Consider the following 116,648-nt stretch of genomic DNA (forward strand, 5'->3'; position numbering starts at 1 on the left):
AGCAATATTGCAGAAATGATGGAACTTTTTTTCATAAGTATTCTTTATCAGAAGAGAACGTTTTCTTCTATTCCTAGTATGCTGAGAAATTTTATCCTGAATGGGTACTGAATTTTGTCAAATGGTTTTATGCATTTGACACCTATTGAGATGATTATATAGCTTTCCTTTTTTAGTTGACTAATATGATAAATGATTGATTTTTGAGTGTTAAGCCAATTTCACATCCTTCCTGGGTTATATCCCATTTGATCATGATGTATTTTACTTTTGATATATTGTTGGATTTGATTTGCTAATATTTTGTTAAGGATTCTTACATCTGTGTTCATGAGGGATTTCAGTCTGCAGTTTTCTTTTGTTACATCTTTGTCTAGTTTTGGAACAAGCAGCCCCAGGTTGGCAAAGCAATTCTCCAAGGAGGGGGAGCACCATGAGGGGCTCAGAGAACAATGGCAAAGAGACCAGGAATCAGAGAGGCTCTCTTGAGAGCCACATTACCTGGAGTTATACCTCTGTTTACGATGGGCAGCCTTGGGCAGGTCATTTCTGCTCTGGACTGGGAGTCTTTGTCTGAGAAGTGGATGGCCAGAGGGAATAGTTCCTGTGGCTCCTCTAGATCAATGCCCCATGGTTGGCATGAGTGTTGCTGCTAACTTGCTCCTGGAGGTCCCCCTCCACTCTTGCACCTGTCACCGTGTGCCTCCAATCTGAGTCCTGACCTCCCTCAGTCTCTACCAAGGGCTTCTAGAACAGCCAAGGTCTTAGGCTTCCAGAGGGGGGCTTTGCTTGACTTGCCTACATGGAGGAAGTAAACTTATGGCTCATCCAAGAGGCAGTGAGGCACAGTGGTTCAGGCTGTGGCCTTGGAGCCAGGCCATTGGGCTTTAAACCAGGTCCCATTACTTATTAACTGAATATCTTTAGGCAGGTTATTGAACCTCACTGTGTCTCAGTTTCTTGTCCCTGGATAGGGAACCCTAAATTTCTATCAAGTGAATAGACAGATGAAGGACCTAAGAATGAGTTTCTTTTGAGGTAAAATGAGTCTCTGGCAAATATTTTATTGTAGGAATGAATGCCCAGCTGATTGATTCCTCCTCGGCCTCCTCCTCCCTCCCTTGCCCTCTTGTATTCCCAAGTGGCTCCTCTGAAGCAAACCCTCATCTTCCTCTTACCTCTCACCCCCACCTCCAGGCCAATGTCCAGGGTTGATGCTGCCCTCCATCACCCCTGGCCCAATATCTACTGTACATGTTCCTGTGTGGCCTCTGGGTCATTATCCATGTGCCTGGAGGTGGGGACTTGTCCCCCATCAGACTATAAGGACCTGGGAGAAACGACAGCTTCTTGTTCCCCCTCCTCAAGGTCACTTACCTAGATGGGAGGGGTGCTCATGGAAGCGGAAGAATCATCTCCATTATTTTCCAGCTCACCACTCCATTCCCTGTTCTGGGCTTCTATGCGCTGGTCTTCCCTGGGGTTGTGGAGTGTGTGTGAGTGAGAGAGTGGGGCAGAGGGGGGACAGAGGGAGAGAGAGCTTTTATGGCATTCTGACCCGGGCAGAGTAGGAGGGGAGGAAAGGGGAGAGAGTGAGACAGTAGGAACATGTAGAAACACTCAAAACTGAAGCAAGTTATCAAGAGGGCTCAGCCTTCAAAATGTCACTGTGTCACTACAGGTAACAGAGGACCCACTGAGCTCCAGGCACCCCTGCTCTCTCTGGGCATGGTGGCAGCCAGCTCTGGGCTCAGAGGAGGGCACTGGAAGCATGCAAACTCTCAAGCTAATGAGAAGCCCCCACATTGGTCTCTCTGCTCCCCACTGACAGGGACTCACTAATGCAGGATGGGGACCAGAGGTAGGCGTGGGGTGGGAGGCTAGGTTTGATCTCCATTGGTGACATTTACCAAGAATTGAACTTAATGAACATTGTACTTTGCTGATTAAAAAATTAATCCTTGTCTTAAGGTCAGAAAACCTCAGAGAATGTCAAACACTGGATGCAGAGAAGTTGACAGAAATTGCGGGGTGGGGGCTGGGGGTGGGTGGACAAGCCAGCTGCTTTAGTTGAGGAGGAAGGTCGGTCAGGCTGCTGGGTATGGAGGCTGCAAAGGGTTGGGGGGAAGTGGGCGGGATGCCCTGTCTGGAGATGGGGTTGGGACACATACCCTCCTGAGGCAGTTGGGTGGGAGTGGACCCTCCCAGTCTGTTCCCAGGTGTGGGGAGCTAGAAAGACCTTGGACTTCAGAGTGAGGCTCACCCGGGCTGGCTAACCTCTGGTGGTGTGACCTCGGTGACAGGGTACCTGCCTACTACCGAATGATTACAGCACAGCTAACCGTTCTTTCAACCAAAGTGCAGGGCTGGAATGGAACTTTCTAGAAGCCTGAACAAAAGAAAAGAAAAAGAAGGAGAGTAAGAAAAAGGAATCTCCGTGCCTCCCCTTTCTTTCCCCTTCTTTCACCAGCTTCTCTTTTCCCTTTCCATCCGCATCTCCCAGGCTTGACTCCTATTTCAGAAAGAGCAGAAGGAAAGTCACCGTGGAGGGGCAGAACACTGGGGCAGAGAGCAAAAGAGGAAGGATACATTTGGCAGATGGGATGGAAGTGAGAAGGTTGGTGAGCACTATGGCCACAGTCACCTCTCTCCTGTGTCTAATTGCCATCCCTCCCAGTGGATCCCTTGGCTCTCAGAGACAAACAGCGGTACCTGCCATGGCCTGTCTGGGACAATAGAATCAACCAAATATTCATACTGGCAGCAGAGTGACTCCTCAGGCGCTGCCCTAAGCACCCACTCACTATTTTACCTGCACCAGCGCCCTTACCCTGAGAGGTATGCCTGCTACCCCCTTGCCCAGGAGAAGGCACTGTGGCACAGGGAGGTTTGGGGACTTGCCAAAAGACACAGGATGGGAAGCAGAGATTTGGGACCAGGCTGACTCCACTGCTTGTTAAAGCAGCCCTCAAAACACAGAGGAGAGTTGACCTTCAGTTGCCTTGGGTGGCACAGGTCATGATCTAGGGTGCTGGGATTGGGCCCAGCTTCCAGCCCCCTGCGTAGCAGGGAGCCTGCTTCTCCCTCTTGCCCTGCTCCAGCTCTCTCTCTCTCAAATAAACAAATAAAGTCTTTTTTTTTAAGGGTACCCTTATGTAAAAGAAACATAAACTTCTAGGAGAGAAGGCCATGGTTTGATGGGGAAGGGATGAGAGGGGGGAAGGTTCATGTGGAGAGGATGCTGGGAGATGGCCTCACTGGACAGCTGGATCTTCTGGCCAGAAGTAGCAGGGAAGGAAAAGGGAATTAGCCGATCCTTGATGTCTGAGGGTCTATTCCCTCCTGGGTCCACGGGTGTGTGCGAGCGTGGGTGGGAGAGGGCGCCTGCGGGAGGGTGACTTGCAGGTGTCAGGGGAGCCCTGGGCGTCCCCGTGGCCCGCCTCTCTGTAGCTGTAGAGGGCTGCAGGCCAGGTGGGGGGAACCTGCCAGGGGCTTCTCCAGGGGGTGCTGGGGACAGCAGGGTGCAAGCGCCTCTCTCCTAGCAGAAGAAAGTTCTATCTCCGTGCCCTGGGCATCACTTCCATGTCTTCATCAGTCCTGGGTGTCTTGTTAAGAGGCTACGGAGGAGAAACCCCACACCAGAAACCTCACCTGCCATTCACATTTTTTAACATTGAAGATACAACCGTAAAGAACACGTCTGTGAAAGTTAATTGGCCTCGAGAAAGAGAGAGAAGAGAGACAGATGGACACGGAGCTGTGGAAGGCCAGAAAAAGTGCTTCAGGGACAGCAAGGGGAAGGGAGTTACTCCTTAGTTCTGGAAAAGAATCGGGAGACACCGGCTTGCGAAGATCAGACTCAGTATTGACAACAAAAGGCTCTGCCCCAAGGAGGAGTGGCTGCGAAGGGAGTTCCCTTCCCTTCTGGGGGGGCCACGCTGCCCTCTGCACGTGCAGGGCAGGGACCACCCAGCAGGGGGTCCAGTAGGATCTGGGAGTGTGGGTTTGAGCCGAGGGTGGCTCTCCAGACTCACGCCCCCAGTCTTATCTCCTTGTGCCCACGAGCCCCCAGCCACTTGCTCTGAATTCTAACTTTAATAAGAAGCACCAAAAAACCCCAACAAAAAACCTATTTAGCACCAGGTACATTTGTAAACATGATCTTATTTAATTCTAACAATATTCACATGAAGCAGATACTTAGGAAACACGATCTCCACTTGGTAGTTAAGGAAACTGAACGTAAGGTTGCTCCTGGCTCTGTCTCTTGACAGTCGGTCTCGCTGCTTTTATCCTTGAATTTGTTGCTATCAAATGATTTTGGTCTTCATTCCCAAAGACCATTCCCTCCTCCCATTACTGCAGAAATGCCTGCTGACTAAAAGGCATTTTAAAAAATCCTAAAAGTTGGGGCACCTGCGTGGCTCAGTGGGTTAAGCCTCCCACTCTTGCTTTCAGCTCAGGTCACAATCTCAGGGTCATGGGACCGAGTGCTCCACACTCAGCACAGAGTCTGCTAGAGATCCTCTCCCTCTTCCTCTCCCTGTACCCCTCACCCTACTTGTGCTCTCTCTTTCTCAAATAAATAAATAAAATCTTTTTAAAAATAAAGTAAAAGTACTCGAAATTACAAAGAATATGTAGTTTGTAGTGACCTCATTATCCTTATGGCTTTGATAATTATTGTAGCTAGTGAGATGCTCTATTAGGAATGTTTTCAAGTGTAAGAAACAGACAACTTGACCACCAAAGATAAGACAAGTTTAAAAAATAAAGATTAATTTTTGTTGTATATCAGGAAGACTGGAGGTAGGCAGTTGCCACTGTTGATCTACTGGTTTGGCAATGCATCAACATCCTCAAAATGCTCCTAGCCTTTGCCTCATGGTTATAAAAGGGCTGCTGTGGCTCCAAAACTCACAGCCAGGTTCAAGGCAGTAAGAAGAGAAGGGAAGGGACTAGCGTCAGCTTTAGTTAACAGCCTGTGGGCCAGGCTTGGTTCACATGCCCGTTTCTGGAGCTGTGACAGTCTGTGCTTTCCCACAATCACATGAACTGAAACGGATGGAAAAGAAGTGGGTAGGGAGGCAAGAATGAGACACGCCCATTACATTTTGTATCTGTTAACATTTCCTATATAATGAATCACACCCAAACTTAGTGGCTGAAAACAAGCATCTGTGATTCCTCACAGTTCTGTGGGTCAGCTCAGCAGTGTGTTCTGACCTCTCAGGTCCCTTTCAACTCTCAAAAGTGAAATAATCATACTTCTGTTGACCATGTACCTACTATTTCTTAGTGACGGTAGTCTGCCTGATATGCTTCCTCACACTTTCCTTCTTCCCCTGGTGTTTGTTAGCAGACTTTGAAGGATCTGGAGCCAATTGAGGTAGATTCTATTCAGAGATAAGTAATAATTTTGAGATTCAGCCTTTCCTGGGTTTGTACAGTCCTGACCATAACCCTGGAAGGTGTCCATTGTATCCATTTACAGGTACGGAAACTGAGGCTCTAAGAAGTCAACTGACTTGCTCAAGGTCTCTCAGCTACTAATTCTGAACTTAGGGACTCCTTGTTCTGTATATAGTGCTCTTTGAGTCACACCTCTGTCTACTGATTCCTCAGAACAGACTGTGTCCAGCCCCATGAAGTCCGGTCCCCACAGAAGTTACTGGAAAATGTCCTTTCCTCCCTGGAGGAGTAAATGAAGTGCCAGCTACTTTTGGACAAAGAGCCCCCGAGTCCTATCAAGGAACAACCCTCTGTGTCATTTGTGGTTATTCAGGAAGCCTTGCATGGTTCTGGAACTTGTTTGTTTGTTTGTTTGTTTGTTTGTTTGTTTGTTTAGCTGGAGTCTCTACCAGACCTTAACCAACCCAATTCTCTGAAGTAAACAAGTGTATCAGGAAGCAGGGACACAGGCTGGCCAGGTTTTTGACAACCCTTGGGGCAGCGGTGCCCCCTTAGCTGGGCACAATGCAGGAGTCTCTGATCTGGGTGGGTTCCCTGGACCCCCGCCATCCAGGGCATGGCAACTGAGCCACTAGGAAGGGATACAAAGACCCACAGCGGTCAGAGGGCTCCTGCCTGGTCAGTGAGCAGTTCCAGGACCGCCCAGTGGGCAGAGGTATAACTGCCCCCATCTTCCTTCCAGTGCTTGAGTTAGGGATGTCTAGAGATGGCAGCAAGGGACATTTTCCCAATTCTCTCCTTTGGCAGAAAGATCTCTGAATAAAGCTTTTCTTGCCATGGCTGTGCAAGTTGAATTAGAACTTCTAAGTATGATTGACTAGGAAGCTTAAAACAAAACAAAACAAAACAAAACAAAACAAAAAAACAATCTAGGGACGCCTGGGTGGCTCAGTGGCTGAGCATCTAGATGCCTTTGGCTCAGGTCGTGATCCCGAGGTCCTGGGATCGAGTCCCACATCGGGCTCCCTGCATGGAGCCTGCTTCTCCCTCTACGTGTGTCTCTGCCTCTCTCTCTCTGTGTCTCTCCTGAATAAATAAGTTAAATTAAAAAAAAAAAAGTTGACAAATAAACAAGATACATGAGGTTGCAACCATCATCCAAATCTCAATTTCAAATTTTTCTGTTCATCAAAGCAGCCTCTTAGTTATTATAGCATTGCCTTTAATAAGTTAGTATTACAAATCTTAACTTAAATACTACAATTCTTCATATAAAATGCCTTTTTGGGGCACCTGGCTGGCTCCGTGAGAAGAGCATGCAACTCTTGATCTTGAGGTGGTGAGTCTGAGCCCTGTGTGGGGTGTAGAGATTACTTAAGTAAATAAAAACTAAGAAAAATAATAAATCATTATAAAATGCCATTTAATCTGTTTTGTGTATTGGGGCTCTGCAGGAAATTGAGCTTTGGAGAGAGTTCCTCTGCTCTTCCGTTATCTTGCTTGATCTCACAACGGTGGGTAGTTGAGGTTTTATTATTATTCCCACCTTACAAATCAGGAAGTGGAGGCTTGGAGAGGTTAACTGACTTTCCCAAGGGAAATAAATCAACAAACAAATGGACAAATAAGCAAGGCGGAGGCGGAGCTGGGACTTGAAACCAGTTCCCGAAGCTGCAAATGCAAATTTTTTCCCATCATACCCCCACTGTACCACACTGCCCTCTCCACTCCTCCCAAGCTGCTGGGAATGCGTCTATCCAGGCTAGTGCTCGCCAGAGGGCACTCAAGTCCAGGACAGACTGAAGATGATCAGTTTGGGTGAAGGGTAGGAAGAAGCAACACCCCGGATTTCTCCCCAAGGGCCCAGCAGGCTGTTTGGGGAGTGATAGCAAGTTCCTCCCCACCCCCACCCCCAGCCCCCAAACCTAGCAAACCCCATGCCCTCTCCAGGAGTCAAAGGAGTGACGGCATAGGGACTTCCACCTGCTTGGAGCTCAGAGGGAAGTAGAGGAGCCCAGTCACTCGAGCCATTCTGCAGACGCTGCTGGTCTTCACTCTGGCTAAGCAGAGAAGTCGGTACTTAGGCTGCTGGAGAGGAAAGGGAACATAAGCCTCTTTTCCAGACTGGGCCCTTAAAGTTTCCTTTGGTTTCAGAGGCTTGAATTATGGAAGGAAAATTGACTTCTGGCCCTATCGGCTCTTTGAAATGTGCATAGCCCTCCATCTTCCATAATGAAAGGGTCATTAGAAGAAGCATGATGAGCCCCCCTCCTTCACGCTGTCAAGGTCAGGGTCTCCTTGATGGTTACACACTACACCTGATGCTTCCTGTTCCAGACCCAGAGGTGCCCTGTGGCAGTTGGAGTGAAAGAAGGTCAGCGACTGCTCCCTCACTAGTCACTCTGGTGTTGTGCCGGGGACACTGGGAGACCCGGGGCTTCATCTCATCCTGCTCCTGTACTGCGTTCCGGTGAGTCTGATGTGGTCTGGGTGTGAAATGCACCTGGGAAGTCACACCTGCCCTCCCAATGTTTTGTCTGCGCAGCACTGTACTGTCTGTCCTTCTCCTGGGATTCCCATGGCTTGAACACTGCTTCCCCTGGGCTCCCCAGCCGCGTGCCTCTGGGGACAGCTGCCGTGTGCTCACCCAAACGCACCCCCAGGTAGACCTGACTGTGCAGAGGCTGGCATTCCCTGCACAGCATGCATGGATCCTCACTCTCAGGGGTGTAATAATAGCTAACAAGCACTGGTATTAACTCACTTCATCTTTACCTTGATCGTATGAATTAGGCACTGTAAGTAGCCTGGTTTGCAGATGAAGAAACAGGTAGAATGTAAGCAACTTGCTCAAGTTAAATCAGCTAGGATTCAAACGCAGGTAGTCTGGCATCCTCTCCTCCCATCACCCCTTCTCCCCCTCTCTTTCCCATTCTCCTCTCTTATCAGGTTTGAAACAGGCAAAAGAGGACCCTGGGTGACTCAGCGTTTGAGCGTCTGCCTTCAGCTCAGGGCGTGATCCCAGGGTCTTGGGATTGAGTGCCCCATAGGGCTCACTGCATGGAGCCTGCTTCTGCCTCTGCCTGTGTCTCTGCCTCTCTTTCTCTCTGTCTCTCATGAAGAAATAAATAAATAAAATATTTTTTAAAAAAGAAAGAAAGAAAGAAAGAAAGAAAGAAAAAAAAAGAAACAGGCAGAAAAGTAGGCACGATAGTATAATGAATTCCCAGACACCCATCCCCTGGATTTAACAGCCGTTAACATTTTGCCACATTTCTTTGTCTATTTTTTTTTTAAGAATCTCTGATAAGGACCTAAAAAAATAACATTGCCACAATACCATAATGACACTCAACTAAAAAAACAGTAATTTCTTCATATTCTCTAATACTCAGTCCATGTTCAGTTTTTTTCTGATGATATCAAAAGTGTCTTTTTATGGTTCTTCTATGTAAATAAGAATCCAAATTTACACATTGCATTTGGTTGATACATCATCCAAGTCTCTATTACTCACCCTCCCTTTTTAAAAAAAGATTTATTTATTTATTTTGAGAGAGAAAGAGTATGAGCAGGAGGGGCAGAGAGGGAGAGCGAATCTCAAGCAGAGCGCTACGCAGGGCTCTGTCTCATGACCCTGAGATCATAAGCTGAACCAAAACCAAGAGTCAGAAACTCAGCTGACTGTGCCACCCAGGTGCCCCCGACCCCCACCCCTTTTATTCTAAAACCATTAATTTGTGAAAGAAATACGGGTCATTTCTCATGTAGTATGTTTCACATTCTGGATTTGGCTGATTATGTTTTCTGGGTACTGTTTTGCATGTTGCTCTATCTACTGTAAACTAGAAGTTAGATCGACAGTATTGATCATTCTAGCAAATACTATTAATGCCTCCCCATTCCCCTGAGCACTCATTTCTCTATGCCAAAGGTTGTCATCTCACTGCCTGAGGATTTTTTGCCTCACTGTGAAGCACACTCACCTACACTCTGGGCAAGTGGGGGGCTGCAGAAGAATCAAACTTCGTAGGAGCAAACCTCAACCATAGGGCCGAGAGTTCATCCCACAGTTGCATGACCCTGAAATTTGTTCTTCACTGTCGGAGTTCTGCAAGGAGGTTGAGTCGTGGTCATTCACAATACCTTTGTCACTTTCCCATTTCCCTACTGGGGTTTTCTGGGGTCGCCTCCCAAATAAACTACTTAAAGTGAATCCTAGTTTCGGGGTCTGCTTTTAGGGGCACACAGAGCAAGCTAATCAGAGTCTGGTTCTTCTTTTTGGAGTGCATGTGTCTATAGCTGTGTTGTGCCCTTCCTATTGTATCACATCAGAGGAAACATGGTGTTTGGTTGTCCCACTTTTATGGCAGTGAAGATTGATCAGTGGGTTCAAGAAACATCAGCCTGAACCATTTATTACAAATTTCCCAAGAAGCTTAATGGTTGCCTAGAATCATTATTTTATCATGAATTACAATGACAGTGGCTTTCTATTTCACTCATTCCTCCTGACATTTTTTGCTGTGATTCTTCTATTAAAAATAATGTCAGGGCAGCCCCGGTGGCACAGCGGTTTAGTGCCGCCCGCAGCCTAGGGTGTGATCCTGGAGACCCTTGATCGAGTCCCACGTCGGGCTCTCTGCATGGTGCCTGCTTCTCCCTTTGCCTGTGTCTCTGCCTCTCTCTCTCTCTCTCTCTTTGTGTCTCTATGAATAAATAAATAAATAATCTTAAAAAAAAAGATTTTATAAAAAAAAATAATGTTAACTGCTTAGTTAGCCTGAATACAGTTTTTTTTTGTTTCGTTTTGTTTTGTTTTGCTTTTTTACAAGAAAGTCAGGATAAATGCTTCATTGATCTTTTTTCTTTTTTTTTAAATCAATTTTCAGAAAAAATGAGTTCGTGTCCCAGAAACCTCTAAAGGTGACGGACAATGAGTTTTTATTTTAAAGTATAATTATAAACTCTTAGATGTTATATTTTTGACATGTCATAATCCTTTGCAGTCATTATTTTTCTTGATGCTCACATTTTCCCAATTTGAGTTAGCAGGAACTCACATAAGCTGAGTGCAGCATCCTGTGACATAACCCCAGAAGTCTTCCAGAGCGTCACTGATTTCAGGCAAGGCAGGAAGACTCAGGCTTATTTTGTACATTTCCAGCTCCCACTGGAACCAGCCATTTCTCCAGATAGCCCTGGTTCTTTCTAGTGGGAAACGATATTTGGGAACACAACATGAAAAGTAGCATTGCCCATTGCCGACAACTGGTCACTGTTTTTAGGTCTTTCTGGTGAACAGAGCTAAGAAATAGATGTTTCTTAGGTAAGGAAAAATATAATTTTCCTTAAAAATTAAATTTAAAAATATTTAAATACATTTTTCTTCTTATTATAAAGAATCACAAGTTCATACTGTTATTTCCAACTCAAAATATATATGACAGAATTTACGCTTGGCTTCTTAGTTTTTTGTTTTTACATCTCATTTGATTTGTATCTCTTGTCTTTTATTCTGAAAATTACTTATCTTAAAAACACAAGTATAACGCTCATTTGCTTTATCCCGCTGTGTGCCCAGGCACAATACGTTTGGTAGATTGACTGCATTAATGGCTCAGATCTCCACTCTGTGTGGATCCACAAACATATCTTTTGCCATGTGTCTTTTTCGTGTCTCTCTAAAAAAGAGAAGTCTGTTTGCTCCCTCGCACCCTTGAATCTTTGTGCTTCTCTTTGTCCAACAGAATGAAGCAGAAGTGATGGTGCACCAGTTCCAAGGCCCGGCACTACGCCTCCTTGGCTGTTGTGCTCACTCACTGCACCTTACAAAGGCCCAAGAACAGGCCCAGACAAGCCTGCTAGCAGCCTGTGCTATGAGGTTCCCCGTACCCTAGTCACTTCAGGCAGGCCAACCTGGAGCAGCCAACAGCTAGTCGATCCTTCATTATTTAGTTTTGAAAACACAAGCAATTACATAAATATATGCACATTCACATTCCCCTCTGTATGATTTTCCTAGGATTGCTGTAACAAGTTGTACCACAAACTGGTGGCTTGAAACAACAGAAATTCATCCTTTCACAATTCTGGAGACTAGAAATCTGAAATCTAGAGACACACACCCTCCAACTGCCTTAGGGAAGAAACCTTCCTCAATTCTTTTCACGTCTGGTGTTGCCAGCAATCCTGGCATTCCTTGGCTTGCCGCTGGATCACTCCAATCTCTGCCTCTGTCATCATGTGGCCGCCTTCTGAGTCTCTATGCCTCAGCCGCCTCTTATCGGGACAGCGGTCATTGGATGAGGGCCCACCCTTATCCAGTTATTTTAAGTTGATTAGATCTGCAAAGACTTGTTTTCAAATGAGGTCATATTCACAGGTGCCAGGGGTCAGGACTTGATCATATCTTTTGCGGGGACACGATTCAACCCGAAATACACCCTCCCGCTGTTTTAACACAATCATAGTTACACTATTCACATTCTTTAGTGCCTTGCAAAGCCACATGAATCTGGCCTGACTTACTTCTTGCTTCGGAGGATCACCTGGGTGGCAGTTGAGGTGGGTTGAGGTGAGGCCCTCAAGGAGGTCCACTAGGAGTAAATTGCACGGTGTCTGGGCAAGATGCGGGCTGCCTGACTTAAGAGAGTCCAACATTTACGTACACAACTTCTCCAACACTTTAAAGCCTCAGTCCTCCTCAGCTACTCACTCAGTCCTGTGGCCGTTCCCGGGGCTCTCATCCCAGTGAATACTACTCCTCTGTTTGAGACAGAGCTTGCAGCCTCCCCCCTCAGATGGGCCCTATTCCTGTCACATCCTCTACCTTGGTAAACGGCACCAGCATCCATCAGCAGCCAGGGTGGAAGGCTAATATCACCTTCAATGTTCACACGTGCAGCAACTGTTGCAGATGTGAATGTCACTAATGTTAGAAACCCTCTCCTCCTTCTTTGCCTCACAAACCTTACTCATCTATCAAGACTCATAGCCCACTGCAAAGTCTTCATAGACATCCCTAAGGAGAATTGGCCATGGCCTCTGTGTGTCCCCAACTGTGCAGAGATTTACAACATCCTATTGACTTGTTAGTTAACCTGTCTCCCCTCCAAAACTGTGAGTCCCTTGATTACAAAGGCTGTGTCTCGTGGACCTTATTTCCTAGCACTGAGAACAGTGTCTGGTTCCTGGTCAGTGCTCAGTAGATATCTGGCCAGTGGATGAATGAACAAACAGGCTATTGAGCTTCTCTAACCATGGACTTCAGCTGTCTGGGCAGAGGGTACCCAAAGTCCCTCTCCTGACCCTGGCCTGGGGTCTTCCCACTGCACTTGGGAACTTGTGGCTCTCATTTCTGGAAGGGAGGTTGCTAATTTCCTGTCACGACTGCTCACCTGCCCACCCTCCTCCACCGCCCTAGCAAGTGGCTCTGCCAGATGAAACATGGATTATCAATGACTCCCATTCAGCATGTTCAACTTAAAGCCACCTCCCATAGCTGTAGTATTTTATCAGAGGCATTTGCAACCATTCTTAATGGCCCCCAGAGCCATATTTGGAGGGGAGATTTCAGATCAGCAGCAACCTATCTGCAGGCTTGTTTTTATCCCCTTTCATCACCTTATTTCCCCATGAAGGAAGCAGATGGGAGCCATGGAAGGAGCTGGGATGACAAAGGGAATCCAAGGATGCATTTCTTCTCAGAACAGATTCATTCATGTGTGAGGATGCATGAGTCAAGCTTTATGGAAGGGGTTGCTGGAAGTGGAAGGGATTTAATGTGAAAAATGAAGTCCCTCCTGGACTTAGGACCAGAGACTTCCAAGTTCAGTTGTCTATTCTCACCACCTCTGCTGCTTGGGGGTCACTGTAGGGACCCTTCTCTCATGCACCTCATGCCTTCTGAGATCTAGTGGGTCTCCTGTATTTCTTGACTCTTGTCAACTCAGGGATTGGCATAACGTTTGTCTGTGGAAACATGCTGACTTGGAGTTGAGGTGGGACCTCCTTAAGACTGCTGGCACCATCATGATCTGGTTGTGACTTTGAGCAGCACATCGCTCACTTCTGGGCCTGTTTCCTGAATTAGAATCTCAGGGAAGCAGAATCTCAGCTGTTGTGAGGGTGACGTGTGTTTGTGGAAATTGCCCCTCCTACTCTGGCTCCACGGAGTGAAGTATGTCTCTCCTGTTCATTGTGTTCCCAGCACCTGGAAGGGTCCCTAGACTAGGAGCTCAATAAGAAAAATGCAGAATATATCATTGTAAAAGTGTCTGCTCAGCTGTCAAATGCCATTCTGCAGGATAATGCTTACTGCAGCTCGGTCTGAGTTCTGGCCCCTCCAACCACACTGGCTAATTTAGACAAGAGAGGGAAAAGGGAAATATGACCCCGTGCATCCCATCTCCGACCACCATCTTCTTTCCCAGCAGAAGAGGTGGAGTAAGTGCCGCCAGGTCACTGTTCAATCTTTCATATTTCTAAAACACTTTAGACTTGCACATTCACTATTGTATTTGATCTTACACCAAGTATTGAAGAAAGCAGGTCAAGTGGGCAAGCCAAGGCCCAATGTGCTGAAGTGACCTGTTCAGGAATGTACCATGTAGGGGATCCCTGGGTGGCTCAGCGGTTGAGCATCTACCATTGGCCCAGGGCGTGATCCTGGAGTCCCGGGATCGAGTCCCACGTCGAGCTCCCAGCATGGAGCCTGCTTCTCCCTCTGCCTGTGTCTCTGCCTCTCTCTCTCTCTCTCTCTCTCTCTTTCTGTCTATCATGAATAAATAAATAAAATCTTAAAAAAAAAAAAAAAAGGAATGTACCATGTAGAGTCAGCTTCGGGTCCCCTGTCTCCTCCTGGCTTCTCTGCATTCCATATCTGTCATGTACTGTTCCCCCCGCTATGGATGCTGTTCCCCTTACTAACTGCTCAGGGGGCAGCTCCTCCAGGGACCCCTGCCTGGCTTTCTAAGCCTGGGTGAGAAGCCTTTCCATGCACTCCTTTTCATACATCTTGAGTTTACTCCTCTCAGAGCACAGATCCAGTGAGGGTCTGTCCCTGTAGGTTGGGAGCCCCAGAGGGCAGCTCCCTCTCTGCATCTGTGCACTCAGCACTGTTCCTGGCACAGAGCTTTAGAAGTATCTGATGAATGAATGGATGGATGAGCAGTGCACAGAGTGTTTAGGTGGTTTGCCTGACACCACCTAGCTAGGATTATAAACTGAAAATGCAAATACTTAAAAAAAAGTTGAGTGCATGCACAATGAGCTCAGGTTTCTGCTGAGTATGTTCCAGCATCTCATGCCAAGTGCTCCTGACTTCCAGTGACATGCTCTCCCCTTTACCTTCTCACAAGTGCCCATCGCCCATCTCATGCCATCTGGTAGTGGGATTTGCACCTCCTGGTGAGAGCAGCAGGTCATTCTCCCTGGAACCACCTTGCAGACCCCAGCTGTGCTCCACTGGGGCTCCAGAGAAGCCCAGCAACTATTGCTGTTACAGCTGCTACTGCAGGGCCAGAAGTTAGGGCACCATACATTGAAGTGACTTGTCTTGCTTTGGGTTCTCTCGAAGCAAGACCCAGAGACATGGATGTGAGCACAAAAAAATTATTTTAGGAGATGATCCCAGGAAATGCCCCTAGGGGTGGGACAGGAAGGATGCTAAGAAAGGGATGTTATCTAGCCAGTTACCACTGTGGGCAGCTGGAGCCCCATCCTGCTGGGTGGACTTAGGGGTGGCATGGGATATGCTGTGGTGCCATCTCAACCAAGCGCGAGGAAGCTAGGTGCCTATGCCCTACCTTGTTGTCGTTTGCTGAGGGCTGTTCCTGGAGCCTCCAACCGTCTGGTAGTTCTGGTTTGCCAGGCACACAGAAGTTCTAGATGGTGACCTTGGACGGGCGCAGGTGAATGCCAAGGGCATGTGGGTGGGGTGGGCAGAGTGCACCATGGTCTCTTCAGGATAGGGTTGCAGCCTGGCTCAGCACTGTTTGAGCCTCAGACTCATCTCCTATGACGGAGAGGTAATGGGGTGCTGGGGGGCTCAGCTGGTTAAGCATCTGCCTTCAGCTCGGGTCAGGATCTCAGGGCTCTGGGATCCTCAAGCTGTCTGTTCAGCAGGGACTCTGCTTCTCCCTCTCCCTCTTCCCCTCCCCTCTACTCGTGCATGCTCTCTCTATCAAATAAATAAATACAATCTTAAAAAAAAAAAGAAACAGAAGAAGAAAGAAAGAAAAAGAAAGAAAGAAAGAAACAAAGAAACAAAGAAAAAAAGAAGAAAGAAGAAAGAAAGAAAGAAAGAAAGAAAGAAAGAAAGAAAGAAAGAAAGAAAGGTAACAACCCACATGGGCAGCTGGGCTGTGGTGAGGTTAGAGGAGATGAAATTAGGGGACCCCACTTGATAAGCGGGAGGAGTGGTGACCAACAGTTATGACTAATGACAAGTTCCACTGTCCTGGCACATTGAAGAGAGATTTAGACCTGGAGTGCCAAGGAGAGAGCTGGGACCACCCCCACCCCAGTGCGGGAATGGCTTTAGCTTTAGATCTTGATTACATTTCTGAGTTGTGCAATAATGGAGCAGGACCTCCGCAGGCTACACCTAATTCTTGGTCCACTCAGCCCCAGCCCCAGCCCAGACCTCTGGGACAAAAATCGCTTTCATCTCAGCTCCAATCTTTGGTTTAGTTATTACTCCCCAGCAGGCAGGAGCTGCCAGAGAGGAGAGACAAGGCTGCAGGGACAAGGAAGGGCTGTTTACCCTCTGGCAGGAGGGAAGGACAGGGCGGGATGTGGTCAGGAACAGATGCAATTCTGCCTCAATGGATGCAAGTCATTGAAGAAACAGCATGTGTGATTTACAAGCTCTCACCCTTAAAGATCTAGAAATTTCAGAGATGAAGTGAGGCAAGAATGTAGGAACAGACTGGGAAAGGGACAGAGGTCTCTGTTTTTTCTGCTCTTTCCCTGGCACTGGCCAACGCTGGTGGCAGTAAAGTCAGCAAATTTATTTGATGCTAATCTTGTTGAAGGAATTTACTGTAATTTGGTTCACTGGGGGGATAATCAGATTTGTGAAAACTTTCACAAGAGTCTACAAAGGCTTCATATGTCTTGATAGATATGGTCTGTAAAATGCCTATGCTCTGCTCTTGGGGGAGGAGAGGCAAGACTGTGGGCTAATGGAGACTGTGGTTCCAGGGCCCCCCGAAGTGTGCACACATGCTTTCCTGCCTGGACCTCACTCACAAGGCTTCCCTCCGCCTGCTCCCCATGGTGGGGCTCTGATGTGGATGGGGCCCGGCAGATGGATGGCACTGATAGCTGCCTGGGTCGGGAGGCTGGGATACCTTAAGGATGACAGGGTAGTTACACCCCACTTCCCAAATCTAATTGTCCAATAATTCCTGGCCCAACCAGCCAAAGGTATTGCCCTTGAAAATCTTCATTTTGCAGTCCCAGTAGTAGCAAATTTCTTACCAGTATTTTTCATAACTTTCCATCACCAACAGGATTATTTCTGTTTGTAGTTTAAAGCCATGGAAACACTTGTCCTATGCAATTTGTTATGCCTGGAAATTTTGTTGCACCATGAATTGCAACTCTAATGAGTATAATAAGCCTAATAAACCATATGCTAGCCTTCTCAGAAACAGTAGGTGATTTGTTTGTTTGTTTGTTTATAACAGCGGAGCCAGGTTCTTGGAGCAAATGGTGGGAGACTGGCAACTACCATCTGGGAGCAGCCTGTGCTCCTTGTCACATGAGAAGTTCTGGAGGGCGTAAATTCATACCGATATTTGACAATGTGAAAGTACCAACCTCCTTTCCTCAACAAAACACAGATCCAACTCCACTCTAACCAAAACGTAAACAAACCTATTATTTTATCATAAGATGCAGTTCTGTGTGGCCCCTCATCAGGCTCTATGACTTCGGGAATGTGTGAGGCTAAGGCTGTGAGGAGCCAAGGGGAGACGTGTCCTCAGGGGTGTGCGCTGAGATTGGAAACTGTATTAGTCATCAGCCCAGGTGAGGAGGGCCAAGGCCAGAGTGGTCTCAGGGAGGTGGGAAGGTGGGCATCTAAGAACCGCTTCAAAGAGGAAAGTGGTCAAACTCGGTATCAGATTAGATAAGGTGCCGCAGCAGATGGGCAGGATGGGGTGGGGTGTCTGGGAACCATATGTACGACAGGCCTAGAGGAGTGTGAATTTGGGGGCTGCAGGTGGTGGTATTGGAGTACAAATGGAACCACTGGGAAGGGGGGCTATTCAAATGGAGGAATGTTGAGCAGAAGTGGCCTTGGGATGACTAACTTAAATGTCTTGCGTCAACGCTGAGAGGCTGAGGAATGAGCAGTTAAGGTGGAAGATAGACACTCGAGAATTATTCACACAAGAAGTATTTATTGAGCCCATGCTAAATGCCAGGAATTCAGGCAAGTGCCAAGTGTAGAGGCGCCAGGGAGCAGAGTCAGAAGTGCTGGGACCTCAGATCACGCAGACCTGTGTTCCAATTCCCACTCCGCCGCTCACGAGCTGTGTGATGTTGGGCAAGTCATTTAATGTCTTTAAACCACAATTTTCCCATCTAAAGAAAGGGAGTAAGAGTGTGTTTGGCACACAATTATCAAGCACCATGGCAATCGTTGCGAGAACTAACCAAACCAATGCATACAAAGTGCAGAGCATTATGTCCGGCGTACAGCAAGTGCTAAAAAAGTTGCCTCTTATTATCAAGAAAGACTCCTTTTGGGGCACCTGGGTGGCTCAGTCAGTTAAGCGTCTGCCTCCTGCTTAGGTCATGATCCCTGGGTCCTGGGGTCCCCCTGCATCCGGGCTCCCTGCTCGGCAGGGAGTCTGCACCCCCTTATTCCTCTGCCCCTCCCCCTACTTGTGCACACTCTCTCTCTTTCTCTCTCTCAAATAAAATCTCAAACAAAAAAAGGGGAAGAGTCTTTGGACCTTAAGGACGTCCTAGTCTGATAAATATGACAATAGCAACAGAAGGTGTTAGGAGTTCAGCTGAGCTGTCAGATGTTGCGTAGCTATTAAAAGCCACCAGTCATAAATGACTTAAGCCTTTAACGCCTTCCTGCAAAGGTAGAAGCCAGAAGCTCAAACCGAGAAAATACCCTCTCTCTCTGTTCCTTATTCCCCACCAGTTGAGGATCAAGTGGTTCAACCCAGACGTGAGGTTATACCATTTATTTATTTATTTATTTATTTATTTATTTATTTATTTATTTAGATTTTATTTATTCATTCATGAGAGACACAGAGAGAGGCGCAGGAACACAGGCAGAGGGAGAAGCAGGCTCCACGCGGGGAGCCCGACGCGGGGCTTCACTCTGTTTCGTGTGGGGAGCAGAAGACAAGCCTGGGGAAGGTCAGGGGTTTCTCTGCTTCAGAAGACAGTTGGCAAATGAGTTTTCAGGTAGTTCTCGCCTCTTTGCCCTTTAATCCCAGGACATTAAGGAGGTGCCTACTGCCAGTCCTTGTAATTTGCATTTGAAAGTAATGTACACAAAAATAATACATTTCAGCACACGTTTCATTAGCCAACAAAATGGCTTTGGGTCTTTGCCATATATATCTTTCTTTTTCTTTTTTCCTTTTCTTTCTCTCTTATCATTTATTTTGAATTAGTTTTGATTCCTTGAGTGAGAACTCAAGCTCTGTGATCTGACCTGAGAGACACTGGCCAAGCTTCACCAGGCTCTTTCTCTTTCTGACTCTGATGGATGCCCCTAATGCATTTAGGGAGAAAGGAAGAGGAGCACCTAGGAGGGAGGTGGGGAAGGAGCAGGGACCTTTTGGAGACAGGTGTGATTTTGTGTGTGTGTTTGTGCATGCGCCGCTCATGCTCCTGTGGTGGAAGGGGGGAAGGCAAGTGTTGAGTACTGAAGGATTCACATGGTGGGGCGGCAGGGGGTGGGGGGTAGAAGTAAAACTGCCCCTGTGAATAGAAGTTGGGTGGATGTCTAAACTTGTCACCAGCTGGACTCCACGACCTGACCTTTCCTGCCCACCTGCTTGTACCTACCAACCTTTGTCTCACATCTTCCCTTATTTTTTTTCTTTTTTAAGATTTTTATTTATTTATCCATGAGAGACCCAGAGAGAGAGACAGACACAGGCAGAGGGAGAAGCAGGCTTCATGCAAGGAGCCTGATGTGGGACTTGATCCCCGATCCCCAGGATCATGCCCTGAGCCAAAGGCAGCCGCTCAATTGCTGAGCCCCCCAGGCATCCCCCACATTTTCCCTTAAGCTTCTCTTTCCAGTTTATTTCCTAACTCAGGAAAAAGAACTGAGGTGCTAGCATCCCATAATAGAAACCAAAACTGCCCCTCAAGCATTAACGACTGCCTGGAAGGGTGGCCCAGACCACCCTGACCAGTTTCAACTTAACCCCCAACTTACCCATGGAGTGCCTGACGGGGACTTTACCTCGTTGTAATACCGAAGTCCCACCCAAGGAGGAGCACAAGCCCCATTTCGCAGAACGTGCAGCGTGGTCTATGCATTTTTCTTACGCTGTCCTCTACATACAATGACAAGCCTCCCTTTCTAAATATTCATCCTAATCCTAAACAAAAAGAACCCATTCACCCTTACTTGGAGAGTCATGGCTTTGGAACTGTGGTTTCTTTATTTGCTGCAAATAAAGCTTCCTTTGTGGGACAACTCACCTAGTATAGGTTGTGTGACTCACCAGGGAGCACACTTGGGTTAGTTCCCTCCAGGCCCATCCAATGATCCCTGGGATGACTGTTTTTCTCCTTCGCCTCTCCCTGCCACAAGGGAGGAGGCAAAAAGGAGAGCTAGAGGAGGGAGCACCTGAGTCTCACAGCGGGTGATGTGGGCCACCCACAGACAGCTGCAGGTGTTTGGGGCCAGGTCCCCAGCAGCTTACTCATCTCTGTGTGCCGATACTCACATCTGTGGGACCCAGAGACTCCAGAGTGACACAATGCTGTGAGATGAATTTGGGGAGACATGCCTTCTTCTAGGAAAACGACCGACAGAGACCACCTTTCTACTCCCACCCCCACCCCCATGCTCTATCACCTTCACCCAAATATCCTGCGGCCTCTGTCCCTGGTTTTGTTGGGATGATGTAGTTGTGTCTGGGGGAGTCTGAAAGGGCAGAGAAACAGCAGGTCAGGGAAGCTCCCTGTGTCAAAACACCGTCTTCACAAAGTGAAAACATGACTCTCATGGCAGAGTATCGTGAGCACCTCTTCAACTCATCAGTGAGGGAATGAGCCGAATGATGAAGTCATTTCAAGGAACACCAGAGGTGGGGGAGTAGTAGCCAGGGACAGAGAGACGGCTAACTACAAAACTTGCTGGATATCCCATAGGGCCGCACACCTAAGGGCTGCACACCTAACTTTTCTACTGGACAGAAATATTTGCACCTTGACTGGACAAAAAAAAAATCATTTGCAATTGACGGATTCTAAAAGTTAATGTGGGTAAATAACAAAACTTTTCAGGATGTAATTGGCTTTGGAGGGGGGTGCCTGGGTGGCTCAGTTAGTTGAGCAAAGGACTCTTGGTTGCTTGGGTCAGGATCTCAGAGTTGTGGGCCTTATGCTCCGCCCTCAGTGGGGAGCCTGGTTGGGATTCTGTCTCTCTCTGCTTCTGTCCTGCAGACATAGGCACGCACACTCACAAGAGCTCTCTCTCGCTCTCAAATAAATAAATAAATAAATCTTAAAAAAAAAGACGATGTAATTGGCTTTATTAATCATTGCATAAGCCCAGCAGCACCCCAATTAACAAGCAGAGGGGAGCTCCGAAAGGCTACAGGAAGGGAGAGGCTTTTACAGCCTGGATGAGGGAGTCACAAACAGAAAAAAAAAGATTATTTCTGGGGACGTCTCACCTCCCTTTGAAGACAAAAGGGTCTTCTTAGGTGGCTCAGCTCATCTTTGGGGGTTAGAAGGAACCCATGTGCAGATCACCTCATGGGGCCACGGAGAAAACACCTGACTGAGCGGTTAGGACTGCACTGGAGAAGGTTGAACCTGCACTTGGGTGAGGTATTCAGTCCCTGTTTGGTGACATGGTCTAGCATAAGTGATTCATTTTGGGGCTTGTGGTGGTTTGTTTTGTTCTGTTTTCCAACAGCATCTGACTTTATAGACTGTGGGTCTCAAAAGAGAAGCTCATTGGAAATGCTCTAGTAGAAAATGTGAAAGCTAATACTGGAACATTGTTGCCCCATTTACAAGTTATGCTTTTTTTAATTTTTTTAAGATTTTATTTATTTATTCATGAGAGACACACAGAGAGAGGCAGAGACACAGGCAGAAGGAGAAGCAGGCTCCCTGTGGGGAGCCTGATGTGGGACTCATCCCAGAACCCCGGGGATCACGCCCTGAGCCGGAGGCAGATGCTCAACTGCTGAGCCACCCAGGTATCCCAGGAACTGCCTTTAAAAAAAAAAAAAAAAAGATGTATTTATTTATTTTTGAGAGTGGGAGTAGTGGAGGAAGGGGCAGAGGGAGACTTCCCTCAAGTTCGGAGCCTGACAGGGGGGCTTGATCCCATGAGCAATGAGAGTTAGACCTGATCTGAAACCAAGAGTTGGATGCTTAAGCGATCAAACCACCCAGGCGCCCTGTTCCCTAGTTTTTGAACAAAGGGTGTACAAGCTAGGCCTGATAGAGATGCTGAGTGCTGGGGAGGGAAGCCCAGGGCGGCACCAGAGCGACCTGCGGGAACAGGCAGGATGCAACGTACCAGTGACACTCTCCTGTGAGTAAAAAAGCCCAAAAACTGTTCCTAGGAAACAATTTTTCTAATTGACCCCTCACCCTGCTTGAGAGCAAAATATTATGACCCAAAAAAAAAAAGTTTTTAAATACGTCCAAAATGTTTTATATTGCTTTAGTATATAACTATATTTTATTTATAGTTTCTTTTTTTAAAGATTTTATTTATTTATTTGAGAGAGAGAGAGAGAGTGAGTGAGCATGAGGGGGAGAGGCAGAGGGAGAGGGAGAAGCAGACTCCCAGATGAGCAAGGAGTCTGACACAGGGCTCCATCCCAGGACCCTGAGATCATGACCTGAGCCGAAGGCAGATCCTTAACTGACTGAGCCACCCAGGCACCCCTTCTTTATAGTTTCTTAATTTAAACTAAGTGAAATCTAAAAGTAAATTCAAATTAATTTAAATTAAATGAAATTTACAAGTAAATTAACATCAGCTTGACCAAAAAATAAGGAAAAGATAGAGGTAGACTGATTATTCTGCTGGGTCAACTGAAGTTCCATGACTTACCCCTGGAGGCTCAGGGCTCAGCCTAGAGCCCACCTCTCCAACTCTGCACAATTTTATAAGCACCTAATTCTTTATTACATTTTTTTGTGTGTGCTAAAAAGAACTAGAATGGGGGCACCTGGGTGGCTGAGCTGGCTAAGTATCTGCTTTTGGCTCAGGTCATGATCCCAGGGTTCGAATCCCACATCGGGCTCCCTGCTCAGTCGGGAGCCTGCCTCTCCTCCATCTGCCTGCCGTTCCCCCTGCTTGTGCTCTCTCTCTGCCTCTCTCTTTCTCTGTGTCAAAAAAATAAATAAAATCTTTAAGGAAAAAAAAAAAAAGCTAGAATGGTTTGCGTCTTGAGCAGACCCTGACCGATGAATGAGCTTGAGAGCACAGGCCAAGGGTGGCAGCGTCGGAGACGTCGGAGAGGCACCACGACGGGAACAGCAGCCCAGCACGAGGAAATAGAGCTGCTCTTTGCTGTGAGTTTCTCTCTCATACCAACGCAATCCCTCTCTAATCAATTAAGCCCATTTACTTCTTTATTATCCTCTGTAGAAAACCAGAAGAGCTGGACACGGGGCTCCACTTCAGACATTGGGGTGTTAATATCTGTTGGAGGAAGGTGTGGCTCAGGATAGGATGGCAAGACTCTTACTCACATGGTGGTTTAAAGGCTCTTCTGATGAGCCTTCCAGAAGATTTGTCAGAAGTCAGAGTGAGGTTGGAAAATGCAGCTAGGCCACACCTTCTCTCCATGCAAGATTTATCTCCTTAGGCAAAAAGTACCTAGGAACCCAAAAGCCTCCTACCTTGTTCCTTAAAGTGGATTTCCCTTTGGCTGACTCTCGGAAGCAAAATGTATTCCTACCCATGGTGGGAGATCAGCATTCAGTAACTAATGCCAGTCCTCCTAATGCACCTGGCATGAAATATTCAGAACTATTAATGCGTTTCCGTTTAAAAAGTCACCGAGGCTTCCATCCAAATTGGTGGTGAGGTTAGGTTCTAACGTCTTTGTTTTTACACAGATCACATGTAGAATGAAGGCTGAGAGTTCCAAGAAAGGCACTGAGTGGCAGGCCCTGTGCAGAAGTTGGGGAGCTATGTGGTACGAGATGTGCTGGCACAGTGGCCAGGTCCTTGGGGGCCAGGACTCCGGTCCTTAGCCTGGGACTGACTTGTGCAGTCATGGGAAGCCAGATGGGAGCATGTTAGGAGGTCTTCCCCCAGCCTTGACTGTACATATTTAAAATGTCTTCACTCTTGGGGCACCCAGCTGGCTCAGTAGGTGGAGCACATGACTTTTGATCTCTGGGTCCTGAGTTCAAGCCCTGTATTAGGTGTAGAGTTACTAAAGGTCAAATTAAATTTTAAAAAATGCCTTCAGTCTCTTGAGGCCATAAAAGGAACATGGGAGACTGAGGGGAAGCTACATGACCATAGGGATTGGGTGTGGGATTCAAATCCCACACTTTCCCAGGAAACCCTGGGGTGCCAGAAATTGGAGAAGGCTAAGCTCAGAGAGCCCATCCTTATAGAGAAGGCGGAGAGGTTTTTAATCCCAGGAGCCATGATCCTAACTGGCCTATGGCGAGCACAGGAAGCATCTGAAGGGGTTGCTGACAGAAGTGAGTCTGTCTGGACCTCATGGGGCAGCAGTACTTCCTACCTTTTTTGTTAGTTTTTAGGAGATTAAATTACATTAAACAATTGTTGGCGGGGCCCCTGGGTGGCTCAGCGATTGAGCACCTTCCTTTGGCCCAGGGTGTGATCTCAGGGTCCTGGGATCAAGTCCCACAACTGGCTCCTTGCAGGGAGCCTGCTTCTCCCTCTGCCAGTGTCTCTGCCTCTCTCTGTGTGTCTCTCATGAATGAATAAATAAAATCTTTTAAAAAAAGACAAGAATTGTTGGCATGGGGGAAGTCCTCCAGACAGACACTTGAATTGCCTGGGCTCTCTCTGTCCCCCAGGGTCCCCACCCCTTCACAGATCTCAGAAGTCTCCCCACCCTGCTCCGTCCCAGCTGAAGTCCGCCAAGAGCCTAATCCAAAGAGATTTGAAAGGAAAGACTAAGTCTTCTGTGACCTTCTCTGCCTTGACCAGAGATGCATGTGGGGGAAGAGGCTTCAGAGATGGAATTAGCTCTCTGAGCTTTACTGTCTGAATCGAAGCTGAAAGCCCAAATGTTTCCTCATCCTATTCCCAGGGAAGGCTGCCCTCCCTTCCTCTTGCCTCTCCCCGCATCCTCCTGTCAGTGCTTTCTCTGTGGTTTCTTGCGCTGCAGCTCCTTGCTGCTCTGTTCCGATCTCAGTGCTCATGGATGATCTACTTCCCCCCATATGGCAGCTCTCAGCTGATGGCTTGCTCCCCTAATCTTTGCTCTACTCCACTACCTCCTAGCTCTCAGGGGCCTGGAGGAAGTCAGGGTGAAAGCCCCGTCCAGACTGGCCTGAGGTGGAATGTGTGTGCCCATCATTTAGCTCTCATCTCTCAGCCCCAAACCTATCCTTCTATCTATCCTCTGCTTCGTGACGCTAGGGCTAGAGCTTTGAAAATCCACATTCTGACCGACTATTTAGCACCCTGTTCTCTCCTGTGAACAGAGATCGCTAGGAGTGAACCAGAAGCTGAAGGAGGAAGAAGGGACACCCTTGTCCCTTGGCCTCTGCTCCTATCAGCATCGTCTACTGCTGCTTCACATGGGCCGGGGCAGCAGTTGCAATGTGCACCTGCTCCTCTTCTGCTCAGCCTCCCAACCTTGGGTGCCCTGGGCTCTGGGGTCAGTCCTGCACGCCCATTATTTCTCACGTTCACCCTAAGTGAGTTCAGCCATTTTATGGATTTATGTACATTTGGTGCCTCTCAAATCCCTATCTCTGGTGCTGACCCTTCCCTAGGTCCCACATTGAAGATGTCTGTAATGGGGATCTTCCATTTAACATGGCCTAACACCATTTTTTTTTTTTTTTTTTTTTAGTTCCCATCTTGCAAACAAGCTTCTCCTCGGATCTTCTTCATCTCGGGAAGTGCCACCACCAGCCAGCCAGCTGCTCAGGCCAGACACTCCCCATCACCTGAGATTCTTGTCTCCCCTACACTTCCCTCTACCCTCCATCAGCAAACCTGACCTGACCAGTTTCTGCCACCTTTGTGGCTTTGCCTTCTGCTCAATAACCACCAGCCCAGAAGGAGCTGGGGGAATTAGGAAAGCTCATTAGGTAAGGCTTTAGGGGTACTGGGTTATAGAATCTCAGAGCATGGTGACTTTTCTCCCTGAACAAGAGGAAACTCGGAATAACAAGTCTATTGAGGGTGAAACGAGAACTACAAAATGAAGGAACAGGGTGGAGACACTTGTAAGAAGGGGGATAGAAGGGAACTAACTAAATATGGAAGGTTACCCTTTTGCTGACCTCACGGGGGACACAGGCTCCCCACCATTACCTGTACACAAGTGGGACTGTGCGCTATGTGAGGCCACAGCCCATAATTACCCATAATGGCTTCATGGGTCTCAGCCCAGGTAGGAGCCCAGACATATCAAGATAATGGCTTTTCTTCCCTTTTTATTCTGAGTGTGTTAGCTCCCTGCGTGAACTGAAAGGCTCTTATTATTAACACAAGTGCCTTTGATAATAACTGGGTCGATCCTGGCTTCATTAAGCACTGATAAGCTTCCTGTTTCTGGGTCCAGACAAGAAAGTGAGCCAAAAACTGGATTCTCCCTTAAATGAGTCTCTAGGATGCAGACAGGGTAGGGGGTGCTATCCTCTAGTACTCCCAGGTTGAGCTATGGGAGGAGGAAGGCGGGAGGTGGGTTCCTGTGAGGCGACAGAAAGAGAGGCTTTTCTCCCAACTGTGCTACCCACAAACCAAGCCTCAATTTTCTTATCTGTTACATGGGGCTTGGGACAGAGAATGTCAGAGCTAGAAGTGATCTTGGGTACATCAGTGCTGATACCTTTATCCTACAGAGAAGATAGAGCTATGGAGGCCCAGAGAGGGAATGGAACTTGCCTGAGGTCACACAGCTTGGCTGTGCCGAAGCCATGCTCAGAAGCCAGGCTTTTTCTGGTTGTTCCAGGCTCAGTGATCCCCAACGTACCTCGCAGGATCATCGCAAGGACCAGAAAGTGGAAGATAGAAGAGAGAATGGTGTGAAAAGTGAGACCCACCATGCACCCTGCCCGGGAGTGGGGATGGGGACAGAAGAGCAGGCTCTGGAGGTCCCGGGCTCCAGCCTCACGCACAAGGCCTTTGAGCTTCCTGGGTCTCATCATGGGCCCTGGGGAGGCAGGAACGAGGTGAGAGAGCTTGTCAGAAGTATCTTGAGAAGCAAAGACTGGTAAGCCGCACTTTGGTGCCTTTCGCCACCTTCCCCCTCAATGTCCCCCCAACAGCACTGCCCAGGAGGGGAGGGACCTGCTTGGGTCCCAGGGGGCACCTGCCACCATCTGTACCTACAGGTCACTCAGCTTGCTCACTTGCTTCTGAACAATTTAGCCCTCCTGTTCCCAAGCCGCCCCCAGACCTGGGACAACAGTAACCCCTGAGATAGGCCTGGCCTCGGCTTGGGAACTTTTCCTCACTGGCCCTGCCACCCCATCCACCATTCAGGGCCCAGAGCACCACAGAGAAGGCACATCTGTGCATAGATTTTCCCCTTGACTGTGGCTTCTGGCAACTGAGCCCACCTGGCCAAGCCCTGCACTCTGGCCCCTGCTGAGGGCCCATCCGTGTCCCCCTACTGAGCACGTGCTGCACGTCAGCGTCCAGTACCCGATGGCTCCTGGGGCGGACGGATGGCAGCTCCCCAACTGCAGCTTAGCCTACCCGAACCCCCAATTCCTGCCCAGGGATTAAAGCCCGGAGGGTTAATGCACTGGTTGCCCCACCACACCCATAGACACTAGGTGTGGACTACCTGAGGGCGCTGGCTGTCCTAGATGCCCCAGAGGGACAGTCTAGGGAGAGAGCTGGGGGGCAGCTGTCAGGAGAGGGAAATCCTCAGGTGCCGGGCCCCAGTGGCTGAAGCCTTCTGCTGGACGGGCTCAGGCTAGTCCTGCTGACACCAGGGGATCTGCCTCCTGCTGAGACCAGGGGATCTGCCTCCTTTTCTCCATCTCGAGGGTTGGTGAGCCTGCAGCCTCCCCCTCTCTGCCTGGTCCAGCTTCAGCAGGGCACTCTCCCGACAGCCTCCTGCTCTCCTCCTGCCCCTCTGGATGTCTCCCTACCCCCTCCATGCCCCTCGAGGGGCCATTTCCTGCCTGTGGCCAGAGGCCCTGTGTTCTCCCTCCTGGCACAGCCAATCCTGGTTGGTCAGCCCCTGTCCTGAGCTCCTGGGAGCTGTGGATCTCCCCCCTCGATTCCTGAGCTAAGAGCCAGAGGAAAGCTGCGAAGCTGCCCAGTGATGCCATCCAGGCCCTTCCACACTCACCACTCTCAGCCTGCATGTTCCCCCACGGTCTGCCTCGAATCTCTCCTGATGCAAATTATTTATTTATTTTTAAAGATTTTATTTATTTATGAGAGAGAGAGAGAGAGAGAGAGAGAAAACAAGCAGGGGGAGGGAGAGGGAGAGGGAGAGGGAGAGGCAGGCTCCTCCCCGCTGAGCAGGAACCCAAGGCAAGACTCCTTTCCAGGACTTGGGGTCATGACCTGGGCCACAGTCAGTAGCTTAACCACTGAGCCCCCCAGGTGCCCCTCTCCTGATGTAGTTTAAAGCTGCACCCTCCTTGCTGCCTCCAGGGGAATTGGAGGACTTTCTCACATGGAGACACAGCTTCCTTTGCTCTGAGACTCAAGATTAAATGATTTGCCCCAATTCGCAGGGCTTTGTCACCACTGGTGGCCTGGGATCCAGGTCCTGTCCCTCTCGCCGCCTCCCAGAAGAAGACAGGGTCCACATGCGTGTGCCACGTGTCCTGCATTCCCGTGACGGCACATCCAGGACTTTACCACCTGGGAAGCTGGGGAGACCTGTGGGGATCCCTGTGCCAGCTACAGCCAAGACCTGAGAAGATGCTGAGCTGGTTGTCCGCTTTGCCTTCTAGGCCCTGTCGGGGCTCCCTGGCCTCTGTGTGCTCCTGTGCGAGCTAAGGACACGGGTGCAGAGGTGTGAATCCGGAGCCCCATGCCCAGACACGCAGGTTAGGGCTCAGCTCGGCCTGGCCTGTGGGGCGGGATTTCTCGCTTGGGGCCAGATCCTGTCCGTGTCTGGGCTGTCCCTCACCCACCGTGCCAGAGGTGGAGGGCATTGGGCCTTCAGCCCCAGAACCTCAAGGAGAGCTCCTTCCGCCCCCAATCTGCTGGGACCCCTTCCCACCACCACCTCTGCCTGGTGAACTCTGACCCTTCCTTCCAATCTTAGCTGAGCTAGTCCCTAGCCTGGGGGTGGGGGCAGGCTATGCTGCTGAAATAGAGTCCCAAGGTTAGGCTGGGGATGCTTTTAGAGGAGCAGGTAGGGACAAGCCTAATCAGAAACACCTGGAAATGTTGGACATAAATCTGTTGGTGATCAGACGCTTACAGAGGCAGTGTCCAGACCGTTGGGTGCCTGTCCTACAGGTGCCTATGCTCTGTTGTCTGGGGTTGGTACAGAGCTCCAGATATGCATGTTCTCAGGACTGCTGGGGGGCTGGAGACCAGGGCACTGCCCACATCTAGACTTGGTCTGTTCTGAAGGCTCGCATGGGACCTGCACCATCCCATATTCCTCACAGCCTGGCAAGGGACCTGCATCCACATAGACCCTTGTTTGCTCTGGGGTTCTGCAGGAGCTGACCAGTATCAGAGCCTTCCAGCAGTCTGAGCTGTCCAGAAAGCGAAAGGGCCACCGCATGAGATGACAAGCCCCTGACACTGTCAGCAGTCTAGCTGACGCCCCATACACCGGGTCAGATGCTAAGCATGTGGCTGTATTGGGAGGGCAGCCAGACTAGATCAGATGCCTTCTGAGATTCCCTTGATTTGATGATTCTATAAAATGTAAATTTTTAAAAAGATGTATTTATTTCTCGTAGAGAGAGGGGAGAGCAGAAGGAGAGGGAGAGAGAATCTCAAGCACACTCCGTGTGGAGCACAGAGCTCTATCCCATGAATTAAAATCAAGAGTTGGACACTTAACCAACTGAGCCACCCAGGAACCTCTAAATGTAAAATTTTAACACTGCTTAATTTCACTCTCTGTGTCACTCTCTTGGGATGTCCCAAGAAGCAAGCTCTGAGACGGAGATGAGTGTGTAGGACATATGTAAGGGAGTCCCCTTGGGATTAGCACCTGTGGAAGAGACAGGTTGGAGGTGGGACTGGGGGTAGAGGGGAGCTGCACTGCAGTTTGAATCCTGGCCATCCCACCAGGAGCACAGGAGGCCATGACCTTCAGGGTTGACCCAAATTGAGGTGAGCGTTGGGTCTTTACTTCATGTTGATCGTTGGGTGCAGGCTGGCCTGGGAAGGCAGTGTGACTTCGTGAAAGTGTCTGGAAGGGGCTGGCACCCGAGGCTGAGTGCTGGCAGCAATCCCAGTGGCTGGGGAGTGTGTCCTGCATGGGGTGTGGGGGGGTCTGGGCCACAGCACATCCCAGCATCTACCACCATTCCTCCATTGACATTGTACTCAGCATTGAGCAGGGCAAGAAAGGTGGACCCTGTCCTGTGTTTCTACATCCCTGCTCTTGAGCAGCTCCCTGAGGAGTGATGGCCAGAGTCCTGGAAGGAGTGGTCTGCCCCTCCATGCTCTGCATCCTTTAAGAGAAGCTCTGGCTGGAGTTCTGTGCGGGAGGCAGTAGGAACAGGAGGCTGTTCAGGGATCAGAGGCTCTCACTTCACTGCCAACAATTAGATCCCAGAGAAACCAGCTCATTCCCATTCCCACCATGCAGGGGCCCTAATTAAAATTGAAACTCATGTTTCCTTTTTTTCCTTTTTAAAATTTCCATGGCAGGGGATCCCTGGGTGGCTCAGCGGTTTAGCGCCTGCCTTTGGCCCAGGGCGCTATCCTGGAGAACCCAGGATCGAGTCCCATGTCAGACTCCCTGCGTGGAGCCTGCTTCTTCCTCCTCCTGTGTCTCTGCCTCTCTCTCTCTCTCTCTCTCTGTCTATCATAAATAAATAAATAAATAAATAAATAAATAAATAAATAAATAAATCTATCTTTAAAAAAAATTTCCATGGCAGGTAATTAACGTCTCCTTTCTGTGGGTAAGCAATTAAGTAATGCTCTGTTGATAATCATGGAGTTCAGAGCAATGTGGTTTTCTTGGGAGTTTGTTTCTTTTATTTATTTCACTTTCCAAAGGAGTGATGCATTGAGGGGTGGGTAGGGGGATGGGCAAGGCGAAGAAAGGAAAAACGTAATAGTGAGTGTCCACTGTGCAATGGGTTATTTGTTAAGATTCTCATGAAGTCCTTATAACGAAATTCTTACAAGAAGGGTATAAATGGTTTTTCCTGGATCAACAGAGGCACCTGGGCGAGGCTTCCTTAGATGAGGCCAGAGAAATGGCTTGGTTTCTGGACCGAATTCCAATGCATGTGCATGGCAAGTTTCCCCACACCAACAAGCATTTTTCCAATACCAGCTGGGTGTCTACAATTTGACTCACTCCTGTCCCTATCTACCCAGAGATAGCATCAGATTCCACAGGTTAAAGGATCAGTCTGCTAAAAAGAAACAACATGTTGAAAATTGAGTCACTTTGGCTAACCCCTCCATGCCTTGATACCTAACCTAGTTACGGTGGACTCAGCTTCCTCCAGGAATGGACTTTGAAGCCAATCAGTCTGGAATGTCCTGGTCCGTACTAGGGAGGTCATCTGTTGAGAAAACGCTGTCTTCCCCAAAGACAAGGTAATCTTGCCTGAAGTAATCCACCTTTAACTTCCTTGTCCTCCTTTCCTTCTGCCTAGAAAAGCTCCAGAGCTCCTGAGAGGTTCCTTCTACTTGAGGTTGGGATGCTGCCCAATTCATAAAGTGTTGAGTAAAGCCAATTTGATCTTCACATTTATTTAGTTGATTTTGCTTTTTAACAAGTCCTACAAGACTGCCCCCCCCCCACCGCCCTTCAGATACCAGTTGAAAGTCCAGGTTGTCATCTGTACTTCTGGCTGATAGGCTGTAAATCAGAGGTTCACCCAATCTCCTCTTCAGGCTCCATTCATTTGCTAGAGGGCCTTACAGAACTCAGAGAAACATCTTAACTTACTGGATCACCAGTTTATTATAAAAGGTTTTAACTCAAACTGCCAGATGGAGGAGTGGCAAAGGGTGAGGTATGCGGGAAAGGTGCGGAGCTTCCCTGCCTTCCCCTGTGCCACTCTGCTGTAATCTTTATATGTCCCCAACCCTCACGCTCTCAGAAACCAGTTCCTTTGGGTTTTTACGGAGTCTTCACTGCCCAGTCATGACTGATTAAATCATTACCCACTGAGATTGACTGTACCAACAGCCCTTCTTTCCCTCTCCGGAGGCCGGGGTGGTACTGAAAATTCCAATCCTCTAATCCCATGCTCATGCTGGCTTCTCTGGGAACCAGCCTCCATCCTTAGGTGGAGGCCAAAAGTCACCTCATTGACCTAAAAAAAAAAAAGACCCTTTGATCTGCTGTTCTTGCTTTGGAAATTCTCAGGCTTCTAGGAGCTATGTGCCAGAAGCAGAGAGGAAGAGCAAATGTACTTATGAAATGCAACATTACCGGTCCAGAGCTCCCCTGGCTGACCTGGGCTGGGGTCCCTGGGCATGTGGGCTCCCCCAGTGCCAGTCTGTACCCCTCAGCCTCCCTCCTCCACCAGTCTCCTGAGTCCACCTCCACCACACACACCTCAGCACCAACAGAACTGTGTACAAATTGCAGGTGACAGGTGAATCGATGTGCCCACGGTGGAGAAGAATGTGGCCTTAACTTGTGAAATGGAAGGTTTGCGGGATCGTGGGACCCAGCACCTTGCACTTAGGCCTGCGTGTGCAAAACTTGTGCATGCATACCAGGACACCTGTCCCTAAGGGACTTAGCCTCACATTGGGATGGCAAAGGAGTGGAAACAGCCCAAAAGGCCTTCACAGGGGAACGGGTAAATAAGGAACTTAGAGGTAACCCAGAAATAAGACAGGGCAGAGCTACCTGCTCCTGAGCTGGTTTCCGCTGCACTGTAAATGCTTATAAATACTGGAGGCTTGAATTACACGCAGGCCTCAAAGTTCGTGGGAGAGAGGGGGGCTTTCTAGGAACTCCATTTCTGTCCGGTGGGCACCAGCCCAGGCTGCGCTGCCGGAAGTACGAATTGTGCATTGTGCTCTCTCAGCCCGGTGACTTGCTCCCTCCCGGGCTGGCCCGGGGGTGGGGGGTGAGGGGGGTGGGGGGTGGGGGGGTGGAGGTGGGGGTGCTTCAGGCTCCGGCTCTATCTTGTCTCTCTCCTGGGGCCTGGCCGGGGCTGGCACCCAGCAGCCTGGTAGCAGATTTTATTTATCCATTTGAGAGAGAGACAGCGAGTGTGGTTAGGGGCAGAGGAGTCGGAGAAGCAGGCTCCCAGCTGAGCAGGGAGCTGGATGCAGGGCTTGATCCCAAGACCCTGAGATAATGACCTGAGGAGAAGACAGATGCTTAACCCACTGAGCCCCCCATTTTATTCTCAATAACTTTAGATGTGCTGCTCCAGCCTCTGGTCGCCTCTTCTATAATCAGGGTTTGAGTTCTGGGGGAGTGGGCCTCAGGACACTCACTTCCTGCTCATTGCTAACCCACATTAGCCAAACCGGCAGGGAGGGAGGAAGGGAGGGAGTGGGAGGTGGGGAATCTGCCAGTAGAGTGGAACACAGATGCTTCCTCAGTCATTTCTTCAGGCAGCCCGGGAGCCTACAGAGATGCCCCCTATTTCTGCCCTCATCAGACCTGGGCTTAAAAATGCTTTGCCCTTGCTTCATTCTCGAGTCCCGAAGTTCCGCCTCCAGACCTTTATGGTCCTCATACACTGTGATGTGAGCACTGATTTCCTTTTATTGCTCCCAATACACAGAAAACCTAGTTAGCATTCTTCCTCTTTGCCTATCCCAAGGCCTGGTGCCTACTCTGTTTACACATGCTGCTCCAGTAAGATTGTACAGTTTCAAAGGCAAGCTGTTTCTACTGATGGTCTCTATACCCATCTCTGGTTTTTGTTTGTTTGTTTGTTTGTTTATTTTCCAGAAGCAATGCCATTCTTTTCTTCGTCTACCCAATCCGAATCCAGCATTTCATGGCCCAGCTAAAATGTCACCTCTTCCAGGAAGCCTTCCCAGCTCCTCTAGGCAGAAGGGATCTCTCCTTGCACATTGTCTCGAGAAGTTCACAATCTGGTGTGTGTGTGTGTGTGTGTGTGTGTGTGTGTGTGGTGATGGTGGTTCAGAAAAGCAAGGCAATGTGCTAAGTGCCATTTCTGATAGAGGTGATGCTAATAGTGAATATTTACTATTTACAGTAGGTCAGAGACAATCTTAAGGATTTTACTGCTATCAACTTATTTAATCCCCATAGCAACCTTCTAAGGGAGTTCTATTATTATTCCCATTTTACAGAGGTAGAAACTTAGAGAAACTAAATAACTTGCCTGGAGACTTAAAGCTGGAAAGAGTCTGAGCTAGAATTTAATAGCAAGGCTCATTCTCTTAATATCTGTTGCACACTAGCCACAAGAAGACAAAAGAACCCAAAGGGGCTGCTGAAAAAAGTTGGGGCGTTTATCAGCCATGATTGTGTAGAGAATAGACCCTGTAAGCATGAAATAAAATAAGCAATTTATTATAGGAAGTAGACCTTGTGTAATTGTGGGAATGACGAATCTTGTGAATAGCAGTTGTCTGTGCAGGTGGTGTGGGCCTGGGATTAATGCAGACTTGCAGGGGCACGACTTGGGAATAAAAACTGGAGAGGTGGGGAAGAGCAACCATCAACCCCAGAGGACAAAGGAGAACTCAAGTCTACTCTTATGACCCCCGTTCCTGATGGGCCGGATGATCAGCAGGGGAAGTTGGTGCCTTCGGTGTGGAGCTGCAAATGTAGCTGGCCCAGGACTTGCAGGAGATATGGTGGAAGCTGGCCATTATGAGTTTGGACGTCACATTGTGCCATGCCTACAAGTTTGTCCCCCAGTTCTGTGACAGTGTTGCAATAGGACCTCATTTTGGCAGTGTTACATAAAATTATCTAAAAGTTAGAAAATAGGGCAAAGAATGATTATGTGTCCTTTCAAAGTCCTGGAGGAGGCCATGTCCAATGGACCCACCCACAGATTATTTAATTCTCTAGGTTTTAGAATCTAGAATAAAAGGAGAATAAACCTTTACTGTCTATTTGCTATTGTGTAGAGCCCAGACCTAGGATGTTATGTGTCCACATGAGTAAAGTAAAAAAAATCTAACTCTAGGGATCCCTGGGTGGTGCAACGGTTTGGCGCCTGCCTTTGGCCCAGGGCGTGATCCTGGAGACCCGGGATCAAATCCCGCGTCGGGCTCCCTGCATGGAGCCTGCTTCTCCCTCTGCCTGTGTCTCTGCCTCTCTCTCTCTCTCTCTCTCTCTCTCTCTTTGTGACTATCATGAATAAATAAATAAAATCTTAAAAAAAAAATCTAACTATTGGGAGTTCAGCTGAGCTATAGGAGAGAGAGCTAAACTGTCAGAGTAGTGGATTAAAGCAACCAGCCATAAATGTAAGAGTTAATCCTTTTACCAGTTACTGCAGTGGTAAAATCAAGAGGCTGAACTTGAGGTGGTGCCCACACTCCCTGTTACATTCTCTGGAGGATCAAGTGGATCAGTGCAGACTCAGGGGGTCCTCTTACTGTTGAGGGAGTCCCAAACAGATGGACCAGCAGTTTGGTGGACTCGGGATGGGGATGGAAGAGAGGGAAGGGCTAGTTGTGGAAAACCTGGGGAGTGAGGAGTGAGGGAAGTGTCTTCATGATTTCCCCACCTCCCCTGTAGGGATGCCTGGGTGGAAGTGTCCAATAGGACCTCTGCCCAAGGCCTCAGAAAAAGACCCAAGAATGAAGGCCTTGGGTGAGGAATCTGAATGTGTGCAAAAGCCACAATTAGTTTTATTGGACCCGAAAGCTTGTGACTTTATTTCAGCATTCTGGTTTTCATCGAATGTAGTTTCTTGAATTTACCTTTGAACTAGATTTACCATTCTGCCAGTTTCTTCATGAATGAGTTAATCTTTATCAAATACTCATTCTATTTTTATATGAGTCCTATTTTAACCCTTTAATGGCTATGCTTTGACACTGGCAGTATTAAGGATGGGTTGGAAATGACAAGTGAGACCCAAGGCTGGGGGTCCTTAGAAAGCCATTTCAAGAACCCCAGTGAGGCACCATGAGTGTCTGACACAGGGCTGTGGCCTAGAAAAATGGGTGAGGAAGGGTTGAAGGTGGGGGGGCATGAGGCAGAATGACCTGTGAGTGTTGGTGATGAGAAATACGAGGAATGCCTACCCCCAGAAGAAGTTTAGTAGCATTCCAGAGCTTCTAGCCCAGAAAACTAACCCTCTGCAGGCCCACATCTTCCTTGCTTGTGCTTATCTGTAGCATCTGAGAAAGTGGATCATGCTTGGAATTTACCCACTTCTAGGACTGAGGCAACGGGTATTACCAAATGTTTTGACAGCCTCAAATGTGGGAAGCATTCAGAATTATAGTCAGACAAGCATCAGGCCCTTTTCTTTGCTTTCTAAATCGAAGAGAAAAAGTTGGGGCGCCTGGGTGGCTCAGTTGGTTAAGTGTCTGCCTTTGGCTCAGGCAAAGGCGTGATCTTGGGGTCCTAGTATTGAACCCCGATGTTGAGCTCCCTGCTCAGCAGGGAGGCTGCCTCCCTCTCCCCTGCCCCTGCTCATGTTCTCTCTCACTAGCTCTCTCTCTCTCTCCAATAAATAAAATTGTAAAAAAAAAAAAAAATCTTAGAAAAAGTAGGGGTGGAAGGGCACAGAGAGAGAATAAAACACAGCAACAAGAAGACAACGAGAGAGAAACATCCCAGGGTGGACATGTATAGATTACACACATATAGATTGTTAGCACACCGAGTGGGACCACTTAATCCCAGCCCACATCCCCTGCAGCACTTCCTCCTGTGACACAGCTGAAGTCAGTCCAGCAAATGCAAGCTCTTTTAAGTCCTTGAAACAGCAAAGAATATTAGGAAAAGAAATCCACAAGCAAAGAAAACACATTATGAATTCCAATGCCAAGAAAAAGGATTATAAGTCAGATTGTGAATTCTTTGGGGAACAGGAATTTTCTTAATCTTTTTGGTGTAGGACCCAAATGATGAGTTTGCCATTATTCACCCTTCAGGACTACGCAGGACTCAGCCTCTTCTGTTCTTGTTTGTTTCCAGAGCTTCCATTCAGCACCATCTTCAGCTCTAGTCTCTGAGCGCTAATGCTCTTGCTTTGCCCTGTTCTGATAGTAGATGACCTGCCAGGATGAAAGCCCAGCAATGTTGTGATTTTTTTTTTTTTACTTTTCATTTTGGAATTTTAGATTTATAGAAAAATTAGTACAGAGTTCCTATATACTCTTCACCCCAGCTTCCTCTGATGTGAATTTCTTTCATTATCTTGGTTTATTTGTCAAAACTAAGAGATAAACATTGGACAATCCTAATAACTAAACTACAGACCAGTTTTTCCATTAATGTTCTCTTTTAGTTCCAGGACCCAATTCAGAATACCACAGCGTACTTATAGATGAATCATTGTTTCTAACTATACCTACCTCCTTGGGTTTTGGCATGGACTGGGTGATAAACAGTAGGTAAAAGGGCTTTGTAGGAATAGAATAGAGAGCCCAGAAATAAAACCATGATAATATGGTCAATTAATCTTCGACAAAGCGGCAAAAATATCCAGTGGGGAAAAGACAGTCTCTTCAACAAATGCTTGAACAACCACAAATGAAACTTTATCCCTTTCTTACACAGTGCACAAAAATAAACTCAAAATGGATTAAAGACCTAAATGTGAGACCCAAAACCATAAAAATCCTAGAAGAGAGCACAGGCAGTAATTTCTCTGACATCAGTTATAGCAACATTTTACTAGGCATGTCTCCTGAGGCAAGAGAAACAAAAGCAAAAACAGACTACTAGGACTACATCAAAATAAAAAGCTTCTGCACAGAAAAGGAAACTATCAACAAAACAAAAACCCAACATCCTGAATGGTAGAAAATATTTGCCAATGGTATTTCCAATAAAGGGCTAGTATCCCAAATATATAAAGGACTTATACAACTCAACACCAAAAAACCCAAATAATCTAATTAAAAACTCGACGGAAGGCTTGAACAGACATTTCTCCAAAGAGGATACACAGATGGCCAACAGACATATAAAAAGATATTCAACAATACTAATCACCAGCCAAATGCAAATCAAAACCTCAATGAGAGATTACTTCACACCTGTCAGAATGGCTAAAATCAAAAACACAAGAAAGAAGTATTGGCATGCATGGATTTGGAGAAAAAGGAACCCTCGTTCACTGTTGGGAATGCAAACTGGTGTAGTCACTATGGAAAATAGTGTGAAGCTTCCTCCAAAAAAAATTTTTTTAAAAGATTTTATTTATTTATTCATGAGAGACACAGACTGAGAGGCAGAGAACACAGGCAGAGGGAGAAGCAGGCTCCCTGCAGGGAGCCCGACGTGGGACTCGATCCTGGGACTCCAGGATCACACCCTGGGCTGAAGGCAGGCGCTAAACCGCTGAGCCACCCAGGGATCCCCGGTTCCTCAAAAAATTAAAAATAGAATTACCATATGATCCAGTAATCCCACTAGTATGGAGAGAGACCTAAAGGTATTTAAAGTAGGTATTTATCCAAAGAATATGAAAACACTAATTCAAAAAGATATATGCACCTCTATGTTTATTGCAGCATTATTTTTGATAGCCAGATTAGGGAAGCAGTGCAAGTATCCACTGATAGATGAATGCATAAAGAAAATGAATAGATAAGGAATGTCATTGCAAATGACAAGATTTCATTCTTGCTGATGACTAGTAATATTCCATTGCATGTATGTACTACATCTTTTTAAAAAGATTTTATTTATTTATTTGTCAGAGGGAGAAGCAGTCTCCCCACTGAGCAAGGAGCCTGATGTGGGACTTGATTCCAGGACCTGGGGTTGTGATCTGAGCTGAAGGTAGGTGCTTAACCAACTGAGCCACCCAGGCTTCCTTGTACCACATTTTCTTTATCCATTCATCAGTTGATGGACATTTGGGCTCTTTCCATAGTTTGACTGTTGTTGATAATGCTGCCATAAACATCAGGGACACGTGCCCCTTCAAATTTGTATTTGTGTATCCTACTACAAAAAAAACAATTATTTTTTGGGTCATAGGGGAGTTCTATTTTTAACTTTTGGAGGAACCTCCATACTGTTTTCCAGAGTGTATGAACCAGTTTGCATTCCTACCAACAGTATAAGAGGGTTCTTTCTCCACATCCTTGCCAACAACTGTGGTCTCCTGTGTTGTTAGTTATAGCCATTCTGAGAGATGCAAGGTGGTATCTCCTCATGGTTTTGATTTTGATTTCCCTGATGATGAGTGATGTTGAGCAGATTCTTTTCATGTGTCTGTTAGCCATCTGGATATCTTTGGAAAAAAGTCTATTCATGTCTCCTGCCATTTCTTAATGGAATTTTTTGGTTTTCTGGGGGTGTTGAGTTTGATAAGTTCTTTATAGATTTTGGATACTAACCCCTTATTAGATATATCATTTGCAAATATCTTTTCTTATTCTATAGGCTGCCTTTTAGTTTTGTCAATTGCTTTCTTTTCTTAACAGAAGCTTTTTATCTTGATGCAGTTACAATAGCCCATTTTTGGTTTTGTTTCTGTTGCCTCTGGAGATGTGTCTAGCAAGAAGTTGCTGCTGCTGAGGTCAAAGAGGTTGCTGCCTGTGTTCTCCGCTAGGATTTTGATGGTTTCCTGTCTCACATTTAGGTCTTTCATCCATTTTGAATTTATTTTTGTGTATGGTATAAGAAAGTGGTCCAGTTTCTTTGTTCTGCATGTTGCTGTCCAGTTTTCCCAACACTATTTGTTGAAGAGATTGTCTTTTTTTCATTGGATATTCTTTCCTGTGTTGTTAAAGATTAGTTGACCGTATAGTTGTGTGTCCATTTCTGTTTTCTTTTTATTCTGTTCCATTGATCTATGTGTATATTTTTGTGCTAGTACTATGCTGTCTTGATGATCACAGCTTCGTAATAGAGCTTGAAGTCTATTACAAATTGTGATGCCTCCAGCTTTGCATTTCCTTTTTAGGATTGCTTTGGCTATTGGAGGTCTTCTGTGGTTCCATACAAATTTTAGAATTGCTTGTTCTAGCTATGCAAAGAATGCTGGTGGTATTTTTTTATTTTTGAATATTTTATTTTTAAGTAATCTCTACACCCAATGTACTCTACACTCAAACTCACAGCCCTGAGATCGAGTCTTATGTTCTACTGACTGAACCACCCAGGTACCTATTGGTGGTATTTTGATAGGGATTGCATTAAGTTTATAGATTGGTTTGGGTAGTATAGACATTTTAACAATATTTCTTCTTCTAATCCATGAGCATGGAAAGTTTTTCCATTTCTGTGTGTCTTCAGTTTCTTTCATAAGTGTTTTATATTTTTCAGAGTACAGATCTTTTACTTCTTTGCTTAGGTTTATTCCTAGGTATCTTATTGTTTGTGTGTGTGTGTGTGTGTGTGTGTGTGTGTGTGTGCACTTGTAGATGGGATTGATTCCTTGATTTCTTTTTCTGCTGCTTCATTGTGTATAGAAATGCAACAGATTTCTGTACATTGATTTTATACCCTGTGACTTTGCTGAATTCATGTATTAGTTCTGGCAATTTTTTGGTGGAATCTTTTGGCTTTTCTTTTTTTTTTTTAAGATTTTATTTACTTATTCATGAGAGACACACAGAGAGAGGCAGAGACATAGGCAGAGGGAGAAGCAGGCTCCATGCAGGGACCCCAATGTGGGACTTGATCCCGGGACTCCAGGATCACGCCCTGGGCCAAAGGCAGACAGACGCTCAACTACTGAGCCACCCAGGTATCCCTGGATTTTCTATATAGAGTATCATATTGTCTACAAAGTGTGAAAGGTTGACTCCTTCCCTGATGATTTGAATGCCTTTTATTTTTGTTGTTGTTGTCGTCTGATTGCTGAAGCCAGACAAAAAGCTTGTTCCTGACCATAGAGGAAAAGCTCTCAGTTTTTCCCTCTTGAGGTTGATATTAGCTGTGGGCCTTTTATAAATATGGCCTTTATGAAGTTGAGATATGTCCCATCTATATTATGTTGAGGGTTTTACCAAGAATAGATACTATATTTTGTCAAATGCTTTTTCTGCATCTATTGAGAGGATCACATGATTCATCCCTTCTGTTATTAATATGGTGTATCATGTTGATTAATTTGAAGATTTTGAACCACCCCTGCAGCTTGTGAATAAATTCCACTTGATTGTGGTGAATAATTCTTTTAATATAATGTTGGCTTCTATTTGCTGGTATCTTGTTAAGAATTTTTGCATTCATGTTCATCAGGGATATTGGCCTGTAATTCTCCTTTTAAGCGGGATCTTTGTCTGGTTTTGGAATCAAGTTAATGCTGGCCTCAGAGAATGAATTTGGAAGTTTTCCTTCCATTTATATTTTTTTGGAACAGTTTAAGAATAATAGGTATTAACTCTTCTTTAAATGTCTTGTAGGATTCTGCTGGGAAGCCATCTGGCTCTGGACTTTTGTTTCTGGGAGATTTTTGGTTACTGATTCAAGTTCTTTGCTGGTTATGAGTCTGCTAAAATTCTCTATTTCTTCCTGTTTCAGTTTTGGTAGTTTGAATATTAATAGGAATTTATCCATTTCTTCCAGATTGCCCAATTTGTTGGCATTTAATTTTTCATAATATTCTCTTATGATTGTTTGTATTCATGTGGTGTCAGTTCATTCCTGATTTTATTTATTTGGGTTCTCTCTTTTTGATAAGCCTGGCTAGGGATTTATCAATTTTATTAATTCTTTCAAAGAACCAGTTCTTAGTTTCATTAATCTGTTCTACTATTTTGTTTGTTTCTGTATCATTTATTTCTCCTCTAATCTTTATTATTTCCCTTTGGTGGCTTTAGGCTTCATTTGCTGCTCCTTTTCTTGCTTCTTTGGGTATAAAGTTAGGTTGTGTATTTGACACTTTACCTGCTTTTTGACATAGGTCTGTATTGCAATATGCTTCCCTCTTAGGACCACCTTTGCTGCATCCCAAAGGTTTTGGACTGTCATGTTTTCATTTTCATTTGCTTCCATGTATTTTTAAAAATGTGTCCTCTGATTTCCTGATTAGCCCTTCATTCTTGAGTAGGGTGTTGTGTTCTTTAACCTCCATGTATTTGCGGTCTTTTGACATTGTTTTCTTGTGGTTGACTTCAAGCTCATACATAGCATTGTGGTCTGAAAATATGCGTGGTATGATTGCAATTGTTTTGTACTTGTGTACGGCTGATATGTGACCCAGTGTGTGATCTATTCTGGAGAATGTTCCACATGCACTCAAGAATGTGTATTCTGAAAAAAAAAAAAAAAAAAAGAATGTGTATTCTGCTTTAGGATGAAATGTTCTTAATATATCTGTTAAGTCCCTCTGGTCCAGTGTGTTATTCAAAGCCTTTGCTTCCTTGTTGATCTTCCCCTTAGATGATCTATCCATTGCTGTATGTGGGGCATTAAAGTCTCCTACTATTATTGTGTTATTATCAATGAATTTCTTTACATTTGTTATTAATTGATTTATATATTTGGGTGCTCCCATGTTGGAGTCATAGATATTTACCATCATAGATATCTATCCATCAAGACCCCTTAATTATGATATAGTCACCTTCTTCATCTCTTGTTACAGTCTTTAGTTTAAAATCTAGTTTATCTGATATAAGTATGGCCACTCCTGCTTTTTTTTAATGCCCATTAGCATGATAAATGGTACTCCATCCCCTCACTTTCAATCTGCAGGTGTCTTTAGGTCTACACTGAGTCTCTTGTAGGCAGCATATAGACAGGTCTGGCTTTTTAATCCATTCTGGTATCCTGCCTTTTGACTGGAGCATTTAGTCTATTAACATTCAGAGTGATTATTAATAGATATGAATTTAGTGCCATTGTGTTTGGTGTTTCTGATGATGTTCTCTGTTCCTGTCTATTTTGTGTTTTTTTGTGGTCTTTCTTTACCATTCAAAGAATCAGTTCCCTTTAATATTTCTTGCAGGGTGGTTTAGTGGTCATGAACTCCTTTAGTTTTGTCTGGAAAACTCTTTGTTTCCTTCTGTTCTGAATGATAGGCTTGCTGGAATAAAGTATTCCTGGCTGCATATTTTTCCCATTCAGCACATTGAATATATCATGCCACTTTATTCTGACCTGCCAAATTTCTGTGGATAGATCTGCTGCAAACATTATCTGTCTTCCCTTGGGGTTTAAGGACATTTTCCCCTTGCTGCTTTTAGGATTCTTTCTTTGTCTTTATATTTTGTGAATTTGACTACAATATGTCTTAATGTGGGGTCGTTTTTGTTGAAATTGATGGGAGTTCTCTGTGCCTCTTGGATTTTTATGTCTCTTTTCTTCCCCAGATTAGGAAAGTTTTTAGCTATAATTTGCTCAAATAAACCTTCTTCCCTTTTCCCCCCTCTCTTTTTCTTCTGGGACTTATGATATAAATGTTATTATACTTTAAGGAGTTGCCAAGTTCCCTGAGTCTGCATTCATGATCCAATAGTTTTCTTTCCCTCTTCTTTTCAGCTTCATCATTTTCCATAATTTTATCTTCTACATTACTGATTTGTTCCTCTGCTTCATCCATCCTCAGTCATTACATCCAGGCAGTTTTGCATCTCAGTTATGACACGTTTTATTTTGGACAGACTAGTTTTTAGTTCTTTTATCTCTGCAGTAAGGGATTCTCTAGTGTCTTCTATGCTTTTCTCAAGCTCAGCTTATATCCTTATGATTGTTGTTTCAAATTCTGGTTCAAGCATCTTACTTATATCTGTTTTTTTTTTTTTTAAAGATTTTATTTATTCATGACAGAGAGAAAGGCAGAGACACAGGCAGAGGGAGAAACAGGCTCCATGCAGGGAGTCCAATGTGGGACTTGATCCTGGGACTCCAGGATCACACCCCACGCCTAAGGCGGTGCTAAACCGCTGAGCCACCGGGGCTGCTCTTATATCTGTTTTGATTAAACCCCTAGCCATTACTTCTTTCTGTTCTTTTTTTGGGGCAAATTCTTCCATCGTGTCCTTTTGTCTAGGTCAACGTTTGTGTTTATGTGTGTGTGTGTTAGGAAAGCCTGTTATATTTCTACTCCTGAGAGTAATGGCTATATAAAAAAGAGGACCTATACTGTCTTGGGCCTGGTGCTTCAGGAAGTGTTTCAGAATATGCATTCTGCTGCTGTGTTTTGGCTGCTCCTTCCCTCAGGTCAGTCCTCTGCAGTTTCTCCTTGCCTGCAGTGGTGTGTGTGTGTGTGGGTGTTTGGACCTTGTCCATTGTGCAGCGAGTTTTATTAGATGTGTTTTGGTATGCTTGTTAAAAGAAGCTACATCCTCAGAGAAAGACAAATACCATATTATTTCATTCATATGTGGAATTTAAGAAACAAAACAGATGAACATATGTGAAAGGGGGAAGAGAGAGACAGAGGAAAACAAACCATAAGAGACTCTTAATGACAGAACAAACTGAGGGTTGATGAAGAGAGGTGGATGGAGATGGGCTACATGGGTGATGGGTATCAGGGAGGGCACTTGTTATGAGCACTGGGTGTTATATGTAAGTGATGAATCACTAAATTCTACTTTTGAAACCAAAATACTACTATATGTTAACTAACTAGAATTAAATAAAATTTTGAGAAAAAAAAAGAAGAAGCTAGATCTTATTTCCTCTAGAGCTGAAGCTTTGAAGCACTCCATGATCAGTAGACTTGGTGCATGCAAGGGGTTTGTGCTGGTCTTCTGGAGGAGGGGCCAGCTGTGCTGATTCTCAGGCAGACTTGCCCTAGTGGAGATGCACCTGCAGGGTGCAGGAGGGCTCTACTGCTTATAAAAACTTCTGGTAATCCACCCCTCTCCTTTTCCTAGTCAGTGGTTTTGGGGAAGAGTTTTTCTTATACAGTCCCCTATATGCTGTTTTTATTTTGTCTCTCTCTCTCTCTCTCACTCATCTCTCCATGATCACAGTACTTACTACACAGTCCTCCCCACTAGTCAAGAAGCTGTGGGTGCCAGAACCAAATATTGTTCACTATTATATCTCCTCTGTTCGGCAAATAGACACATAGAAGATACTCTCCAAAAATGCTAGGGTTTTTTAAAAAGTTCTATTTTTTTTTTTTTTAAGTAGGCTCCATGCTCAGTGTGGGGACTGAACTCACAACCTGAGATCAAGTGTTGCATGCCCTACTGACTGAGCCAGCCAGGTACCCTTCTAAAAAACGCTCTTTAGATGAATTGAACTAATGAAATCTGGTCTTATATCCATTGCTCTAGTCTTTATAAAGTGCGGTTTTTCCTTATAGCTTATCTCTTCATTGTCTGTTTCCCCCTACTAGAAAGGAAGAACCATGGAAAACAGTTATGTTTTGTTCCTTAAAGAACCTTCAATGCTAAAAAAGAAAATAAAAAAAACTTCAATGCTTACAACAGTGCTTAGAACTGGCACACAGGATAAATGTCAATAATATCTGTTGAATACTTGTGTGAAAAGGTCAGTGGTCAGCTTCCTCCTTTGACGAACATTTCCCTTTTTCTAACACTGTATTTTTTTCTGGTGTTGATCTCAATAAAATGACATTCTAAAACAACTCTCACCCCAGGATGTGGTAAGTGCTGAATGCTCAGGCTTCCTGAGTTAAACATTCGCTTGAAGCTGGAAGGTGATCATAAGAAGAACTATAGGAATGCTGTCCCCAAGAGCACTGTTTCCAAGAAGGAGGCATTGGTGGCTGGTACCCCATGAACTCTCTGTACACCACAGCTTCTGTCCTGTACCAGCAAAATCATGACTTGAAGCCATTTGTGTTTTGTGTTCTTGAGTTCAGTGTCACACTCACTTCCTTTTCACCAGAATCCATCTCTTAAAGAAGCAAAATGCAATTAATCAATCAATCAATATCTTACAATAATCATTAGCTTTATTAGAAGACAGGTTTCTCTTATCAGAAGTCTTATATTTCAAATCTACTCATTTTTCCTATTGTTACTGAAAAGGTAACAATTACCCAGTAAGAAAAAATATATAGGAAAAAAGTCATCATCCTAATGCAAGTAGTTGGATTTTATGTGTTTTCCTTTCCCCATTTTCCCCCTAAAAGTAGATTATATATACTGACCAACCAGTTTGTGTTGTGCTTTTTCATTTAATATTGCATCACACTTATAACATAAGGATATTTCCATTAGATCCTAGATCCTAATAGATATTAGACTTCATAACCACCTATTTAAATACATTGTCACACATTTCAGGATTTTCAAATACAGTGCTCATTTCACTGTCAAATATGTCAGGAAAAGTCACTTAAATTGTTTTAAAGATAAAAACTCAAGGCTCTTAAGTATTTTTTTGTTTCAGTGTTTTATTTAAATTTTAGTTAGTTAACATATAGTGTAATATTAGTTTCAGGAGTAGAATTGAATGATTCATCACTTATATATAACACCCAGTGCTCATCACAAACAAGTAAGGTACTTAAATGTTTCTAAGACTCTGTCAAATTTCAGGATTAAAAAGGTTTTGCTAAAAATATACAGATGACCAAGCTCATGAAAAAATGGTCAACATCATTAGTTGTCAGAGAAATTAAAATTAAAAAGCCTGACAATGCCAGATGCTGACAAGGATGCAGAATTACTAGAATTCTCATACATTGCTAGTTGAGTTACAAAATGGTTTGGCTACTTCCACAATAGTTTTATAGTTTCTTACAAAGTTAAACATGTATTTGCCACATGACCCAGAAACCCCAATGCTAGGCATTTTCCCCAGATAAATGAAAGCATATGTCTACACAGACCTCTGTGGGAATGTTTATAGAGGCTTTATTCATAATAGCCTAAAAGTGGAAAAAAACCAAAGTCCATCAATCAGTGGAGAGATATAAATTATGGTACATCCGTACAAAGAATATTACTAAGCAATAAAAGCAGCAAACTATGTATAAATGGAATGACATGGATGAATCCTAAAACATTATGCCATGTAAAGAAGCTAGACACAAAAGATTACTCAGTTACTCACAACACTTCTCACATTCCATTTTTTCCACAACAGCAACCACTTCTCCAACTCTCCAGACTCTAAACTAGGTATCCTATACTGCAATTCAATGCTGACAGTAAGCCCCTAGAGTTAGTGCAGATTCCACAGGTTTAAAGGCTCAGTCCCACAAGGCTGCCCTTACTTCAGATTCCAGCCACAAGTCCCAGGTTGCCACCTGTACCTCTGACCAACTAGCTAGAAGCTGGGAGTTCCCTTCACTTTTTTCTCTGGCTTGGTAATTTGCCAGGAATTTCACAGAACTCAGGGAAACACTTTGCTTACATTCATTGATTTATTTCTAAAGGCTATGACTCAGGAACAGCCAAATGGAAGGGATGCACAGGATGCAAAAGGCAAGGTATGGTGGGGAGGCATGGCACAGAGTTTCTGTGCCCCATCTGAGCACCCTCCCAACACCAGCCCAATCAGTGTATTCACCAACCAGGAAGCTCTCTAAGCCTTGTAGTTTAGCTTTTATGGAGGTTTCATTACATAGATGCAATTGATTAAATCATTGACTGTTAGTAATTGAACTTAACTTCTAGCTCCCCATGCCACCCACCCCCTGCCCCCCTGCCCCAGAGGTCATGGGGAAGGGCTGAAAGTTCCAACCCTTTAATCATGCCTTGGTCTTTCTGGAGACCAGCCTCATTCTTGAAGCTATCTAGGAGGTTCTAGCCACCAGTCATCTAAGCATGCAAAAGACACTCATCACTTGGGAAAGCCGAGGGTTTTAGGAACTAGGTACTAGGAACTAGGGACAAAGAGCAAATATATATTTCTTACTATGCCAGCTACATACCATGTGGTTTCATTTATTCCATTCTGGAAAAGGCAAAACTATAGGGGACAGAAATCAGATCAATGTTTGCTAGGGGCTGTAGGTAAGGGAAGGGAATTGACTGCAGAGGGGCAGGAGGGAATTATATTGTCTGTTAGAAATGTTCTGTATTGGAGTGATAGTTACTTATCTAAATACCTCGTCAAAATTCATCAAACTATAATCTTATAAAAGACATTTATACTGTATGTAAAGTACACCTTAGTAAATATGACTTCAAATAGGAACTTTCTTTTGCAAATCCCCTGATCCCAAAGGATGTGACATATAAATTATGATTGATGTAAAGGAATGAAATAAAAATCCCATCAATGGACACTTGATATTGATGTATTTTTGAATATAGGTGAGTTTTAGTGGGGTGATGCCCAGAGCCAATGACCAAGAAAGAATTCTTGAGATGTCTTGGTACAAAATGGTGGTTTTATTAAAGCATGGGGACAGGACCTGTGGGCAGAAAGAGCTATACCTGAATTGTGAGGGGTGGCTGATTATATATTTGGGAGTTAGGGGAGATCAGGAAAAGGAAGGTTTACAAAAGAACTTTCCTATGCTAAAGAGGACCTACAAGATACTGGAGGCCTTGCCATAATCAGGTTAAGGTTGTTTTTCTCTCTAGCAAGACATGCACATTAAGACAGTTGGGAGCTCCCTGGAGGAATGCTACATATACCCCACCCAGGAGAGGTAAGGTTGGGGGTATCAGCTCATGCTTTGTCCTCAGCTAGGCTTCTGCTCCCTCATCAGTATCACTTCCACACAGATGTCCACTGGCTGTGGTGAGCGGCACTAACAGAACATGATTCAGTAGAATTTTTGGTTCAAAGCTCCTCTGGTTATCCATGATTCAGACGAGATGTTTCTCCTCTTTGGGGCCACGTGGGCCTCTCTATTCTATAGATTCTGCTGTTTTAATAACTTCTCTTGGCTTCTCCTCTCTACTTTCCTTTTTCTGCTGCTTCTCTGCTTTCTGCTCTTTTGCCACAAGTTGATAATTGATGCCCATGCCAATGAAGAGGTAGATGCCTGCGATAATTAGGATCACACCACATGCCCAGTAGGTGTATTTGTAGTCTCCATAGATGTCATTCAGACGACCTAAGATATCCAAAACAAAGTTATGTGGGCAAAAGTAACAAGTATACCTTCCCCAAATAAAGCTTAAGGATCCACTCAGAAAGAAAATGAAAACCAATAGACAAAGAGCCCACAAATGATGAATTTGTCTAAAAAGGAACTGCTAAAAATTACATCTTTCATGATGTGACATTTGATTTTAGATGGCCTTGCATATCCTGTTATTTTTAGCAACTTAAAGGTAATGAAATCTTAAGTCAGACTTAGGAAATGGCTTGTCATATTCTTCTCTAGTGAAGATTCACAACGTCATTAGCATATTAAAGGTTTTGCAAGGTCCTCTAGTAGAAATATCTATCAGACTCGGTGTTTCCAAAATGTTTTTGGCCATGAAATCCCTTGTTACCACCTCATCAAATTGGTATGTTAAGGAATATCATACAACCTTACTCTCCACGTAAGAGAAGACTGAATATAACCCATTCCAATACGATTCCTTGTGCTTTTCTAACTCAGGGCGCTGGTCATCCAGCACTACTTACTGAGCCTGCACACACACCAGGCACTGGGCTGCTGGCCCTGAGGATAAGGGAGAGCAGAGGAGCAAACATCCACAGTTCAGTGGACAAGAGAAATGTTAATCAAATCACTACACAAACTGTGACAAGGAGGGCTTGAAAGCAGAAAATGGGGGGTTGGGAGCAGCCAGCAGGGTCAGGGAGGCTTCCCTTAAAGTGCAAATGAAGCAGAGACCTAGAGGGGGATGGGAGTTATCCAGGAGGAGGCGGTGGGAGAAGGATGTGGCCAGAGAACAGCAAATGCAAAGGCAGGTGGTGGGAAGCTGGGGTGGGAGAGGGGAAGGAGGAAGGGCAGGATTGCTGGAGCAGAGAGAACAAAAGGTGAGTGACAGGAAATGAGGCTGGAGAGACAGGTGGCCAGGTTGGGGTGGGGGTTGGGGGGCGCCTTGTAGGCCACTAGAGGGAATCTGATCTCCACCCTAAGGACAATGGGAAGCGACTGGAAAGATCTAAGCAGCTGGGGTATCAGGTTTGTATTTGCAGATAATTTTGCCTGCAGAGAAGAAAACAGATTGAAGGCTGGCTAGAGTGGATTTGGGTAGAGCAGCTAGGAGGCTACTGGGGCAGCCCAGATGGGAGACAGGAGCTGTGGACAGAGTGGTGTTGTGATGGAAAAGTGGGCTGATTAGAAAGAGATGTAGGAGGTGAAAACTGACAAGACTTGGGACAATCACTAGATATGGGGAGGAAGAGAGCAGAATCAAAAGACAGCTGTAGGGCTTTTCTTTTATGTATGCTCACTCACTAGCCAAATCATACTTCCAAAAAGTATACATCTAAAAGGAGGGCCAGGGGATCCCTGGGTGGCTCAGCGGTTTGACACCTGCCTTTGGCCCGGGGCGTGGTCCTGGAGTCCTGGGATCAAGTCCCACATGGGGCTCCCTGCATGGGGCCAGCTTCTCCCTTCTGCCTGTGTCTCTGCCTCTGTCTCTCTCTCTCTCTCTCTCCGTGTCTCTCATTAGTAAATAAATAAAATCTTAAAAATAAAATAAATAAATAAAAGGAAGGCCAAATTATATTTTCACTAATGTTATCTAATGAGCTATTAATTCAAAAGATGAAGTATTTAATGATCTTAGGAAACAGTTCCCAAATTATATACTCCCTTACTAGCCATGTGATATAAGGCAAATTATTTAACCTTTCGAAGTTTCTAGTTCTTATGAAGTAGGAACTGTGACAGTCCTCTTTCATAGGCTTGTAAGACATGAGGATACACAAAGTAGAACAGTTGCTGGTAAACCATGAGCTTACATGGGAGCTACTATCAGAGGTGGAGTTGTATTTTACATGTTTTTCTACAACAAGCACATTAAGTTTTCTGAAGAGAAAACATACTTCAAAAAAGAATGCCATTTGTAAGAACATTTGACTCCTCTTTCAGGTTGATGGTTCAATATATTTTCAATTCTGTTAAGAATCCGAGCAATTATGCTGTGCCAAGCATTGTGCCAACAGTGAGGCTATGGAAATGAGAAATGTTCTCTGCCACCAAGCAGCTCACTAATCTCTGTTTTCTATTACCTTTTCCATCTTCTATGCCTGTTTAATGTTAACAGAACCAAAGAGGTAGTAAGGCATACTATACCTAAAAGTGGTGGCCCCAGGAGGACAGGACAGCATTCCACAATGGTCACCAGTCCCACGGCGCTGGAGAACCTCTGAGGTCCAACGAGGTCCATCAGTGTTTCAAACAACACTGAGCTGAGCCATCCAAATGCAAATCCAAGGAAGCCCACATAGACACAGAACCCAGTGTAGCTGGAGGTTAAAGGTGCTAGCAGATGACACACTCCATTTGCAACAATAGAAGCCGCAAAAAAATACTGAACTCGAGGTCTTATCCACTTGGTGTTGGCTACAAGTCCCATAGAAGGTCTAGCTATAATATCGAGAAAAGACAGAATAGAAAGAAGGAAGGCAGACTTCTCACTAGAGTAATGTTGACTCTTGGCATAACTATTAAGAAAGACTAAAGGAGTAGCCAGCCCAAAAACCATGATCACATTCCCAGAGAGGTACAGTAGAAAGCCTCTGTGGGTAAACAGGGATAAGTCCAACTGTTTCTCAACTGTTTGAAAAACCGATGGTTTCTCCTCTTTAGGGTTTCTGCCATTAAAGTCTGTATTTGTATCACCTGCTCCCTTTTTCTCGTCAGATTTTCCAGCTTCCTGAAGGGATTCTTTAGATCTATCTTTCCCCACACTGGTTGGTGGCGGCCCTATTGGTCGCATCAGGGCTCCAGCTACACAGCAGTTTAGTAGGAGGCCCCCAAGAATTAGGAAGCTTCCCCTCCAGCCAAAGATATCAAAGAGAGTCTGATTGAGGGGAGCCAGAGTAGAGAGGAACACAGGGCTGCCTGCCATGGCCAGTCCGTTTGCCAGCGGTCGCCTCTTGTAGAAATACTTGCCAATCATGGTCAGGGCTGGATTCAAGTTGAAGGCAAGCCCGAGACCTGGGAAGGACGGGGGGAAGAATTACATATCAAAATAAATGTCAGAAACATATTTGTTATTAACCAACTAGACAAACTGAATGGCAAGAGGTCAAAATCATCATCATAACCAGTAGATCATTAAGTGGGCTGTTATCAAACACAGATATAAATCTCTTTATGCAGCAAATACTAGATATAAAATATATTATTAAAATAATTCTTTTTGCTTTAACAATAATAAGAATAATAAATGTAGGCTCCTTTAATTTCATAATTTTAGGTTTCCTGAAGAATAGGAAATTGAAAACAAAAAGGAGAGAAGATGAGTTTTATAAATTCAGAGAGCAAGATGGAAGAGGAGGGGCAGAGGGCAGGAAAAGAAGAAAGTGGGTGGTGGGGAGAGGGAAAATATTTTAGAACAGTAAATACAACATTGTGAAGATAGTAACCTTATCTCACTAAATTCATTAATTTTAATGTAATTTCTATGAAAATGTCAATGTATTCGATTTTTCAGATGAAGTACAATGACTCTAAAATACACCCAGAGATGTGACACCTGTATAGCTCAGTCAGTTAAGCATCCCGACTCTTGATTTTGTCTCAGGTTACGATCTTGGGGTTCTAAGATCCAGCTCCACATCCAGCTCCGCACTCAGTGCGGATTCTGCTTGGGATTCTCTCCCTCTTTCTCTGCCCCTCCCCCTGCTCTCTCACCCTCCCTTTAAAATAATAAATAAATCTTAAAAAAGAATACCACCCAGAAAACAAATATATTAAAATATTCCAAAAGTATAAATAATTGACAGGATCAACACTAACAGGTATATAAATATTTTCTACAGCTATAGTAATGAGAACAGCATGCACTTAGTCAGAAATAGAAAAACTGATCAATAAAATTGGGGAAAAGTCCAAGAATAGGACCAAAAGACACATTAAGTTAATAGGGAAATAGTAGATTTTTCAATCAATGGAGCTGAGACAAGTATCCCAATAACCTCCTAAGTGGTCTCCCATTCTGGCTCCCTTACTAGGTAAACCTGATTAGAATGTGCCCATTCCATCTCTCTAATGACTGCCATCCACAGCTTTTTGCTCTGGGTTAGGAAGCACCATGATTTGGCCCTTACCTACCTCCCTACCTGCAACCCAGTGTTTTCTCATAGGTGCTGAGCACAGTTGTTCCTCTAGATTTTCACAAACCTGGATACTACTTGCCATTCAGTTCTCCACTCAAGGTCACCAACTCTGAGAGAGAGGCCTTCCTTTTAGGGGTCATTCAATCCTTCTCCATCAAAATTCTGTTTCAAGTTTTTGCAAAGCACTTATCACAAGCTGATATTTTTCTTATTTATTCATGTATTTGTTTGTCTGCTTATTGTCTGCTTCTCTCCACTATAGAGCAGGAATCTTGTCTATCATGTTGACTTAATCCCCATAGAGCTTGGAAGAGTCCCTAACATATGGTAGGGACTCAATAAATATTTATTGAATAAGTTAATAAATGAAATAATGAACAGGCTGAATAACCAAGGGGAACAAATATTGTTCCTTCCTTATGTTGTCCAAATATTCTAAATGAATTAAAATATTTAAATGCTTAAAATTTTAATTAATGTAGTAAAAGTACAGATCCAAAAAGAAAATACCTGCTATTGGCATTATCTCATATCCTGCCGGTGGGACTGTACAGTATTAGAATCTTTCTTTTTTTTTTTAGATTTATTTATTATATATATATATATATATATAGAGAGAGAGAGAGAGAGAGAGAGAGAGAGAAAGGTAGAGACACAGGAGGAGGGAGAAGCAGGCTCCATGCCAGGAGCCCGACGCGGGACTTGATCCCGGGACTCCAGGATCGCACCCTGGGCCAAAGGCAGGCGCCAAACCACTGAGCTACCCAGGGAATCCCTATTAGAATCTTTCTAAAAGGATATTTGGTCAATACTATCAAAAACCTTTTCCCCCAGTGATACCACTTCTAAAATTTGCCCTGAGGAAATTATCATGTTCACAAAGATATACAGAGAAGCATTATCATACAAAAGCTGTTTAATAATAGTAAAAAATATAAACAACCTAAAGGTCGTTCAATTAGAGAATGGTGAAATAAACTATGGCACATTCATCCAATGGAAAAAAAGTATCTGCAGCAGTATGTTTATTGAGATGGGGAACTATATACATAATGTATTAGTAAGTTTTTAAAAAAATTGGTTACAAATGTGATACGTAATCTTATCCCTTTTTTTCTAAAAAAAAGTATATATGTGAAGTGCCTGGGTGGCTCAATCAGTTGCATGTCTGCATTCAACTCAGGTCATGGTCCCAGGGTCCTGGGGTCGTGCCCCACATTGGGCTACTTGCTCATCAAGGAGCCTGCTTCTCCCTCTCCCTCTGCCTGCTACTCCTGATGCGTGTGCTCTCTCTCTCTCTGTCAAATAAATAAATAAAATCTTTTTAAAAAAGTATATGTGTATGCATAAAAAATATATGAGCATCAAAATATTAATGTTTTTCTCTGAATTGTAGTGCAATGGATGACCTATATTCTTTATCCCCAGCAGTTTCATTTCCCAAATTTAGCTATTAGGAGGGGGGGCATGTATCTGACAGGGGAAAATGTGTATGACTACTTTACCAGAAAATTCTTACTTTGTATCTGACATTCTCTCCTATTCTAATTTGAAACAATTTCTTCTTGGGTAGTAGGATAATGAGTGGGAATAGCTGATCACCATTTCAACAACTTGCCACACACTCTTTACTATGGCCATTATGTTTTTTAAGATTAAAAAAAAAAAAAAAGAGGGATGCCTGGGTGGCTCATGGTTTGGCGCTTGCCTTCAGCCCAGAGTGTGATCCTGAAGACATAGGATTGAGTCCCACATCAGGCTCACTGCATGAAGCCTGCTTCTCCCTCTGCCTTTTTCTCTGCCCCTCTCTCTGTGTCTCTCATGAATAAATAAATAAAATCTTAAAAAAAAAGGAAGAAAGAAAGAAAAAAACCCTCCCTTTTAATGAAAAATAACCCCGAAGTACCAGAACTTTCTTTAAAGACATGTTTCTCAAAAAAAAAAATAAATAAAAAAAATAAAGACATGTTTCTCTGGGGGGCACCTGGGTGGCTCAGTCTCTTAAGCATCTGCCTTTGGCTCAGGGTCCTGCTCAGCAGGGAGTCTGCTTCTCCCTCATGCTGTCTCTCAAATAAATAAAATCTTAAAAAAAAAATAAAGACATGTTTCTCTGGTACTATGCTATTAACATATGTATAGCTCTTAATAATGACCCAATAATTTTTCTAACAAAGAGCTTTCATTTTTTTCAAAAGAATTGGCAGATGAATGCTACAAAGAGTCCATATAATAAGTAATGCTTGAAAATATATCAGTAGCAACTCACCTCCAATAAATCCAATATACAAGTAAAGTTCCTGTACAGTTTTGGAGAAAGAAGCCGCAATCAAGCCACAGCCTGACAGGCAGCCGCCAACAACCATGATTGGACGACTGCCATATTTATTCACCAGGATACTGCTGATAGGACCTAGGAGAGAGCAAACAACTTAATAACATAGAGCAGAAACCTACCCCTCACAGGTGTATACACCTGTACAAGGCATTCCCAACATGAAAAGATGCAGAGACATAAATACCCCACTCCACAAAATAAACAGATAAAAAAAGAAAACAGGGGTAAGAAATACTGCTTCCTACTTTATTTCAGAGTCCCAGGTTTGTGTAATGGGAAAAATATAGCATTGATTGTACAATGTATTATGTACTTCCTCTATACATCTAGAACATACAGGATGGATTTTAACTGAAGTATGGAAGGTCTTAACCTATCTCCTTCAAGGCAGATTAGGCTGCAAATAGCCTGATTATAAGTGATTATAGGATGTTTCCTGTACTTGTATCCTGGAAACACAGGATACATGTATCTAGGATATAAACAACATATTTGTAGCAAGTTTGCTTTGTCTTTAATTTTTGAGATGGAGCAAATGTGCATGAATGTGATGCAATGTATGAGCAAGCCTGATCCAACTTCTGACTTTCCAGCATATTTTCAAATTAGCTGAAATGTACTTTGTTTCTCATAGAAAACAACAACAAAACCAAAACAGAACTACAAAACAAGAATGCCTACCATTACTTTTCTTCAACATTATACTGGAGGTCCGAGGCAGTGCAGTAAGACAGGGGGCAAGAAATGTATAAGGAAAGGAAGAAACCAAACTATCAGTATTTGCAAAAGATGTTTGTCTATCTTATAATTTTGAAAAAAATCTACCAATAAACTATTGGAAGTAATAGAAGTTAGCAGGAATATTTAATTAAAACACAAACATCGAATGACTTTCCATACACCAGCAACCAACACAAAAATCATTCTTAAAGACAGTTACCCTTTATAATGATATCTGTTTTGCAATGTAACTGATCTGACAGTACAAGGCTATGTGTAGACTTTATTGTTAAAGGGAATGAAAAATAAATGATGCCAATTACATAGCTTCAAAAACTAACATTTAAAATATCTTACACATATCACACACATCAAGAACAAAAACTACTTAACATGGAGCTTTTGTCTGACTATTGAAAATTAAAAGAGCAGGCTTTCTGGGCACTTACCTCCAGCATACATGACAGCAAACACAATAGAAGAGATCCATGACACTTCGCTGGTGCTGGCATTAAATATTTCTTCAATTTCTTTGTAAAATACAGAAATAGATTTGCCAAACGCACAAGAGAAACCAATGGATATAAAAGCTCCAACAACCACTGCCCATCCCCAGCCTCCATCTGGGGGGGTGGGTCTAACTGGATGGTCATTTGATGGTGACATTGTAAGTAATGATGAATTCCAAAATGCAGTTCCAATCCAAATATCTAAAGGATTTGAAATTAAAATAGTACTCAACAAGTAGGTCAATATAAAGCACTTCCATAAAATCCCTTACACTTATGTTATAAATAACCAAAACACTTCTTTTTTTCTTTTTTTAAGATTTTATTTATTTATTTGACAAGGAGAGAGTCAGAGCACAAGCAGGGGGAGCAGCAGGCAGTGGGAGAGGGAGAAGCAAGCTCCCCACTGAACAGGGAGCCTCAGGTAGAGCCTGATTCCAGGATCCTGGGATCCTGAAGCTGAGGTAGATGCTTAGCCAACTGAGCCACCTAGGTATCCCTGAAACACTTTTCAATGTTACTTGTACTCTGTGAAAAGAGTAGAAAAAAACCAAGAGTTATAGTACTGCCCCAAATTTTTATAGGCTTAAAGTTATAAACTCACCACTACTTGAACCATTCACCAAAATCCTTTTCAATCCTTTCCAATAAATATATTGCTTCTTCAAATTTGTAAACATACTTGTTTTAATAACAGAGATCAGTACTTTTTCACATTATCAGGGATAACTAAATAACTCATTTGACTTACCTACATGCAAAACTCACAAATACACACACTATAAAAGGTTCACAATCTAGTATTTCCTTTATAATTTCTCTTCTTTCCCAAAATATATTCTCCAATACTCACCTGATTTTTCTGTTTTCTAGAAATTACAGGCTAACTTAAAAAGGTCAGGGAGGACATACTAATATCCCACACCTCACTAGATATATAGCAATTTTCAAAAGAAAAGTTCTTTCTACTTTGGGGGTATTATGAATAATGTTGCTATGAAACTTTTGTGTGGACAAGTTTTCAATTCTTCTGGGTTTATACTCAGGAGAAATTCTAGGTCCTCTGGTAATTGTTTAATATTTTGAGAAACTGCCAGGCTCTTTTGCAAAGTAGTTGCACCATTTTACAATTCCACAAGCAATGTATAAGGTTCCAATGTTTCTATACCATCACCGATATTTGTTATGTCTCTTTATGATTTCCAACCACCCTAATATGTCTGGAGTGGTAACTCATCATTATTTGGATTTTCATTTCTCTGATTACTACTGATGGTGAGCATCTTTTCATGTGCTTACTGGCCATCTGTATATCTTTTTTTGATATATGTCTTTGGTGAAGTGTCTTCTTTGGAGAAATGCCTATTCAAATTTGCTGCCTATTTTTTAGTCAGATTTTTTAAACCATGGAGTGGTAAGAGTTCTTTATATACAGGCATACCTCAGAGATATTGTAGGTTCAGTTCCAGACCACTAAAATAAAGCAAGTATTGTAGTAAAGCAAGTTAAATGAATTTTGGTTTCACAGTGCATATAAGTTATGTTTACGCTACAGTGTAGTCTGTTAAGTGTGCAATACCATTATGTCTAAAAAGATGATGTATATGTCTTAACTTAAAAATACTTCATTGTTAGGGAAGCCCCAGTGGCGCAGCGGTTTAGCGCTGCCTGCAGCCCAGGGCGTGATCCTGGAGACCTGGGATCGAGTCCCATGTCGGGCTCCCTGCATGGTGCCTGCTTCTCCCTCTGCCTCTCTCTCTAGCTGTGTCTCTATGAATAGATAAAATCTTTAAAAAAATACTTCATTGTTAGAAAATTGCTAACCATCATCTGAGCTTTCAGAGAGTCATAATCTTTGCTGGGGGAGGGTCTTGCCTGGATGTTGAGGGCTTCTGACTAAACAGGGTGGTGGTTGCTGAAGGCTGGAGTGGCTGGGGCAATTTCTTCAGATAAGACAACAGTGAAGTTTGTCACATTGGTTGACTCTTCCTTTCATGAACAATTTGTAGCATGTAATGTGGTTTGATAGCATTTTACCTGCAGAATATAGAAATGCTTTAAAAACAGGATCAATCTTCTAAAACTGCTGCCACTTGATCAACTAAGTGTATGTGCTATTCTAAACCCTCTGTTGTCATTTCAGCAATCTTCACAGCACCTTTATCCAAAGAAGATTTCATCTTAGGAAATCACTTTCTTTCCTCATCCATCAGAAGCAGCTGCTCACCCATTAAAATTTTATCATGAGATTGTAGCAAATCAGAGCCATCTTCGGGTTGTATTTCTAATTCAAGTTCACTTGCTGTTTCCACCACATCTGTAGCTACTTCCTCCACTGAAGTTTTGAGCCCCTCAAAGTCATCTATGAGGGCTGGATTTAACTTTTCCAAATTCCTTTAATGTTGATATTGGAACCTTTTCCCATGAATCACAGATGTTCTTAACGGTGTCTAGAATAGTGAATCCTGGGGCACCTGGGCGGCTCAGTCAGTTAAGTATCTAGCTCTTAGTTTGGGCTCAGGGTCCTGGGATCAAGCCCTGTGTTGGGCTCTGTGCTCAGCTGGGAGTCTGCTTGAGATTCTTCCCCTCTCTCTCTCTGCCCCTCCCCCTACTCATGCATGCACTCTCTCTCCCCCCCCCAAATAAATAAATAAATCTTTAAAAAAAAATAGAATAGTGAATCCTTTCTAGAAGTTTTTCAATTTACTTTGCCTACATGCATCAGAGGAATTGCTGTTTATGGTAGCTATCACCTTATGAAATGTATCTCTTAAATGATAACCATTGAAAGTTGAAATTACTCTTTGATCCATGGGCTGGAGAATGGATGCTTGTTAGCAAGCAAGAAAATGACGTTAATCTCATAGTCCATGTCCATGAGAACTTTTTGGTGACAAGGTATATGGTGAATGAGAGTAATATTTTGAAAGGAATCTTTTTTTTTTTTTTTTTATAAGCAGTAGGTCTCAACAGTGCACTTAAAATATTCAGTAACTCATGTTGTAAACAGATGTGCTGTCATCCATATCTTGTTATTACATTTATAGAGCACAGGCAAAATAGATTTAGCATTATTCTTAAGGGCCCTAGGATTTTCAGAATGGTAAATGAGCACTGGCTTCCACTCAAAGTCACTAGCTACATTAGTCTCTATCAAGAGAATCAGCCTGTCCTTTGAAGCTTTGAAACCAGGCACTGACTTCTTTTCTGTAGTGACAAAAGACCTAGATAGCATATTCTTTCAATAGAAGACTGTTTTGCCTACGTTGACAATCTGTTTTTTTGCATAGTCACCTTCATTAATTACCTTGGCTACATCTTCTGGATAACTTGCTGGGCTTCTACATCAGCACTTGCTGCTCCATGATGCACTGTCTTCTGTTACAGAGACAGCTTCTTTCCTTAAACATCATGAACCAATCTCTGCTAGCTTCCAACTTCTCTTCTGCAGCTTCCTCACCTCTCTTGGCCTTCACAGAATTGATGAGAGGTAGGGTCTTGTTCTGGATTAGGCTTGGGCTTAAGGGAATGTTGAGGCGTGTTTGATCTTCTATTCAGACCCCTAAAACTTTCTACATATCAGCAATAAAGCAGTTTCTTACCATTTGTCTATTCACTAGAGTAGCACTTTTAATTTCCCTCAAGAACTTTTCCTTAAAAAAAAAAAAAAAAAAAAAGAACTTTTCCTTTATTCACAACTCAGCTATCTGGATCAAGAGGCCTAACTTTTGGCCTATTTTGGCTTTCAACATAACTTCCTCACTAAATTTAATAATTTCTGCCTTTTGATTTAAAGAAAGAGACATGCAAGTCCGCTTTCACTTGAACACCTAGAGACCATTGCAGGGTTATTAACTGACCTAACTGCAATATTGTTGTGTCTTAGTCAGTAGGGAAGCCTGAGGATGGAGAGAGACGGGGGGAATCAGTTAGAGCAGTCATAGCAGACACAACATTTATTAAGCTCACTGTTTTCTATGGGTGTGGTTTGTCACACCCCAAAACAATTATTATAGTAACAATGTTACTGATCACAAGGCATCATAACAAATATAATTAAAAAGTTTGAAATACTGCAAGAATTACCAAATGTGACACAGAAAAGTGAAGTGAACTAACACAGTTGGAAAAAATGGGATACCGATAGACTTGTCTCAACGTTGCCATAAACCTTCAGTTTGTAAAAAACAAACAAAAAACCACAATACATGCAAAGAGCGATATAGTAAAACATAATAAAATGAGGTATGCCTGAATTCTAGATTCAAGTTGCCTATCAGATAAATGAATTGCAAATATTTTTTCTCACTCATTGCGTTGCCTTTTCACTTTTTTGGTGATGTCTCTTAAAGCACAAACATTTTGACGAAGTCCGATTTATTTTTCTTTTGTTGCTTGTGCTTTTGGCATCAGATTGAGAGACCATTGCCTAGGGATCCCTGGGTTTAGCACCTGTCTTCAGCCCAGGGTGTGATCCCGGAGACCTGGGATCAAGTCCCACAACAGCCTCCCTGCATGGAGCCTGCTTCTCCCTCTATCTGTGTCTCTGCCTCTCTCTCTCTCTCTCTCTCATGAATAAATAAATGAAATATTTTTTTTTAAAAAGAGACCATTGCCTAATCCAAGGTCATAGAGATTCACTCCTATGTTTACTTCTAAGAGGTTTATAGTTGTAGCTCTTACATTTAGGTCTGATCCATTTTTTAAAAGATTTTATTTATTTATTCATGAGACACAGACACACACAGGCACACAGACACACAGACACAGACACACACACATACACACAGAGGCATAGACACAGGCAGAGGGAGAAGCAGGCTCCATACATGGAATCTACGTGGGACTTGATCCTGGGTCTCCAGGATCACGCCCTGGGCTGAAGGTGGTGCTAAACTGCTAAGCCACCTGGGCTGCCCAGGTCTGATCCATTTTGAGTTAATATCTGTAGAGTAGGGGTAGGGGTTTTATTGAGGTAGGGGTCCAAATTCTTTCTCTTGCATATGGATATCTAAGTTACTTCAGCACAATTTGTTGAGAAGACTATTATTTTCTCATTGGATGGCCTTGGCACCCTTGTTGAAAGTCAATTGACCATTGATGTATTGGTTTGTTTCTGGACTCTTCATTATATTCCCTTAATCTATATATTTAGCCTTCTGGCAATACCACAAAGTCCTAATTACTGTAGCTTTATACTAAGTTTTGACAAGAAGCATGAGTCTTCCACTTTTCTTCTTTTCCAAAGTAGTTATGATAATTATGAGTCCTTGCATTTCTATATAAATTTTAGGATCTGTTGTTAATTTCTGCAAAAAAAAAGAAAAATAGCTGAGATTTTGAGGACTATGTTGAATCTGTAGATAGATTTGGGGAGTAATGCCATCTTAACAATATCAAGTCTTCTGATCCAGAACACAGGAAGCTTTTCTATTGATTTAGGACATCTTTCAGTAATGTTTTATAGATCTCATTGTACATGTCTTGAACCTCCTTGTTTAAATTTATTCCTGAATATGTTATTTTTGATGGGATTATAACTTGAATTGTTTTCTTAATTTTGCTTTTGGACTTTTCATAGGTAGTGTATTGAAATATAATTGGTTTTTGTATATTAATCTTGCATCCTGCACATTTGTTTAACTTTATTATTTCTAATACTTATGTTTATAAGATCACACTATCTGTGATCACATCATTATTACTTCTAATATTTATGTTTATAAGATTTACATCTTCCTTTATAATCTGAATGCTTTTTTAAATTGCCTAGTTGGCCGGATAAAACCTCCAGGACAATGTTAAATAGAAGTAGTAAGAGAGGGATCCTTGTTTTATTTCTGACCTTAGAGGGAAAGATTTTAGCAGTTTACCATTAAATATGATGTTAACTATAGTTTTTTGTAAATGCCCTTTATTAAGCTTGTAAGCATAAGCTTGGGGAGTTTCATTCTAATTGTTGAGTGTTTTTATCATGAAAGGGTGTTGGATTATATCAAATGCATTGTTTTAAGTCTATTAAGATGATCATGTGGTTTTTGGTCTTAATTCCATTAATGTGGTTTGGCATATTGCCTGATTTTTGTTAAGTTGAGCAACATGAATTCCCATTTCCTTTTTTTTTTTTTTAAGATTTTATTTGTTTATTCATGAGAGACACAGAGGGGCGGGGGCAGAGACACAGGCAGAGGGAGAAGCAGGCTCCATGCAGGGAGCCCCACGTGGGACTGGATCCTGGGTCTCCAGGATCATGCCCTGGGCTGAAGGCGGCGCTAAACCGCTGAGATACCCTGGGTGCCCTGAATTCCCATTTTCTGAGATAAAAATCTCAGCTTGTCATGGTATATTACCCATTTTATGTGTTGCTGGATTCAGTTTGCATATATATATATATATATATATATATATATATATATATATTTTATTCATGAGAGACACACAGAGAAAGGCAGAGACACAGGCAGAAGGAGAAGCAGGCTCCATGCTGGGAGCCCGACATGGGGCTTGATCTGAGGACTCCAGAATCACTCCCTGGGTTGAAGGCAGACGCTTAACCACTGAGCCACCTAGGTGTCCCAGTTTGCTCATATTTTGTTGAGAATTTTTGCATCTACATTAGTAAAGGGTAGTGATTTGTAGTTTTCTTTTCTTGTGATATCTTTAGTTTTGGTACCTGGGTAATACTAGCTTCAAAAAACAAACCGGGAAGTGTTTCCTCTTCTACTATTTCCTGAAAAAGCCTGTAAAGGATTAGTGTTTAGTGTTAGTTCTTCTTTAAATATTTCATAGAATTTACTAGTGAGGCCATCTGGGCTTTGAGTTTTCTTTGTGGTTTTTTTTTTTTTAATGATTACGTCAATCTCTTTAATATAAAAGATATATTCAGATTTACTTGAGTCACTTTGGTAGCTTTCCTTTCTAGAAACTTGTTAATTTCCTTTAGGTTTTCTAATTTGTTAACATGTTCATAGTATTTCCTTCCAGTTCTTTTTATTTCTGTAAGGTCAGTAATGATATACAGAGAGTTTTAGCCAGCTAGGAACAGTCCCCACAAGACTACCCTCACTTTTAACACTAATTGTAAATTTAGTGGGGAAAAGGTGGAAGTGTTTCTAAAAACACTCTCAGCTTTGATAATTTAATAGAAAGACTCACAGAACTCACTAAAAGCTATTATGTTCATGACTTATTACAGGAAAAGGACACGGGATAAAATGAGCCATAGGAAGAGATCCACAGGGCAGAGTCTGGAAGATGTCCAAATGCAGAGCTTCTGGTCATCTCTTCTCATGGTCCTGGATACCATTAACTCTTCCCAGTGACAATACAGAGTGTTACCAACCAGAAAAGCTCACTCAAATCTTAAGTGTCCAGAGTTTTCAATGGAGCTTGATCAGTCTGCAGCTCTTCCCAATAGGTGAGCTAATATCTTTAGTCTCTAGTTCTTTTGAAGGTTGGAAATAATACAATATGGCCAAAGGCCCCGGGCAAACAAATATACTCTTATTAGGCAGGAGTTTCAGAGGCCTAGAGACCAAACTGCAGTTGCCAGGGCAAAGGCCAGATCTCTCTATGGGTGAGGTTAATTCTTCATTACACATAATGTACCCGCATTTCTGGTTTTAGTAATTTGTGTCTTCTCTTTCTTCTTTCCCCTGGTAGTTTAGTTAAAAGTTTGTCACTTTTTTTTCTCTTTCTAAAAACCATCTTTCGGTTTCATTGAATTTTTGTTATTTTTGTACTTTCTAGTTCATTTATGTATTTTCTAATCTTTATTATTTCCTTTATTCTGTTTGCTTTGCATTTAGCTGTTTTTCAAGTTTCTTAAGGTAAAAAGTTATTAACTTTGAGATATTTTTTTTAGAAAGGGGAAGAGAGGAAGAGTGAGAGAGAGCAGAAAGGGAGGGAGGATTTTTTTTAAGACTTCATTTAATATTTGAGAGAGAGAGAGCATGAGCAGAGGAGAAGGGGCAGAGGGAGAGAGAGAGAGAAGCAGACTCCTCACTGAGCAGGGATCAAGTTCACTTCACTGTGGTCAGAGAACACATTGGAGTCCTTTTAAATATATGGAGACATATTTGTGGCCTAATACATTGCTCTATCCTGAAAAGGTTCCATGAATATTTCATTGTATACTCTACTGTTGTTGGGTGAAGTGTTTTATGAATGTTTTTTGGTTTACTCAGAGTGTTGCTCAAGTCTTCTATATCTTTGATTTTCTGTGTAGTTGTTCTATTAAATCGTTGTTGAATCTCCAACTATTATTATTAAGTTGTCTATTTTCTCCTTTAATTCCATCAGTTTTTGCTTCATGTATTTTGGGGCTCTGTTGTTAGGTTTGTATTTATTTATAGTTGTGATGTCTTCTTGATGGATTGACCATAACACAATTGTGTCTAGTAACAATTTTTGTCTTAATCTATTTTGCCTGATTTTCTCATAGTCATTCTTGCTTTCCTTCAGTTACTGTTTGCATAGTATATCTTTTTTTTCTCATCTGTTTATTTTGTTTAAGGATTTTATTTATATATTTGAGAGAGAAAGAGAGAACACAAGCAGGGGAAAGGGGCAGAGGGAGAGGGAGAAGCAGACTCTCTGCTGAGCAGGGAGACTGATATGGGGCTCAATCTCAGAACCCTAAGATCATGACCTGAGCTGAAGGCAAATACTTAATCAACTGAGCCATTCACACACTCCTCTGTCTTCTTTTTATACTAGTCATATTGGATTAGGGCCTACCCATATAACATCATTTTACCTTAATTAAGTCTTTAAAGGTTCATCTCCAAATTCAACAAATGGTGCTGGGAAAGTTGGACAGCTACATGCAAAAGAATGAAGTTTTCCTATACGATACACAAAAATAAACTCAAAATGGAATAAGAACCTAATGTGAGACCTGAAACCATAAAAATCCTAAAAGAGAGCACAAACAGTAATTTTTCTGACATCAGCCATAACAACATTTTTCTAGATATGTCTCCTGATGTAAGAGAAACAAAAGCAAAAATAAAATATAAGGACTACATCAGAATAAAAAGCTTCTGCATAGCAAAGGAAACAAAAAGACAACCTACTGAATGGGAGAAGGTATTTGCAAATGACATCTCTGATAAAGGGTTAGTATCCAAAATATATAAAGAACTAACAATTCAACATCAAAAAAAATCAAAGAATCCAACTGAGAAATGGGCAAAAGACATGAATAGACATTTCTCCAAAGAAGACATCTGATGTAATTACTGATAAGATAGGATTTAAGTCTGCCATTTTCCTATTTGTTTTCTCTAAGTCTAATGTCTTTTTTGTTTCTCTATTTCTCCATCAAGGTCTTCTTTTATGTTAAACAGATATTTTTTAGTTTGCCCCTTTAATTACCTTGTTTACTTCACTCTATTTTTGCTATTCTCTTAGTAGTTGTCTGTGGATTGCAATTAATTTTTTTTGAAGATTTATTTATTTCAGAGAGAGTGAGCATGCACATACAGTGGGGAGGGGCTAAGGGAGAGGGAGAGAGTGAATCCCAACAGACTCCCTGCTGTGCACAGAGCTTCACATGGGACTCAGTCTCACAACCCATGAGATCATGACCTGAGCAAAATCAAGAGTCAGACACTTAACTGACTGTGCCACCCAGGTCAGTCTCCAATTAATATCTTAATTTAAAACAATCTAGTGTGGATTAATACCAACTTAGTTGCAGTAGTAGCATACAAAAACTGTGCTCCTATACCCACTTCTTCCTCATTTTTATAGTATCATTGCCATACAAATTACATCATTATACATTATAAGCCCATAAATTGTAATGTTTGCTATATATAGTCATCTTTCAAATCAGGTAGAAGAAAAAAGTTACAAAAAAAAATAAATACTAAAAAATAAAAATTAAAAAAAAAAGAAAAAGTTACAAATAAAAAATAAACGTATACAGTCTTTTATATTTATTTATGTACTTACCTTTATTGGTGTTCTGTATTTTTTTATGTGGATTCTAGTGTCCTTTCAATGCAACATGAAGGACATTTTTTGGTATTTTTTGTAGTGCAGGATGGCAGGCAATGAATTCTCTCAGTTTTTGTTTATCTGGGAATGTTTAACCTTCCTATTTATTTTTTTAAAAAGATTTATTTATTTATTTATTTATTTATTTATTTATTTATTTATTTATGATAGACATAGAGAGAGAAAGAGGCAGAGACACAGGAGGAGGGAGAAGCAGGCTCCATGCCGGGACCCCGATGTGGGACTTGATCCTGGGACTCCAGGATCGCGCCCTGGGCCAAAGGCAGGCGCCAAACCGCTGAGCCACCCAGGGATCCCCCTCTCCTATTCATTTTGAAGGTTAGTTTTACTGGCTATAGAATTCTTGGTGGACAGTCTTTTTGTTTCAGCACTTTGAATATTTCATCCCACTGTGTTCTTTTTCCATGGTTTCTTTGGGTTTTTTCTTCTTCTTCTTCTTCTTTCTTTAGAGAGAGTGAGTGGGAGAAGGAGCAGCAGTGGGGAGAGGGAGGGAGAGAGAGAATCCCAAGAAAACTCTGTGCTGAGCATGTAGCCCAATTTGGGGCTTGATGCCACAACCCTGAGATCATGACTCAAACTGAAATCAAGAGTCAAATGCTCAACTGACTGAGCCACCCAGGCACCCCAGCTTCCATGACTTTTAACTTAAAAAATAGCTGTTATAGGGCACCTGAGTGGCTCTGTCAGTTAAGCATCTGATTTCAGCTCAGGTCATGGTCTTAGGATCCTGGGATGGAGCCCTGTGTCAGGCTCCCTGTTCAGCTCCCTCAGTCTTCACCCATTTCCCCACTTGTCCTCTCTCACTCTGTCTCAAATAAAAATCTTAAAAAAAAAAAAAAAACTAGCTGAGAATCATTTGTGATGAATTGCTTCTCTCTTGCTACTTTCAGAATTGTCTTTCACTTTTGGAAGATTGTAATGTGTCCCTTTGTGGATCTCTGAGTTTATTAGAGTTTGTGGAGCTTCTTGGATATGTAGATTGTTTTTCATCAAATTTGCAGAATTTTTGGCCATTATATCTTAAAATGTTTTTTTCTGTCCCTTTCTTTCATTTTCTTCTGAGGTTCCTATTATGCATATGTTTGTACAGTTGATGTTCCACAGGTCTCTGGGATTCTATTCATTTTTCTTCATTCTCTTTTCTTTGACTTGATAATATCAACTGACCTATATTTAAGTTCATGGAATCTTCCTTCTGCCAGCTCAAGTCTGCTTATGGGGTCCTCTCCGAAGTATTTCATTCAGTTATTGTACTTTTCTACTCCAAACTTCTATTTGGTTCTTTTTCATAATTACTCTTTATTGATTGATAGTCTCTATTTGGTAAGACATTGTTCTCATACCTTCAGTTCTTTAGAGATGGTTTTCTATAATTATTTGAACATATTTATAATAGCTAATTTAAAGATTTTGTCTAGTAAGTCCAATATCTGGGCTTCCTTAGGGATAGTTTCTATTGAACGATTTTTCCTCCTGTGTAGACCATACTTCCTGTTTCTTTTGTGTCTCATATTTTTGTTGTTGTTCTTGATAACTGGACATTTTACATATGTGGAAGCTCTGGGAATCAGATTCCCTCCCTCCCCAGTGTTTTGTTTTGTTTTAAAGATTTTATTTATTCATTCATGAGAGACAGAGAGAGAGAGAGAGAGGCAGAGATACAGGCAGAGGGAGAAGCAGGCTCCATGCAGGGAGCCCGATGTGTGACTTGATCCCGGGACTCCAGGATCACACCCTGGGCCAAAGGCAGGAGCTAAACCGCTGAGCTACCCAGGGATTCCCCCCTCCCCAGGGTTAGTTGTTATCACTGTTTGTGGTTTGTGTTGATGATGTTATTGCCTTTTGTTTAATGACTTCCTGAACAACGTCTGTGAACTTTGTAGTTGTTGGTTTGTTTTGTTTTGTTGTCATATGTGGTCACTGAAATTTCTGCTCAGTTTCGCTTAGTGTTAAGTCAACAATTGAACAAAGACTTCCTGAAATGCCTTGAATCAGGATATCACCCAGGTATTGCCAAAGGGCATTTCGTGTATGGTGGGGAATATTTTCAAGTCTCTAGCAGGCAGCTTACACCTCTACATTAGTCTTCAGTTCCTGCTTGCCCAGGGCTTCAAGGTGAGGCAGTGGTGGGAAATTCAGGCTTTCTCAGGTCCTTCCTGAACATGGGTATAGTCACATGTGTATGACCTTCTAGAGTCCCAGGATTATGTCAGAGTTTTTCAAAATCCCCTATGGATATTTTATTCACAAGACTTTCCTTTTAGGTGTTTGATCAGCTTTTTGTTTGCCCCAGTTGTTTTTCCAACTCAGGCAGTTGAGATGTTAAGCAATTGCCTCTGATTTTTTTCAACAAATGTCCTGGGGAAAAGGCTGTTCACACTAAGCAAGCTTTGAATCAGGTCAAATAAAGATAAGCCCTCTGATTGGGGGTTAATGAGGAATCAGATACGTTAAATAATGACAATTCTCTGAAAATGGGGCTTTTTAGAGGGTTCCAAACCCATTCTGCCCCACTAGGTGCTAATTAGGCTGCTGGTTTTCATGGCTACTGTGATTGTGAAGTTATTTGTTTTTAATGATTTTACAAAACTGGAGAGAAAAGGATGAGTCCCATCATGGGACTGGTTAAACATCACGAATCTTGCTATTCTTAGATTCAGCTATTTTCTTATGTACATATTCATTAGGTTGTTATAAACCTTTGGTTAATTTTGAGTTCAAAAAAGATGATTTTAGAATTTTTTTATCAGTGTTCTCATTGCTTTTATGGAGGAACAGATTTTCAGGGAGCCTCACTCCATCATTACAGAAGTACCACCAGAACTGATTTTTGTATACTGATTTTTAATTTGAAAAACTTGTAAATGTTTTATTATTTTTAATAGTTAACTAGTATATTCTTTAAGGTTTTCTACATAGACAATCATATTACCTGGGATTATTTTTTTCCAAGATTTATTTATTTGAGAGAAAGAGAGCAGGAGGAAGGGCAGAGGGAAGGGGAGAGAGAGAATTTCAAGCAGACTTCCTGCTGAGAGCAGAGCCTGACTGGGGGCTCGATTTCATGACCCCAAGATCATGGCCCAGCTGCAATCAAGAGTCAGAAGTCCAACCAACTGAGCCACCAGGTGCACTTTACCTGGGATTATTATAATTTGGTTTCCTCCTTTCTAATTCTCACACCTTTTTTCCCTATCTTACTGTGCTGGGTTCACTATCAAATGAAGTGAAGGCTAAGGCTGCCATAATAAATACCACAGACTAAGTGGTTTAAACAATAGAAATTTATTCTCTTACAATTCTGGAGGCTAGAAGTACCAGATCAAGTGTAAGCAGGTTTGGTTTCTTCTGAGGCCTCTGTCCTTGGTTTGTAGACAGCTACCCTGTTACTATCTATTCACATTGTTATTTCTCTGTGTGCAAGTTCTGGTGTCTCTCCTCTTTTTTTTTTTTTTTAATATTTTATTTATTTGAGATGGAGAGAGAGCACAAGTGGAGTGAGGGGTAGAGGGTGAAGGAATAATAGAGGGAATGGGAGAAGCAGACTCCTTGCTGAGCCTGGAGCCTGATGTGGGGCTCAATCCCAGGACTCTGAGATCATGACATGCCAAAATCAGACACTTAACTGACTGAGCCATCCAGGGGCTCCCCTCTCCTCTTTTTATTAGGATACTAGTCACATTGAATTAGGGCCTACTCATATAACATCACTTTACCTTAAATTTTAAAGGCTCTATCTCCAAATACCGTCATATTCTGAGCTGCTGGGGGTTAGGTCTTCAACATATGAATTTTGAAGTGACACAATTCAGCCCTGTTTTATGATTTTAAAGGTGATGTATATGACGTTTCATCATCAAGAAAAGTATTTACTCCAGAGTTTCGTAGATATACTATCAGATATAGAAAGTTTTATTCTTAGCTAATTAGGAATTTATTTTAAATTGAATGACCACAGAATTCTTTAAAATGCCTTCACATGACATTTCTTCTTTCATCTGTAAAAGTAGTTAATAACATATATATTTATATTTATATTTATATGTTAAACCATCTTGCATTCCTTGGGTAGTCTCAACTTGGTCACAATATATTATCTTCTTAAAACATTTCTAAATTAAATGTGCCAATATTTAGTTTGGATTTTTTGAACTGTGTCTATAAATTATTTGAAAACATAATTTTCCCTTCTCATACTGTCCTTTTCTGATTGCAGTATCAAAATTATATTAGAGTCACAAAGTGAGTTTAGAGCTGTTCTTTTCCCTCATCTCAGGAAGAGATTATATAAGATTGGAATGATCTGTCCCTTGAAAGACTGGTAGAATTTATTTGTAAAAAACACCTAGACCTTGTATTTTCTTTCTGGGAGATTTCAAATCATCTATTTCCATTTCCTTAACAATTATAGGTCTCTCTCCATTCCTATGATGGCATTTTGAATCTTTCTTCATATTTTTCTATAACTTCTTCCAATTTGTTAAGGTTTTCAAATTTACAGGCACAGAATTTTTATATTTTAATCTCTTTATGGGTCTGTAGTTATATTCCGTTTATCATTAATATTTGGGTCTTCTGGGCAGCCCTGGTGACACAGCGGTTTAGCGCCGCCTGCAGCCCAGGGCATGATCCTGGAGACCTGGGATGGAGTCCCACATCAGGCTCTCTGCATGAGGCCTGCTTCTCCCTCTGCCTGTGTCTCTGCCTCTCATTCTCTCTCTGTGTTTCTACGAATAAATAAATAAAATCTTTAAAAAAAAATTGGGTCTTCTTTCCCCCTATTAATCTTAGAAGTTTATCTATTTTATCAGTTTTCTTTTCTTTTTTTTTTTTTTTATCAGTTTTCTTCAAAGAACATCCTCAGTTTAGTATGTGGGTCTTGATCTTGGGGTTGTGAATTCAAACCTCAAGCTGGGCATAGAGTTTACTTAAAAAAAAAGACTATTCTCAGGTTTATTGACTTTTTATTGTTCTCTCACCCCCTTTCTCATTGATTTCTGATACTACTTTTATAATCATCTTTTTTTTTTTATAATCATCCTTATGCTCACTTACATTTTTGGAATTTATTCTGTTCTATTTTAAACATAAGGTGGATTAGCCCTACTTTTCCAATTCAAGCACTACAAGACTTAAAATACTATAAATTGAATACTATAAGACTACATATTTCCCTCTATGTTTCACTTTACTGTATACTATCTATTTTTTAAGATTTATTTTTTAAAATATTTATTTCTTCATTTGAGAGACAGAAGCAGAGAGAGAATAAGCAGGGGAAAAGGCAGAGGGAGAGGGTGAAGACGACTCCCTACTGAGCTGGGAGCCAGTTGTGGGGCTGGATCCCAGGACCTGGAGATCATGACTTGGGCCAAAGGCAGACATTTAACCACCTAAGCCACCCAGGCATTCTTAAGATTTATTTATTTTAGAGAGAGTCTGATGTGGAGTTTGATCTTACAACCCTAAGATCATGATCTGAGCCAAAACCAAGAGTTGGACACCTAACTGACTATGCCACCCAGGTGCCCCAATTATCTAATTTTTTAGTATTTTCACTATTGTTTGTTCCAAGTGTTTAGAAAATTCCCATTGTGATTTCTCCTTTGACATAAACTAGTTATTCAGAGTTTTTTAAATCTTCAAAGGAAATATTTTGCTTTGTTCTACTGACTTATGATTAACAACATTGTGGTAAGATGACTTGGTTGGTGCAATTTGATGAGACTGGCATTTATGGGCTGGTACATTACTATTTGAAAATATCCCATGTATGCTTGAAAAGAATGCACATTTTTATTTTTTATTTTTATTTTTTAAAATAATTTCCTTTTTTTAAAATATTTTATTTTATTTATTCATAGAGACAGAGAGAGAGAGAGGCAGAGACACAGGCAGAGGGAGAAGCAGGCACCACACAGAGAGCCTGACGTGGGACTCGATCCCGGGTCTCCAGGATCACGCCCTGGGCTGCAGGCAGCGCGCTAAACCGCTGCTGCGCCACCGGGGCTGCCCAAAGAATGCACATTTTTAGCAGTTGGGTTTGAATTGCTTATTTGTTGAATCAAACTTTTGTTTTATTCAAATCTTCTAAATCTTTACTATTTCCTGTTTCATGTAGCAATAGGTGAAGAGAGGTATGTTGAAATCTCCTAATGATGATGTGTTTCTCAATTTTTCCATTTGATGCTTGCTTGGGCAGCACATATACTAAATTTGGAAGATACAGAGGTTAGCATTGCCCCTGCACAAGGATAACACACAAATTCATGAATTCATAATAAAAAAAATTTTTCCCATGCCGTTCTTTTGGTAATGTTATAGGCTTAGGTGGTAGACCTTAATCTCTGAGAAACCAGAGGGCACAAATTGAAGGCACTTTCTTCCAGAAAGAAATATACATCTCCCAGAAGCTAGGGAACATTAAGGCCCTGGATGACTTTAGCCTCTGCCAGGATCCCTGGCTTAATGTGGGGGGCTATGATTATCTTTCTTTGTTGTTGGTCCCAGGCTTATCTCCCAACTACTAACTCACATATACAAGGCATAATATAGAGTAAATGCAAGTCAAACATTTGAGTGACTTCATTTAATTTACTAAAGACAACATAAATTAAAATATGGTTCCTGCTCCCAAGGAGTTTGCAATTTGATGGCAGATGACATATATTTTTACCATTATAGAAACTGTTCCTTAATTATCTATTTTGTGCTGGATACTTTCACCAGGATTTTTGGACAAATTTCATGTGTCCTTGCTTTAACATTAATTACATTTACCACACATTGTTAAAATCATTAAAAATGTAGTCTTAAATGCTCTCTTTCTTTGACTTCACTCTGGATTTTCTTCCTTTCTCACAGGCCATTTACTGCTTTTCAGTTTGACTCAATGACTCCATTTCTTCTGCTTACTTTAATTTGGTTGGCAAGTGACCAAAAACATAATCTAATCTGACTTTAACAAAAATAAAATGCTTAAGAGGCTCATGTAACCACGAAATCTAAGGTGGGGGTTCAGACTCTGGCACAGCCTGCTCCAAGGACCAAATGATGTGGTCAGCAATATTTCCCTCTTTATATTTCTACTTTCTTCTACATTGTTTCCACTCTTAGGCCCTCAACTCATTGAGGCAAGAAGACTGCCAGTAACTCCAAATTTACACATTCTCAACAACAATCCTACCTTTTTTCTTGGCAACAGAATTCCCAGAATGTTCACTCTAGCAACATAATTAGCTTTGAGTAAGTGCTTGTTTCAATAAGGGCTAATCATTGTGTAAGCTTTGACTGCCTGGATCTAACTCACATACCTACTTCAGAAGCATGAGGTCCAGTCACAGAATGGAAAGAACGGAAAGCCAAAGTTTTTAAATGCTACAAAGGCCCTATGTAACTTTCCTTACTTTATTTCCTACCTATTGTCCCTTCTGGCTCATACCACTCCAGCTACACTGGTTTTCTTACTATCTTTAAGGATGTCAAACATGCTTGCTCTTTACGGTTTCTGGATTTATTCTTATCTCTGCCTATAATTTTGTTAACACCAATATCATTTCAATTAAGTTTTTGTTTAAATGTTCCTATATCAGGGAGGCTTTTCTGGACCATGGTAGATCAATCTCCCACTTCCCACTCCATTTTCTCCATAGCATCTGCCTAAAAGACTATCTAAATAATAGAAAACCCTCATATAGCGCTTTCTATGGTGCAGGCATTAGATTTAAGCACTTTGATTAGTTTAATGCTCTCAATAACCCTATGCACTAAGCACTATTACTATTCCCAATTTAGAGTTGGGTGAACTGAGGAACAGAAAGGTTAGTAGCTTGCTCAGGACATGGCAGAGCTGGGATTCAAACCTGAACAGAATGGCTCCCAAGTGTGTGCTCTTAATGGCTAGATTATGTTACCTCTTAGTGTTGCCAGTCTTGCTATGCTAAAAAATAAGCTGCATCAAAACAGGGACTTTTTACAGTGATATGTCCCTAGCCCTTTGGCATGTAATACTATATACTCAGCAAATATTTGATGAACAAATAAAAAAGGAGAGTGATCTAGCCAGAAGAGACAATGAATCCTAGTCAGGCCCTGAACGTGGCACTCCACACCCACCATCCAAATCAACATTCTGCAGACTCAGAACTCATCTACACCAGTGGCTTCAGTATCATCAAGGTGATGACTCAGCTGCCTATTTCCAGCTCAAATCACTAGCCAATCCAGAACCTGGGAGCCAACCTTCTCTCATTTGCCCTCATACCACATACCTGACCAATCTGAACAGTTCCTGAATTTGTCCTTCTCTCCACTCATAGCCACTACACCTTAGAACAGGTTGCCATCTCCCATGGGGTGATGCAATAGTCTCCTAATTTGTTTCCCTACCAGTCACATTTCTGCCTCTCCATTTCATTCTCTCCTTGGCAGCCCAAGTGATATTCTGAAAGTAAAGCTTGGTCATGTTGCTCCTTTTCTGAAAAGTCTTCTATGGCTCCAGATATACCACCCTCAGGATAATTTCTTAATAGAGCATTCAAAACTTACCTAATCTCATGCTTGCTTACCTCTCCAAACTTACCCTCTTCCTGGCTTCCATCATATATTATGCTGGAGCCTTAATGGAAGACATGTTGTTCTTCCAAGTACCAGGCTCTCTCACCTTCTGCCTTGTGCACATTCCTATTCCTTGTGTCTTGTACTGGTTCTCCCATCACCTGACTAACTGCCATATCTTTCAAGTCTCAGATGCCAGGGGTAGGCTTGGCATCTTTGTTACATGTACTTCTATGTGCATGGCACCTATGCTATAATGTGTTTGCCTGCCTCTTCTAGTAAACTGTGAGCAGAGACTGTATCTATTGTGTTCAGTGATATGCTTTCATTATCTTAGAATAGGTTCTGGCAGATAGTAGGTAATTATAGTTGTAAAATTTAATGAAGCCCCACTTTACTGATGAAGAGGTACATAAAGTTGTTAAATGGTAGAGCCCACACTAAAATACAAGTGAATTTGATTCCCAAACACATGTGCTTTAACATAGTACAGATCCTTTCTAAAAGAGGAGGAACGAAAATTCTTATGGATTGCTGGGTTGACGAATTATTATGTATATATGTACATATTAGGTAAAGTAATACTAAACAAAATCACTGAAATGAACATGAATTTACAGGACGAATGTTTTGGCATAACTAGGTTAATGCTGTCATAGTGAATATGCCTATGCTACTACATGCTTTTTTCTATTTAAACTAATATAAAATTTCTTTTACAGTGTTTAAAGTATAAACATTTTACTATAAAACCACCTGATCTACATTTGTGTAAATCTGTTATTAAATATTAAGTATGCTTCCATATCTTCACCAGTCTGCACACTTAAATCCATAACATTTGGTATCTGCATTGCTTTTGTTTTTTTTAAAAGATTTTTTGAGAGAGAGAGAGAGAGAGAGAGAGAGCACACGCGTACACAAGCAGGGGAGGGGTAGAAGGAGCAGGAGAAGCCAGCCCTCCAAGGAGCAGGGAGACCAATGTGGGGCTTGATCCCAGGACCCCAGGATCATAAGCTGAGCTGAAGGCAGCCATTTAACCAACTGAGCCACCCAGGCGCCCCAGGGTTGCTTTTAAACAAATACACAGTACTTCTCTCTTCTTTTAGTACTTCTCTTCTAAAAGGATGGTCATCCACAATATCCAGAAAATGCTTTATCTATTTTAGATTGTCAATTAAAAATACAAGATATGAAAAATTACCCTACAAGACTAGTTATTCTCCATAATATGTATATATGTACACAGATATCTAAGAAATGCTACTTTATTTTGGAATCTCATTTAAACACACACATCCACCCATGCACATGTAAAGGCAATGCCATCACAAAAAGCAGGAGCTTGGACAAACTTTTCATATTGCTTCTGTTCCTCCAGAGGAATTTGAGACTTCTTCCACAGTGTTCCTTGAAAAACTCTGACCTTGCCCCAAACTTCCCCAGGACCTCCTGGCCAGAAGAATAGGCCTGAGATATGACCAGAGCAGGAACTTCCACTAATAAGATTGCTTCAAATCCTCTAAGTGATTTGGGACAAATGGCCCAGACATCTTCTCCTAACATTTAGAACTTTCCAAGTAGCTGCTTTAGCCCAGAAATTGATGGAAACAAATCTGTACAGGAGGCCACCATTGTTCTAGGGCTTGATAGCAATTATAGAGTCATCTCCTTCAGTCTTCCTCCAATTATTTTGACTATTCATAAGAATGAGTCTGATCAGAAATACAACTTTTCCTACATTCCCATTTGCTGATGGAGCAAACAAAGTGAAAGTCTTGAAAGAATACAGAACATATTGTCCATTTCCCTACAAAAGAGATATGGCTGATGTAGAAGCCATTTCAAAGTCTCCACAATGTCACTAGGGTCTGATTTCCCAAAGCAGAATTCATCCTTGGTAAAGGCACTGGTTGGTTCTGATGCAGGAACTTTGTCCCAAGCTAGATTTCTGGTTTTGCTCTGGGAAACAGTATTGCAACCCATAATATCCTTTATGGGGTCTTTTTAGACAGAGCTACCAAGTTAATTTTCTTTCACAACTATAGTTTTTTCTTTTTAATATTTTATTTATTTATTCATGAGAGACACACAGAGAGAGGCAGAGACACAGGCAGAGGGAGAAGCAGGCTCCCTGCAGGGAGCCCTATGTGGGATCCGATCCCTGGACCTGGGATCACACCCCGAGCCAAAGGCAGATGCTCAACTGCTGAGCCACCCAGGCATCCCACAACTATAGTCTTTTAGAAGATTCACATTTGATTTGAGGCATAAGAAAAAAATCAAACAAAATACTGAATGATATAAAGTCCTAATTTATACCATTCTGTGTTCTCTTAACCTAACATCTTTTGAAGAGAACTAGATGTATGTACAAGTGACTCCCAAGTCTGGGGTTTTCAACTGTCTTGACCCAAAAGGAACTTTAGAAAATATGCACCTCTTTTGCCTTGACTACTAAAATGTGTAAGTTTAATAGTTGCAAATTTGTAGTTCCTAGCTATTGTACATTGTGTTATATGTGCTTTAAATATATCATTGTCAAAACTTTGGCACTTGGTTCATTCTGTTTGTGGAAGATGGCCATTCTATAACCTAACTGGCCAGTCCTCATCGTCAGGAAAGATCTGACCTCAATTGAATTCAAAACAGTGAATTGACAAATATTCCTATTACAACCTATTCTCTTCCAAGTTATTTTTTTTTAAGATTTTATTTATTTATTCATGAGACACAGGCAGAGGGAGAAGCAGGCTCCATGCAGGGAGCCCAACGCAGGACTCTATCCCGGGACTCGACCCCGGGACTCGATCCCGGGACTCGATCCCAGGACTTGATCCCAGGACTCCAGGATCCCATCCCAAGCTGAAGGCAGGCACTAAACCGCTGAACCACCCAGGAATCCCCTCTCTTTCAAGTTCTAAGATTGATAGAAGACCATCAGGGATAGTAGAAGTTTGTGTCTGGGTGAAATATGTTCCTGCTTCTTTTAGTATTCTCTCTGTGGGGCTATGCAGCCTGTATTTTTTCCCTTTGATTTGTTTCCCAAAGATTTTTATACCCTGGGGCAGTGCACCAGAGTAAGAACTGGGATGAGTGAAGCAGCTTTCATTTTGTAAAGGAGACGGAATCCATGTTAAGATGAATTGGTAAAGAAGTCCTGAGGCATCCATTCTCATCTGGATAGAGATCTTTTTTTTGAGATCATTTTAAATTCAGGGTACATATGAAACAGAATTTGCAAAATAATCCCATAAGACCACACCACTGTTTGAAACTAAAGATTACCTGTCCTAGAGTACTTTTCACCTACCTATGCTGGAGGTAGGATCATAAAAATATTCCCAAATCAGGGGTGCCTCAATGGCTCAGTCAATTGAATGTCGTCAGACTCTTGGTTTCAGCTCAGGTCATGATCTCAGAGTCATGAGATCGAGCCCTGCAATAGGGACTCAGCATGGGGTCTACTTGAGATTCTCTCTCTCTCTCTCCCTTCCTTTGCCCCTCCTCCTGCTCTCTCTCTAATAAATAATCTTTTAAAAATATTTCCTAATATTTTTTCAAATATTAGGAAAGTTTTTTTCTTTTTTTTAAAGATTTTATTTATTTATTCATGAGACACACACACACACACACAGGCAGAGACACAGGCAAAGGGAGAAGCAGGCTCCATGCAGGGAGCCTGACGTGGGACTTGATCCCGGGTCTCCAGGGTCAGGCCCTGGACCAAAGGTGGCGCTAAACCGCTGAGCCACCCGGGCTGCCCCTTAGGAAAGTTTTCTAAAAAGTTTTCTAAAATTTCTACTTGAATTATAGAAACTCTAACATCTCAGTTCAAAGGAAACAATCTAAGACTACATTAAATAGAAATGCTCCAGGGCATGATTTTTACAAGTTTTTCCTCTGAATTAAGAGTAAAAAAAAAAAAAAAAGGTTAATTCATCGCAGAATACTTATTTTTTGAAATTTTATTTTTAGACAATCTCTACATCCTACATGGGGCACAAATTTACAGCCCTGAGATCAAGAATCCTATGCTCTACTGACTGAGCTAGTCAGGGGCTCTATTAATATTTATGCTAAGATTTACATACATAATCACAATAGAGCTGCTTGATACATTAAGGTTCACTTGGAATAGCTAATAAAATACATGCTGGATGTGATTAAACTTTGAAGCTTCCTTGACAATTATGATGTCTCACTGTTTGTTTTTTATTTTATTTTTTTATTTTTATTTTTATTTTTTCACTGTTTGTTTTTTAAAATCAGTTTTGGGACACCTGGGTGGCTCAGAGGTTGAGCATCTGCCTTCGGCCCAGGGCATGATCCTGGAGTCCCTGGATCGAGTCCCGCATCGGGCTCCCTGCGTGGAGCCTGCTTCTCTCTCTGCCTGTGTCTTTGCCTCTCTCTCTGTGTCTTTTCATGAATAAATAAAATCTTAAAAAAAAATAAAATAAAATCACAGTTTTTGGTCACTTAAAACTGATTCATCACAGTCTTAATAGTAAACTGTCTTGTATTAAAAATTTTATTCATCATAATTATATTTGTCTTAAAACATATTCAGAAAGAAAAAGTGAATCAATTTGAAGGTCTAAAAGCAAAATTGTGGATTAAAAAAATTCACAACCTAGACATGAACTCAACACAATTTTGCCAAGTGAACTAATTTGTTTTTGTTATTTGAATTCATTTTGGCTTGATTTCTAAATACAGACCCTTCCCCGCCAACCCAATATTTTAAAAAGGACATTAGATTCTGAATAGTGAAAAAGGGAGAAGGTAGAGAAACAGTCTCTACCTTCAGAGACTATGTCTCTACTTTCAGTCTTTTTACACTATACAGGGGAGGTTTGCTCAGAATTCCAGATTACAATCTAGAATACAATTTTCAGCAGCAATCCAAAGTAGATTTTCCTTTTTTTTTTTTTTAAAGATTTTATTTAATCATGAAAGACACGCACACAGAAAGAGAGAGAGAGAGGCACAGTAGAGGGAGAAGCAGGCTCCATGCAGGAAGCCCCACGTGGGACTCGATCCTGGGTCTCCAGGATCATGCCCTGAGCCGAAGGTGGCGCTAAACTGCTGAGCCACCAGGGCTGCCCCAAAGTAGATTTTCCAAATAAAAACATAATATACTATTTTAATACATGACTAATTGTATCCCAGGATTTGAAGCAGAAATGTACTGGCTCTTTTTTTTTTTTAATATTTATTTATTTGAGAGAGAAAGAGAGAGAGAGAGAGAGAGAGAGAATGTATGTGTGTACATGAGCCAGGGGAGGGAGAGAGGGAGAGAGAATCTCAAGCAGGCTCCTTGCTGAGAGCATGGAGCCCAATGTAGGGCTTGATCTCAAAACCCTGAGATAATGACCTGAGATGAAATCAAATGTCAGATGCCTAACTGACAGAGCCACCCAGGTGCCTGTGTACTGGCACTTTTTATGGTCATCTACATTCCACCTTTTGAATAGAAATGTTAGTATACCACTGCCAGCATCCACAGTTCTTTTGAGGCCAAGTTGGGAAAATACATCACAAAGAGGAAGCCAGCAAAGAAAGTTGTTTCCTTTTCTGGAAAAAAAAATTGAACTACTCACAGAAAGATTTAGCACAAAATTAGCTTCAATAGCCTTTCAAAAGTTTTATAGTTTATAGGTCTATGAACAAATGAATCCTAGGTTTTGGTAACTAAAGACCAGACTAAAATTTTAAAGTTTTATTCATTACTCTGAAAGTTCTCATCCCAAAATTAAGAGTCTTAAATTTGTCTCCAATTCTTTTTTTATACATACTTAACATTCCATGAATGAGTCCGAGTATCATTATTATAACATCTGAGCCCCTTACTTCAAAGAAGGGATAAAGTTGTTTTTGTTTTTGTAGAAGACCTAATAATCCACCAAACACTAACAAAGTGAGTATTAGGGGCTCCTGGGTGGCTCAGTCAGTTAAGAGCCCACCTCTTGATTTCAGCTTGTGACATGTTCTCAGGGTTATGAGATTCAGCCTGTGTCTAGCTCCATGCTCAGCGAGGAGTCTGCTTGAGATTCTCTGTCCCTTTCCCTCTGCCCCTCACCCTGTCCCCACCTAAACACACACATACACACACACACACAAACAAAACCCTAATTTATTAAACATTAAAAAAGATAATAAACTTGAGTATTGTTTGTCTAGGTAAGCATTACACTAAGCACAGATAAATGTTTATTTGCAAAGTTGTTTTAGAGAGCATTTATGGACACTAAAGTATCAGGGGCATGTGGGTAGCTCAGTTAGTTAAGTGTCAGACTCTTGATTTTGGCTCAGGTCATGATCTCAGGGTTGTGACATGGAGCCCCACAGTGGGCTCCATGCTCAGTGAGGAGTCCACTTGAGATCATCTCTACCCTCCTCTCTGCCCCTCCCTCTCCGCGTACACACTCTGTCTAAATAAATAAATCTTAAAAAATGTCAATAAGGAAATTTTCTTACTTCAAAACACTTACAGGATAAACTTAAAGTTTCAAAATGCTGACAATATAATATAAGCTCTAGGATATACTATCATTAAGATAAAAATCTCTTCCTTTAAAGTATATTTACAATAATTTCAACAAAAAGCCAATAGTAAATTGTTAATCCACTGCCCTGCCATATTCTGTTTCCTACACCACAAACTACAAACATCAGCATGTTGCAATCACAACAGAGGGAGGTAAACATCTGCATTTCTGATTTGCAGGTAGGGCATCCCAAATCTAAGGGTTAAGGACTCCCAAGAGGTCACTGCAACTGGCATGACAAAGAGTGGTTCACTCTGGACAAGAACTGGGGCTAATTCAACTAATGTAACTGGATCCGGGAGACAGTAGTACCCCCTGGGCCATAGTAATTACCCAAAAAGTTGCTCAAGACATATTCCGTTCAACTTTGTGCTATGGGAACTACGAAGATAGTCACTACCTTAAAGAAATTAACGATAAAGGAGAGAAGGTCAGCAAAAAATATAACCAGAGCAAAGGTTCACATAATACAAAAATTACATCGGAGGGGTTGGATTTGAGAAGAAAACGGAATTTCTATGGGCGGAGCAAAGTCTGAGAATCAAGAACAAGGAAGAGTTCAGTTTGTCAGGATGAATTAGAGGAGGGCCAAATAGGGGCCCCTGGGTGGCTCAGTGGCTGCGCATCTGCCTTCGACTCAGGTCACGATCCCCGGGTCCTGGGATGGAGGTCCGCCTCGGGCTCCCCGCCGGAAGCCTGCTTCTCCCTCTGCCTGGGTCTCTCTCATGAATGAATGAAGGAAGGAAGGAATACATGAATAAATACTTAAAAAAAAAAAAAAAAAAGAGAGGAGAGGACCAAATGGGGGTGCCTGACTGGCTCAGTCCGTAATGGGACTCCTAGGGTGGCGAGTTCCAAGCCCACTTTGGGTGTGGAGATTAAAGAAGATGAAGAAAAGGCCCAAATAAAAAATTTAAAGATTAGAAGGTCAAAGGCGGCATGCCAAAAGGTCAAACCTGAAGAAAAAAAAAAAAAAAAAAAAAACCCAAACCAAAAAATTCTCTCCTGCCCGAGTCACGCTGCAGATCGCAGAGTCACAGAACGGCCAAGCGAGCCTTGAGGCATGGGATCAGCCAACCCTATCTGACTGGACGGCCGAGGTCATTTTTCGTCCAGGACCCAAGCATCCCCGGGAGAGATGAAGCGGTTTCCCACAGGTCACCGGTGCCCCGTCCGCCCCCGCCCCTCGGCCGGTGGCCGGTGGCACCTGCCCGGGTCTCCCGCTCCCGGCTCCGGGACGGTCCTCGCGGGCCGCCTCCCTCCGCCGGGACCCGGTCTGCGCCCCGAGGCACCAGGGCAAGGGCACCGCCGGGCCCGCGCCGCCGCCCGTTACCTGACTGACCGTGAGGCGCGGCTCCCGCCGCAGAGCGAACAGGTGACGCGGCTGCGCGGGGCGGAGCCTCCCTCGGCTGCAGCTTCTCCGCGCGGGTCGCGCTCCTCGCGTGTGAGCCCGGGGCGCCGCGGCCCTGCGCCCTTCGCAGCCGGAGCCCGCCGGGGCGGAGCCTCCCGCCGCCGCCCCGGCGAGCAGCCACCCGCCCGCAGGCCCCACCGGCGCCGGGCGTCGACCCCCTGCGGCCACCGCGCCCCGTGCGCGTGCGCGTGCGCGACCCCGGCGCGCCCCCTCCCCCCGCTCGGGCCCGGGCGGAGAAGAGGGAAAAGCCGCCGAGGCCTGACAGGGCGCACCGCCGGGGCCGACTCGGGGCCTCCCGGGGCGCTGGACCAATGCTGGGCGCTCGATACGCGCAGAAGTCGGGGAAGAAGAGCAGGTCAGCGCGGGGCGCCTGAGGCGGGTCCCTGAGGAGAAGGGCTGTGAGTGTCGGAAACACCGAGACGCGAGAACGCGGAGGCCAAGCTTTTAGGGACACTGAACGTTCGGGACAGGATATAATTAGAGCCGGCAGTTTTGAGGGACCAGTGATGTGCTAAGCACTTACCTGAGCCATGGCGACCCTGTGCAGCAGGTACGTTTCCCCAATAAAGCCCCCGAGGCTCAGAGAGATGAAGCCGTTTCCGCAGGTCACGCAGCTGCCCGTAGCCAGCCTTTGAGGTCAGACCGCGGAGCCTGATTTTGTCCTAAGGGCCACTGTGGTGTCTTGAGCAAGTCTAGAGACCAAAGCGTCTCTGTGAAAGTCATTTTAAATACTGTTGGCTTTTAACAAATAACCAAAAAGGAGAAATCAAGGCCCCTGCCTGCTAAGAAATTACAATTTCTTTGAGGAGGCTGAGGTACATTTGTTGAGTCTTCGCTGCATCCTGGGACCTTGTCCAATCACTTCACTCCCACCCCCTACCACACACAATTTTCAAAACAGTCCCATGAGTGGGCCTTAAGGTTTTGTTTTGCAAACGACTGAGAACTGGCATTTGGGGGATCTGGTCCTGAGAGGTCCCCCACTCTTCCTATTTCACAGCAAAATTTTCCAGAACAGTTCAAAGTACTAACTAGTAGAAGACAGTGTAGCATCTACCGCCAAGTACTGCTTATGAGCAATAATTGCTTTTGTCTTTGTTAAAAAATGAAGAGAAGGAAAGATCTTCAGGTCATTATGGTGGCCAGGACTTGAACACTGGTGCTTTAGGATTGTTAGGGTGGCAGCAGTATTTAGGGTGGACTGTAGACGGTCGAGTTAGGGAGACAGAGTGGGAGACACTGGTTCAGGAGTGAATTCATAATGGCAATGGGAAGAGATAGAACAGAGTGATTCCCAGGAAATTTCTCAAAGAAATCTTGTAAAGTGCAGGGTAGTGGGTTCAGAGTATGGAGCCAGACTGCCCGGTTTTCAAAAACCAAAGGACCTAATTAGGGTTGTTAGGGAAATAAAACTAGTGTTTGTGAAGCACTGGGACAGACAGAGCCTAGCATATAGCGAGTGCTGAATGAGTGTTAAAAACAAAGAGAAAAAGAAATTACGAAAACAATTGCGTTTACAACAGCATCCAAAAGATTAAAATACCTAGGGCTATATTTAACCAAGGAGTTTGCAAAGCATTTAGGCAACAGTACAGTCTGAAGAAACAGTGTCCCCCAAACTGCCCTTACTTTAGACACCAGCTGTATGTGTAAGTTGGAGGGTCCCCAGTGCCACCCTCACTTTAGACCATCTAGCCACAAGTTGGGGGGTTCCCAAAATCACCCTCAAGCTCACTAACTTGCTAGCAAGACTCACAAAACTTACTGGAAGTTATGATACTCAAGGTCATGTTTATTACAGGTTAAGGATAAGTTGAAATCAGGGAAGCAGAGGGTAGAATCTGGAAGGGGTCCTAACTCAACATTTTAGTCCTGGCTCCCAACTATGATGTGGAACAATGTTCAAAGAGTTTTGCCAACCACAGAAAGTCATGATCCAGGGGTCCTGGGATCCAGCCCCATGTCAGGCTCCCTACTCAGGGGGAGTTGGCTTCTCCCTCTTCCCCTGCCATTCCGCTTGCTTGTGCTCTCTGTCGAATAAATAAAATCTTAAAAAAGAAAAACCCAGGGGTGAATCTTAATGAACTTGGATTCGCAATAGATTCTGAAATATAACACCAAAAGAGGAGTTTCTTTTGTTAAAGAAAAAGTATGTAAATTGGATTGCATCAAAATTAAAAGCTTTTGTGCATCAAAGGATAATTATCAAGAAAGTGAAAGGGGCACCTAGCTAGCTCAATTGAGGGCATGTGTAACTCTTAGAGTTGTAAGTTTAAGCATCATGTTGGTAGAGATTACTTAAAAATAATAAAATTTTTGGGGCACCTGGGTGGCCCAGTTGGTTAAACATCTGACTCTTGGTTTCAACTCTGGTCATGATCTCAGGGTCATGATTTCAAGCCCCACATTGGGCTCTGCTCAGCATGGAGTCTGCTCAAGATTCTCTGTCTTCCTCTTTCTCTGCCCCTCCTGCTCATGCTTACTCTCTCTCAAATAAATAAAATCTTAATTTTTTTTTTTTTTTTTTAGGGCAGCCCGGGTGGCTCAGCGGTTTAGGTTTAGCACCACCTTCGGTCCAGGGCGTGATCCTGGAGACCCGGCATCAAGTCCCACATGCATGGAGCCTGCTTCTCCCTCTGCCTGTCTCTCTGCCTCTCTCTCTCTCTCTCTGTGTGTGTGTGTGTGTCTCTCATGGATAAATAAATAAAATCTTTTTTAAAAAAAATCTTTTTTTAAAAAAAGTGAAAAGACAACCTACAGAATGGGAAAAAATATATGTTAATTAGGGTCTAATATCCAGAATACATAAAGAACACTCACAACACAATAACAAAAAGATAGTTAAAAAATGAGTGAAGGACTTGAATAGACATTTTGCAAAGAAAATATGTAAATGGCCAACAAACACATGATAAGATACTCAACATTATTAGTCAATAAAGACATGCAAATCAAAACTACAAGATGCCATTTCACATCCACTAGGATGGCTAAAATAAAATTTTTTAAAAAGAAAATAAGTACTGGCAAGATTGTGAACTAATTTGAAACCTCATACATTGCTGGTGGGGGTATAAAATGGTGTAGCCCCTGTGGAAAAACAATTTGGTGGCTCCTCAAAAAGTTAGAGAATTACCCTATGATCCCCCAGTTCTATTTTTTCTAGGTATATATATATCCAAAGAATTGAAAACAAATATTCAAACACATGCTTGTACAGGAATGTCCATAGCATCACTATTTACAATGGTGAAAAGTTGCAAACAATTCACTGCCCATCATCGAAGACCATCATGGAACAGACGTGGTATAGCCATTCAATGGAAGGTTATTCAGCCATAAAAAAGAATGGAGTACTGATAGATGCTACCGAATGTATCAAAATATTGTATGTGAAAGTAGCAAGGCACAAAGGTCACAAGTTACATGATTCCATTTTGTGAGATAATCCAGAATAGGTAAATCTGTAGTAGAAAGGAGGTTTAGTGATTGCCAGGGGCTGAAGGACAGGGGGAAAGGGAATGACTACTTAATGCATACAAAGTTTTCTCTGGAGTAAAGAAAATGATTTAGAACGTGATATAGGCGCTGGTTGTGCAACATTGTGAATGTATTTAAATACCACCAAAATGTACACTTTAAAACGGCTAATTCATATCAATAAATTGATATGAATTTATCTCAATAAATAAACCAAATAAAGGAGAAACAGATTTTTCATGAACTTAATGACGTTTGCTGTAGGGTCATATCAAACTTGTAACTGTATTTTTTTCTTAAAGAAAGACAGCATGATAGTCAAAATAAGTCCCTGCCTCAAGACATTCCTGTCCTAACCCTTGGAACCTGTGAATATATTACATGACAAAAGAGAATTAGGGATGCAGATGGAATTAAATTTTCTAGTCAGCTGACATTAAAATAGGGAGATTATCCTAGATTGTCTGGGCTCGATGAAATTGAATTCTTAAAAGAGAAGGGGAAGGGGGCACCTGAGTGGCTCAGGGTAAGAAGCATCTGCCTTTGGCTTATGTTATGATCTCAGAGTCTTGGGGCTGAGACCACAGCCTCAAGCTCCACCCCCTGTTGGGGTCCCTGCTCATTGGGCAGTCTGCTCCCCCTTCTTCCTTAGCCCCTACCCCCACTCATGTGCTTGCACTGCATTCTCTCTTTTTCTTTCTCTCTCTCTCACTCAAATGAATAAATAACATCTTACAAAAAAAAAAAAAAAAAAAAAAAAGGCAGGAGCAACTCTTACTATTTTGTCAGATTTCTTCCTGCCTTGAAGGCAGTACAAAATAGAATTTTGGAGTTGACAGGAACTTGGAAACCATATGGCAAAACCCACATGTTTTGTAGATGTGGAAGCTCAAAGACTTCATAAGGCCACCCAGCTAGTGACTGTTTGACAGGGTGAATATACAGTTCTCTGGACTTCACTGTGTGAAGCTTTTATTTATTTATTTATTTATTTATTTATTTTTATTCATAGGCACAGAGAGAGAGGCCGAGACACAGACAGAGGGAGAAGCAGGCTCTATGCAGGGAGCCCCACGTGGGACTCGATCTAGGGTCTCAAGGATCACGCCCCAGGCTGCAGGCGGCGCCAAAAACCGCTGCACCACCGGGGCTGCTCCACTGTGTGAAGCTTAATCTTTAAGATAAAAAAGTATTTCTGCACAGAAATGTTTAACTGCAAACACCCGGGGTACGGTGCCCTCTAGTGGCTTTGAGTTTTATCTTACAAATCGCCATTCCTTCACCTTTCTGTTTTATAGTTTGTTATAACCATTGGAGATGGGGCAAGGTAAGCTGCCTTAGATAAACTTACTGTTATTTGCAAACTCAGGAAGATTTCAAGCAAGTTTTAACTTCAGAAAATGAGGACAAGGATGGGAAACACCATTAAAGAAAAGGGGGGAGCAGATCATGTAAATGCAAAATTGGAAATTTTTTACTTTTGCTGAAAACATTGCTCAAATATTTTATCTGGAAAATAAAGAAAAATGAGTTCCTGTTGTGTTTTCACTGTTTTACTAAAAATGATGTTTTGTTTTTAATTCAGCTGCCTCACTTCCATTCTGTCCCTTGGTTATTCTTTCAACACCTCTCTTAGGTAAGAAATAGGAAGGTGCTCTTAACCCTATTTCACCAATAATAAAATGTTAAAAAAAGGTTTTGTTTTATTGAAATATAACCCTCATCTAAATTCATGTGTGAATGGTACACAATTCCATATTCCATAAAATACCAGAAAATTCATCATTTTAAAATGTCTTTTTTAAAAGAGATTTTATTTGAGAGAGAGTGAGAGAAAAAACAATCACGAGCACAGGGGGAGGGTCAGAAGGAGAAACAGACTCCCTGCTCATGCAAGACCCAATCCCAGGATCCTGGGATCGTGACCTGAGGCTGAAGGCAGATGCTTAGCCAACTGAGCTACCCAGGCACCCTTAAAGTGTACATTTAAGTGGTTTTTAGTATGTTCACTACATGGTACAATCATCACCATTATCTAATTGCAGAACATTTCCATCTCCCCAAAAAGAAACCCTGTGCTATTAGCAGTTAGTTTCAATTTGCCCTTGTGTCTCCCATCCCTTGGCAACAACTAAGTGTACTTTCTGCCTCTATAGGTTTTCCTATTCTGTATACTTCATGTAGATGGCATAATGTAATTATGTGACCTTTCATGGCTGGCTTCTTTAATTTAAGCATAATGGTTTTTTAAAAAAATATTTTATTTATTTATTCATGAGAGACATACAGAGAGAGGCAGAGACACAGGCAGAGGGAGAAGCAGGCTCCATGCAGGGAGCCTGACATTGGACTTCCGGGTCTCCAGGATCACGCCCTGGGCTGAAGGTGGCGCCAAACCACTGAGCAACCTGGGCTCCCCAAGCATGTTTTCAAGGTTCACCCAGATTCTAGCATGCGTCACTACTTAGTTCCTTTTTATGGCTGAATAACATTATTTTTTTTAAAGATTATTTAATTTTTTTTTTTTTATTCATGAGAGAGACACAGAGAGGCAGAGACACAGGCAGAGGGAGAAGCAGGCTTCTCATTGGGAACCTGATGTGGGACTTGATCCTGGGACCCCAGGATCAGGACCAGAACTGAAGGCATATGCTTAACTGACTGAACCACCCAGGTGCCTATGTCCAGTTTCATATTTTTGTGGGTAGCTGCCCAGTTTTCCCAGCACTGTTTTGCCGGAGAGACTTTTTCCTGTTCCATATCCTTGACTCTTTTGTTGAAGATTAATTGACCATATAATCCTGGGTTTATTTCTGGGCTCTCTATTCTGTACCATTGATCTATGTGTCTATTTTTGTGCTGGGACCATAATTTTCTGATTACTTCAGCTTTGTAGTATATCTTGAAATCGGGGATTGTGATACGTCCAGTTTTGTTCTTCTTTTTCAAGATTGCTTTGGGTATTCAGGGTCTTTTGTGGCTGCATATAAATTTTAGGATTATTTGTTTTAGTTCTGTGAAAAATGCTGTTGGCATTTTGATAGGGATTGCATTAAATCTGTAGGTTGCAAAAGCTTCTTATTTTGGTGTAGTTCGAATAGTCTATTTTTGCTTTTGTTTCCCTTGTCTGAAAAAAATATATCTGGAAAAAAATGTTTCTACAGCTAATGTAAATAAAATTATTGCCTGTGTTTTCTTTCAGGAATTTAATGGTTTCAGGTCTCACATTTAGGCCTTTAATCCATTTTGTGTGTGTGTGGTGGTGGGGTAATAAAAATGTGGTCCAGTTTTCTTCTTTTGCATGTAGCTGTTTAGTTTTCCCAACACCATTTGTCGAAGAGACTGTCTTTTCCCCATTGCGTAGTCTTGCCTCTTTTGTTGAAGATAAACTGACCATATAATCATGGGTTTATTTCTGGGCTCTCTATTCTGTTTCATTGATCTATGTGTCTATTTTTGGACCAGTACCACACTATTTTAATTACTCAGCTTTGTACTTTGTAATATTAGTTCATTATATGCATGCTGTAAGAGGTAGTGATTATTTCATCAGAAGATTCGAAAAGATTGTGAAATTATGTAAGAAATAACTTAGAAAGTCCCATGTATTGAGTAACTGCATTTTTCATAGTACAGGTCTAAGGATAGTTTTGAACATACCTATGCTACACCAACTCTGAAATTGCTTGGAAAAACTTTTGGAGTGACTGAATTTGTTTTCCTGGAAGAAGATTGCATTAACCTTACCCTTATCACTAGAGTGCTTCAAATACTTATTTGCAGTTGTCAGTAATACACATTGTTTTGAACAATACTTGCACAGCAAAGATTGGTCATATAAACATATACTCCCATTGCCAGCTTCTATATCCAATAAAAACACATGCATTTTTCTCTCCTTTCTCCTCTACCCCTCTCTACCCCTAAATTAAAAAACAAAAAACAAACAAAAAATTAGGCAGCAGTTGCAGCTACTAAAGAGAAGGTGGAAATGGGGCTGAGGGCTAGAGCTGTGGGGAACAGTAGTCACATTTCTTTCCTCCTCCTCCTTTCCCTCCCCAAATCCATCCATTTCAAATCGTGATGTTAAACATGAAATTACATGCATGGATCTTATGTCATAAGCTCAGCAAGTTTTGACAATTGTATATACCTCTCTAACCACCACCTAAAATCTGTCACTCCAGGAAGTTTCTTCATGCCCTTTCCTGTCTGGTCCCCTTCTTCCTAAAGAATCATAGTTCCTTTCATTTCCTTTTTTTTTTTTTTTTTTTAAGATTTTATTTTTAAGTAATCCCTATACTGAAGTAAGGCTTGAACTCATAACCCTGAGATCAAGAGTTGCATGGTCTACAGACTGAGCCAGCCAGGCCCCCCCAAAGGAACCACAGTTCTGATTTTTGTCCTCATAGATTAGCCTGATCTTGGACCTCACATAAATGGAACTGATATTATTTTGTGTGTGGCATCTTTCACTCAGCATATTTCTAAGATTTTATCCATGTTGTTGCTGGTTTCAGTGGTTTGTTTCTTTTGATTGCTGAATAGTATTTGATTATATGAATATACCACATTTTTTCCCAAGACTTCATTTTTTAGAACAGTTTTAGATAGACAATGAAATTATTTTTTTCATTTAAATTCAATTTGCCAACATACAGTACATGATTAGTATCAGATGTTGTTTTCAATAATTCATCAGTTGAGTGTAACACCCAGTGCTCATCACATTACATGCCCTCCTTAAGGCCCAGTTACCCCAACCCACGACCCACCTCTCCTTCAGCAACCCTCAGTTTGTTTCCTGGAATTAAGAGTCTCTCATAGTCTGTCTTCCTCTCTGATTTTTCCCCACTCAGTTTCTGCTCCTTCCCTTATGGTCCCTTGCACTATTTCTTATATTCCACATATAAGTAAAACCATATGATGATTGTCTTTCTCCGACTGACCTATTTCACTCAGCATAAAACCCTCCAGTTCCATCCAAGTCGATGTAAATGGTAGGTATTTATTCTTTCTGATGGATGAGTAATATTCCATTGGTATACGATGAAATTGATAGGTACAGAGATTTCCCAAATATCCCCCGCCCCCACACATGCATAGTTTCCCTCATTATTGTCACTCACCTGAGTGGTACATTTGTTACCAAGGACAACATAGTCATCCAAAGTCCATGGTTTCCTTCAGGGTTTATTGTTGGTATTATACATTCTATAGGTTTGGACAAAGTATAATGACATGCGTCCATCTTCATAGTATCATACCAGAGTACTTTCACTGCCGTATTTTCACTGTATGGTGTGCTATTCATCTTCTCTCCCACCCCCAGCAATCCCCTGCAATCATTAATCTTTTTACCATCTCCATAGATTTGCCTTTTCCAGAATGTCATATATTTGGAATCATATAGTATGTAGCCATTTCACATTGCTTCTTTCACTTGGAAATATCCCCTTAAGTTTTTTCCATGTCGGGCAGCCCACGTGGCTCAGCGGTTTAGCGCCGCCTTCAGCCCAGGGCCTGATCCTGGAGATTTGGGATCGAGTCCCACATCAGGCCCCCTGCATGGAGCCTGCTTCTCCCTCTGCCTGTGTCTCTGCCTCTCTCTCTCTCTGTGTATGTCTCTCATGAATAAATAAATAAAAATCTTTAAAAAAAAAGTTTTCTCCATGTCTTTTCATGGCTTGATAGCTCATTTCTTTTTAGTGCTGAATAATATTCCATTGTCTGTATGTACCACAGTTTATCCACTTACCTACGGAAGGATAGCTCAATTACTTCCAGGTTTGGGCAATTATTAATAAAGCTGCTATAAACATTCATGTACAAGTTTTTGTGTACACATAAGTTTTTAAATCTTTTGGGTAAATACCAAGGAATGTGATTGCAAGATTACATGGTAAGAGAATATTCAGTTTTTTCAGGAACTGCCAAACTGTCTTTCAAAGTGGCTATACCATTTTACATTCCCATTAGCAATGAATGAGCATTCCTGTTGATCTACATCCTTGCCAGCATTTGGTGGTTGTCACTGTTCTGGATTTTGGCCATTCTAATGGATGTATAGTGATATCTTGTTTTCATTTGCATTTCCCTGATGGCATGTGATGTGGAGCATCTTTTCATATGCCTATTTGCCATCCGTACATCTTCTTTGGTAATTTGTCTGTTCAGGTTTTTGGCCCATTCTTTAATCATGTTGTTATTTATGAGTTTTCAGGGTTCTTTGTATATCTTGTATAATAGTCAGTCTTTTGTCAGAATGTATCTTTTGAAAATATTTTCTTCCAGTCTGTAGCTTATCTTCCAATTTTCTTGATATTGTCATTCTCAGAGATACATTTTTAATCTTTTTTTAAAAGATTTATTTATTTATTTATTTATTTATTTATTTATTTATTTATTTATGATAGACATAGAGAGAGAGAGGCAGAGACACAGGAGGAGGGAGAAGCAGTCTCCATGCCAGGAGCCCGATGTGGAACTCGACCCCGGGACTCCAGGATCGCGCCCTGGGCCACAGGCAGGCGCTAACCCACTGAGCCACCCAGGGATCCCCACATTTTTAATCTTAATGAAATACAGCTTATCAATTATTTCTTTCATGGATCATACCACATTTTTCAACCCATTCTTCTGTTGATGTACTTTTAGAATATTTACAAGTTGTGGCTGTTATAATGAACATAGCGGTGACTATTTGTGTGCCAGTATTTTATGTAGAACACATGCTTTTAGTTCTCCTTGGTAGATATCTTCAAGTGTAGTTGTTAGGTCATAGGATAAAGGTGTGTTTAAGTTCATTAGAAACTCCTCTAAGTTCACCAAAGCAGATGTGCTATTTTGCCCAGCAATGTATGAGAGTTCCAGCTATTCCATATTCTTGCTAACATTTAACATTGTTAGAGGTTTCTACTTGGCCTATCTGACAGGTAGAAAGTGGTCTCTAATTGTTGTTTATTATTTTTTTTAAGATCTTATTTATTTGAGAAAGAGGGCAGAGGGAAAGCGAGAACACACAAGTAGGGGGAGGGGCAGAGAGAAGAGAGAGAATTCCCTCTTAATTTAGGGCTCATTCTTAAGACCCTGAGATCATGACCTGAGCAGAAATTAAGAGTCAGACACTTGGCATGCCTGAGTGGCCCAGTGGTTGAGTATCTGCCTTTGGCTCAGGTTGTGATCCTGGAGTCCCGGGATCGAGTGCCACATCGGGCTCGATCTTCTTTAAAAAACAAAGTTTTAATTTATTCATTTAAGTAATCTCTATACCCACCATGGTGTTTGAAGTCATGACCTTGCGATCAAGAGCTGCACATTTCTCTGACTGAGCCAGCTAGGTGCCCCTGACATGTTTTTCTAGCCACCCATTAATACATCTTATCTTATTGATTAATTTCAAAGGAAATTGCAAAGTTTAGTATACTTTCTTCTATTTTTAAAAAAAGATTTTATTTATTTATTCATGAGAGATACAGACAGAGAGAGGCAGAGATATAGGCAGAGGGAGAGCAGGCTCCCTGCAAGGAGCCAGATATGGGACTCCATCCCAGATCCCGGGATCACACCCTGAGCCAAAGGCAGATGCTCAACCGCTGAGCCACCCACGAGTCCCAGTATACTTTCTTCTAAATGCTTCAGCATATGTGTCATTAACTAGAGTTCAATATTTGTTGATAGTATTTTTTCTTTTCAGGAAAATTTGGATGAATATATTTTATAAGGTGTAATTTGTAATGTTAGTTTATTAATATTATGATCAATGACTTTACCAGAGCAAACTTGATCATTATAAATAGAAAATTTTGAAATTGACACGTTGTGCACTAATTTATTTCTACATTTAATTTTGTTTGCATGGCATTGAAATGATTGCTGGTTGAAGATCAAAATAAGTAGTCACAAATGGTAGCCCATTTTCTAATAGCTCACATTGTAATTTAGGTCACTCTTCAGTCACATTAATTCCAAAGCTTGAAGGAAGAGTTGTAGAGAGTCTTCTTTCTAAACTGGTATAAGGAGCACCTGGGTGGCTAGGTGGTTTAACATCTGCCTTCAGCTCTGGCTGGGCATGATCCTGGGGTCCTGGGATCGAGTCCCACATCGGGCTCCCTGCAGGGAACCTGCTTCTCCCTCTGCCTGTGTCTCTGCCTCTCTGTATCTCTCATGAATAAATAAAATCTTTTTTTTAGAAAAAGGACTTCACTTATTGAATCATTATATTGTACACCTGAAATTAATGTAACACTGTATGTTAGTTATAATTGAGTTTTAAAATTATATATTCATATATATTTAATATATATATTTATTCATGAGAGAGACAGAGGCAGAGACACAGGCAGAGGGAGAAGCAGGCTCCATGAAGGGAGATGGACATGGGACTCGATCTCAGGTCTCCAGGATCATGTCCCAGACTGAAGGCGGCGCTAAACCACTGAGCCACTTTAACCACTTTAAAAGTGGTTACCACTTTAAAAAAACTGGTATAAAAGTAGTATCTAATAAGAGTTTAGATTCCTTTTCATATATGTAATAGCTAGACATAACTTACTCCAGCAAACAATAAATGCTAAAAGTGTCTATCAGTATTAACTAGCTTTTGTACAACTGATCAATGCAATGTAAAAGGCAAAAGATTTATATCATCTTTTTTTAAAGATTTTATTTATTTATTTATGAGAGACACACAGAGAGAGGCAGAGACACAGGCAGAGGGAGAAGCAGGTTCCATGCAGGGAGCCCGATGTGGGACTCGATCCCAGGACCCCAGGATCATGCCCTGAGCCAAAGGCAGACACTCAACCACTAAGCTACCCAGGCATCCCAAGATTTATGTTATCTGAAGAGAAACCAGTATTGATCAATGCAATGTTAAGAAAATTTGCTCCAAATAAGTGAACCTGTGCATTTTATTGTGTGTGCTATTGTTACCTAAATCACTTGTTCAGTTTTGTAACCTGGATTTTTTTTTTAAGATTTTATTTATTTATTCATGAGAGGCCCACACAGAGAGAAAGGCAGAGACACAGGCAGAGGGAGAAGCAGGCTCCATGGAGAGAGCCCGATGTGGGATCCCGGGTCTCCAGGATCACGCCCTGGGCTGAAGGCGGTGCTAAACCTCTGAGCCACCTGGGCTGCCCTGTAACCTGGATTTTTAAAAAAGGGTTAAGTTGTTTAAGCATCTGGCTCAGTTGGCTGAGCTCAGTTGTTTAAGCATCTGACTTCGGCTCGGGTCATGATCTCACAGTCATAAGATTGAACCCTGGGTAGGGCTTTGCTAGGGAGTCTCTCTCCCTCTACCCTTACCCCCACCACTCACATGCACTGTCTCTCTCTAAAAGAAAAAAAGAAAGAAAGAAAAAAAAGAGTTAACACCTTCCTAGTCAACCACACTTTTAAAGTTCATACTGAGTGCACAGCAATGGCAGAAGCTGTATTCAGAGATCTGTGTTTCTGTCCAGGGAGGAGTTAGAAAACTGTACTCAAATGACCTACAACTCCACACTTGAGAATGTGGAGGAAGCCCTTGGCAGCCAGGCCCAACAGGCTTGATAGATTAGTCTTTCAAATTCCTCCCTGGGAACACCCTGCTCAGTTGGTGTCTGCTGTAGTGGCAGAAAGCCAACCCTGCTGCTCCACACATAGCAGAGGGCACCACCGCCCTGAGGATTGTCAGTGGCCTGGGGAGACTGGACATGGACTCGTTTCTCTCAGAGCACAAGGCCAGTTGGTACCCCTTGGAGCATTTAACTGAAAGAAGTCACCAAACCCACACAAGGTGTCTTAAACAGCCACACTTAATTAAGGCACGCTTTTCAGAGTCTTCAGTCCAAGAATGATTGGCATTTCATTCACTTCTACAAGGAGGAAAGGAAAGTTTCGGGAATACTCAGGGACTGACCTGTTTTCATTGGAATGGCCCAGTGTGTTCTGAGAAGTGTGCTGCAGTGTGGTATGGCAAGAAGAATACCGGTTTCTGAGTAAGGAGACTTATAGCCTGGAACATATTATTAAGTGACCTTGAACAAATCTCCTAACCTTAATTTCCTCATCAGTAAATGGATTGCTGTGGTAAGAACTTCATAAAATAATCCATGCAAAAGCACCTAACAGGGCAGCCTGGGTGGCTCAGCAGTATGGTACTGCCTTCGGCCCAGTGCATGATCCTGGAGACCCGGGATCGAGTCCCATGTCGGGCTTCCTGCATGGAGCTTGCTTCTCCCTCGGTCTGTGTCTCTGCCTCTCTCTCTGTGTCTCTCACGAATAAATAAATAAAATATTTTTAAAAAGCACCTAATACTAATTTTTGGTATATATTACTTAATCTGAAAACAATCAGATTTTTAAAACAAATATTCTTTAACACACCAACAAATGTTCTTACGTGATAGAGGGATGAAAGGGGCAGGAAGTTTTTTAGTGGACTATCCTCAAATAAATTAGAGGTTTTGGGAGTGCCTGGGTGGCTCACTCAGTTAAGTGTCTGCCTTCTGCTCAGGTCATGATCCCAGGGTGCTGAGATGGAGTCCCATATCGGGCTCCCTGCTTAGCGGGGAACCTGCTTCTCCCTCTCCCTCTGCTGCTCCCTCTGCTTGTGCGCGCTCTCTCTGTCAGATAAATAAAATCTTAAAAAAAAAAAAAATGGAGGTGTTCATGTAATTGTTGCTATTAATATTTCACTTTTTAGAGTTGAAGGGGACCTGAAGCATCACCTAAGACAATGCTAAGGTAAATACATTTAACTTCTGCTTTTTTTTTTTTAATGTCTAGTGATAGATACTGCTGCGCCTTTCCAGGGAGGCCAGATCACAAAGCCACCTGAAGTGTAAGTAATAATGGGCAGCCTTTACTCTGGTCTGGCTAGCATTTATTACTCCTTTTATGTTTCTAGCACCCAATTTTCCTCTATCATGTTCAGTTCATTGGTCCTGGGGCAGAAGAGTCCACCCCAGCTCTAGAGGTAGTCATATGAATCTAGCCTGGCCAGTCAGAGTAGTGCATGTGTGGCAGACCTCATTGACTGGCTAACTCAATTCCCATCCTCAACCGTTTCTTCCCAGCCTAACCGAACTGGAGTCTGGAAGAGCAAAACAGTTGGCTGCCCAGCTTCCCATGAAGGTAGAGGCAGCCTGTGACCCAGTTGTGGCCAATGAGTTGTGAGTGGAAGTCAGCTGGGTGCTTTGGGGAAATCTTTTGCTTTTCCTCAAAGAGGGACATTTGCTGCCCATAACATCTTTTTGCTGCTCATACCTGGATGTCCTATTTTTGGGGGGAACTGCCCCAGTCATCTTACAACAGTGAAGAAAAGGCCAAAGAGCTATCAAAGATGTTAGTCCATAGAATCATCAGCAGTAACTGCACACTCCACGTGTCTTTGTAAATAAGGAACATGAACTTTCTTTTCTTTTATCAAGTTCTGTTGTTGGTAGTTGAAGGCATCTCTAACTGATAAAATTTCTCCTGGGCTACATTGATTGATTTCCAGGATGGGTGTGTGACTCAAGTTAAAGCAATTGAACCAATGAGACTCAATCTTAGAACTTCCACTGTTAGAATGAGAAGTTCATTTGAAAGTAAAGATATATTAACCCAGAACTGGTGGAGCCAACTTGCCCCTACATGGGGTCAGCCAGAGTGAGAATGAAGCCAGTACAGAGGAAATCAGAGCTGAGATGTGGAGGGAGAGTGAGTTAGGATGACATGCTTTGAGGCCCTGATGCTGATCTGCCTGCAGTTAAGGTGCCTTTGGGCTTTTTGAGTACATGGGTCAATAAATCTCTCTTTGGCTCAAGCTTATCTGAGAGGTGTTTTCCGTCATGTATTGTAACTTGGCAACATATTACTCATGCTATTTCTAGTCTGTATTTTCCGCTGCCTGCATGTCCTCAAGTGGTATTTAAGTACCTAAAAGCAGGACTTAATATTTATCCATTTTTAGTGAGTTACCTCCTCCTCCACCTTCTCTCTTGAGACTTTTGTGGGTCCAATCCTCCCCACTCACCCCACCCACCCCTGCCATCAGCAAGGACAGTCCTCTGCTCTGGGTAAGAAGAGATGAAAGATCCCACACCTTTTAGGGGCAAGACTAAGAAGCCAAGTGCACACAATTCAGTTCCTCTCTGGTTGAAATTCATCAAGAGGCTGTTCAGAGAAGCAGGGGAGGGGAGACTATATGGAGCTGCTCGGATGAAAGGTAATTTGGTTTGTTACTATCAAATTGTTTCACAAAGTCATAGAGAAAATACAAAAAGAAAATAGAGATCACTATTATTTCATGGATGACTTTCCTTCTCAATAGCCTCTGTATTTCTCTCCATCTTCTGGTAAGCATGTATGTCTTTGATAATCAGAAGAAAATGATGATGGTTGAATCACTTCGATGGCAACAACCCAAGCTGTCAAGGCCAAGGGGTAGTAGTAGTCTCCTGGTCATTGCCAGGAGATAGAATGTCAACCCCAACTCCTGCACTCAGAGCTAGCTGTGTGGTATCTTTGATTCTCCATTTCTTCACCTATAAAATAGAGATAGTAGTACCCAAATACCTCCTTGCCTACCCATCTACCTGGTGTGGATATTGTGAGAATTAATATTCTTAGTGATACATAGGTATTTCTTGTGTGTCCTGTTATAACTAACAGGGAGGTTAGAGACAGATGACTGGTTAGAGACCGCAGGGAAGACAGAGTGAGAACCTGTCCAGCTATGCTCTGTTGGCACTTCATTACCACAGTGCCTGTTACCTCCCCCACCTCCACTGACCCCACTCTCCGGCTTAGGTTTTATTGTTACTCCTGTGTCCTGATACATACCTGTCTCAGGCATGTGCATCTTTGAGGCTGTTTTACAGAATTTCAGGGGAAACATATACCTCTCCCCTGCTGGCCTTGCTGACATCTGACAGCCCTGTGTCTTCTACTGTCCTTTCTCTCCTCTTCTAGACCAATAAGCAGTCACAGACCTGTTCTTTAGTGTCATATCACGAAGATCTTTAAAATGTGAAAGGCAAGTGAGGTTTCTTTTTTGTTTTTAAAGATACATTTATTTATTTAAGAGAGTGCCTGCGAGCACCAGCAAAGGGGCAGAGGGAAAGGGAGAGAAAGTCCTAAGCAGACTCTCCGCCGAGCAAGGGTTGAGGTGGGGGTGCTGACCAAGAGGCCCCTGAAGTTCCCTCTTTGAAGTCTTTTCACAAATCACCGGGACCTGCTGGAGGCCTGGCAGTGGTGCCCGAGGACTGTTGCTGTTGCAGGGAAAGGGGTCGGATCCCCGCAAGCTAAGGACGACCCTCGCTCCAGGGGCCCTGGCGGGTTCCTCCCACACCGCCAGCCTGCAGACCTCCACAGGAAGGAGGACGAACGGATGAACGTGGACTTCAGCTCCAGAAAGACCGGGGCCACGGGGACTCCCAGGGCTCCCCTGAGGCCCGGGCAGGCCCCACGCACCCACCCTCCCACAGCGCCCGTGTCCGCTGCACCTGCTCACACGGATGTCATGCACATGCTCACCCGCAACCAGAGGCTCGTGATCACACCACGGTAGCTTTTATACCCTCCCCCTGCCCCTGGCCAGGGCGCGGGAAGGCTCCACGCAAGAATCATTCTCTAATTGTTATTCGCATCTTACAAAGAGTCATTAACTCCTCTTGGCTTTTGTGTGGGTCGAGACCCAGAGGCAGGCTGCTATATAACCGGCCTAAAGACAGTCCGTAAGCGTCGCCATCAGCCCGTAAACCCAAATCTGTCAGGCCCATTGGGCGTGCGGACTCTGAAGCTGGTTTCCAGCGGGCTCGTTTTTTCCATTTCCCGGCTAGCGAGTGTAAAGGAAAAACCCCAAATCAATTTGATCTTAAAAGGAAAAGCCATTTCCCTGTGTCAAGCAATTTGATGTTTTGCGGGGAAGAAACTTGGAACTTAAATGAGCTTGGTCACTATGTTCCTTTCCTCCCACTCCTGTTTCCCTTTACTATTTGCTGGAATGAAGTGAGTTTTGATTGAAAAATAAGCGTTAACCATTCCCTTCATTAGTCACTGGAAGTTATGGCAGCCCAAATGGCAGAGACGATTTCTAAAGAGAGATGTGTCGCTGAGCCCCTTGCTTCACAAACCCTTGTCCAGCCCAGAGGACATTTCCTACAGCATCCACTTCAAGACCACAGAGGAAGTGCAGCTGCCACCAACTGGCAGCAGTTACATTAACCTTGTCTAAATAAAGGTCTTTTTTTTTTTTTTTTTCCAACTCAAGGCTTGAGGGAGGTCATGTTTCAGAAATAAAGAAGCAGACATGATTATTTGGTTTATTTCTTTTAAAAAGTTTATTACTGGAAGATTGAAAAGGGGGAAACACCCCTCACCTGCAGATCTGTGTGCACACACAAGCACATATACACAGACTTTAAAAACACAGAGAGGGCAGCCCCGGTGGCGCAGGGGTTTGGCGCCGCCTGCAGCCTGGGGTGTGATCCTGGAAATCCAGGATCAAGTCCCACATGGGGCTCCCTGCGTGGAGCCTGCTTCTCCCTCTGCCTGTGTCTCTGCCTCTCTCTCTCTCTGTGTCTATGAATAAATAAATAAAATTAAAAAAAAATAAAAACGCAGAGATTTGAGTATCCTTCTCCCATATTAGTGATTCAACAAGCATATGTTTAGAGGATTGGACTCTATCAGGAGTACACACAGTAGAGTGAAGACAAAGGAATTTTGTTGTTGAATGAAAAAGTGAACAAATAAACCTGTGTTCATTCAACGTCTATCTCTTAAGGAGCTTCTATGTGCCAAGTTGCCATAAATAAACAAAGCATAGTGAGTCTGCCTCCTCTGTATGCTTATGGTCTATGTGGGGAGATGAACAAATAAATGGATAATTTCAATACCCTTTGATAAGTACTATGTTTGAATTTACTCTTCAGGCTTCTACACCTATATTCCAGTAGAAGGGACTTTACTAGGTTCATATTGCAAAATTTGATGGTCAATTCTTGGTCTTTTTACTTCACTTGTTGGCAGCGCTTCACACAGTTCTTTAGGTCCATGTAGTGAGGCAGTCAAGAGTACGGACTCTTGAGCCAGTAGAAGTTCAAAATCCCAGCTCCACCACCAGGAGCTGTGTAACCTTGAGAAAGACTCAAACTCTGTGTCTCAAGTTTGTCATATATAACGTGGAGATTATGATGATAATAGAATCTACTTCACAGTGTTGTCAGAATTAAACTGTACTAGGAACAGCTATTGTTGTTTTATATTTTCTTGACTTGTAGGATCCCACACTCACTGGTCTTCTACTCCCTTGCTGGTTCCTTCTTATTCCCCTTATTCCTAAAGGTGCCCCAGGACCCTGTCATTGTACCTCTTCTTTAACTATATCACTCTCTTGGTGAGTTCATCGAGTCTTGTTGTTTTTAAATAGCATCAGTGGTGGATGCTATGAGGTACCGTGCAGATACTCCTTCAAGGAAGGACTCTTGCCCTTGCTGCTAAAGGTACTGTCAGTGGACAGCCTTCAGCTATTGGCCCTTTCAGAGATTACCTCAGCTGCAGAGAGCCACCTTGCCTAAGGCTGTGTCTTTTGGGGGATGGTCAAAATTCAATAACTAGTTGAGTCCAGAGTATAAAGGCCTTCCTATTTCAACCTCACATAGGACAACTCTGACATTTCAGCTCCAGAACTCTCCATGGAATCGGCTGAGGGTGTCGGGCCTGCATTGTAACTCAACTGCTGCTGCCCAATCCTGCTTTCTCTACTTGCCTTCCAGAGATGTTGATCCTAAGGGCATTCATTCTCTATTAAACAGCTGAAACACTAAAGTCTGCTTCAGAATGCTTCCCAAAGAACCCAAATTGTGATGCCATTTATATCCTGATGACTCCCGAATTTCATATGGCCATTCCAATCTTTTCTTCTTAACTCAAAATGGTATATTCAGCTGCCTCCTTGGAAATTTAACAGATAAATTTAACATGTTTAAAACTGAGCTCTTAAAAAAAAAAAAAAAAAAAAAAAAAAAAAAAAAAAAAACTGAGCTCTTGATCTTCCCTATTTGAAACCTTTTCTTCTTCTCTCAGTAAGTGACAACTTAATTCTTTCAGTTGTTCAGCCCAAAAACCTAGAATGGTACTTTATTCTATTCTTTATTTCATACCCTACATTCTGCTATCAGCAAATCCTATCTGTTGTACCATCAAAATATACTGAAAATTTGACCAATGACATTACAATTGCTAACAGCTTGACCAAAACCACCATTATCTCTCCTTTGGATTATTTTAATACCCTCTTAATTGGTCTACCTGCTTTTTCTCTTCCTCTTCTACATTCTATTTTAGACCAAGTAGCCAGAGTGACAGTGTTAAATGTAAATCAGATCATGTCATTTCTCTACCCAACACCTTTCAGTGTGAGAAGATGAATAAAATTGGTAAACCTCTCTCTAGACTGACCAGAAAGAAGAACCAAGATATAAATTATAATATCAGTAACGAGAGAGGACATCATGACAGGTCCTACAGATATGAAAAGGATAACAAGTGAATATTATGAACAATGTTATGCCTGTGCATTTGAAAACTTAGATAAAATAGATAAATGTCTTAAAAAGCACAGAATATCAGGGCACCTGGGTGGCTCAGTGGTTGAACGTCTGCCTTTGGCTCAGGTCGTAATCCTGGGGTCCTGGGATCTAGTCCCACATTGGGTTCTCCGCAGGGAACCTGCTTCTTCCTCTGCCTGCGTCTCTACCTCTCTCTATGTGTGTTTCATGAATAAATAAATAAAATCTTTTAAAAAATCCTTCCCCAAAAGAAAACCACTCTTAGGCCCAGATGGCTTCACTGGTGAATTCTATTGAACATGTAAGGAAGAAATAATGTACCAGTTACACACAAACTCTTCCAGAAAATTAAACACTAGGATATACTTCACAACTCATTTTATGAAACTGGAAATACCCGATGCCAAAATCAGACAAAGGCATTATAAGGAAAGATAACTGCAGACTGATACTCCTCATAATATCAATGCAATAGTTCTTAACGAAAAATTTAGCTAATCAAATCCAATAATATGGAAAAAAGATCATACATCATGACCAAGTGGGGTTATCCCAGAATACAAAGTTGGTTTAACATTGAGAAAGCAATGTCATCCATCATATTAATATACTAAACATTAAAAACCACCAATACCGCAGAAACTGAAAATACATTTGACAAAGTCCAAAATCCATTCATGACAAAAAACATCTATAAAATAGGAATGGAAAGGAAATTCCTCAACCTGGTATGAGGCATCTATGAAAAATTTGGTTGGCATCATACTTTGAAGTGAATGGTTGTACCTTAAGCTCAGCAACAAGGCAAGGATGTTCACTCAGTACTTTGATTCAGAGTTTTTTGTTTAGCAATCTCTATACGCAACATGGGGCTTGAACTCACAATCCCACGATCAAGAGTTGCATGCTCTCCTGACTGAGCCAGCCAGGTGCTCCTGACTCATAGTTTTGATGGAGATTCTCATCAGTGCAATAAGGCAAGTTTGGAAAGGAAGAAATAAAATTATCTTTATTCACAGACAACATGGTCATCTTTGCAGAAAATCCTTTGGAACCTAAAAAAAAAAAAAAAAGGCTACCCAAAGTGCAAAGTTTAAGCAAGCTTGCAAGATATAAAACCAATATGAAAAAAAAAAAAAAGACCAATATGCCCAATATGCAAAAATCAGTTCTATTTCGCATGGAATTAGCATTGAACATTTGGAAGTAGAAAAAATTTTTTTTAAGATTTTATTTATTTATTCATGAGAGACACACACAGAGAGAGAGGCAGAGGGAAAAGCAGGCTCCATGCAGGAAGCCCCATGCAGGACTCGATCCCGGGTCTCCAGGATCATGCTGAAGGTGGCGCTAAACCGCTGAGCCACCAGGGCTGCCCCTGGACGTAGAAATTTTAAAAAGCACAAAAATATATTTTAAACTTAGGAATAAAACTTAGGAATAAATCTGACAAGAGATTTGTAAGACCTGTACACTGAAAAGTACAAAACATACTGAAAGGAATCAAAGAAGACTTAAGTTAATGGAGAAATATATCATGACAATTGATTAGAAAATTCGATGCTTTAAGAACTCTATTCTCAGGATGTCTGGGTGGCTCAGCTGTTTGGGCATCTACCTTTGGCTTGGGGCATGATCCCAGAGTCCTGGGATTGAGTTCTGTGTCAAGCTCCCTGCAAGGAGCCTGCTTCTCCCTCTGCCTAGGTCTTTGACTCTCTCTGTGTGTCTCTCATGAATAAATAAATAATTTTTTTTTTAAAAAAAAGAACTCTATTCTCCCCAAAATGATCAACAGATCAAGAGAGTCAACGGAATCCTAGTCAAAATTCTCTTTTTTATTTTTAACTTTTTTTTTTGAGAGGGGGAGAGATGGAGAGTGGAAGGAGCAGCAGAGGAAGAGGGAGAAAATCTTAAGCAGGCTCCATGCCCAGCACAGAGCCCAACATAGGGCTCAATCTCACAACCCTGAGATCATGACCTGAGCAGATATCGAGAGTTGGACGCTTAATTGACTGAGCCACCCAGGTGCCCCCAAAATCCCTTTTGAAAGTTTTCTACAGGGTACACCTGGCTGACTCAGTCGCTAGAGCACGTGACTCTTGATCTCAGAGTGGTAAGTTCAAGCCCCACACTGGGCACAGAGCCTTTTAAAAGAAAAAAAAAGAATAGACAAAACATGAAGAATATGAACAGTATTGTAGGACTTAACTATGTGATTTAAAACCTTATAAAAAGGGAGATCCCTGGGTGGCTCAGTGGTTTAGTGCCTGCCTTTGGCCCAGGGCGTGATCCTGGGGACCCAGGATCGAGTTCCGCATCAGGTCCCCTGTACAGAGCCTGCTTCTCCCTCTGCCTGTGTCTCTGCCTCTCTCTCTCTCTCTGTGTCTCTCATGAATAAATAAATAAAATCTTTAAAAGAAAAACCTTAAAGAAAAACCTTATAAAGCTACAATAATTGGGATAGTGTGGTAGTGATGTAAAGATAGCTAAACCAATCAGTGAACAGAAAAGAGAGTCAAGAAATAGATTCATACAATTAATAAAAATACAAAAGCATATGTAGAACTGCCTATAATTCAGTGAGCTTAGAGGGTGGAATATGAGAAGACACAGAGAGAAAAGAGGAGAAACAGGCAAGTGGATTCCATATTCTGGGACAGGGTCTTGTTTCTATATCCAACTAGCTATGGGTCTCTCAACCTTAAGAAGGGTTATTAGATGACTCCCAGGACCCCTTCAAGTTCCGAGACGCTTTGTCTCTGGGGATCACTTATTCAAGAATTTTGCTAAATGCTGTTGGAGCGAGGTGAATAGGGAGAGTGGAAACTGGGATCATAGCTATAGTCTCAATGCCAGCTGAAAAATCATGACAGACACAAACAGAACTACTTGCTGAAAACATAAGACAGTCACAATTGAGGGAGATATCTGAAGACTTCACCTTAGAGTTTAGAGAAGGCTGAAGTGAGTGGAGGTTTTCTCCCACAGAATGAGAGAAGATATTTGCAAATCATGTATTTGAAAAGGAATCATTATCCAGAATGTATAAGGAACTCCTACAACTCAACAAAAAAGCAACCCAATTAAAAAATGAGCAAAGGAATAGACATTTCTTCAAGCAAGATTACAAATGGCCAATAAGCTTATGAAGATATGCTCAATATTGCTAGCCATTAGAGAACTGCAAATCAAAACCACAATGAAATACCACTCCACATCACCCATACAATATGTCTATTATCAAACAAAAACAAAAGGAAAATCACAAGTGCTGGCGAGGATGTGGGAAAATGAGAACTCTCATACATTGCTGGTGGGAGTGGAAAATGGAAAATATTTTGGCACTTCCTCATAAAGTTGAACAGAATGACCACACGACCCAACAATTTCACTGCTGGTATATACTCAAAATAACTGAAAGTAGGGACTCGGATATTTGTATACTCATATTCACAACAACATTTATTCACAATAGCCAAAAGGTGGAAACAACTCAAATGTCCATTGACAGATGAATAAACAAAATGTGGTGTGTACATAAACAGAATATTATTCAGCCTCAAAAAGGAATGAAATTCTTTTTTTTTTTTTTTTTTAAGTAAGCTCTACCCCAAACATGGAGCTTGAATTCATGACCCTGACAACAAGGGTCACATGCTTTATTGACAGAACCAGCCAGGCGCCCTGGAATGAAATTCTGATACAATGCTACAACATGGGTGATTTTTTTTTTTTCAACATGGGTGATTATGCTAAGTGAACTAAGCCAGTCACAAAAGGATTCTACCTATAAAAAATACCTAGAGTAGTCAAATTTATATATAGAGAAAGTGGTATAGTGGTTTCCAGGAGCCAGGGGGAGGTGGGGGTGGGAAATTGTTTAGTTGATACAGTTTCAGTTTTGTAAGATGAAGTTTTGGAGATTGGTTGCACAACACTGTAAATGTACTTAACAATACTGAGATGTACACTTAAAAATGATTAAGACAGTAAGTGTAATGTATTGGGCATTTTACCACAATTTAAAATTTTTTTTAATTAAAAAAAGAGGGAAAAACGGGGCACCTGAATGGCTCAGTGGTTGAGTGTCTGCTTTTGGCTCAGGTTGTGATCCTGGGATCCTGAAGTCGAGCCCCCCATCAGGCTCCCCGCAGGGAACCTGCTTCTCCTACTGCCTGTGTCTCTAGAGCATCTCTCTCCGTGTCTCTCATGAATACATTTTTTAAATCTTTAAAAATAAATTGATTTTTTTAAAAAGGGGGGAAAAAGCAGCAGTGGAGTTAGGATTCAAGTTCAGGTCATTTGATGACAGTGCCTGCCCTTAACACAAGGCTACCCTAATCCTGCAGGTAACATTACCCTTGCCAGAGCATGTCCCTTGGGTTCCACTGATACGAGGTTCCCAGAATAGGCAACTTCATAGAGAGAGAAAGTAGAGTAGAGGTTACCAGGAGCTGGGAGAAAGGAAAGAATGTGGGGTCATCATTGAATGAGTAGAGTTTCTGTTTGGGATGATGAACAAGTTCTGGAAATGAATAGTGGTAATAGTTAAGCAACATTGTGAATGTACTGAATGCTGCTGAATTAAACGAAAAGTGGATAAAATGGTAAATTTTATGTTATGTATATTCTACCATGATTTGTAAAAGGTAGTTTTTTTTTAAAAAGATTTATTTATTTATTTATTAAGATTTTTATTTATTTGAGAGAGGGAGAAAGGCATGAGCAGGAGGAGGGGCAGAGGGAGAAGTAGGCTCCCCACTGAGCGGGAGTTAGATGGACTCAGACTCGGACCATGACCTGAGCTGAGGGCAGATGCTTAACCAACTGAGCCACCCAGGTGCCCCTATTTATTTATTGATTGATTTGAGAGAGAGAGAGAGCACAGTGGGGAGAGGGAGAAGCAGACACCCCACTGAGCAGGGAGCCTAATGCGGGGCTCCATCCAGGACCCCGGGATCATGACGCAATGAGAAGGCAGATGTCCTAAAAGGTAGTTTTTAAAAAGTGAGAGGGATAACTCCTAAGTTCATAGTCCTACCTCTTCCCATCACATTCCCCTAGACACACATAGTGAAAGCCCCAAAGACCATCCAGGGGTGAAGGGCAGGCAAACCTTTAATTAGACTAAGAAAAATGTGGCTAATGTGACTGGGGAAGAGACAACTTCCATCTTCCCTATCTGTTGCCTTCAGGTAGTTAAAACATCCTGCATACCTCCAAGTTCAACCAGAGCCCATCTACTTGAACTTCCCCTTCTGTTGCTCCCCTCTCCCCAGCCTTCCTTCCCAGCAGTCTTGAGGACTGCTTATGGAAACAAGAGGAGTCAGTTTGGATCTAAACTTCCACTTCGCATTGTGTGACCCTAAGCAAACCGTTTAACCTATCTGTGCTTTAGCGTCCTTTTCTGGGCAGTAATAATAGGAACTAACTTAGAGGATTGTGGGGAGCATCGAATGATTTTATCTCAAGAACTTGAAATAGCACATAGCGCATGGGAAGCACTGTCAGTTTTGCAGTTCTGACGTGTTTTGGTTATTTATTATTCTCCCAGACTAGGCATGTGGGAGTCCTTCAGGGAAGGAAAACTATCAGGTGGGTGTAATCTAGTAAACAGGAAGATCAGTCTGTAAACAATGCCTGATGACATCCTCTCTATTCCAAGTTGATATTTGCCTCTTTCTGGGTTAGCTTCCTCAAAACAACAGACCCTGAGATTGAGATTTGCAGGCAAGTAGTTTATGGGGAATACCCTCTCAGGAACAATGCCTGGGGGGGTGGGTAGTAAAAAAGGCAGCGAGGGGCAGAGGGGAAGTTGAACTGCAGGTACCCCAAAGGGCTCAGCCAATCCTTTGCTGAACTCTGGAGCCAGACTGTCTGAGATATCCAAATTGAGGTTAGCGGGGCTTTATACTATTCCAGCAGTGGTGCAGGCGGCCACCGAGAAGGACATGTCCTTAGGTGAGGTAGATGTCTTCAGCTCAGGGCACTTCCCAGAGAGGGACTTACTTGTAATCCATCAGCCTTTAACTCTTTCCACAGCTGGTCAAAAGAGCAAGTCAGTTCTGGAGAAGGAAGGCTCAGAGGGACACCGCAGCATCTTTTCATCCACCCTTTCCACCACTTCCATCCATTTGCTCCATAGAAGCTTTGGGAGCAGCTCCACCAGGATTCTGTTTGGCCTCTTTTCTTGGCGACTCTTACAAGATGAAATTAAGGGATGAATTACAAACACAAGTGAGGATCATTGCCAAGGACTTTCCAGAGCCTAGAGAAAATACACAGAAGTTTACCAAGAAATTTAGAATAGTTCCAGGAACATATAATCCAAGATGTCAGATCCATATCAATTGGTTCACATGTTAGTAGGCACTCCACATGCAAAATTATTGGATGGGAAAGACAGAGTGACTGGATCCTGAGGGTAACCTAAGAGACCAGAACGTGTATAAGAAAATGGAGGGGTTTGAAAAACTGGAGATATTGCACAAGATCTTTTGGAAGGTATCCCCACATTTTTTCCTATGAGAACAGACTGAACTCTAATCCAATCCCGCAAGCAAAGGAAGGGTCAGTCCAAAGAAAATGGCAAGGGGACACCTGGGTGGTTCAGTGGTTTAGCACCTGCCTTTGGCCCAGGGTGTGATCCTGCAGTCCCGGGATCAAGTCCCATATCGGGCTCCCTGCATGGAGCCTGCTTCTCCCTCTCCCTATGTTTCTGTCTCTGTTTCTGTCTCTTATGAATAAATAAATAAAATCTTTTTTAAAAAAAGGCAGGAATAGGCTCCTTGATACCCTCAGAGAGCACTCAGAAACAAACCAAGAGGCAAATATGACTCCCTCCCTCCTCACCTTTGTTAATCGCCTTATGCTAGAAATAGAATATTTAGGATGCAAGTAAAATTTTGAATGGGAAAAGCCCTATTGTCCTATGTTTACTGAGAAGTTAGAGTAAACATTTTTTAAAATGATATAAATTGGGCTGCCTGGCTGGCTCAGCAGTTGAGCATCTGCTTTGACCCAGGGCATGATTCTGGAGTTCTGGAATCAAGTCCCATATCGGGCTCCCTGCAAGAAGCCTGCCTGTCTCTACCTTCTTTCCATGTCTCTCATGAATAAACAAGTAAAATCTCAAAAAAATGATATAAATTACATACTATAAAATTCAGCTTTTAAAAAAGATTTTATTTATTTTAGAGAAAGCATGAGTTGGGAGGGACAGAGAGAGAGAGACAGAGGGAAAGAACCTCCAGCAGACTCCCTGCTAAGCATGGAGCCTGATGTGGGGATCCATCCTCCAACCTTGAAATCATGACCTGAGCCAAAATGAAGAGTCTCATGCATAACCAACTGAGCCACCTGGGTGTCCCTAAAATTCATCTTTATAAAGCATGTGTTATTTAGTGATTTTTAGAATATTCAGAATTTTAGAATATTCACAAGGTTATATGTACAACTATCACCACCATTATCTAATTCCAGAACATTTTCATTATTCCAAAAAGAAACTTTGTACCTATTATAGCCACTCCTATTCTCACTACCCCTAGTCCCTGGAAACACAGTAATCCATGTCTGTCTCTATGGATTTGCCTATTCAGGATATTTTACATAAGTGGAATCATACAATATGTGCCTTTTGTGTTTGAATGTTTTCAATCAGCATAATTCTTTTGAGATTCACCCATGTTGCATATATTAATTGTTCACTCCTTTTTATTGTTGAGTAGTATTTCATAGTATGGATATACCACATTTTGTTTATCCATTAAAATTGATGAACATCAGTTGGGTTGTTTATGCTTTTTGGCTACTATGATAATACTGTTATGAATATTCATGGACAGGGTTTTGTGAAAACATATATTTTTAATTTTCTCAGATATACACTTAGGAGTGATATTGCTGGGTAATATGGTAATACTATGTTTAATTTTTTTGAGGAAATGCCAAAGTGTTTCCAAAGCAGCTACACAAGTTTATAATCCACTAGCAGTGTATGAGGTTCCAATTTCTGTACATCCTCTTCAAAACTTGTTATTTTTGTTTATGGCCTTTTTTATTATAGCCATCTTAATGAGTGTGTCACTGAATATTTTTCAAAAGCCTTAGAAAAAAATCAGACCAAGACCCAGCATAAACTGATGCTCTTACAAATAAAAGTAAATATTCTCACCCTAACCATTAAGAACTAAAGGAGGGTATCTTTTGGGACACCTGGGTGGCTCAGTGGTTAAGCGTCTGCCTTAGGCTCAGGGCTTGATCCTGGGGTCCCGGGATCAAGTCCCACATCGGGCTTCCTGCATGGAGCCTGCTTCTCCCTCTGCCTATGTCTCTGCCTCTCTTTATATATATCTCTCATGAATAAATAAATAAAATCCTTTAAAAAAATAAAAAAATAATAAAGGAGGGAATCTTTTGATAAAGACACTTGTAAATATTATAAGCCAAATGGACACTAGAAAAACAACTGTACTGTGCTAGCTAAGAAACTGAAGGAAAGAAATAAGGTAGATGAGCAATGAAGATGCTCTGAGGGAGGAACCAAGCACCCAATTTCTTTAAATTCAAAGAGAATTAAAATATTTAAGCAAAATGTTGCAAATTTTTTTTATTGGTGCAGGGTGTACAATATCAACCTTAAGCTGGAACACCATTATACAACCTCTCTCCTGGAGTCAATGAACTCTTCAGGTGGGGGATTTCTCTAATGATCTTCAGATATTTCCCATATCTCTCCATAATTATCATTCTCCGACTTCACACCATGGAACATTCTTTCTCCTTTGTGACATATCCACTAACTTAATACTGCAAATGGCATTGCCAGAAGAAATACTTGTCTGATCACCTCTTCTTTGAAATTCATAAGGATTCTTCAATTCATAATGAAGTTAGAGTTCATTTAGACCTGGTCTTATTCACATCCTTGTGTCTAAGGAAAGCCCAAATTAAAGATCTCCACAAGGTGTCAGGATCTTGGTTGGCCAAAAATTCTACTAAAACTATCAGAATTCTTGAGGCTGAACCCTTCCAGGTTGGGCTGACCCATCCAAAGTTCTGTCTAAGCTTGCACACTACCCTCTAAAAGTAGAAACTAAAAAGGACAAAAACCAATACTTGAAATCTTAATAAAGACTGACCATACTATGCTACTTCCTGTACTATTCCTATTTCACCAATTCAGAAATGTAATAGGAGAGGATGTATATTTGTTCAGGACATTGAAGCCATGATAGTCATTACAAGTGTCCTTGTAGTACCACACTTAAAGGCTATTTTATCTTCAGTGCCAGTTGAGGCCACATGTTTTACACCTGTAAATCTGTTTTCTTTAGTTCCCCTTTAGATCAAGTTAGTCAATGTTTACTTGTCTTTTTCAGAAGGTTAACAATATATAGGGAGTGTTATGCCTCAGGGGTTTACTGAAATACCCTCCTACTCTTCATAAATTCCTACTAGGACTTAAAGACCTAAAATTACTTCATTGTTTTATCCAATACATAATTAACATCTTATGTTCTAAAGATGAAATGAGCTTTAGGACAGATATTGATCTATTTAATTTTTAGCTCATAAGTTTCCAAAGAAAAGTTACAAGTTTGTCAAACCAAAGTGCATTGCCTAGGTCGTGATTTGTACAAGGAAGTAAGTCCCCCACTTACAAACTCTCTGCAAGCCATTCATTCACCATGCTCACTATCAAACAAGAGGATTGTTGGCTAAGACTCCTAGCTGTTGCCAGTAATGGATACCCAACTTTTCTGAAATTTAATGAAGTTCTCAGCAACTCAACCTCCTTTTTGAAAACCTAAACATGAGCTGTCATTGTGTGATATAAATTTAGCTCTTCAATAATTCCCTCAATCTGAACTACCTAACTAATATATACCTTTCTTTGTTTGTACCTGAACAATCTAGACAAGCCCTTGTTCAGACTCAATTTCATAAAAATCATCAGAAATCAATTGCTTACTGCAGCCTTTTCTTTATCTTTTTCTTTTTTTTAACTAAGTAGGCTCCACAAGACCATGAGATCAAGACCCTAGCTGAGACCGAGAGCTGGATGCTTAAGTGACTGAACTCCCAGGCACCCCACTGCAGCCTCTTTTAATAATGGGTTTATAATAGCCTTTTTAAAAGTTCATTTAAAAATTGAATGACATTCAAACTCAGAATCGAAAATGCCCCCCATCTCACCCTATCAACCTGCCCTGGGCCCCTACTCATTGGGGGCCTTTCTTAGTTCTTTTGAGCTGCTATAACAAAATACCATGGACTGGATAGCTTATAAACAACAGAAACTCATTTCTCACAGTTCTAGAGGCCAGAAGTCTGAGATCAGGATGCCAGCATGGTCAGGTGAAGACTCTCTTCTAGGTGATAAATGTCTTATTGTGCCCTTGCATGATGAAGACACTAGGAATTTCTCTGAAGCCTTTTTCATAAGGCACTAACCCCATTCATAAGTGTCCTCCCTGACACATAACTTTAGTATGTCTCAAAGGCCCCACCACCTACTAATATTATCATTTTGGGGTTTGGATTTCAACATTATGAACTTTAAAAAAAATAAAAAAATAATAAAGGAGGGAATCTTTTGATAAAGACACTTGGGGGATTCATAAACATTTAGACTATGGAAGAGCCTCTTCTAATTAGCTATTGACCAATTCAGCCAAGTAGACATACCTAGGCCAATTTACCTGGGCTTCCCACCTTCCACCAGTGGTTCTACTGTTGCATATAGAAATCACTTTGAAAAACCACCAAGGGCTTTGCAAACCAGACTGTGAAGCAAGATTTCATGCAAGACTCCATGCAAAGCCTTCTCTGTAAAGAGTACCAAGGTAGCACCTACCATAGCAGTGTCAGAGGAGGTCTGCTAAAACAGAAAATTTAATACCCTAAGTCTTATAATACCCCAAATATTTATGTTTTGATAAAAAAATCACTCATACAAAGAATCAGGAGAATCTCTCAACATGAATGAGAAGAGACAATAATCAGATACTCACATCTAAATGACACAGATGTTAGAATTATTTGACAAAGAGTTTTTAAGCAGCTGTGACAATGTTTCAATGGGCAGTTATGAACACACTTGAAACCAATTCAGACATAGAAAGTCTCAGTAAAGAAATTGAAGACAAGTAAGAACAAATAGAAATTTTAGAACTTAAAAAATACAACAACCAAAGTAAAAACCTAATGGATGGGCTCAACAGCAGAATTGAGAGAACAGAGGAAGGAATCCTTTAATTTGAAGATAGCACAATAGAAATTGCCCAATCTGAGCAAAAGAGAGAAAAATAGAGGAAAAAATGAATATAGAATCAGGAACTTGTAGAGCTATAACAAAAGGTCTAATAATTGTGTCACCAGAGTCTTGGAAAAAGCAAGAAAGAGGGCAAAGATGAAAAAGTATTAATGGCTGAAGCTTTTCCTAAATTTCTTGAAATTTATAAATTGTCCAAAATACAAAAGCTTACAAATCCAAGAAACTGAGTGAATCTCAAATAATACAAATCCCTGGGCACCTGGATAGCGCAGTCAGTTAAGGGTCTGCCTTTGGCTCAGGTCATGATCCCAAGGTCCTAGGATCAAGCCCCAAGTCAGGCTCCCTGCTCAATGGGGAGCCTGCTTCTCCCTCTCCGGATGCAGCTCCCCCTGCTTGTGTTCACTCTTGCTCTCTCTCTGTCAAATAAATAAGTAAAATCTTTTTAAAATAATAATAATATAAACCCCAAAGAAATCCATACCAAGATACACCATTGTCAAACTTCTGAAAACTAAGAACAAAGAAAAATATCTTAAATCAGCAAAACAGAAAAGATGCATCCATCATGAATAGAGTATAAATAATTTGAATGAGAACAAGTTTTCTCAGCAAAACCCATGGAACAGGGATCCCTGGGTGGCTCAGCAGATTAGCACCTGCCTTTGGCCCAGGGCATGATCCTGGAGTCCAGAGATCAAGTCCCTCATCAGGCTCCCTGCATGAACCTACTTCTCCCTCTGCCTGTCTCTCTGCGTTTCTCTCTCTCTCTCTCTCTTTCTGTCTCTCTGTCTCTCATGAATGAATGGATAAAATCTTAAAAAAAAAAAAAAAAAAAACCATGAAGGCCAGAAGAAGGTGGTACAATATTTTTCAAGTGCTGGAAGAAAAGAACTGTCAACTCAGTGTTCTATATCCAGCAAACATATCCTTCAGGAATGAAAGAGTAATGAAGATATTCCCAGAGGAAGGAAAATTAAGAGAATTTGTTCAGGAGACTTACTCTAAAAGAATGGCAAAAGGAAATTCTGTAAACCAAAAGAAAATTATAAAAGAAAGAATCTCGAACATCAGGAAGAAAGAAAGAACAAGAGAAAGATTAAAAGTACAGAAAGAACAACTGAGGTAAAGAATGCTTTGACTCACTGGATGGAGAAGAGCCTTTACTAACCCACACCAAGGAGAATTTAAATTTTGTTTTTTTTTAAGTCGTGAAAATTTTGTTGTGTACTTTCTTCTACTGCATTGCCCATTATACCTTAAATCATAATAGATTGTTTTAATTTAATTTTGTAACTTTCCTTTTTCTTTTATATTCATATTCACTATAAATCTTCTAAAAATATTAATATGAAAAATCAAATTGTCTTAAAAACCAATGTAACTTGCCACATAAACAGAATGTAGGAGAGAAATAAAAATCATATGACCAGCTCAAATGCAGAAAAAATATTGACCAATAAAAAGGTAATTAAAGGAAACAAGTAATTAAAAGAGTATTAGAAAGAGTATCATGGGTGAATTGAACTTTTCAGAGACTGTTTCTTATTTTGTAAAGTGAATTGTTTAGAAGACTTAAGGAGATGTGTATCAACAACCGGCTGTCTAGCACAGAGTAAGGGCTCAGTTGATAGCTGTTATTGATAACATGTTATTTACATAGGATATATATATATATTATATAATATATAATAATATATATATTACATATATGCTATTTACATAGGAGATACATATATATGGGCTTGGAGTCCTATACTAGTGGAAGATATAAAAAGTAAGGACCTATTTTGGAAAACATATGAAATAATACTTGTATTATTAAGAGGTCCCAAAGAGTTAAAATCCATACTACATAAATATCTTATTTAAAGTTAAGATTAAGGGATGTCATGGTGGCTCAGCAGTTGAGCATCTACCTTTGGCTCAGGTTGTGATCCTGGGGTCCTGGGATCGAGTCCCACATCAGGCTCTTTGCAGGAGGCCTGTTTTTCCCTCTGCCTGTGTCTCTGCTTCTCTCCGTGTCTCTCATGAATAAATAAATAAAATCTTTTTAAAAATTAATTAAGTTATGATTAAAATAGGCCCTTGGGGAAC

General features: G+C 42.3%; 1 protein-coding gene, 2 long non-coding RNA genes and 1 other non-coding gene across 7 annotated transcripts; 3 read left to right on the top strand and 1 right to left on the bottom strand.

Moving 5' to 3' along the window:
* The first annotated feature begins 17,114 nt into the window (after window positions 1-17,114).
* On the top strand, window positions 17,115-30,864 carry LOC144324581 (uncharacterized). Its single transcript, XR_013390029.1, has 3 exons — window positions 17,115-17,288; window positions 25,680-25,920; window positions 26,787-30,864. It is a non-coding gene; the product is annotated as an uncharacterized LOC144324581 (long non-coding RNA).
* A 15,057-nt stretch (window positions 30,865-45,921) lies between these two features.
* LOC144324787 (monocarboxylate transporter 1-like) lies at window positions 45,922-83,329 on the bottom strand. Of its 3 annotated transcripts, none has more exons than XM_077916126.1 (5): window positions 83,181-83,329; window positions 56,646-56,906; window positions 55,408-55,551; window positions 51,151-52,017; window positions 45,922-49,005 (listed from the first exon to the last, which is right to left on the bottom strand). In XM_077916126.1, exons 2-5 carry the CDS (start codon window positions 56,860-56,862, stop codon window positions 48,797-48,799), a joined length of 1,437 nt encoding a protein of 478 aa, XP_077772252.1. In that variant the 5' UTR covers window positions 56,863-56,906; window positions 83,181-83,329; the 3' UTR covers window positions 45,922-48,796. The 3 variants fall into 3 exon arrangements, with proteins under 3 accessions (XP_077772252.1, XP_077772253.1, XP_077772254.1); XM_077916127.1 differs by lacking the exon at window positions 83,181-83,329 and adding an exon at window positions 60,013-60,360; XM_077916128.1 differs by lacking the exon at window positions 83,181-83,329 and adding an exon at window positions 56,158-56,180 and having other exon boundaries at window positions 56,646-56,835.
* LOC144281486 (U6 spliceosomal RNA) lies at window positions 72,922-73,026 on the top strand. The gene has a single exon (XR_013350000.1). It is a non-coding gene; the product is annotated as a U6 spliceosomal RNA (small nuclear RNA).
* LOC144324788 (uncharacterized) lies at window positions 83,279-98,533 on the top strand. Of its 2 annotated transcripts, XR_013390210.1 has the most exons (4): window positions 83,279-83,799; window positions 87,742-88,365; window positions 97,503-97,557; window positions 97,793-98,533. It is a non-coding gene; the product is annotated as an uncharacterized LOC144324788 (long non-coding RNA). The 2 variants fall into 2 exon arrangements; XR_013390209.1 differs by lacking the exon at window positions 87,742-88,365 and having other exon boundaries at window positions 83,409-83,799.
* Window positions 98,534-116,648: the final 18,115 nt, after the last annotated feature.

Source organism: Canis aureus, chromosome 12 (genome assembly GCF_053574225.1).
Source record: "Canis aureus isolate CA01 chromosome 12, VMU_Caureus_v.1.0, whole genome shotgun sequence".
NCBI classification, from domain to species: Eukaryota; Metazoa; Chordata; class Mammalia; order Carnivora; family Canidae; genus Canis; species Canis aureus.

Coding starts and splice junctions, on each gene's coding strand:
- LOC144324787 (XM_077916126.1), bottom strand. CDS start 56,862: ATGTCACCATCAAATGACCATCCAGTTAGACCCACCCCCCCAGATGGA. Junction 52,018..55,407: donor GTATATTGGATTTATTGGAG/GTGAGTTGCTAC, acceptor CGTCCTTCCCAG/GTCTCGGGCTTGCCTTCAAC. Junction 49,006..51,150: donor CCTGGGGCCACCACTTTTAG/GTATAGTATGCC, acceptor TGGATATCTTAG/GTCGTCTGAATGACATCTAT.